This window comes from Ptychodera flava, chromosome 13 (assembly GCF_041260155.1).
Source record: "Ptychodera flava strain L36383 chromosome 13, AS_Pfla_20210202, whole genome shotgun sequence".
Classification (NCBI taxonomy): Eukaryota; Metazoa; Hemichordata; class Enteropneusta; family Ptychoderidae; genus Ptychodera; species Ptychodera flava.
The window spans coordinates 35635526-35741845 of NC_091940.1; the positions used below are offsets into that span (position 1 = coordinate 35635526).

The following is a 106320-nucleotide window of genomic DNA, read 5'->3' on the forward strand; positions in this document are numbered from 1 at the left end:
ACTGTAGTCTAGCGATGCTCACAATCAGACTCTCCATCACTTACTGTCAATAATAAAGTCATTGCATTTTAATTGAAGGTACATGTAAACATTTCTGCTTAAGAAAGTCACAACGATTTAAAATGGTCTACACATTTTGGTAAATTTTAAGTGTATATGATAAAAATCACTGTCACTTAACAGGTGTTCATAGTAACGGCCTGGATCGTCTTTCGTAGAATCCATCAACACGCTTACGATAAATAGTACCATAAATATAGAGTCGCTTTTAAAAAAGCTTTGAAAATCACTGGAATTCACATGAAGTGTTCCTTTTGCTCGTCTTCTTGAAATTATTGTGCATCTCGAACGACATGAGATATTGAGAGTTAAGTGGTCGACCTTTCTGGCAGCCGCCCTCTTTTGACGACTTGCAAGCGTAGTGACTCTCCTACATACTGGAGTCTTACGGGACATCCGGGTAACTTAGTTTCTTTGATGCATTGCTTTTGTTGATTGTGTTAACTAAGTTTTCAAACTTATAGAAAATGTGTGCCTCAATCCTGTCATCTTGTTTTGTGGTTACAGAATGGAAGAAATTGTCTCATTTCTTTAGGCTGCGTTCACAAAAAACGGTTGGGGGAGGAATTCAGGGGGGATTCAAAAATTTTTTGGGTAGTAGAGGGGGGAGACTTGAAAATTTTGCTCTACCTGTAGGGGGGAAATCGAAAATTTTGGTTCCTCCTTGTGTTTTACATTTTCCAATTCCAAGTTTTTGTAAATAATTCCATGAAAAATGAATACCATTTTTATGTTATCAAAATGTTGTAATGTTAGTAATCATTTAACAAAATCTAGAACCATTTTGTCACATTTCATGTCAGACTGTTATCTCAAAAAAATCTAAACGTGTGATTTGTCGTAAAAAAACGAACTTGAGCCCAGTAACAGTGCAAAAGCTGCAACTGTTAATGATTTCTGCAATATTTCTATACAATATAACATAACAACTACAGTTTCTTGCTATCTCCCTACAGCATGCTCAAACACACAAAGCCTGTACATATAAATATAAATATGTATTGGGTGGTAATTTACTTGGAGGCCAGACTGACAATCAGCTGTCAGTGATACAAATGCATGGTACGCATACATAGGCTGTGATAGCAAGCTGAATACTAGGCAATTCAACATGCTGTAGGGAGTAGAACAAGAATGCAGTTGAAAAACTGAACAAAAATATTGCTAAAATTATCAAAGTTAATACAGCTACAGCCTATGGGTAGTGTCACTATCATTAATGCTCTGCTACTGCAGTGTCACTTTCACTGCATACCTGAACAGTGACAGAGATAGCTCTGACTCTGATGTACATGGTATAGTTGAAGAAGAGTTTGGGTCAAATGATGCTCAGTGACAGTGAAACATAATTGTACACAAGATCAGGCCGGAGAGCAACACATGGAAGAACATATAGAAATTTTTGAATTCTGGCATATGAGAAAAATCAAATATTAAAGAAAAAAGATGGGGTCACCATGCTTGATTTTCTAAATTTTCACATTCTTATTATAAAATTATACAGAAGTAAAACTTTGAACAGTAAAGACTAAAAGAAAAAAATGTGTGACCAAATGGAATTATTTATTTTTTAACTAAATTTGCAATTATTACACCCAAAATTTCAGAGATTAAAACATTTATTTGATGGAATATTTTAACCTTCCAGTATTTCAATTTTGAGTAGCATCTAATCCATATATGTCTTGTAATTTTGAAACAAATTTTTGGTAGGTCACTGTGCAATATGGCAATTAGCCAGAATTCACAATTTGCATACTCTCTCATAATTGTCATTTTGTGTGCTCTTCAGCAGGAGCAATTGACCTGGCCAGAGTTGGATTAACTCAAGTTGGCTTTTAGACCAATAAATCCAAAACAATTACTGAAGCATTTAAAGAACTTGCCTTGGGAATATGATTTTACAAAATGCTAATACAGGTAGTGATGAACACCTGTGAGCAGAACAGCGCAATACATGTTTATTTTTTCTGCGCTCACATCCTTTACAAACATGCGGGCCTGTGATAGTTTGGGGGGACTCGAAAAATTTTGACAATATAGAGGGGGGCATTTGAAAATTTTTAGGGTACTTAGGGGGAATCTGAAAAAAAAAAGATTTCAATCGAGATTCCTCCAGCCCCCCCCCCCCCCCACCCAAATCGTTATTAGTGAACGCAGCCTAAAGCTCCTAAGCTGTATATTTTGGCTATTATTTCAGAACTTTTGTTTTATGGTTTCCCTACACTTCCTGCATTAACCCCTACACTGTAATTAATACCAAGTATTTACCATATCAACACAACCTATATGAGTATAATCTCCATTGTTGTTGTTGAAAATTGTATTCAAGTCCGGACTAGAATTCAGTTGTAAACAGTAAACAATGATCACTACACACATACAAGCTGTGTTGACAAAAAGAATACTCAAATTTCAGCATGACAAACGGATGAGGGTCAGACACGCTAGTTGATATATAGAATCAGAATACTGAAAAACTTGCCACAAGTTACAGCTTATGCCCCTTTAAACTGAAAAAACCGAAATACCGAATTGTAGATCTCGGGTGATATTTTTTCGGACCAGTTCAAATTTCTAGTAATTTAGTAAAATCAATCTCATCTCTTAGTTCGTGTATTATACAGCATGCTGCAGTTATCGGTCACCTTTCAACGAATGAACACGAAATACACATAGCAATCGATCAAGAAAACTACAGACTTGATGCTGGATACCCAGAGGGCTTTGCTGAAATTATATAAAACCATCAATAGGCCCTACCTCTTTTGTCAAACAGTAACGCAACATTATTTACAAAAGTCTATAACAACAAAACTAATACTCGTATTAGTTTTGGAGTAATTTGCACCGATATTTGTTATACACGCCATACATAGACAGACATATGCAAATGATACAGGTACACATATACAAAGAAATACAGACGCCGGCTGCAAAAAAACTGGCTCCCGAGGGTGCTTCAAACGCTGAAAGTAACCAGGGGCCAAGAAAATTGAACGTCCAGGTCAACGACCTCTAGGTTATTGACTAGAACCAGTTCAGACCAATCGATAAATTGGAGATATTACACAGGACTGATCACCTATTACGCTGACCCTTCAGGAATGTTTGGCGGTTGGCTTCGACGCATTTCGACGATAGGTAAGATCGCCTTTCTAGCGGAAAGGCGGCGCAGCTAACACGTAGGGCTACCATTTGAGTGGTCTGAGAGGTCACGGAATAAGAAAAATTGTAATGACAATGACAGAAGTGATATAATCGTGAGTGGGCTTACTTCGTGTGATGTCAGTTTAGTGACAGAAGGGACTTTGGAAACACAATTGAGCTATAGATGACCAGTACTGGCTGACATTTTAAGGAAAATAAAACATCTTAGGTCCAGGGAAGACGTGAACGTTAACGAGTGTGGTGGAATTGCATCCACACTTTACGTCTATCCGGGTTTGTCTCTCGCACATCAGCACGGAGAAAAGGAATCGTGTGTGTGTGATGCAAAGAACGGTATCTCTATCTGCCCTATGCAGAGGCGATAACGAAGGAGAAAGTCCTGTGTCTGACAAGACAAAGACAACGACTTGGCATTGTGATTCGTCAATAGAACAACAGAGACAGTGGTTTCCATCGATTTTGTGGAGATAAATATTTGCGTTACCATGAACATGTCCTCAACACGATTGTACGGTCCTGTAATCCAATAAACAATCCTCAGTGTTTGCTTAGAAAAGAAAAAGAACCTTCCCTAGACCACATACACACGGATTTATACCCTAGTCACCTTACATTTACCGCCGGCACAACCGTGATTTAGTATGTACTATATATTGTGACACAACTTCTTTTGGCTACATTAACGAAAATATTACCGTCTTTTTTTCGCTCTCAGTCAGTCAAAGGCTTCCGGGATGCTACTTGCGCATGCAAAACTGTCGGCAAGGTGGAATCCCGATGAGTAAAAAATAAATTATTCTCATTATGTATGTATGTATGTATGTATGTATGTATGTATGTATGTATGTATGTATGTATGTATGTATGTATGTATGTATGTATGTATGTATGTATGCACGTACGTACGTATGAGTAACCGTTTTTGAAGAGATTCGCATTTTTTTTATTAGCCTTTTCTTTCTTGAGTGAAAAATAATATCCGTGTAGCCCCCCCCCCATGTAATTAATGAATAGTCCCTTATGTCACCTTTCCTCTACGTCACCACACTGTGGTTGCGAGTTTGTTTGTATTTGTGTGTAAGTGTGCCGGCATGTCAGTTTGTTTGATCGAATTTGTCAGAGTCCTTCTGAGCCTAACATATAAAATAACGGACAAGGTGGAGAGAGATGTCTAAATGAACCTTATGAACAGGGCAAAGCAACACGGAAGAGAGTGAAGAAAACTGAAACTACAATGTACATGCTTGTAGAATGAGAAGGGGGACACATATCAGGGTCATCAGTTGTTGGAGTAGGCCACAATATATCCTTTTACAGGCCATGCTAGGATACACTAGGGAAATTTCATATCTCCGTATGTTTTCTTCCTTGGACTTTTTGAGAAATTTGGACACAAGAGAAAGAAATGTCAGTATCGTCGAATGGGATTTACCAATTCATTGAATTTCTTAATAAGCCTGCATTGCTTTCCGAATCTTACCGTCCCTCCTGTACAACAATGTTGATTTTCACCAATCACAGGAATGTTATATTCAGATATTACATGGTCGACTTTCCTGTTTTAATTTTTAATCCATCTTAGAGAATAATCCAAACTGCAATCTGTCTTCAAAGATACACCGGTTAACGGGACGAGAAGGCCAACAGTGATCAATTTCTTGCTCTGTTGTGCTGTCCGTTGCCTTTTCTTCATAGGAAGACCCCATTGGTTGTGGAGTCATCCTTGTTGACATCAAGAAACGAACTTCCCTATTCATTCGATGAGTATTTCTGCTGTTAGCCTTCCACGGGGTGGAACGTGCTGTTTGTTCACCTTGTATTCATGGTAATCATCTTAACTTTGACATTCAAAACTTTTTTAATGCTTTGTTTTTGTCTATATCCCTTAATTTCAGAGAGGACAGAAAAACAGATCATTTGCAAATACCAAGTCTGCGCCTATTTCCGTAGTCAACAATAATAGTCAATAATAAGTTTCGCAATGCCGGATGGGATACGGGAAGTCGGGGTAATCGGCCTAGTGACTAAAATTTGAATGTTTTAAATGCGATATTACCTGTTTGCCATTTAATCAGTGGAGAATGATACGATTGACATGATACGACAGAAAAACATGATATCTTTTTTTTCGGAGACAGGTACTGCATCCAGTTCGTTGAGCATCTTCGAACTCAAGAGAGTGGGCGAGCGAATAACAAGCATATTCAGGTTTGTCCATATCGACTGTACAACTCCAAGAAATGCATGAGATGTTTTTGAGGTTGCCCGTCACAATAGACAATTAGTTGACGACTTTTGTTGAGGCACTTTTCCTTTTTTCGGCATGGTTGGTCTATTTAAAGGTAAGTTATTGGGCTTTCGTCAAAGGGAAGGTTTTTTGCGGTCTATACATACGTAAGATATTCCCGACAAAAGAGATCAACCTGCTTTGTCAACGCCTCAAATTTCGCGGATATCCCAATAGTTTGCATACCCTATTTCTTGAATCTAGTCATGATATGTTTTGACCTGTGTAAGGACAAATGCATTTTAACTGATATCGAAACTGCTACAACCTGGTCTCTGTGGACACTGAAAAGATTTCAAATATTTGAATGAATGAATGAATGAATGAATGAATGAATGAATGAATGAATGAATGAATGAATGAATGAATGAATGAATGAAAACAATGGTGGAAAATGAAAGACCGGGTGACAGTCGAGCAGACGGAGAGACGTAATGTTGGTAAATAAACAAGTAAATAAATAAATCACCTGTCTGTAACCATAGAAACTACTGTCCATGGTGTAGCATACATACACACTGTATCGACAAGTTGAACAAGCATTTAAACGTGATTTCGGGAGTTGAACAAGATAACTGCATATGACAAACAAAACAAAAATACCTGCAAAGTCATCAAATGGCACAAATATTTGAGTTTGAAGGGCACAGAGAATGACTCTACCACTCTAAGTTAACCGTTCGCCATCATAGTTTTAGCAAATTCTATAAACGTTGGAAGATTGAATAAACGGTTAATTGGTATAATATTCAAAACTTAACTGTTAGTTGCTGTTCAACAGAGGCTAATTGCCTGTGACGTGAAAAAGTAAACGTTCCAGGAGACGCGACAAAAAGCACGGTATACATACATGTAGGCCTACATGTGTTTCAGAACAAACAATCGGAAACGAATAACGTAGTCAGGTACAAACAGGATAGTGAGTGTTCATGGATTTAAACCTGACGCACGGCCATCGGTAGCAAATAAAGCATGGTATCACATTCAGTCTCTGGCTGCCCAACTTCTCGAGGTTCCGAGACGAGGGTATCGTCAGTATCTATATCATTGTCCAGGTGGGCAAACTTTATGGGTAAGTACTGAAATACCAACTTTTTACCAATGTAATGTTCCACCGTCGGTGATCGTCTTTTCATTACTTTTCAAGTCTGCATCGCCCATCGGTGATCGTCTTTTCATCACATCTATTTTGCAAGTCCATATCGATACTGCTGCTTCAGTCAAACGATGATTCAAAAATACTCAAAAGTTTCCAAAATTTCAGATGTAGCGTATGTTCCATGTTCCAAGGTAATTTTTACCAATGCTTGACCATTACGTCCAAGACTTTGCAAAGACGGTGCGATGTCAGACGCTTCAGGTGAACAAAGAGAATGTAACCATGGTACCTCTATCGAACCTACAATCTCCCTGGTATCGATATCAAGTGTCAATGGTTTGTCTGTCGTCCACGTGGATGGGAACAATAGAACGTCTGCCGTCGCGCGCCAGATCGGTGATAGAGGAACCGTGATATAACAAATGAAATGATGTATGTAACCATAGACCCTCGAGGGTCTATGATGTAAATTATCACTTTTTGATTTTCAATGGTGGTAATGATTTTGGTTAAAACACCATGTCTTTACTGTTATCAACGCAAACACTTATACGACGAATTGAAGTCAACGAAATTGAACGTCTAATTTCAGGCAATTAGTGTTATGTTTTACAGCGCTTTTATAGCGTTGCCTTGTTTTAGCCGTCGGTAAATTTAATAAATAGTTCCAAAAATACAATTTGGGGTTATTTAAAGCGATGCAGTGGTTGCATATCAGCGGAAGCAAAGAGAAAACAAGAAATCTAAGCTCTCATCGCTACAACTTACTGAGTTGACACAAAAATCGAGTTAAAAGTAGTTTCGCGTTACTGTTACGACGGACCCCACCTCATTTCGGGTGAAAATAGAATGAAAAAGAAACTATCCATTGCACCTGTGTTCTTGTGAGTCAATGTAAAATGGTCTACTATACATTTTAAGTTACTGACATGAGAATGAATTGGGAAGAAAATCATAATTATAATGCTAAAGATATCTGTGTCACGCGCACCCAACCCAGTTTTAGTTATTCCTGAAAGTATATATTTGTCTCGGAAACCTGTTCAACGGCCGCTTTATGGGTAATAGCGTTGTTTTGAACCGTTTTACATTTTATATTGTCAACAAGGTGTTTTTTGATCATTATAATATCAATCCTTTAGTAAATACACCTTTCCGTGGTATTTCACGATTTTTACCGGTCGCGCCATGGCCGAGTTTTTTTCCGTGTTTCCCAATTACTTTTACCCTAGTTTTGGACAGATTCATTCACCCTGTAATTACTTCTTGGACGTAAACACGAACAAAAGTTGTATTGTTGGTAAAAGTCGAATCAATACCAATTGTCACGTCTTCCGGAGGATTCCATCAAAACATCTTCCCTTCAAGAATTATTATTCTCCTTCAGCGAAAGTCGATCAAATTTGCCAACATGTTTTTGCTAGCAAACAGTCATAATATTGTGGGTGGTGTAGTTGAGAGCCAACCGTACTCTTAATAACGGTGACACGCGCACGTGTTGCAATTATATAAAGGAAGCGAAGGTTTGAATCGGAATACAGGTAAGAATTATTTTGTTCAGGTGTGAATGGCAGTGGATAATTTTAGAAGCAAGTTTTTTTTTTATTCTTTCCCTCTCAGTCCTTGGTGAAAGGCCCCTTAACGAAAAGGGAGGTTTGTTGTACAAATATGTCTACATTTTACTCCACGGAGCACAAGGGAATATTTCCTGAGCAGACAAAATAGAAAATTTTATCGTGAATAATATCAACTATACCAAAATAATATCGGAACAAAAACATCTCTTAATTTAGGGAGATTTAAAAATACTATAAAAGGCCCACAGAAGACGCAAATATGACGTCAGTTGCCGCGACTGACGTCACGGCTTGTCACTTGGCCACGTGATCATCTTCATTTAAGATGCGTATAATATGCAAATAAAATGCTAATAATATGTAAATGAGTAATGGCTTTCCCAGGATGCTTTGCTCTACCCCACCCTAGCTAAGGCTGCTTGTCAAAGTTGACGTGTGGTTGGTTGCTGTGTCCTTTCAGCCTTGAGAGGGAAATAGTACTGAATAAGCCGGGAATTACAGGCTCCAAATCACAAAAAACGCCAACGGTATACGTCCACCATTGACGCCCAATCATTAGTGGATATACTTTGGTTGATACTGCGGACACTGGACGTTCGTTTGTGGTGTCATTTTCGCTGAACGAGGCCGCTGAAAGGCGCTCATCGCGAAGCTTGAAGCTATACTGATGGGGTGTTTTGGAAACGGCCTTTCTGATGAACAAAAAGATGAAGAGAAAAAGCGAAAGGAGGCCAACAAGAAGATCGAGAAGCAAATTCAAAAGGATAAACAGATCTACAGAGCTACACATCGGTTGCTCTTACTGGGTTAGTAGCCCTAACAAAATGGCTAGGTTGTAGTTTGTACATATCGAGTGAGTTGAATCTCTTGTTGTCGATATGATCTCATAAGCATATACCCACTATGTCGCCGTTTTGTTCTCTTCTTTTCTTCAAGGTGCGGGAGAATCGGGGAAAAGTACCATAGTCAAACAGATGAGAATTCTTCATGTGGACGGTTTTAGTACAGAGTAAGTCTTCAGTTTATTCCACCTTGTAGTATTTTCGCATTTATGTGGATAAGACGGTCCTTGTTTATGCTATGCATATTTTTAACCCCCTACCCCCTGTGTGTTGGCGAACAACATGCACACCTTGGCTGCTGCCGGGCGGAACTCCTCTGTACAATTTCATATCATATATATTTACAGTCATTATAAAATGTGTTTTCTTGTCGGATTTTGCCAGGGAAAAGAAGCAGAAAATCGAAGATATAAAAAAGAACATCCGGGATGCGATATTGGTAAGTTTAGTTCAGCTGAAATCGTGATGTCAATTTGAATAGCCTGACTACGGCGAGCATTCCCCAACACAGAGTCTGTCTGTGTTCTGATTTTGCATAATCAATGTTAACATAATGATCCGTTCTCTCACTTCTTACACTAGCCATCTTTTTCTCTTCTCATTTTTAAGACAATTACGGGCGCAATGAGCACATTAACACCGCCTATTCCCCTAGATCACCCCGAAAACCAATTCAGATTGGATTATATTCAAGACGTTTCAAGTTCACCGGGTTTTGATTATCCAGAGGTATGTATCTGACTCTCATGCTCAAGTCATTCAAGACTAATATTATAATGCGGTGGAAATAAGCAGAGGCACAGGGGGGAACCAGTGAAGTTAGGTCGTGTATTACAATTTGATTAAAGTATGATCTAATGTAGAATTTTTTCTCATGATTTATTTTTTCCTATTTACATTTCAAATGGGACTTGCACGTAGACACATCAGTGTCAAGTTGAAACCCGTGTTACATAATGGTTGCTGTGATGCTTTGTATTCGCCCAAAATAGACCAGAAAAGAGGGTCAGTTTTTTTCCTCCCACTTGCACTCTGATTGACTGTGAAGGTGTTGTTGATGTTATGACAAAAGCAACAAAACACAAACCAACAAAAATGCGTGTTACTAATTATAGTGAACAAAACACCCATTTGTTCGCCAGCTTGGTTAAATTTGGGTTGTCAATGTGCTATTTTTAGAAACAAGCTCTTACTGCAGTAATGGCATTGTTATTATGCAGATATATGGAGCTGTAGAAATGTGTGTATTTAAAAAGTGGAGATGAGTTTCATTCAAAGTATATTGTTAAATATTTAACCTCAAGGGTCAAAGTTTGAAAATGAAAAAGCAAGAACATGTCCCCTTTGATGTAGTAGCACAGAGAATATTATCCTGTTTGTTTCAAGTCATGATGTAGGGAAGGCATAATATCACCCTTCTAAATAATTTTTGAATTACCTGGATATATGAATATTAATTTTCTGTGTGTAATCTCACAAAAGTGATTGTTAATTTGGTACTCTTTGTTGCCATGGATTGTGTTGATTAACTGTAATATTACCTTGGTATTAGAAGACCCATAGGTATTTAGAAATGCAGTCTGTAACCAAGGGCTGTGCATCATGTTTTTTCATACCGTATTTCAGGTTGTTAAAATCACCACACATCTGTTGTTGTTCAGTCACCGTTCATTCCCCTTGTGTGTGTCTGGCCTATCCATGTATGCAACAATATTGAATCAACCCAGTCTATTGATTCAAGTTTGCGTCAGGCCAACCGCTACTTCCTATTGCCACTATTATCCTATGTAGTTATAGTGAGACATTTCTCAAAATGTTCTAGAAAAGATGTTTTTACTGTTGAAGTTCTCACCGGATATCTCTTGAGGGGAAAATCCAATAGTAAAGGGGGCAGTCAACAAAAATAACCAAACATACCGGGAAGTAATTATTATAAGTATTCATTCAATTTTGAAAATATTTGGCATTTTTTTGTCAGTAGATCTGCCAATACTAGAGGATAAGTTGTACAATCTACTTATGATTGTTTATACTGCTAGCAGAGGAAAACAAGTTATATTTCCTGTTGTTTCCTGTTTTCTTTCAGGAATTTTGGGATCACACCGAAGTATTATGGAAAGATGCTGGAGTTCAAGGATGTTATGAGAGAGCAAATGAATATCAGCTTATAGATAGTGCAAAATAGTAAGTGATTTCAATCCAGTTGACAGTTCTTTGTGTCCAATAAGAACACTTGATAAACACTCCTGTGACAATTAATTGCCTTTATGAGATATTTATGTTATGTGTAGGTTGCCTATGTGGTATGGTTTATCCATACATCTGAGATGTAAGGTTCATCAGAAACTCTGATATGATACCAGGACTTTATGTAAGCCTGTCTATAGTACTATTGGATGTGCCCATCAATTTTGTTCAGGAGTCTCTCTGGATAGTGCTGTTTGAGGTGTGTGACTGTGTGCCTTGCCAGTCATTTCAAGATGATTTGGCCACATATGTCAGACACCTGGCTCGCTTTTGCCCAGAAATAGTGATAGTCTGTGGTGTATTCGTCGACGATAATGTGTGATTTATGTTTAGGTATCCATTCTTCTTTAACTTTCCACATATAGCTAAATTGAAAAATATTGTGAAGTGTTTTATCGTGGAAGTTCCACTGTGATTTATTGATAGATGGCTCGCTCACATGCCAATTATTCAAATTTTTTCATACCGTATCAGCTATCCCAAATTCGGAGCGTTAGCAGAACTCTTCTTGTAAATGCCATGTTTGAAATTTGTGTTATGCATGTACAGCTGCATATATATCAGCCAGGTTAAGATTTTCACCAAACTGTTGACAAGTTCTGAGATTTTCTGTTGTTTCTGCGGTGCATTTTGACTTTCATCATCAGCTTTGAATCTTCCTGAAGTAGCTTTGGTATTATTTCATATTTTTGTTCCTTTTTGAAGCTATTGAGTACATGCATTTTCAAGCTAGTGTTTTAAAAACAAGGTATACTTTCACACTTCGTGTCTGTGCTGATGAGAAACTATGTAGAATAGTCAGACAGTCTGCTGTCATCCATGACAGTACATAGGGCCCCATTCCATCGCCAGTTTCCAGGGTACCTCTGTTGGCCTGTCAGTTAGTTTTACAGATGTGCGCATCAAGTATTCTTTCAGGAGAGCTGTAGGTTTTGAATATAAGTCCACATCGACACATGCCAGTAGTCTGTCAGTGAAATATATAGTGTAGCGTGTTGTTGCACACAGTCTTGGTTTTTGCATTCTTCTGACTGGCAGTGACTTCAACGGCAGTATTGGCAGAAAATTTGGTTAAACTTAGTTCATCCCTGGTAAAACCAGTATACTCTATGTCTAGAGAATACAGATAGAGATGTGCTCTTAGATCTTGAAAGTTAGCACATGTTGATTGACTATTCGTAAATTGTGTTTTTGCCTCTTGCCATATATAATTTTCCAACCCCCCCCAACCAACCACTACTCCCTTAGTATTTCAGTCTTGTGCAAATACATTGACTGACTGAATATATTGTAAATTCATTCATTGTGGCCAATATAAATACACAGAGAGACATCTCAAATTGTAGAACAGAATCTCCGCTCATCTTGTGAAAACAGATCTCATAAATCATCAAATCTTGGACTGTTCCAGGAAGCATGCACATGCTAGGTTTCATCTAATGGAGGGAAAATTCTCAAAACGAATGCAATCTTGAATTTCTTGTGCAGTTGCTTTCAACTGTGATTTACCTAAAAAAAATCATAGAGAAACAGTAAGATTGGTGTGTGACTACATAGTAACATAAGTTGTTTATTAGTCCCAACGGACACCGTCCGGGGGGACTTATAGGTTTGGTCATGTCTGTGCGTGCATCCGTCCGTCCGTCCGTCCGTCTGTTCACGCTGATATCTCAGAGATGCCTGGAGCGATTTCATTCAAACTTGGTACAAGGATTACTTCATATGTCATACAGATGCACCTCAATTTGTTTTGTGATACGATCCAATATGGCTGCCATGCAGCCATTTTGTTACAATTTTTTCATGTACAGAGCTATAGCTCAGGCATATCTCAACCAATTTTATTCAAACTTGGTACAAGGACATTGACCTATGTCATACATATGCACGTCTATTTGTTTTGTGATACGATCCAATATGGCTGCCAGGTGGCCATTTTATTACGATTTTTTTCACGTACAGAGCCATTACTCAGGCATGGTTCAACCGATTTTATTCAAACTTGGTACAAGGACATTGACCTATGTCATACACATGCACATTGATTTGTTTTGTGATGCAATCCAATATGGCTGCCGTGTGGCCATTTTGTTACGATTTTTTCTTGTCCTGAACCATAACTCGGACATGTATCAAGCGAATTTATTCAAAAGTATTTCTATCACAGACCTAATGAAGAGGACTCTATCCTCTCTGAGGACCGGTTATCAAAGTACCCATTAACAATTGGGGACTGTGTCATCAACAATGACTTGTCATAGCAGTCTTGGGGAAACCTTTCCTATTGAACTTAGCAAAGCACTTTTGTAGCCGTAGATAGCTTGTTCTGTGTTCTGTGATTCACATCTGACTCCGGCAAGGAATTTCACAAAACATCATGAAAAACCATCCATGGTATTTTGTGAATGATGTGAATTTTCACACAATACAGCTGGTATACCTATACTTTGTTAATTCTAGAGAACAGTTTCTAGCACTTTGCAGGTAAAAACTCTTTTATTTACTCCAAGATATGCAGCAACACATGCCATTTTTTTTCATCCTATCTGCACTGCCATTCTGAATAGTCAACTACATCCAGTTAACCCATTTTTCAAATGGATACGCCTGAATCTGTATTCCGGATAGGACTGATTGAAAGGGATGGTGTTTTCAGGAGCATCCAAGTGTGACTCTGTGTATGCTTTGCAGGGTGATTTCATTGAACAGTCGTAATTGGAGGGAGAGCACAGCTAGGAACAGTGTTGGCATGGGTGTTACAAAGCTAGGTCGCTAACATGCAGTTGTGCTGGCATCAGGTGCTTTGCATGAGAGTAGAGGATTGTAAAAATATTCCACTATTGTTCGGAGTGGTATCTTTGGTGGACACCTTCACATTTGCGATTATATGCATGGAAAAACTATTCACATCATTGAAGATTGATTATCTTTTTTCCTGGAAATTTAATATGGTGATTCACAGAAATTTACATATTTGTTGCAAAGTTGATGGTAATGGCAATCAAAATATCGTGTGAAGAGTCCCTTGTTAATGAATGAGTGATAACATTTTGTTCTGAAAGGACGCAGTGATCTAGATTTATACCCTCTTTTCAGACTTAATATTTTAAAATTGACAGTCTCTGCTCCGTTTTGGCAGCACTTTCAAACTCTGATCTTTTTGAGATAGTGCATGCATGGTATGTAGCTAATGCAGTGGCTATTTTGTAGTAGATTCATTTTGTGACCATGCCATCAAATTTAAAATGTGTTAAACCTGTCCATGAAATTATAACTAGTTAAGTCATTACTTTTGGAAGTATGTGTGTTAAAACTGATGTCAGTAAGTGGAAGTTCCACATGTCGACAAGGCAGCAACATGGCCAGTGTGTGTCTGATGATACCAAATTCTCATTTTAGGGAAAACACAGTGAACTTGTTCAGTGCATGTGATGATAACAGAGAAATGGTATAACTGTCTCTACAGCCACAAGTTTTTGTCATGTTCTTTAGTTTACAAAGCAGACCACTTTCAAGGGATGTGGATGAGAAATGTTCACCTTCTCACCCCCATTTCCTGTAAACAGGGTCCACAATCACCATTGATAACAATTGATTTAGGCCAAACCATGGTGGTGAAAGGGTTCAAGGTAATGGCATTGCCATAGATCAGAATGCAATATTTTGCAATGCTCGAACCTGCTTTCAAGAAAGTCGTTGTTTGAAATTTGTCTTTCTCAGTTCTTCAAACACTCAAACCCGCCAATATTGAACACTAGATTGAACAATTAATGTTTTCTGGTGAAACTTTACTTTTGTAGACATATAAAACCACCATGATGTGATTGAGTTCCATTGAAAAATTTTGTTGCTATCTTGGCGAAAGGGCATGATTTTGACTTACAGATGTAATCAAAGAGATTTTCCCAGCCTGGATACTTCCCTGTCGTCAGTCCTCTCTGATACCATCACAAAACATTAATACATTCACTGCGTTTTTCAATTGTTATGCTGTTGACGTGTACCTGTAGATAAAAAAATGGGAAAGGAGAAATGTCGTGTATAAACACAGGCACACTGACATGCTATTGTTCAAGGAAATCTCTGGTAACTGTGAATTCAAAAATCATGACTGCTACTTCAACCTTGCAAGAAAAACTGTGATTTGTCATAGAATCGTGTAGAAGTTGACATGAATGATGGATGAATGAGTGAATATTGTCAGGCACAAGCAAAAAATTCCACAATTTCACAAAATTTCACAGTATTATCTGATATTGTGCTACCATTTTTGTGTCAGCGTTTCAAAAATATCAAATTTAAATATCAAATTTATTTGTAGTATTAAATATTGGAAGAATTTATTTTGGACTCATACAGAAGATATTTGAAACATGCAAATGGTTAGTACTAGTTTTGTATCTGTGATGATACTATCAAGCAACATTGATAATTGTGTCTGTCAATTCAAACCTTTTGTCTGCAGCATATTGGTGAAATCTTCAGAGCTTGCCTGTCATACAGTCAGGTTGTTTGGATTTAGTCTTCATAAAAATATGAAGAGAGATCCAACGAAAAGTTGGCGTCATCCTCATCCTCATCCTCAGCCTCAGGTGACCTTTCTAGCTGACGCTGAAAATGACGCTGCTCAGCGTCAGCTTCAGCGTCGTATCCGAAGATTGCCGAAGTTGCGCTACCCGATGACGGATAAATGATAAAATTCACCCAAAACTTAAGAAAATAACAACTCCATCCTTTCTCAACTTTCTTTTGAAACATAAAACTGGTTCGCAGGTAATATTTTATTTTTAGAATATCTCATACAGACTAGTTTTTTGGAAATGTTCGTAATTTTCAGTCCATGGATCCGTGGATGTGTTTGTTGGTATCCTCTCAACTCTTGCGTTAGGATTTTCCAAAAATTGGTGCAAAAAAAGTATACGTGGTCCGAAATGTGTAAAAATCGCCACCATGAGAGGCGATATGAAAGCCCTAATTATTCAGAGGAACTATAAAACAATTAACTGGTATAACTATGACTTGAGGCCTGAAAAGTCAACGTATTAAGCATACAACCTTTGAACTTTAAGGAAATTAAGGGCTAAGAATGTTGCGTTATAACTACATCGTGAGAAACGGATTTTAAGAGGAGAGGTTACTAAATATTATGAAATACATACCCCACTGTGTTTTGATTAACATTTACAGTGATATGAAACTTGGAGCACATTTTTAAAGTCGTTTTTACACTTATCATTCCATCAGACGCATTCGGGAATAATCGGATCTGACGCCGGTGAAGCTGACGCTGTAGCGTCATCCTCATCCTCATTTTCGCGTGACCCCTGAGGCTGAGGGTGAGGATGAGGATGACGCCAACTTTACGTTGGTGAAGAGAGATCATACAATTATTGCAGTCATGGTTCAAGGATCTAAGTTCAAGGGTTAATATTAGGTTCCTCTGTCGATAATTTTGTCTCGTAGTCAGTGCATGGATTTTGATGGAAGTTATTGGTCATAAGATTCTTCCAAGAAAATCTTGCCAGGTTTTAAGAAAGAAGTTTGATATCAAAATTATGAACTTTGCAGTCAAACTTCATTATTTAGGCAGTACTGACTGTCAAAGCTTTTTCATTGTAAAAACCAACCTTTGCTCTTTGCAATGTTCATGTACATTTCAACACTTACAGATATGGTTTGAATGTCAACTGCCAAGGTGTTAACTTAGAAACCGTCAAGGCTGTGTAACCACTTATCCCAGGTAAACAGAGGCAACTTGACAAACACGGAGAAGTCTTTGTGATTTAACTTGTCCAGTTGTTGCATACCCAGACATGAAGAAATTGAATAGAATACAATGAACATGTCGGTGATTTCAGGAGTGAGTTCCAAAATGGGGTGACATCAGGGAGGGGTAGTGAGTCCTTGTGTTATCTGTAAATTTTACGAGGTCAACAATGAAATGCATGATTCATGTACAGCCTGGCGAGTCTCTGCATTTTACATGCACAAAATGAAAGGCAAAGGCGGATGAGACCAGACTGCTACTTAGCAAGGGAAACATTTTTAGTACTTCTATCGTATAGTAGTCAGCGTAGGTGAAAGCAGTCTAAACTACATGTATACATTAAGAGAAAATGAAAAATATGGTCCCTTGTATGGGTTGAGGAAAAAGGGAACCTCAGCACGTACCTGCTTGCAGCTTAAAAGATATTAAAAATTGATCAGAATTTATTTAAGAGAAGAGAAATCTATTTTTGAAATATTTCAGGTGAAAACAATTCTCAATTAAAAATTGTACATTTTCCACCATGATTTGTGATAGATTTTCCTGTCATCCCTCTTGACCTTGAAATTTAAAGGGTTATATCCATTGTATGAGTGGTCACAGTGTCCTTGAGGGGTAGTAAAAACCCATCAGTTGACGCTTTCCTTGCCATCATTGCTGTAGACAACCCTTCATCTTTTACAGCCAAGCATAAACTTTCATATCTTTAATGTTTAAACCAGTGGGATTTCAAAATAATATAGAAACGTACTGTTATATAATGCATATTTTATCCTGGACTCGAGAGCGAGGAAAAAAGTATTGGAACTGGTGCTCCAGTATTCTATTTTTAGATCTGTTGCCATAGAGACCGGCCTTTAAAAGGATAGAAATGAGGTCAAAGCGTGAAATTGTTGGCAGCATACTGCCTATTGCTTGCAGTGTTGCCATGTTGTGTGTGGTTATTGTCAACTTTGCTATTGTCTATGTACATTAATATGAATGGTGGGCATATTGTGAAGCGGTGTTTTCCCGCTTGAATAGTATTCCAAGAAACCCATTTCTCATTTTTTGGATCGTCATCATTTGCAATTTAGGGACAAAAAGGGGGAATCTTAACAGCAGCCGCTTTTTGCAATTTTATTCTAAATTGTTCAATTTCAAAATATTTTATTTTCTTTCAACCTGTATTTCAACACTGACTGTCGACGTCGTGATGAGGATTTTGCTGTCTTATTACTAACTGATTGTTGTCTGCTGTCTGTCAGCTTTCAGCTTCTCTCTGAGAACACGTTCCACTCGCTGTTATGTTTACTGTTAGGTCTTTAAGAAGTGTAATGAAATAAAATTAGTGATTCTGTAGTTTTGACAGATATTTTAGTCAAAATATCTGTCACAGGAAGTAGTGGTTTAAATACTGTGTGATATCTTGGAATTGAGTTTCTTAGGTTGACCCATTGAGATGTTATCTCAACTGTGACAAAAATTATAAGATGAGTAGATTAATTTGTTCGTTTTAGCTTACACAGTCATTTTGCCTGTTTACTTTTCTGGGTCTGTAAATGTTTTTATAATTTATGTCGCTAATAGCTTCCTGATATTAACTTTTAGAATTCATCCAAATTTTCTATGATGTTTCTGGGTGATATAAAACATTTGAGCTGCATCAGTGGCCGGGTTGCATGTATTTTCATGGAAATATCTTGTGAGCTGGCTTGCATACATAAATGATGACTTCAGTTTCCATTGAAATAATTGTCCTCGTTTCCCCCAGTTGCAAAGATCTCTCTCCTCACTCAGTCTCACATTTTCCTTGGGTCTATTACCTAGCCTTGATGTAGTGTCACGCCGAGCACAGATGGTGTGTTATACCTACATTATGTCTGCACACAACAGGAGTGCATAGTAACAGTGTTTCTATATCTGGAAAAACGAACTGGGGCTTCCACTGTGGAAGGCGACATAACTAAGCTAACTATCGAGGCATTGCTATTTGTGGCAGATGCTATTTTTACAGGCATTTGGTTACCAAATATGCCTCATCTGGATTGTGTTAAAAGCCAGGCCAGACCACTGCCCCCTTGTCCGGAATATTTTCACTGTCCAGGCCAGGAAAAAATCTGGACAGATCAGTGCGGGCAAGTGAAATACAAGCCTTTTTTTCTTTAGGGGAGGAGGGGGTTCCCCTTTTTCCCTGTGAAGGGGACTGGTATTAAGGAAGTATTTAAGACCCGAGAGAGATTGCCCAACCAGATATGGATCCTTCCATTAAGACTTGGGAACGTTGAGCTATTTATAGAACAACTAAAATTATCCCTGGTTTGCGAATGAGGCATGCCTGAAAGGGCTGTGTGCAGCAGATGGCATGCCTATAAAGCTCAGCTCGTGGGGTTCACTCCGTCTTTTGCTTGCACACTAGCACAGGCGGTAATTTAGATTTTCCACTGGGTGATATGCAGAGTGAATTATTAATAGAACATGGTATGATTTTGCTGTAAAATATGTCAAGATGAGGGTGGGATTTTCTTGGTGCTGTAAAAAGCTAGTTCAAATACAGTCTGCCGTGGACACAGCAGTTAAGATGGACTCGTTTGATGTACGTGTGGTTGCGCTATCCTTACTCAAACAATTCAAAAATAGGTAGACAAATTTGATGCAGATAAAGCTGTGTCAATAATATGGTGGAAAAAAAAATTGAAAGACAACAGTGCAACCCTGGACAGTGTTTACAGTCATGGTTTAATGATGGGTTGTCAAGTTATCTAAATGTTCTGTAACAGATGTAGGCAGACAAATACAAGCGGCTTCCTAGTACGTATCTTTATACTTCTGAAAAGTTCCTCAGTGTGTTACATTAAAACGGTATAATTTTTTTCGTTTGTGTGGGAAACACCTTGTCTACCTGTTTGCATTGACAGATTTTCTTCACATAACTGTCTTGAGGCATCGAATGGATGTTGTACTGTTTAATCTCACACGAAGTGTAATCCATATCGGCATCACCTTTTCTTGTGACTGTTTGATGTAGTGTTGAGATTGGGTTCTAAATATAGCATTTTGTTGATTATGTGGAATCAGTACTTGCAATGCTAAGTAGTGAGTCACTTGTATTTTGTTTGTGGACACAGATGCAAATTTGAGTTCTTAGTGAGAATGTACCACCTCTGATGTACAAGAAAAAAACTACCGTCTACCAGTCTTGTCAAAGTCAAACTGATTGGACCATTCTCAGTATGGTCTCATAATTTTTCTCTGTTTAACCAATTACAATTGTGCTTAAAAGCAGATGTAAATCCACAATATATAGTATACACATATATGCATTACATGTACTTCTTCTTTTCTATGCTCAGTAACGTTAGGCTGTTTCTAAATTTTGAAACATGAGAGTGTATACGTTGGAATTATGGGAAATAAATGCAAAAGAGACCATGGGAACTGATGAAGACATATTGTTGTATTGATGCTTCTGTTGATGGAGCTAAATAAAGTGACCCAATTTAGGATAAATATTTAATTACACTGTAGACAGTGAATTGTATTTCAAAAGACGACTTTACAAAACATGTATGTCTTTGTTTGTATCGGTGTAAAATTGCTGGCTTCAGTGTTAGCGAAACATGATAATTAATTATAAATGGTATGACATTATTTACTGAAAAGCTTTAGAAATTAAGATAAATTTTCCAGAGAATGTATGAAAATTTCATGCCTTTCGCTCATAGCAATTTGAAATATTATTTCCAGTGTGTGTGACCTCATATGTTGGTGGAAATTAATGTGTGTCTTGTCTGTTGACCGGTTATTTTGCCAGGAACAAGGAGAGAGATGGGAGCATGTATTGAAAATACATAGGTAGATAGGGAGTCTGAATGTTGTGTTTGTATGAAATCTACCCAGTTTGCCTTGGCAACTGGTTTGGTATCTGTATTATGTATCAAAAATCAGTGGTGAGCATTGATCCATTGTGTCTGTCATCTCCATTTTCATGCAGCCAACTTCTGTCGATATTTTATAGAGCAATGATTTTTTTTTTGTTTCTGAAAGGTTCAAAATGTTTTACTTTCTACCTAGACATTTGGAGGAGGTACCGTACAGGGTATATGTTTGTTTTGGCATAGTTGACGGTTGCTAGCTCCTCTCTCAGTTTCTGTCTCTGTCTCTCTTTCTCGGAAGACAAAGTGAGCTCATGGTTATTGAAGCACTCACTGCGCAGGCTCCATTTTAGTAGCTTGTGTTGTATGTGTGTGTGTACGCGGAGGCCCCAAGTTGGGGGCCCCCGTTTTTGATGGACTCTCTGATTCCCAACCATGAATGAAACAAATTTCATGCCCTCTGATGATACTGGATATCATGCGTATCCATTCGGGGTGTAATAAATGAGCTTGAAGTCACAAACCCATGAAACAAGGACTGACAGAAACAATAAACCCATTTTTTGACTCTGCGGAGTCAGAATTCTCCCAAGATTTTCCCCTAGTTGAAGTGAAATACCTTACAAATGAATGATATTAACATGTTGGATGTGCTGTTTCTAGACATTGCTCTGCACAGCCATTAGTAATAAATTTCACACAGGTTTCTATTTTTAGCTCTTCATCAAATTTTAAAAAGTAGAAAATAAATTCGTAAGCTGGTTATTTACACAGTGACTGTGACAAATCTCATTTCACTCACAATGTTGATTTTCCATTGTTGATAAAGGCGACTTTGACAAATTAAAATATTGGAGATGATTTTTGAAAAGAAAATGAAAATTAAATTGGCAGGGAGAAACTTAGAATAATATCAGCATTCATCTCTTCCTCACCCAGTTATAAAACTAAAGAACAAGAAATGATTTTAGAATATTGTATTTGTGTCAATTCTTGAAAGTGACCCTGAAAATTATATATGATGAGGTCATAATTTGCAAAGTATGGATTTGCATGAAATCTGTTTAATATTCTTTTTATTTGGTGTTAAATGGAATCATGTTTTTGTTTCCATTTCTTTCCTTACCATCAACAGTTGTAATATGTTAAATATGAAATATTTTTTTGTTTGGTTATTTGTCATCAATATTTTCTGATCGAAAATATCATTTTCCCTTACATTGTAAGTTTGCTTATCAGGGCAGTGCCAAGAAAATAAAGGTTACCAACTTGTGATTCAGCGTCAACAAAACATGGAAATGCTATCAGAACAAGCAAATCACTACACTGAATGGCAACTCCACCCCCCCTCTGCTTAGTAACCAGCACCCCCTTCCTGATGAATAGCAAAATATATACGCTGTCCTAAGGGTATAGTCATAACGGAGCGATTCTTAACAGCAACACCTTGGTGTAGTGTCCATAAGGTGTGTGTTGATGCTTGGCTGAAAAGACTGCATTGTCTACCTTCAATGGTAGCACCCCAAGTCTTACATAACCCTGCCATTCTCTTCGTGTTAACACTTGAATTGAATCAAGCCGTGTGCATTTTATTAGAAGCCACAGACTACATGGACACTGACGTCACCATAATGAGAAGGTTGCCACGAAAAAACCCAAAAAAACAGTGCAATTATGGCATGACAGCCAAGGGTAGTCCATGCTGTCAGTGTTTTAATTGTAGTGAAAATCAACTATAACCATTGTGGCAGTCTGGAGGCTTTTGTTTCATTGTGCTCTTACCTTTGATAATGGCCTTGGTGATATTTTTTTGTTGTTGTCTGTATCATGGTAACAACTGTCGCGTTACATGTTAACAGTTCTCTCACAGCAGTGTACATCACTTTCCCATGTTGAGGTGCCCATTTCACATTTACGCCATGTTCATGATTAATTGCACCTCTGTTCGAGCCTCAGGGTGTCAAAAATACACTAAAGTCGGTGAAAGAGGTTCTGGGTTTGTTTTGCCCATTCATATGTATACAATATTGTTACTTGTTTGTCCCTGCTTTGAAGGATTTGTGTCGGATGTAAAGAGGGCAGTAAATTTTGTCATAAATCTGACAAGACTGGCACTCAGAAGGCTACATGGCCTTTTAGATTTGCTTTCTTCCTGACTGATCTTGCTATGGCAACTGTCAAGAAATTTGTGTTCTTGGCCAGATGTTGCACGGTAGCATGTCATCTTGAGTGTCAGTGAGCAAAAGTACCGATCTATCTTTACTTGAATTAAATGTACAGAAAAAAATCACATTTCAACGGACACCAGAATACTGTCAGTTGTTACTTCTAGAGACGCAATCACAGAACTGTCAACTCACAAGTTACATCCAAATTCACTGAAATTGATAAATTTAACCATCAAACAGACACAATGCAATCAAACTTGTTCAGAAAAGGATGAATTGTGTTGTAATAGAGCTTTCCAATGTTGGCAGCAGTTTCAAATCAAGCAGTCACATTCTTATTGTGAGTTTGTCATATTTCCTCATAGAGGTCATTCTTGGCTTTGTGCCAATAAGGTATGTCAGTTTCAATGCTGTTGACGTTGTCCAGTCAGGAAGTACTTGGTGATCTACACGTTTGATCCAAGAATACCGTAAATTAGCATTTCACTGGTCACTGCATTTGTTTGTTTATCTGTATGTATATTTTTGTTGTTGTTTATGCAGGGTGTTTATCCCAATGTTAATTGTTCGTATCATTTCGACATATTCTCCGAAATCGTCTTGAAATATTCTCCCATTCAAGGGTCATACTGTTTTAGTCACATGACATGATAGTTATTAAGCATTGCAATCTGTTGAGTAATTTCAGCTTTTTTCCTGAACTTTCTCTCTATCTCTTTTCTCCTGCAGAATATCAGAGGGTAAAATCTGATATTGCAGCTTGCTATTTTTAGAAAGAATTCAGGCAAGGTTGAAGGAGATACTAAATTCTACGTGGCTGTATCACATTTTCTGCCTAGATCAGATATTAAAATGTATAACTCCATCATACATGTAGACATAGTTTTTGCGTTTCATGTACGGAGGCCACTGTGGTCAAAGGTCATGAGTTGCTGTATTAGGTCATCATGTGGCCTATAGTCTATGACCTCTGTGGAATTTGCATGATTAGGGTCATTTCTCTCAGATACATCTTATATGGTGGCAGTATTGTCCAGCCCCTGAAATTTTATCAATGATAATATTATGTTTTATTGAACGACAGCAATATATATTGTTTTAACCTGATCAACCTCTGTCTGTGGATGTTCATGGTCTTTTCTTTCCATGAAAATGTTTTTCGTGGTGGTCTGAAAATAAACATGTTCTATATTTAGCACATGTATATTTTGTTCTCTTTATTGTTATCTTTGTCATGGTACCTTGAAGTGTCACACAAAAACGAATTTCTTTTAGTGCCCACACAAAGCCTTGTCCTTCTGCTATACAGAGATGGTAAAGTTTAGAGTAGGACCTTGATAGTGCCTTGCGCACAAAGTCCATCCAGTATCAGGGATACGGTTACACTAGGGTATGTGAAGGTTGGGCTTCAACTGGAGAAAAAGGTAGCGTTGTCAACTGCTGAAATGGGCACCAATGCCAGTAATAACCATCGAGCAAGACAAATTCTCTGCCCTGTCTTTCTGTTTGACAGTTTTTATGCATTTTGTGTACATTTCTGTTTAAAACTTACAGTGAACTTCACTAAGAATAAATTTAGGGAGTTCAAAAATTTGACAGAACAATGTGAGAACTGACATGGTGTATGTAAAATCAAATAGTGCAGGAGAAGATGTCTTTGATAATTGTAAGCTGTAGATTAACCATACCTGTGATGGATAAGGGAAGATTTAGTCAGACGGATAAAACTGTCTGTCTTATATTTATGATTACAGTGTTAGACTAGGTTTTTTGTTGCTCTTCCACAAATTATATTTCGGTTAATTATTGAATGTTGGTCAGGTGGTCAAGAATGTTACAGTTCAAGGGTCATGTGTGGGCCGATTTTATAGAGCAGTCTTGCGTTTGTTTTGCACAACTTTATTTTGCCTTCATGCAGAATGGCTTTGACTTGAGAAACACGGAATGTTATAGAGAGTTGGTTTGTTGTTAGTTTCAGAACTGTTTTATAATCTATCAAACGCTTCCACCTCTCCAGCCAAACACAGTAGACTTTGAGATATGATCCTTGATGAATGTAGTGACAGGAAAATAGCTTTCAGATTTTTGACATTACATGCCAAATGGATCTGTGGTGTCATACACTGGTTGCAGGCAGGTTAGCCATTCATCATGAGCCGATAAAATTACAGAGGGTCAATATGCACCATGTTTAGAATCAATTGTGTATATGATGTTGTCATTTAGAATGCAAGTGAACGTTCTCAGCTGCAGAACACACAGTGTTGGGCATGTTTCCAAAGCCATGGTCTAGTTGGCATTTCACATCATTTCATTTCATAGTCAGGGCATTCATTGCACTCATGGCATCCCCAATACCAAACCCTAACCACCACCTAAGGAAAAACAGATGAGATTTTCATTTCCATGTCAACTTTCTGTCTTGAAAACACACAACAACAATATATTTACACTTCTTCCATCACTGCATCCAACCACTCACCAAAGACCCCATCGCCACACATTCTTTGGCAGTTATTTACATAATTCCATAGCAACAGCCTATCACGTCGTGAAGTCCCGCAATTGTGTCAGTGCTGATCTGCATACCGGTGCTTTGATCTCAATAGCTAATGACAGAGAAGGAATTTCAGAATTGGTACACCTGGTCTTGTCAGTAACTGTTGTCCATAAGGATAATTTTAGAGGAGATTTAGTCTTACAGAGCACTGCAGTATGATCAGACTGACCAACCATTCACATGTACTGTCATCCTACTTCAAGAAAATAGTATACATCTGACTTTTTGTAAAATTTCAACAAATATGGGATTGTGCAGTAATGCTAGTTTCTTCTGATCAAGTCACATGATACATGTAGGTTCTCAAGATAGCTAGAAAAGATAAAAATTGTTTAAACAGAAGCAGTGCTCTTTTAGTTGCCTCTTCAAGAGATAGACCATCAGATGATAGTGGTCAAAAATAGAAAATATTTGCAGCAAAGCTGATTAAAAAAACCCCAAATATTCACATTATTCTTGGCCAAAAAACATAAAGTTGGACAAACAAGGTATGCATGCTCTGGAAAATCTGAAAAAAATTAGTACGAAAGAAAAATTATCACGTTGGCAACCAATTTTGTATTTTCAGTGTACATGAAGTAGCCATGCAACCGAACTCATAGCACGATACAACAGAGTTCTCCAATGGTCCTCCTTTTTATAAATCATTGATCCAGACTGAAGAAGCTATGAAAAAGTGTAGCCTGCAAATTCCACAATGGGAAACAAAGTAGATACATATATGAGCTGGCAATTTTGTTTCCCATATTTTGAAAAGCTGTGAGGACAGAAAGTAGTTCTTGCAACCAGTGTTTTGATAGTACAAAAGCATGTGATCAATATTCACTCTGTTTATGATAGAGGCTCAAAATATAATCAAATAACAAACTATTGAAGGTATAGCCGCAAAATATAATTTGTTTGAAAACTGGAAAATAATATCTTTTTATGTCAACTGTTATAATACAGTTTTTTCACTTGACAAAAAATTTTATCTCTCTTCCTTTACAAGGTGTTACAGAAGTGTTACAACTGATATCTTTGCCTTCACTGTTACCATTTAGCTTTAACTTTGTTTCCAATGGATAATTCAGGTTCCCATACACAATATTGCTGGAATAGAGGAGTTATGGCCTTCGAATACAAATGTAAATAGATATAAATACCGTGATAAATGATAAAATTCTGAGTATTCATATCTGCTTGTACTAAGAAATCAAAGTTATATACTCTGTATGCTATCAGAATTAGATACAAGAAGCTATTTTACGGTTTGGTTTGTCATTTTGTCACAATTTCTGTGTGTCTGCGTGTTATATTTGCCAATAAAAGTGCTAATTAGGTGGGTGAAGTGAAAATGTAGGCCACAGTTTTATTGGCTTGGGCTGTGATTGGTTGGAAACGTGTGATGGCAGGTCATTAAGCTTCTCGGCTTCTCTGATAGATTTTTTGCAGTTTGTCACATTTTTTCCTCATGCCGACTAGCGATGGACAAACAAAATGCAGATAATGGCCGGGAACAAGGAGAAGATAAAATGCCATTGAAAAGACACCATGCAGCTGCAGCCTTTGATGATGGTTGCCTTGACAACCAGGATACAAAAAATCAATAGTTCCATTATTTCAAAATTTCACTGCCTTGTATTTGAGTAACTGTTTTTTTACCCATCAACATCAGCAAATATTTCAAATTGTATGATTTTTTTTCCATTGGCATTCTACTTCTCAGTTGTAAGTGTTTTGAACTGGTATGAATTACACGTAACCACTCTTGTTCTGCCACCCTTGGGAAATGAAGTATTTGGCGATACAAGAAGTACAGGTGCTAAATGCAATTTATTTTAAGTTCCTGATATTTTTATAGTTAATCCTATCTCCCCTAATTCCTAATGGAAAGATCCTACCAACACACCCAGAACAGAAGGACTGAGCCAGAATGACCGTAGTGAAAGGGTATAAAAGTTACATAATGTCCTTACATTTGATGTTTGTTATCTGAGTGACCTGCGTTGCAGTATGACATCATCCCATGTGAGGATATGTTTTGTGCCTGTGAGTCAATATATTTTAGCTCACATATGTGTGAAATACATGGAGGCGTATGTCGTGAAATCTTGGGTCTCTGCCCACAGACAGTAGGATGGAAGAACTCTGCTAAATTTACATATAGTGGGGGTGGATGTCTTTCTCAATAATGCCCAAGGGATCTTGGCAAAGAACAAGTTGATATGTCAGGGATAGGGGTTGTTTTTGTTGACATTTTACTAGATGTTACGTAGGTGTGTGATATCTCAACTTGTCGTGGGTGGGTATCAACAGTCATCTGTCCCCATCCTTGTTCAAGCCACTGGCCAAGCCCTTTCTTTATTATTGACGCCAAGGTTCTAGCTTTCTCCAGGCAGATGTTATGAATTTTTTAATGAGAACTGAAAGCGAGATGCCGTGTAATTTTAAAATGTTGTGACATCCATGTGACATCCATGTGACATCCTTGTGACATCCTTGTGGCTCACAAGGAATGTTTTGAAAACGCGTAGCTGACAAACGACAAGAAATGCTTAATTATCTGACGGTCATGAAGAATTAAAGCTTTGTGTTTGGATTATTAAATATCAGGAGAGAAAAGGTAAGTTCTCAAAATGTTATGGTTTTGTACTTTACATTTAGTTCCCTCGGTTGTAAAATTATCAAACAATCATACCACGTAATATATGCACATGATTCTACATGTTTGTCTAGGTTCTAATCCAGACGAAATGGCGAAAAAATTTTATCACTTTTGTGGTGTGTTCTTTATATATTCACTTGAAGTTACAATATCACTCTCTAAGAGTGAAGTAACAAAAAAGATTCTTCAGTTCCTTATTAAACTCAAGTACAAGATACAAATTTTGAATGTTCTAGATGGTTGAGTTTTCCAACTCATAAACTTTGACTTGCATTTATTTTCCATCATCAGAATAATTTCTTCTGTACAAACTCTATTTCTTTATAAAAATTAATGAACAAAATAAAGTTTCTTTAGAAATGGCATCTATAATATTTTTCTTCCATCTGATTGGTTATCATTTTTTTATTGCTTTCCAGCTACACTGTCAAGATTTTGTGGCAAGTTCAGTACCAATTCCGTTGTGATACGGCAGATTTGACCCATGTGCTTTGGTATAAGATCCATAGGGAAGGTTATAAAATGGCTGTTGTAGTGAGCCAGCAATGTGTCACCTGCCCATGACAGTAATGCAGACTATGCTTATATTTCAGCTTGTTTTAGTTTATTAATTTTTGTGAAGGAGTGAGTTCTTTCCTATGAATGTAGTGAACATTAAGGTCGTTTTTAACATGTAATAAATCAATTTGAAATAAATCATGTTCCTGATAATTTATTGCTTTAAAAATAGCACAGGATGTGTATCCCTGGAAATATGCAAAGTGAGGCATTTCATTTCTTCCTTTCTTAGTCACTCCATATTTTCTTTTAATTTGAAATGCCATCCAATTTCTTGTGAAATTGAACCCTACAAAATGTTCTTGTGTTTGACATGAACCGTTGCATGACAATATGATTTCTGATGTGTTTTAAGTGAGATCAGAGAGTGAAATGTGATTAGAATCAGGATTGTGTGTGGCCCATGGATAGGGCACTGGGCTCACTATAGTGTTTGAGACCCTGGTATGGCCATTGCTGCTAGAGTGCCTATGAAAGAGGGTGATGGGATTAGAATCAGGGTTGTGTGTGGCCCATGGATAGGGCACTGGGCTAACTATCAGAGGATGGAGAGTTTGAGACCCTGGTATGGCCATTGCTGCTAGAGTGCCTATGAAAGAGGGTGGTGTGATTAGAATCAGGGTTGTGTGTGGCCCATGGATAGGGCACTGGGCTAACTATCAGAGGATGGAGAGTTTGAGACCCTGGTATGGCCATTGCTGCTAGAGTGTCTATGAAAGAGGGTGGTGGGATTAGAATCAGGGTTGTGTGTGGCCCATGGATAGGGCACTGGGCTAACTATCAGAGGATGGAGAGTTTGAGATCCTGGTATGGCCATTGCTGCTAGAGTGTCTATGAAAGAGGGTGGTGGGATTTGAATCAGGGTTGTGTGTGGCCCATGGATAAGGCATCGTGCTCACTATCAGAGGATGGAGAGTTTGAGACCCTGGTATGGCCATTGCTGCTAGAGTGCCTATGAAAGTGGGTGGTGTGATTAGATTCAGGGTTGTGTGTGGCCCATGGATAGGGCACTGGGCTCACTATCAGAGGATGGAGAGTTTGAGACCCTGGTATGGCCATTGCTGCTAGAGTGTCTATGAAAGAGGGTGGTGGGATTAGAATCAGGGTTGTGTGTGGCCCATGGATAGGGCACTGGGCTAACTATCAGAGGATGGAGAGTTTGAGATCCTGGTATGGCCATTGCTGCTAGAGTGTCTATGAAAGAGGGTGATGGGATTAGAATCAGGGTTGTGTGTGGCCCATGGATAGGGCACTGGGCTAACTATCAGAGGATGGAGAGTTTGAGACCCTGGTATGGCCATTGCTGCTAGAGTGTCTATGAAAGAGGGTGGTGGGATTAGAATCAGGGTTGTGTGTGGCCCATGGATAGGGCACTGGGCTAACTATCAGAGGATGGAGAGTTTGAGACCCTGGTATGGCTATTGCTGCTAGAGTGCCTATGAAAGAAGGTGGTGTGATTAGAATCAGGGTTGTGTGTGGCCCATGGATAGGGCACTGGGCTAACTATCAGAGGATGGAGAGTTTGAGACCCTGGTATGGCCATTGCTGCTAGAGTGCCTATGAAAGAGGGTGGTGTGATTAGAATCAGGGTTGTGTGTGACCCATGGATAGGGCACTGGGCTAACTATAGTGTTTGAGACCTGACCCTAGTATGGCCATTGCGGCTAGAGTGTCTATGAGAGAGGGTGGTGGGCTTGAGACTCCAGCATGGTGTTGTGCCCTTGAGCAAGGCAGTTTACTCCTCATTGCTCCACTAGGTAATGAGAAGAGAGTCCCTCATCTTGTGGGTTTGCTGATGTCTGTTGGATGATGGATTGAATAATTGCATATAAATCTATAAGCAAATAAAATACATGTAACTGTACTGAAAGAGAACATTACAGCGAAAAAAGGAAGTTAGTAGTTGAATAGCCCTGCGTACAGGTCTGTGTGTTCACCGTGTTATACAGCCTCCACCACAGCCCTGCAATGGTCTATGGAGGTAACTGGCGACTCTGCGGTCCGCATCTGGACCGCAACAAAAAAACGGTCTTTTTGGCCGAAATTCTACTCTATCAGGGCAAAATCCTTTCCCTGCCTACCTTTACCTCCTAACCCACCCCAGAAAAGATGCGATCAACTTGTCCTAATGTCCAAAACCGCTTTTTTTCTGAAACATAACGTACTAGACAAGTTGTTTACCCATGGAGATCGCCATTTTGAATCTCGCCAGTTATCTCCATAGACCGTTGCAGGGCTGTGGTTGAGGCCGTATAACGCAGGGAACACACAGACCTGTACGCAGGGCTAGTAGTTTAACTGTTGATGTACTTTCTAATATTTTCGTGCTATTTTAAATAAGAGTTTATTATCCGACTGACAATGTCATGTAGACATAGTGATGTCTCCTGTTCAACTTGTTGACAGAGCCTGTATGTTTGTGACGTTCAATGATGTCACTGATAAGTTGTCAAGAGTAGGATTTATATGTAAACAATAACATTCTAAACTTTTCCTAATAGGACATAATTGTATAACAGAGAAGAAAATAGATGTGTGTTTGATTTCATGAAATATTCTCAATAGCAAAGTTTTACACAGCGTTATGGTCTATTACTTGTGAAGACTCATTTTGAAGCTCGTGGAATTATTTTTTCCAGCTTATTTTTGTGAACATTTATTTTTTCCCCATAGAGTTAACTCTGGGTTGGTGGCCATATTGAATTTCAAGTGTTGGTAAATATTGGGTAATTTGTTTCTCTAGTCACCGCATTCTGCTCAGGGACCCTTGATTTTTATTTGTGATTTTGAAAAGGAATAGTTTGAAGTTTCTGTTTGGAAAGTTTTGGTAAAAAATTTATTTCGTTCAATTGTGAGGTGTATATTACCTTAAACAGGGGGACAAATGTATTTGAAGTTGCAAGGGTGTAGATCTGATTCCCAGTGTTGCTATTTACATAGAAGTCAGGGTGTGATTCTTGACATCATGCATGTGAAAATAAAAATGACTAGATTGTGTTTATCATCACAGATGGTATCACAGGAATTCTGGTGACAGTGAGAGTTGTTTCAATGTCAAGTCTCTATATGACATTTATTACCAGTAGTTGACCATGAAAGTGAAGTTAACCAAATGTTTGCAATTATTTAGTATCACTTTGGGCATATCTGCTGTCCAAATTGCTTAGGATTTGCAGTGAGTAGAGAGATGTCTTTGAAATCTCACAGGACGCTTTGAGCGAACAATTTTCCAAATTTAGATCACAATGTCAGATAGGTCTAAACACGGTGTTTTTGTTGGATGGTTTCAACTACTCTAGAGAGGTGTTTGAAGAGTGAAGGTGTGGTCTGCGTCTAAATGTGATTTGATAAATGAAATTTATTTGATCTAACAACTGTGATATAATATTTTTGAGTCCTTCAAATTTCATATGATAATACTTGACTTCATGTCACTTTTTTGGACAGCAATTATCGGAAGATAGTTTACCACATATAATTTTTACAGGAAAAGCAACTTGGAAGGGTTAGTCAACAATAATTGAAGTAGATAACCATGGTTCATGAACTCGTCTTGTCATCATTTTCACACATTGTAATTTATTTCTAGTTATTCAAATTCCAGATATGTGAAAAAAATATGAAATATAATTTAAGAGATCGTTCCTCCAATAGTTTCAAAACAATAAACAAGACTTCCCTACTGAGAACATAAAGGCTCTTGTAATATTGTAAAAACAAAATTTACCAGTGAGAAACTAAATATGAAACTCAGAAGTAGAACTCACAATACTTACTATTTTACAATATTCTCTGTAAATTGTGTTCTGCTTATGAATAGTTTCAGGACTCGTTGACAAAGGAATATAAATTTATTTAAACCTGTGAAAAATGTACCCTGTGAACGTGACCATCACCCGTTGTTTTGCAGGATTTAACTACTAAGTACATGTGTATACTGCTGTCAAAATTTGCTAGATCTAGCATAGTCTTGGTATTGACAGTTCAGCAAAAGTATGCGTCTTGAAGAAGATGTTCTCTCTTGATGAATTGTTTGCAAATGAATACAGTTATATTTCAAGAGAGAAAGTGCAAGGGAGAGAGTTCATGCTGTACAAATGGACTGGGCACACCAGTTTTCAAACTTCAGTCACAGCAATGGTGTACTGAAAAAAGATTGTGCACTGAGATAGCCTATTTCATGATGGCAATGCTGTGGGTGGGTTATATAGAAAGCACAGAATATCTTATTTTATAGATAGCGTGCGCAACACAATACATGTACAGCAGAGCTTGCAATCCTGTAATGATGACTTGAGAATGGAATAACAAAATCACTAACATTGTGACGGTATGGTTGACTCTTTTGCCTTTTGCTGTCTTCTCAAACCATTTATTTCTAAGAATAGATTCCTTTATACAAGACACCCAAAAATAGTTGCTATCAGTAATCTGTTAACACCAGAAACATGCTTATCTCAAGATATCCCCTCTCAACTATCTCTGCAATTTCTTTCACCTCAGTCCATTGAGAAAGCTAAAAATATGGCTTTTCACAGTTCAAGACATTCTGTGGTGTGTGATGGGTCAGCTGCTGTGTCTGTTGTCTAGTTTCTATGGCAACAGGGTAAAAAAAAATTGACATGGAGAAAGATTCTCTCCAGACTGGTACTGCTTTGTCTGTTTGCTGTGGTAGTGCTCCTATGGTTACCATGTTTTTCCGTTGAACTTTGAACTCTTACAAAGAAGTGATGAGGGCAGAACACTACAGTGAAGATGTTCTTGTTGATAAATAATCCAGGTATATTCATAAGGTTTACCGAACTGTACGCTATGGCATGATGATGTGTCTGTATTCTATCAGTAAAGTTCACCTATTTATAGTTGTACATTTAAATATTTATTTGTACACAATTTTTTGTGTGTGGGTAATAGTCAGTGGACAGTCTTATGCTGTAAATGAATATGACAGTTTCTTGAACAAAGCCTTAGACAAAGCTCAATGTGATGTAGCGGATATTTTTATGGAGTGATTTAGTGGACTTTTTCCCCTGGAGGTTTATACGTGTGGATAGGATGGAACAATGTAAAAGAAATGTAGTTCTTTGACTGCAGAACAATAGCTTAGCCCCAGATCAGGTCAGTGTAACCAAATTTAAAAACTCTCAAAAAAAGGTACTTGGGAGCAGTTTATTGCTTCTCTAGTCTCAGTGCTCATATCTTTCCATCAGAAAGAACTTTACTTTGATCAGCAGGCCTTAGTACACCCAGAATTATTCACAAAACCCTTATATTCATTTGAATGAGTGTCATGTGTTCGTAATTAAAAGAGGTGTGTTATACAATGACACAATTGGTTGATGACAAAAAAATGGCTGGTGTTTGTAGTATTCAAAATTCAAAGTAGTAATAGGTGGCATCATTTGATATGTGTCTTTCAATATTATTGCCGCAGTGGGACAGCACTTTTGTTTGTTTGTTTGTCAGATGTGGCAAGCAGATGGCATACGCTCTCCTTGCCGCAGGAATGGGAGTTGCTGCCTGAATGGCGACATCGCATCTTCCTCTGCCATTAGAATTATGAATTTATACAGTCGGGCTCTTTCTTTGTAAATGCCACAAAATTCTGTCATTTTCACAGTGCTTGCATGTCTGGAAGCAGAGGAGGTTGCATGCCCTCCGTTCTGTTATGATATTTTTTGAATTTTTTTACTGATACCTGGGGGAAGTTTGTTTTTGAATTTTAGAATCAAAGGCAAACGTAATTATAAATCAATACAGAGGCTGTTTAGTTTTAGTGTATAGCCTCGATGGAGTCAGCTAAAGTAAGAACGAAATAAAATTTGACACTGTTTTCTGGCATCACTGATGCATTTGTGGCCACTGTCACGTACATTTCCCTGTTTCTATGGTGAGAAAATCCATGATCTCATCATTGAATTTTATGATTTCAGTTATCTATTGAAAGCTATGGATTTGTTTAATGGAATGATTGTGGACTAGTTTCCTCTCTGAAGTATTTCTTTGATGAACTCTGTCAACAAAAAAAAACAGCATGCCAAAGCATAAACCAGACGTTCCGCATTCCCTTTCACATATTTCAAAGGACTGTTTATTTCACAAGCAAAACCTGAACTGTCACGATGTTGCCATGACCGACAGGCATGACTCCGACGCCAATTTCCACCATTGATATTACAATGGTGTCAAGAGTGAACAATTGTATTGTACAGATATCTATGGTACTAAATTTAAAAATTTAGCATTTATAGTATAGTGTCAGCCTTGCAATTTATAGACTAGACCACAGACGAGGTTGTCCTTTTGTTGGCTGCCAGGACAAATTTCCTGATTTTCAAGGACTTTTTGTTGTGATGTTTTTATCTTTGAGTTGAGGTCAGTCAACTGAAACTACACCCATTGTAATCATGCAGTATTTCTACCAAAGCAAAGATGAGTGTTTTTGCATTTTGTGCTCATTGGTTATAAGATTATCAAATTTTGGTCACAGAATTTGAGTATCAGCAGAGTTTTGGGTAATAATGTTTCATTGAAATAAAGTTTCACGCACTGTACCTATTGATGGTGCAGAAATTTGTCGTGGTAAAAAAGTATGTGGCAATTTATTTGTTCTGAAAATTTGTGCAAGATCTTAAGGACACTGAAAAATGAGAATGTTTTAGCTAATTGTGTCGTTTGTGAAAGGACGCAGAGACTTCCTTTGCAAAGTGACAGTTCAGTTAGTGCATTATGGCTCTTTTGTTACAGAATTAAAAACATAGAACACGCAAAAATTATGAAGTGAAAAAACCATGCATGTATTGCTGCAGTATAATAACCGTAATATTGGCAGTGTTATATAATTAAATGTCAAAGGTCAAGGCAAAATAGGAAAAAATGATTCTATCGCTGGAAGGGTCCGGCCTGCTTGTAAAAAAAATTAGCATTTGTAATTAACATAAATGAGTCACTATTGTAGTATTGGACACATGATATTTGACCAGTGGACACAAATTTCACCAGAATGATGTGTTTTGTTCACCTTGATTCTGTTGCTTTTTTTGCTGAGGTCAACTTTGCCATCAATATCATAAATGACACAAAAGATAAATAAATAGAAGAATTAATAGCTTTCAATGGCTTTTCTTAAGTTGAAATAGGAAAATGGTTCTTATTGCACTTTGGTTGCTATAGTTACCGTTGATATTATGCTGTTTCTAGGGTGAACTGTTCCTATGCAAAATATGTAATCTAGATAAAAATGCCTTTAATCAGGTTAGATTTATCCTCTTTTCTCCAATATTTTTTTAGGGGGGAGGGAGGGAGGAGGAAGGATGGAGGTGATATTTTGATGGTGGTAGCTAGAGTGCTTTGCTGTCAGCCAGGATATAGATAGAGCTTGTGGAATCCCCTTGAAAATGGCACTGTTATCAACTTATATTAACAGCTTCCATTGGCGAGCTAAAAATAACTCATCGGGAGCCTGTCTATTTTGCTCCATAGCAACCATGCACATAAGCAATACCTATGTGAAAGCTTTCTAATTTGGCTGCGTATGCTGTTAATTCCCTGGCAATATTGTGGAAATAACAATGTTTTGTCATTTGGAACACCCTGAATCTAATTACTACCGCTGAGTAGCTGATTAAATGTGGGGGTTTATTAAGACTGCTTTAGCATGTGTTTTGGTTGGATTGTATTCCTGGGGTACTGTTGTCAGCATTTGATGCAAGCTGTTTTCCTTCTCAGAAAGATTGACTCGCCTCCCCTTAAAACCTCCTACTTTTAAAGTCCTTCCAAAAAAAAATATTATTGTAAAGAGATCTGCTGATGACTTTGCAACATGTCATTATTTTTTAATGATTTAATTGTGCTGTAGACTTGAATTGTAGAATTTGTGTGGCATAATATTATGGTTGAATTTCAATGACAATGTGAAATGCTGTTTACACAGACAAGTCCAATTGCTTGTAGTAGGGCTTCGTTGATGCATTGTGTACGTGTGAATGTTGACACTGAGCAAATACAAATTGTTTTGTCGTTTATTATAAATGAATTTGTTGAAGAATTGATCCTTTGGTCTGTCATGTAGTGAAGGACAGCATTCTCTGTTGCCAGGCTTATGTACATCCTGATGCATAAAAATGCATCATACCTTCATAAATTGTCAAGAAATCGTGTTCAAAATTGTTGATGTCTGCTTTGCTCTGTAGAAACCAAATCGAAAGATAGGAAGTGAAGAGTAGAATTTAACAATGGCAAATTATCAATACTCTTCCTTTTTTTCTCAGAGCATCTCTGAAAAGCATAATATTTGTGAAGTTTGCTGTGTCGATTTTAGTTATTATGAGATTCTTAATCTTTCCAAAGGGCATTTGTGTGATTCTAAATCCTTGTCGTTTCAAATCGCTCGACTGAAAAGAAGATACCCAGCCTCTTTTGAGGCGTGCAACTCTCATCACAATTTTCACCGAATCAATCTAAATATTAGATGCAATTATCATATATTGAAAGACAGGCACGCTCTAGATCTCATAATTATGAAAGCATTCTTAGGAGAACTCTCAGGCTCTTGCGATTCTGCTGGAACTTAAACTTTGTCTTTACCAAAATATAGGTCACGTCAACCCCTTCCTGTGCAAGGGGACAAAAATAGCATTGACTGTCATAGATGAATACCATCTCCCTGTTTTGGTGGCATCTCCTCCAGTACATGCATACTGTATGATGTCTGCAGCATGTGAGATGCAGGTACTTGAGAGCTCCAGGCCTAGGAAAATAAGTCTGTGAGCAGGCAGTGGGATGTTAGAAACACCCATCAGGCAGGGATCTTTCAGCGTTGTGTATACAGACATTAGGTTTCCCATCATTCTTTTGGTGATTAATATTTAAATTATTAAAATCAAAAACAAGTTCACATAAATCTCATGTGCACTGGCAGCTGACGGAATCGACATCAGTTGACGATTTCTGTTATTTTCATTTGCTGCACACAAAGGCCTAGACACAGTGTGGCAACCGAACACCAAGGGATAGGATGCACATTGTTGAATTTGTATCTAAAATCAATGCTATCTTGTATCAGGATATATAGATGCAAGGATTTCTGTAGTTTGAAGTCAGTACTTGAAGGGGGAACCCCAATGGTTGAAATCTTTGCTTGTTGTGGTTTGTGCTGACGGGTGAGGCAGGCAATAGTTTGTTCACGTTTGGGCTGAGTGGAATGTTGAGGGTATGCAAATTAACACTGGCTATGACTCATATGGGTAGATGTATTGCTTTGCCAGGGATAATAATTCCATTGCTCTGATTTAACATGTTGTTGTCTAAAGCTTGCAAAAATTTTCAAAAGAGATTAGTTCAAACTTTGTAACTAAAACCCTGAACAGTTTTCATCAGAATCTATTTAAATAAGTGATATTTCATTTCATGTACGTGACATCGAATATAATCATTACAAAAATGAATTGTTTTGTTTTGCACGTCAAAATATGTATAGCTATCAGGCTGGCAAGTTAGTGCTAGAAATTCATCAAATACAGTGTGCAGGAACACCTCATATTTCTGCACATGCTTGATGCATGTGCCTGGAGCTGGGCAAAACAGTATGTTCTGGGCTTTGCATGCATTATAAAAATTCCTGTTGTGTGTGGAGAGGGATTTCATGAAAGGCACCATATTGTGCATTCTGTGATATCACTGACATGGCTGGGTACCATGCGCCTTATCCAAAGTGTGTTTATAATAGCCCCCAAAGAGCTGAGCTCTGAAAGGCGAAGCAGTCGATCAATTATGGGTGGCTATTTTTAGATCCCAGGGACTATTTATAGTGAAGGACTGGAATGTATTTGGCAATTACTTCTGCTGTCGAGTTTGCAGAAGTAATTAGGGGTGGATATTTTTTCCCCTTCTTTTCAGCCCTGATCACCAGTTTCGCAAATTTGTTTATGTTAAATTTAGATTTGGTGGCTGCCACTGATTTGTTGAAGGGCAAAGGGGTAATTTATGCGGAAGTGTTACAGGTTCACCAGGAAAACTGAAGGTTAAATGTGGGTTCTATAACAGGGCGGTGTCACGACTCTCCAGCATGTTGTCTTTCAACAAATCATGTGTGACAATCATATCATGTGAGAGTGTCTCAAAATTATTGTATGTTTTTCGCAAAATGTGTCAACAAGTTCTCATCATCATTTTAATTGAATAATAATATTATCATATAGCTATAAATTTTTAGGAAAAGTTTTCTTTGTATTGCTTTGCATTCTCTCATAGCACAATATATAAAGAAAGTGTTCTGAATAAATTTTTTGCAGCCTTTTATGATAAGCCATTGTATTTGTTATTAGATTTTACAAGTTGAGTATTTTTATTGCAGTACCAAAATTTTACATTGAAAGTATGTCAGCCAGTAGCTGCAACAAGTTTGAAATTTTCCGGAAGTCTTATTTGTTTTGCAATGACATGAATACATGCCAGAGGAAGCCTAAAACATATTTATTGAGAAAAGAAAATCAGACAGGCTGAAAAATGGTTTGATCCACAATGAAAAGCCTGCCACCTATGGCGAGTCCCGGTAAACAATAGCATAGTGTGCTCACAGTCATGTGGTTCCAAATCAAAAAAGTACAGTGCCTAAGAAGAAAGAGTGGTTCACGCTAAATTTAGACTCAATCCATCTTACGGCATTGGCATGGATCCAAAGATAGTGACTCTTACTCAAACGTCTTGTTGCAATTGGACAAAGAAATCAATTTCATCTGCAAGACTGTTCAATGTTCCCACTCCTTGCCAGTCTCAACTTATTTTTCGCGCCAAGATGAGATCAATAATCAGATAGAAGAGACCTCTTAATTACCATTACTTTCTAGCAAAAGAATCAATCGTTGCATGTAATGTTAGTAAGTCAATACTCATCCACAAAGACTCCCTTACGAGGTCCCTCAGTGTGCTGGCATCATGAACTTTTCACCTTGGGATTGTCCTAACCAATGTCCTTCAGCTGACACTCTTTCTGTTCATGGCAATAAAACTTCTAACCCATTTACGCGTACACCATGATATACATCCCATCCATGGTAACAACAAACCAAATTATCGTCTAGTTACACCCAACCTCAGGCGTAGTTTCAGACCCTTGTCCATTTCAGTTTATTTTCTTTTTGATATTTAATAGTGTTGATATGTGCACAGACAAATTCCAAAAGTCCAAAATAAATGCTTGATATCATTAACATGTACAGTCCAGGGGAGAAGTCTTTTCAGTTTAATTTTTCTCTATATCCGAATTGATTTCCACTCATGCAACATTCTAGAAAAGAGAACTGCCTTATTTCCAGCAGCACCCAACATTTCAAGCTGCGTCAGTCTGTAAGCATCAATGCAGTTGGCTAATAGAAATGTCAACAGTGCACAGTTCCCCCTCTTCCTGCAATGAGCAGAGCTGTTACAACACCACCGTGTGCTCTTGACACTGCCAGGGAAACCTAAAAAAAAATTTAGGATTAAATGTTGAAGGTCAATCATACCCGGTGGAAACTATAATACATGTATATTCCATCAGCCTAGAGGAAAGGTCCTTGATTGATGTAATGTGATTAAAAGTAACCGATTGGCCAGCTCAATCAATGCGGCAATGCACTGGCTTTAAGTATAATGAACTTGCATTGCTGCTAAAATAAGCAAGCTTGAAATGTCACACTTCTAAAAATAACTGTGCATGGCCTCAACAGCCGTCATCTTCATAATTAGTTTTTACACAATGTGTTGCATGAATGTGATTACAGGCTATTATGGAAATGTGAAAGGGACAAAACAGTATCACTTTTCCCTGGCACTTTTCCCAGGGAATGTCCATGTCTGTCCCAGGATTGTTGAAATGGGAGTTCCACATTGGCTCATTGACTGCATCCTGCTGGAAAAGTTGCAGCTTGATTGAAAATGCCCAGTGTCTGATTGAATGTCCATTCTGCTCTGGTGTAATGTCTTGAAGTGTATTTTCCATGGAGAAGGAACTACTTTATGCAAATTATGCGACCATATGTAAATTAGCTGATCCTATGATAATTATGAGACATGAAAATCACTGAATCCATTATCCAGCATACATTCAGGTTTGACATAGGAGGTTATTGTATGGTCATTATATGGTCATTGTATGGTCATTGTATGGTCATTGATGCATGAGTTTCACTTCATATATTCTCTCAGTTCTGTTGCCACAGTCCTTGACATTGCAATAGCACCCCAGTGTGACTGGTTGTGCAGTTGTTTGCACAAGTGTTGCTAATATGATGTACTGCAGAAATGTCTGTGTGTAAATACCAACACAGAGTTCTCTGTGGGGGGACCTTTAGGGATGGCCCACCCCTCTTCTTTTTTGCAGCATTCTATTCATATGTTGATAACTATACAAGAGAATACATTTTGTGCAAATTGAACAGTGTTATGTAAATTGATCGCTGCTTTGGTTTTTTCCAAACTGTGGAGAATGCTGCAACAAACTCAGAAATAAAATCAAATTGTGCAGGTTTGTGTCATTGATAGGATCAGTAAGTATGACAGGCATTCATTCCAGAGACAGAGTTCTATAAGGTGGTGATGTTGTCAAGTCTAACATCACTCTCTCCTTGAGTGTTAGAATTATGAACATAAACTGACATGGATCAGTGGCTGTATGGTTTCCTATCTACAAGGTACCCAGTTTAAATGGGTATGATACTTATTTGACTAATACAGTGTGTGTTCCACACTTTTCATACTCAGCCACTGCTGCTGATTTGAGTGTGTCTGTTACTTCTACCATTTTTTTCACACAAATAGTAAGTGTATAAAGTTGAAATGGAATTGATCTGCCGTTTGCATCCAAAGCTGCAGCCTATTCCATCTATCCCAAGGGTTGTATCCCCATAACCACGTCTTGCACTGTGGTAAATTATTTCAAAAATTAGTAAATAATTTTATCGTCAAGTCCAAGTCAGGCACAGTTTGAAATACTTTTCCTTGTAAAATGTATATGTGATGTTAAACAGCTTTAGTATAACATGTTAGCATCGTCAAGGAGTGAATGAATTGTTTGTATTGGCACCCACCAAAGTAGTAATTACCTAGTGGAATGAACTGAAAATCAACAGGTCAAGGGTCAAATCATGTTTGTTTGTTTGTTTGTTTGCAAATGAGCTTCTATCCTCATTTCACTCTTCATACACAGTTGTCATAGTGACTTCATCAGTTCCCTGTGCATACTTTGTCCAGGCAATATCAATATGTCTTTCAAAACAGCTTGGCTTAGCATACTGGCTGAAATAATACATATGAATGGTATCTAGGTTTGCTTTCAGTTCATGTTTGTATGGAACTTTGTAAGTAGAATGTGAAAACCCAAGCACAAGGGTTACTTTTACAGCCAAAATGGCATAATGTTGACATTTCTTATAATCAACATTATTTTATACCAAGGATGACAAAATCCATACACATTACCTAGCTGCATTGCTGTGTGCATAGCCACACACAAATTGTTACGCCACACCGCTGTATCAAATTTGGAGACTCTACTTGAAGCTGTCAGGATATTTTGATAAATGATAAATTGTGCAGTTTTTGGTCTACTTCAACAGTAATCTGGGCAATTTTTTGTCAAGATGCGTCTGCAAATGTACACCGGCAGTGGTATGTGACAGAAACAGGGGTCATTTGAGTTCAAAATAAAGTAGGTCACAGGATAATGAGACCCCTAATTTGGATTTCATCAGAGATTACTATTGTGAAGCATGTGCTCCAAAGCTCTACAAAAGATGTGCAAGATTAAATGTATTTTTTACAAACTTTTTTTTTCATGTTTGCTCTCTTACAGTTTTTTGGATAAAGTAAATGTAGTCAGGCAAGCAGACTATAGTCCTACAGAACAGGTAAGTTATCAACCCAGTTTCTCATAAAGCTCCATTTTGATTGGCTAGTGCAGTTTTTAATCATACGCAAATCTTCGTATTTGCCAATTGAGACTCGTCTTGTATAAATACCTTTCATATACTGTGAAGGAGTGTGATTGGCAGTGTTATTGGTTCAAGATGATGGCAAACCATTGGTCGTCTAACTTCAGAAAAGTGATAATATTCATAAATAAATTTAAGATGAGGACATGGGTCATGACCCCTGTTTGACCTTATATCCTAGCCATTCCATTGGTGGGAATCTGTCAGTTTGATTTTAATCTCTGCAACAGTCAAGCATTCTCTTCATGTTGCTAAACTGAATTTCCACTTCTACTCAAATAAAAATGTTGATTTTTATTGGTCATAGAAGCCAGAAATAGTGACCAATTTAAATCTTTAGACCAAAATTTTAAAACAACTACCCAGGATTAGGACATGCAGGGTCATGATATAACTAGTGCTCTCCTCAATATTTATGAGAAATCATAGTATGTTAAATGATTCAACTTTACATGGAAAATGAGACCAAAATTTGTTTTTTTAACTTTGTTGACTTTCACTATTGATGTTTTTTGTTATTTTTGTTCTCATTTTAAAGTACGGTTTCTTGCTCCACTCCCAAAATCATGTTGAAATGTCCTTATTTAACTTGTTACTGCGGCTTGTGTGTGTCAACTCCAGTGTTGATGTCGACAATTTAATTCTAGTCTGGAGTTGAATTTGTATACCACTGCATATTGTAAACAATATACGGTGTCTTCAGTGCTTATAATTCAATGTACTGTTGTGAGGAGAAGATACGTGACAAGTTTTGTAAAATGAAAAAGAAATCTCATTAAAAGTTTCAAATCTAGTCCTGTTACAGTAACAGGTATAGGAAGAACAAGTGTGTAAAGAATTGGATACACCGTGCCCATGTGAATCATTTTCTCAGCATATCTATCAACCCAGAGAAAAATCTATACTTTTGATTTACAATCAGATAAAAATGTCTCAAAATAGATTTTACTACTTTACAGACGCTAATCAATTTACCTGCTGACAATATCCATCGCCGGTATTCCCTGAGACCATTGGCAGGTGGCTGTTACAGCCTTGCAATGCATCAAAGTCTATAAAACCGCAAACAGGCTGAAATCAATCTCTGAATTTGTATATGGCCAGTTCTCTGCGACAGGGTGAGACAGTCATCACTGCACTGATTGCATAATTGTATTAGGGATATTGATTTGTCCTTTGAGCGCAGTCATTTGGTTTGAGCCAGTATCATCCACTGTGGTATGGTAGGGTCTATATGCAGGACTTAAGGGGTGAATCAGTCAAACCATCCATTGGGACTGTCATGGTATGCTGCTATATGATGTGTCAGAACCCAGCTTGCATTTTATTGATAGCTTTGCACACATCACAGCTTATTAACTCTTTTAGTTTTTTGGGGGTGATGTTAATAAGTTTTGTTTAGCTCCCTTCCTTTCCATTTACAGCCCCTATACGAATTCACACTTGTGACATATATGCAGCTTTCTGCTACTTTAAGTCTGAAATATATATTGTTTCAATTAAAAATATATTGCTGATTGAAAGAGACCAGTAAAAATGTCGTAGAAGAAAGATATACTGTTTTGAGTCACCTCGATGATGGCTAGAAAAGAGACTTACATCTTGTTTCCTGTCCAGCAACTGGAGATTTATTTGTCATCTCAGGAGACAAGACTTCTATGAATCTTGGCTGCATTACACCTACACCTACACAGATATAAATATAGGTTGTTGGCATAGATGTGTAATATATCAACTATTTTTGCCCCATTGGGATGCTTTTAGATTCTTTCCTGGAAAGACAAACTGTCACAGTAAATTTACACCGATGGATGCGCCATAGATGGACAACACACAGTGCACACATATACAGTGATGTTGATATTGATGGAGGGGTTACTATGATTCTAATGCCCTGCAACTCACACACACTGCACTGATTCCTGTAGCATGAAGTTCAGACAGTGTTGCTTGTATTGTGCTCACAGTATTATGTAATGTCGATTATTATACACCTGCGTCTGTAACCTATGGAGTTTCGTTGTACAGTTTCAGTATCAGAGGATGCGTAGTCCAATAACTTTGATGCAGAGTACAGTAACTTTAGGTGTTATTGGATGCTGTTTGACCTTTGACCTCAAAACACCTTTACGTCAACGCAGGGAAAAGGAGAGATGATTGTATATTTTAAACAAAAAATATACTGCTAAACATTCAGTACTTCACGAAATTTATAGTGGTAAATCCAAAACCTGTAAATTTGAGTGAAATTATGCTGCTGACCTACTATTTCTACCACGTGCACTGCACTGCATGGTTTGAAATTTTGATCTTTCACTCGCTGAACGTGTTCCCAGTTTGCTTGCGATTGCTCAGTGCAGTGCGTGAGAACGCGTTCAGTTTGCTTGCGATTGCCCAGTGCAGTGCAGGCATCCCCAAATGCTGTAATTTTGACTTTTTCCTGGTAAACTTGAACTAAAAAAGGCGTATAATAACAAGGTTATTCGCAAAATATCGGATTTATGTCCTCGTACATCCTACGCTTCGGTATTTTCCTCGACACTACATGTCTTGGACAATACGTCTGCTGCACGATGTACTTGAACGCAAATCCTGGTATTTTGTGAATAACCTTATATTGTGTTCTTAGAAGGGAAAAATAAAGTGATTAACCTTTTTACCAGAATGGTTTAGCCCAAACCTATTATAATCAATGGTGATTGTGGACCTGTTTACAGGGACTTTGGGATGAACAGGGTGGCTATGGCTGTGTCTTTGATCTGGACAAGGTTCAAGGCTGATTCTCCATACCTTCAAATATATAATGCAGACTGAAGGAGTTTGTTGGATTTCTAGATCCTATTTTATGTTTTGCCATCAGTTGTGGTGTAGGGATAGGACATCTAATCACACATTCTTGCATTCATCAACCATGATTACAGTGAAATCCTCGGTAGAAGGTTGAAGTGACAGAAAAAGATTGATAATTGACAAATACATTCGTGATGTCGTTGGGTCATCTGTGCCTTACAAGTGTACAACTACTGAGAAAATCAAACAGATGCAGCTCAAGTGCATTTGAAAGTGAAACGAGCACCAGTTCAACTTCCATAGGTTTGAAAACCCCATCGTCGAGCCAGTCCTTTGTGCATGCACCCAGTCGAAAAATCAGCTTTGAACTTTTGTTTCAAGCGTGCATTCCCATCGACAGTGAATCACTCACTCCTGGTAACCAAGTCTATATATAGCAGAAATAACAATTTAGGACCGGCCTCCACCCTCTTTAAACACCAAATTTCTATTGTCAGGTGACATATCTGTTTTCCTTTTGGGTGTACGACCCCCAAGTCTAAATATTTGCCAAGTTTAGATCCTACACGCAATAGAAAGTGCCCTTTTGTGGTTAGCAAGAAAGTGAATACAATACCTTTTATAATTGTACAGAAAATACAAAATGCAAGGATGTGCTTCACTGTTGTAGTGTGAGTGAATGCATTTTCTGTGTACTGTACGTTGTAAATGCTTTACTATTCAAAGAGAGGCTTCTTTGCTATTCCATGTCCACATGTATGCTGATCGTTAGTTTGCATGGACAACTGCAGAAAAACGACTGAAAATTGAAAATTTGATATGAAGTTGAGCATTTAGCAGTTGGTCTTTGATGATGATAAAGTCGATAATCAGTGGAGATCTACATGAAAAGATGAAAAACAATACTCTATAAATATTTATTTTATGTAGCTTGCAATAGATTTCTGAAAAACTATCTCAGTGCTGTTTAAATTCCATCAGCTGAACCCCCCTACCCGACAAAGAGATTTTGTAAGAGTTATGGAATGTTTGGTAATAATACCGCCAGATATTTTGTGTAAATACTGTATAGTACAATGCTCACTCTCAGATTAGTGTTTCTATTTATGGCAACAAGAGAAATCAAAGCTTGCTATTCCTGGCCAATCTTGTGAAAACATGAATTCTTAAAATATGTTATCGCCGTTCTCTGCAACAGTAGAAGGTTTTGTTGGTTGGTGGTGTTGCAAAAGTCATAAGGTTTTCACCTCTGAAAGCCTTTCTGATCCTAACAGTCGTATGTTGCCATTGGCGCTTTGAACAGATTACAAATTTAGTAATTCACAGCATATTGTGTTTAACATGCCACACAGGAAACAGATATTTTTTAATTTGTTGATGATGACTGCTTTTCAGAAGAAATTCCCTCAAAATGAAATTTTTCTTGAAAAAATGGACTATTTCTGCACTCTGATTGTTGTTACATGAATCCACAATGCAGTTTGTGAAAACTGAGCAATATGCAACAATTTATATACTATCAAGCTTTCAGGTGCAAAGATGCAGCACAATGCAGGGTGCATTACAGGGCAAATGCACAGACATGCATGTATATGCACATACCATGCTCACACCACACAGTGCACTCGGATGCTCATGCATACACACATGCATGAAATTCATCAGGCCCAGTCTGTAGTGGTTGTATTTCATGGCATTGCCTCATCTTAGTCACACCACTTGCCGCATCCATGTCTGCCCTTGTTACATCCACAAGATCACACAAATACAGACTGCTTATCAATCTATCAGCTTTCAAGTCTCAGACGTGCAAGCATCCTTCTTACCATCCAGACTGTCATATCTGCATTCTGTGAAGACGTGTCAAATATTTTTGATGGACATTTGATGTTTATTGTGGGCTCCAGTTCTTTCATGTTATTCACCCAGACACGGTTGAAAATCAGTTACCATATCAGTAGATTGCAAACACATTAGATTCATTCACCAGGCGCTTGTATGTATAGCTTAATCCAACATAGTTGACTATTTAGGTCCCCTCAGGCCGACAGCATTATGTGTAGATATCAGGTATCTAGGATGTCTTTCTATTTTTGAAAATTTATGGAGCAGTTGCTCTGGCGATATCAATAATTTTATCAGCGAGTGGCCAATGGAAATAATCAAACACTCACACAGATCACAGGGATATCACTCATCAGTCTTCCCAATGGGAAAACCAGGAGCTATGTTATCTCCATTGAGTTTTCCGCATATTCCAGGAAAATCATGTCCAGGAATCAAGATTGTACAATCCTTTCATAATGTTGATTTATGTCATACTTTCATGTTCTGCTTTCTCAGTTGCTTTTCATAGCTTAAAAAGAGAGCAAGCATGTGTAAGACAGTCTTGTAACAAGTCTGTGGATCCCACAGGAAGTGATATGACTTTATGAAATGTGGGAATGAGGAGGGAGACAGTGAGTCATTCAACTTCAGACAGTTTCCAGGGATTTAGGAGTGGGGTTGGTGCGTTTGAATGTGAAACGAGTCCATGAAAGTAGTTCACATGGAAAAGTACAGGCAACCCTTACACAGGGACAGCCATCAGTCAGTGTCATTCTGTTTGTGTCATCTAAATACTGGTATAATTATAAAAGATAAATCATCATGCTCTGTCACCATGGTAACATGAGATTCAATGAATTACGTGCTCCAATCAAGTATCTCCATCTAACACTGACAAGAGTAATTAATCTTTGCTTGGCTGCATCTACATGCTATAAGACTGGATTCTGTCAATATTGGTAACATCAGCAGAGTGGTACCTCGCAAGTTCAACGTTAAGGTCATTTTATGTGCCAGCAGTTTTTCATAAGAAGAGAGGCAAGTTCAACCGTACTTACATCAATGTTCTGGTGGGCGTTGATGACATTTGTTAACAACTTTGAGAGCATCATAAGCACAAAATGAGGCACCACATGGTATCACAGATACCTGCATGGATTTATGTACTCCCTTATGTGTACCTTAGTGTTGAGCAAATCATCTTCCATAAGCCCACAGGTTAGTTGTTCAAAAGATCACTAGCCTAGCCTCAGTTTCCACTAGACCACTAGTTTAACATGTTAGTGACCAGCTGAATAATTCACTTGTGTGGTGAGTTAGTGAAAGCAAAAAAACAACGAAGTCATAAAAACGACCAGCCCATATCCTTGGATTTGTGTGTGTGCTCATCCCTGCACCCCAGCATTCATCTTTAACTCCTGGGCAGTCAAGAATACAAGATGTTCCCAAAGGCCTTCATTGAAAGCTCCACAAGTTTATAGTCAGTCTGGTGTTGTAACAGTTCTACATATTTGACTGCAGACGTTATCATCAAAATAGTCATTTTATTTGTTCCGCTGGGGGAAATTTGCGTTTATGGCCATTTTACTGGGAATGTCTGGTTTTGTGTACAAACAATAAAAGTTTTACAATGACAGTCAACACAAAACCAGGAGACGTGTCTGTGGGTTTTCTTTTTGATGTTGTTGCATTTTTAGTGGCAGTTTTTTTGTCAAGAGAGTAATCAAACTGATTGTCACAGGCCAAAAGTTGCCAACTCATGCCTGACATCAAAGGCAGTGTACAATCTATGTGATACTATGCTTGACCACATGGTTGGACACTCATATACACCTATGCACCTTACAAAAGTTTAAAAAAAAATGTTTGAAAGCAGTAGAACCGATTCAACTACATATCAAAAGGTATAAAATGGACGCCGATCAGACTAGTTTTGCCTGATAGAGGCAATCTAAGAAGCAGTAGAGATCTTTGAATATTGAAGCCCTGGTTGGGCTGTTTCCTTCTTCAAAATAAAAAGAAATAGGTAAAGTCCTGTTACTCTTGAAGGAGTGGGGTGTTATATTACGCAGACATGCAACATTATAAAGGAGTGAGGGGTTATATTACATAGACATGCAATATTACGCAATCTGAAGGGTCTGTGTAGTACACCTACACATCACAGTGGGATAGTCAGTGTCATTGACCTCGTGGTTTACTTGCTTGGAAGAGTGTCTAGATTGGCAAATAAGGAAATAAAGTAGATCGGAAAGGAATATAAATGGACCTGAAATGATGCCCTGTGCATCAAAAGAAACATACTTTTAATAATGGTTACCTTAGTTCAATGAATGAGGAGTTGGTCAGCAATGCAAAGAAATTGACATCAAGGATGTCATGAACACTAGCTAACATACCCAGAAAAGAAATGCTCTCACATAGACATGGCAGCATAAGCTGCTTCATCGGCACTGACAACCTAACAGTAAAGATGCTATCAGTCAAAATGACTAAACTCTATAGAAAGTCAGCTGACGAGTGTAGTCATGGTTCTTGCGCATGTGAGCAAAACCAACAATTAATACCATAATCAGTGTTGTTACTAAATACATGTAGACTTTGATCACTATCAACTTTCACTTTTCTGAAAAAGTTAAACCATATTTTCCAATTTGTAGACCTGAGAAAATTTTGAACCCTTTTGGTGTATGTAAAAATCTCATCTGATCACATCGGTTTCTGTTTTCAATGGATTTCAAGATGTAATGTGTAATCTTCTACATTAAGTGACCACTTTCTTATTTTCTTTATCTTACAGGATATACTACGGTGTCGAGTCTTAACATCAGGTATCTTTGAAACAAGGTTTCAAGTTGATAAAGTAAACTTTCAGTAAGTACTTTCAACAAGGAAGTAGACATCATGCCTTCATTATGTTGATTCCTACTGTTGAAATCCACCAGAGGTGGCACTCGTTTGATGGTTCTTGCCAAAAAATATGAGTGCATTATATTAACTGTACAGTGTAGCAGTGATACACGTCTCTGCTATGTGAAGTTAGAAGTATACTTTTTAGTGAAAGTGTAGAGTGGATATACATGGCCATTTGTCTCAAAATCAATTTGTTTGAATTACTTACCTTTGGCTCAAAAAACATGCAACACTGAGTCTGAAATTTAAAAAAAAAATTGATCCTGCAACCAAGATCTGATGAATGGCAACGTGGCATTATGAACCCTTTCAATTCCATGGTTTGGCCCTAAATCCATTGTTGTCAGTGGTGATTGTGGACCTGTTTACAGGGAATCGGGGTGAACAGGTTGAAGAAATATTATTGCTTTTAGCTATACCCATCATTTTATGCTAGATGTCAAGTTCATCATATGTGCGACCCCCACCCCAACAGATGAAAACCTTTGTACTTGTAATTCATAAATCCAAGAACAGTGAGAATTATAGTTTTGAGTCAACTTTAAAACTACGCTAAGTGGTTTTTCCCACATTTTTCTGTTGTATTTGAATTCACAGTCCATCTTTTTCAGATTTTACTGTACAAGAGTGATTAAAACTACTCTTTTTTTATCATTCCTCACAGCATGTTTGATGTAGGTGGCCAAAGAGATGAAAGGCGGAAGTGGATTCAGTGTTTTAATGGTAAGTTTTTGTCCCTCATTTTCCATCTTTTCTACCCTCCTGCCAATATAAATGGTACAGCCCAGTTTCCTACTTATGGTGTGTCGGGCCATCACACTAGGACTTCAGGGGCAACAGGGTCTATCAATGACACTGCCGATTGTGTTCAACGTGATTTGCCTTATTAATTAATGTTCTGGATCTTGACTCCTTCAGATGTGACGGCTATTATTTTTGTGGTGGCATGCAGTGGTTACAATCTGGTGTTGCGAGAAGACCCCAGTCAAAATAGGCTCAGAGAATCTTTGGAATTGTTTAAAAGTATCTGGAATAACAGGTAAGTGTCAAATAAGATGGAGAAAACAAGTGAAAGTACAGAGAGGGGTGTGTATGTGTGGAAGAGAGGGGGAAAATTGGGAGGGAGAGGGGAGAGTAGAATAGATTGGTGTGTTTGTGTTTGAGTTGGGGGAGGGATGGCAACAGAGGACTGTGAGAGGAAACTTAAACTGAAAGAGTGCTCTGACAGCATCGACATAATCAAATGAGCAGGAAATTGTTTAACCTGTTCACCCCTAATTCTCTGTGAACAAGTCCAAATCAACTTTAATAACATTGGGTTTAGGCCAAACCATAGTGGCGAAAGGGTGAAAAAAAACGCTGAAAGTTAAAGACTGGCGGTATTTCAGTGGAATTTTACCAACAACAAATTTATGATCTGATGTTGTTCATACAAGGCTAGGCAAATTTGAAATTGATAGAAATATGCCAGATTTCTATGACTTCCAGGAACTCTGTGACTTTGATTTTTCTTGCCCCATGTGAAGCTATGTCTGGAAATCTCTCAATTGCATCATATTATCAAGACTGCATACAGTGTATGTGAATTTGCCACTTGTTAAATGTGAGTGTGGTCCTATGGCTTCCGCCCTCTTAACCCACTTTCCGTGTCAACTTTTCTGTTTGTGTGCAGGTGGTTGAAAACAATCTCAGTGATTCTCTTCTTGAACAAACAAGATTTACTGGCAGAGAAAGTGAGGGCAGGAAAATCAAAAATTGAAGATTATTTCCAGGAATACGCCAAGTACACTATACCAGCAGACGGTAAGTCAGTGACTATCATTTCTTTCACCAATTTTTTTTCTTCGTTTGAGGAAGCTGAAGCCATCAGTACTGTCCACTTAAGGTAGAATACGCTGTGAATACAGCTTTTACGAAACCCTGAATTTCACAATATTTTTCCACTGATATTAAGGACTCATTTGGAAGCATGTTGAGTAAAAGCAATTTTCAGCTTCTTGTTTCATGAAGATCAGAAAAATGTAATTTTTTCCTACAGAGTAGACACTGTAGTTATCAAAGATCGGTAATTTGTTTCCCTAATTGTAAAATTTTTTTTTCTTGATTATTAAAGAGAATGATTTGAATTTTTCTCGGGGATTCTGTATTGTGGCATGTTTTACCGTAAGAGTAATCATTATATAAAGTTTGTCAAAATTTGTTCTAAAATAAACACCGGTACACTAAGCACTATTCAAAATCACCTGTTGAAGCTTGGTAAAACTTTTCAGGAGATGTAGTCTCTAGCTATTGATTTTGTCGTACACGGGCTATGTCCATAAGCCTAGATCATACCGTTAAATTATTTTAATCACCATAGGCTGTTATTCCTTGAACTGTACAAGGGGTTGAGTATGGGTGAAATTGCACATTTCCCAGTTCACACTTTGATCTTTGTTTGTAGCAAACTCGGCAGTCATGACACAAAAACACAATCAGATGACGCCAGTACTTGTAAGGGTGCAGCAGAAATACTCCAATAATCAGTAACCCAGCACTTGCACAACGCAATAACAGGAATGCTAGCACGGAATATAGGAACAGTAATATCTGCAGCACAGGGCTGTGATCAAAGATGCATAGACAACATCAACGGTCACATTTTGCCGTATATTGAACTTTGGTGTTTACAATCACACATGATATGAGGCAGGTGATGCTGGGGTCACTGTGCGGGTCTTTGTTTACAAGCAAAGCGAACACCCAGTGGATGACATCAGCAGTATCTGATATTGATGTGAGTTTCTCGGTCTTCTTTCTAATCTGCAGCAACAATTGAACCAGGGGACGACGAGCAGGTAACCAGGGCAAAGTATTTTATCAGAGATGAATTCTTGGTAAGTGGCTGAGGAGTTCCCACCGAATGATGTTTTGCTGATTAGGGATGGAATGCGTCAAAGGCTACACTTGTAGAGATACACACACTGGCCTACTTTCGTTATTTACTGCAATCAAGTGAAACTGTACATGTATGGGTGAGGGCCCTCCTTACTGTGAAACAAACACACCCAGTATGAGATGTAAATCAAAACATGGTCGATCATAACAACTAGAGTATGATGCATTAAAGTGCCACTAGCGGTAACTTCTGATGATTTTTTTGCTATTTTTGTCTTGTAGGTCAATAGGTTAAGCCTGGAATTTGAATTGACCACAGTACAGACAAACTTATTTGCATAGAAATATACATGCATAGAAATACATGCATGTACCACCATCACATGATCCTTTTCGCATACTTGATCTGTAGAACACATCATATCCGTTTTATTCCAGAGGAGAACCATTGCAAGTTTTTGTTCTACTCCCAAAAGCATCTTCAAACACATACTGTTTAGCTTGCCAACATGGCCTCTATATGTGTACATGCACTGTTATCATTTACATTTTCTAGTACGGACCCGAATTCCCATGTTAAAAGTAACAATGCAGTTTATACGTGTGCAGACTGAGTTGACAAGCTGAATACTGTTGATCTCAACATGCTTTTGGGAGTGGACAATAAAAACGGAAATAGCGAAAAATCATCCAAAGACTTACAGCTACACTGGCCCTTCAATAAGATACATTAGTAAAACAAACATGCATGTACAAATATTTGCACACATACACAACTATACACCCACCACAAATAGCTTTTCACATGTGTATGAACACGCATGCTCACCTCTTCAAGTGCATGTATATACATAAATACATACATACATATGTATATGCACAGGTACATACATACATACAAACATAATACAAACACACATACATGCATGCATACACACACGCACACACACACACATACATACATACATACATACATACATACATACATACATACATATTGTATGTTCAGGATGTTAAGAATGTATTTGAACTTTGCTAACATTTTTCAAGGTGTTGCTCAATGTACAATTTACATGCACACATAAATACACAAAGTCACTAAATAGTTATTGAGGCACAAGTGTATGGTTACTTCCTCCCTCTCAATGATAAACAAACCGGAATCATCAAAACGATATGGTCTGGATTTGCTCCTGTTTTTGTTGGACTGCCTTTTACAGCATATTTAGAGAGGCAATCATGGACTTGAAAGATCCTCAACTTGAACTAAACTCTGTACTTTGAACTCATACAAGGTGCACCATGTGAGTGCAACTTCACAAATATCAGCAAAATCTTTGCCTGAAACTTCTGACCACATTGTATTCTTTCACAAATGATTAGTTGGTCATTCAGAAACTACTGCCACATGATGACAATAGTGGAAGAAATTTTTCTAATCATTTTGCTTTATTTTTTTTATCTTTTTTTTGACCCCACAGCGGATAAGTACAGCAAGCGGTGATGGCAGGCATTACTGCTACCCACACTTTACATGTGCAGTAGATACAGAGAACATCAGAAGAGTCTTCAACGACTGCCGTGACATCATCCAAAGAATGCATCTCAGGCAATATGAATTGTTGTGATATTAGCCAACATTTAACCAACGTAGGAGGACATTCTTAACCTCACATTCATACTTGAATGTTGCAGCTCTTAACACTGTGGCTTTACTCAGTCTGATTGGAAACTGTAAAAAAAAGGCCACACCACTTGAAGAGCTTTATTGTGTACAAAGTTGAAACTTTGTGATATAAAAACCACAAAACCAAGGGGAACAAAATTTTAAAAAAAGATGATGCGTAGGACAAAAAAACAAAAACCAGCAGTTAAGAATTTACACAGGGAATTTCACAAACTCAACCTCTGTTTGAAAGAAACTTTACAAAAGACAAACAATTCCCCACTTTAACCATAAGTGTGGCTTTCACTACACATCTTGCATGCACATCCAGTCGGGTTCTTAACCCAACAGGAAGAAGGTTTAAAAAAATTTAAAAAAAAAGAAAAAAATAACCAGTCTTGTAAGAAAAAAAAATCCAAAATTCCAAGTAGATGAAAAACTGCTTTCTAAAAAGGCAGACTTTTTTTTTCATAAGGTATGTAGGATCTTTTTTCTGTGGATATAGATAATGTATGTGATGATTGCGTGATTCAATGACGAATGATGCGGTGTCCTTTCTGTTGTGAGCAAGAAAATAACAAACAAACAACTTGATGGCATTTTTCCATGGCTATCCCCTTGCAATTTCTTCACTTGGTTTTCTGTCAAATTTGCCACAGAGAGACAGAACAAATTGAAAAAAAGAAACAAAAAAAACCACCCAACAACAGAGTATATTAGCCACATTTAAGGCTGATAGCCCATTTTTTTTTTCTCAAATATGGAAATGAAAACAGCACAGATCGGCATAATTCCCTTAAGACTAAAAGGAGTTCTGGTTCAATGTTTTTTGCAATTAAATTAGGTTTATAAAAAGGTAACATACTTAAAAAAATATGTATTGTAATTTAAACAAAAAATGTTTTAAAGGTAGGTTTTAACAAAATTAGGTTACCCTGACCCACGACCCCGATTTATTAATGATGATAATATTATTGTTATTATATTATATAAAGCCAGACTTTTGCTGTCTATTTTCCTTAGCTTTGCTGAAGTCTCGTCAATACCTTTACAATGCAACAGTGTGGTACATTGTTAGCAGCCTCTTGTATCTATGACTGTTTTTTCCTGAAATACCGTTTTCATACCTGTATCTGTACTGTTGATATTTGATAGATTAAAAAAAAATAGTGGAATTTTTCATATCTTTTGAACAATAATTTTTTTTCCTTTTCTGTAGGTTGCAGGCTGTGTCCTCTGTAACACTTTCTTAAAAAGCAAACAAAAGTTGTATCATAGCATATGTTGTTTTAAAAACACATTTTTTTGTTATTTTACATGTGAATATCTGTAGCTGTTCCTTCTAGTGGAGACACTCCCCAGTCAGATCCCAGTTTTGGACCCCTGCCAAGTCAGCTATGAAAAAAATAAATATAAAACTACACATGTACTTAGAAGTCCATTTCCTAAAGGAAAAAAAGAGAAAAATCAAGAACACATATCAAGGTCAAAGGGCAACTGTCAAAGGTCAAAGCTCAAGAAAAACTTTTTTTTTCTTAATGAAAGAGGAAAAAACTGCAGCAGCAGAAATGGAAATTTCCACTTGGCAGGTTTATTGTGTTGGGACTAATAATGTTTTGGTCCAAGCAATAAGCATCTGTCTCTTATGTTGTGGCGTGAGTGTGCATCCCACACCGTTGAAAACTTAAACACATCTGACAGACAGACATGAAATATTTATTCAGTGAAAGCCTCCCCTCCCTTCTGTTTATATTACATAGAGATGAAAGAAAGAGAGAGAGAGAGAGAGGTTCTACAATGGAGTTGTACATGTATTTTATTTGACTATCGTATAACAATGTTAGTGATTTCAAAAATTCTTTAATGATAAGTTAAGCTTGCATACTGTGCTCTGCTCAAATCAAAGTTAGTTCAGTGGTTACACATCAAATTTTTTGTAGTTTTATTACCATAATATTATTGTTATTACCATTGTTATTATTATTCTGAAGGTTGTGAGCCCGTGGGACCATGCCCTTTAAATTAAAAAAGTTTCAAAAAAAAGAAAAAAAGAACCACCCACACACTGGCACATGGTAATGTTTTTAAAAGTATTTTTTTTTGTGCAATTGACTGTGGATAAACAGCGGGCAGCAGTTCTACATCTGAAAGCATCTGAAAGCGAAACACTTGGTTTCTCCTTTCACTCTATGAGTTTGCCCAAGTCATCGGCATCTGTATTGCCTTGACGGAACTAGGCTTAGTATGCTGCCCTCAGTTGTAGTTCACAATATTTACAAAATTGATAGACCTAGCAACTTTTTTTTAAAAACAATGTCCATGCTGTTGCTGATAGTGAGTTGTCACCCCAACTGTAATGACCATGGCTTTGACATGTCATCTGAACAAAAAAAATTAAAATTTGAAAAAAAATTGAAAAGAAAAAATCAGATCTTAAAAGCCAGGACACAGTGTTGAAATTTTTTTATTGGGAAATATTCTTGTCAAATACGTGATGAAAAGGATAAAAATATTGTTGGGATTTAGATTTGGATTAGTGACACATAACACATGTATACCGTGTACGCACAATACAGTATATACATTTTCTAGGGCATACGTCGACTGTGTAATATCTGAAATAATGCCAAACAGTACACAAAAGTAGCTAGTGATTTTCTGTTGTCAAAGATGACAAGGGGAAAATTTGCGCTAAGTCATAGCATGCAGCATTGATTTGTAGAGAACTGTTTGAAACTTTTGATGAATACAGAGTGGGTCAGTCAAATCAAGATAAGAAATCATGATTCACAGTGTTTTTTTTCTGAGATTTCTCAAAACACTTTTATGTAATTTCGGTCCTGATCTGCGAAATCAGTCATTTGTTTGGAGGCAGCAAATTTTCATTTGTGACCTCCAAGAACAAAAGAAACACCAGGGACCAAAATGATAATGTCACCATTTTACGGCCAGTGCTATACACAAACTACATCATAAGTCTACTGAAAACATTGTAGCTTTCTTTACAAAAATGATTGATGTTTTCTTGGCTGTAGCAGTACCCTGTTCAGCAATGCAGTACAATTTTCTCATGGACCAGAACAGAACACAGTCAGTTTTAGGCCACCAAACATAAGGTTGACAGACATTCACTGTATGAAAATTCATTTGAGCAAAACACGCATTGGTATTTCAAAGTGAACTTAGGAAGTAACGAGCCATATGAGAAGAAGTTATCACTTTAAAATTGCAAAGTTGTTTAAAGAAAATTGCTAGGTTGCTCTATCAACAGCATGGGCATTGTAAGCAGTGTATTACCTATGTTTTCTTGGCCTTGTTTTCATACACCTGGCAAAGATGGGGTAAGTCTTTGCACAGTCATTGAAATGTGGGCACTGTACTAGCTTTGCTCTTGAGACACCACTTTCCTATCTGTTAGCTCTGCAGTGAAAAAAAAAGGACAAAGAAGTTCTTTCATATTTTTTTTCCAATTCTTATATATGTATTTGAAACCAAGAGAAAGAAAATTACACAGACAAAAAATCATAAGGAAGAAGCAGGCTAGCAGACACCATCTGATGGACGATAGGGCAGAAAAGACCGGTGGACATCAAGCTAAGCAGCCAAATAACCCACAGACCGTTAGCAGACAACTAGTGCTTGACAACACCATTGTTGACAAACAACAATTGCTGTAGAAAAACAAAAGAGATATGCTGCTATTTTTCCTCATTAAATATTAGATAGATTGCCATGGTCAACATAAACATTACATTTCTGTCTCTGGCCTCATTTATTTCTTATTGATGTTGATTGGATATCCCTCCTGACGCCATGGTTTGCTCTCGTACTGCATGATGAACTATGGAGTAGGCTTAGTCCATTTATGAGGGAAGGGGAGGAAGGGTCAAAAACAGTGGATGCCACACAGGTGTGCTCATGTATAAGAGAATATGTGGTGGATTCTTTCTGTGAGACTCACAATACCTACACTTCATACTGTTAGGGAGTCTCCCTCAAACCCTCTACACTGCGAAAACCTCAGCCATGAAGTCAGTGACTGTCTGAGTAGACCAACACCTTGAAGAAAGAATAGATCTCTGTATTGTTGAGATACTGATCTTGTCAAAAATTGGATGCACTGTGGTAGAGTGATGCGTAGGGTACAGTGTGTAGCAGTGTCATGTAGGTCATGCTATTTCGCCAGAGTTGAAATTTATGCTGCGGAGTATAGTAGGCTGACCAGTTGATACACTAAATTTACACTAAACAGTGGGTGCCCATGAGACCCGTTGACTGAATGTTATGTAAGTCTCCTAGCATACAGCAAAACAAACTCAGATTTATGAGCAGGTGTGAATACCTGCTGTCGCCTAAACTGGTTGAATTTCAGCATCATATGATAGTACAAGGTAAAATACTGTAGAGTCATTGAAATGTAAATGCAAAAGTGCCTGCATGCTGTTATTCTAACCTTGTGTTTAAGCCTTTGGGCGCCAAAGTCAATTTTTGTCACCCGTATAAATTATACCTCAGTCAATTTTTGTCAGATTTTTGCCAAAATTTTGATAAAAAACTGTGGCCAATGAAACGTTGTGTTCATTTGGTCCAAAATTATCAGAAAAATTACAGAAAAGTTCATAAAAATTGGTAAAATGTTGGACTAACATTTTGGTGGGAAAAAAAAAGCACTCAAAGGGTTAAACTCTAAACATTGAAATCCACATTACATAAAAAATCCAAAATGTAAGGGTAAATGTAGTTTCCCATGTCTTCTAACCTACAACCAGTCCAGTGTTTTGTATAACTATGTAGCAATGACTTTTTTTTGTTTTTCACATCAAAAACAGTTAATCCTGACTTGCATTTACTACAGCTGCAACACTGATATTACCATCCTACAAAAAGCTATCCTTCCTTTGCCAGTTGACTACCGTAGGGAAATTGTCAAAGGAATAAGGTGTTGACTGATTTCCAGTGATTCAGTGAGACGTTTCCATCATTTCTGTCAAAAAAACAAAACAGTCCATCACTGTTATTTCAGTCTTCAAACATGAGGAAACTGTGATGCAAAGTTAAACCACTTCGAAATTGTGCCAAGTTTTTTCAACAATCAGGGCAAAAGAACTCTGATACGTCCATGCTGCTGATTTGAAGATTAGCGGTTATAGCAAATAATTCCATCAGTGACCACAGTATGGGTAGAGCAAGTTGATATCCCACAAATTGGACTCAAAATTATCAAAGATAACACACCGAAGAGAATGGAGACCTGATGTTCAAAAGTTCAAAAGCTTCAAAAAGAACAGCTCAATTTGTTTAAAATACCAAACATTAAACAAAACCAAACATTAAACAAAACAGATCAATTTTTTCCCAGTCTTTGACATGATCTTCAATAACGGGTCATAGTGCATTTAGATGCTGGTTGCCAGAACAGCGCCCCCTACATCCTATTTACATAAATGTAGTGCAAGACAGGTGGTCTGACATGAGACCAGTTTGTTTGCCGACTTAGTTTGATGTTCATGAGTTTTGCTTGAATCTACAGAGGAAAAGAAGCTTTAAAAGCACTCATTGACGGGGAAACCTGAACTTTTGGGAAATGTAACATGTTCACATCAAAAGTTGTCTGGCTATATCTGAAAAATTGTTGCTGATATGGAGAATATTGAACCTAAGCTCTGCAGAGTAAGTCCTGATGTTTTCAAAACTTCCAACTGTTATCTGGACCATGAGGAGAAAAACACCTGTCAGCTGGTTTAAATTTCCGTCACAATACATGCTTGCAAAATACACCAAAGAGTTCACAGTAAACCAAAGACAAACCAAGATGCAGGTAGGTCACGCTGAGGCTAAAGCCCTCAAATGACATTTGCTTCTGTCAAAAAAACAAAGTAGTCAATGATCCCATCAGTTCAAGAAAACCTACTTTCCATTATTTATAATGTGAAGGGTAGGTATTTTCCAGTTATGAGATTGCCTTTATATTGCTGCCGACTATTTATACACAATGGTTATAATCTCAGACAATTATTTAAAAGTAAAGCCTCTTGATGAAATTTCAAATGGAGTGCATCTAGGTTGTTTGATGTGATGTATGGGGGAGGGAGGTCGTGTCTCATTTTTAACAGAATAGTCCTTTAATACAGAGATTAGGTTCACACATTTTGCATAAGTCGCAGAAAGAAATCTAAAACTTTGATATCAGGCTAAAATAACCCGGACTGACTTGACATTTAGTCTGGACATCAATTCATGGCCATAAAGATCTCGAGAGCAAACATCAGCTTGTGTACAAAATGGGATGGAACCTCCTTGTATCTGATGATCATTTCATCCATGGCTCAGATATGGCACATGAAATGAACAAGAGTGGTATACATTTGCAGATCTAAGCCTGATACAAAACCAACAGTCCCTCAGTTGAGGTAATTGGTGACGTTAACAAAATGATTGATTGAGTTGGTACATATCAGCATTCTAAGAACACCTGCAGTACAGGAGAAATTCAGCAACTCCTGGTGATGTTCACAATATGGTCTCCCATTTTCTGGAAACCCCATGATAATAGAAAGATTGCTCATTCTTTGTGCAGAAAAATGGACTAAAAGCAGCTAGAGTTGAAATTAAATACTATCACGTGTCATACCTAAAATCTAAATTTGGTTACTCTTCAACAATCATTTTGAGAGAAGATTTTTGAAGGGGTGCAAAGAATTCTCAAAATTTACATATGCTAACAAGTTTATGCTAATTCAAACAATTTTGAAGAAGGTATCCCCAGGATAGAACTGCAATTGCTGATATATGACACAAGGTATCTAAAAATGAGTAAGGGAACCCTTTGAAAGCTGTGTAACATTTTTAGCAGCTGTCACATCAGTAGTATAGTATCAGAGAAGAACATGTTTGATTAAGAGAAAAATGACCAGAAAAATTGGATGCACTAATTTATCATCATTTGAATACCTGAAGGAAATCCATCCCAGGAATCTACACGTACCAAAGATTGTTGGAAAAAAAGCAACATTAAGATTTGAAGTAAAATTTTTTTTAAAAATTACATGTGCAAATGTTATTCTTATTTAAACAAATCTGGATAAGGTATCCCTTGCAACCCTCTTGTCAAATTTGGAAGTTGCAAGAGATCTGTTGAATGAAATGAAAAAATACACCCTCAAGTGTGCATGTACAAATTTTAATATTATTTGAATAAATCTAAGACAGGTATTAAATCCCTAGGGACTCCATAAACAAAAATGGGCAGTTTCTGTGACAGAGAAGAAGAGTAAAGTTGACAGGCAATGATAGACATTCATCTGATGTAAAGCTCTGCATACATTTGAGTGTATTCAGTTTATTGGAAGAAAAACTTTGAAACAGAATTAAAAAAATGAAATGTCACCTCTTTTTCAATTCATGATTCACTCAACCTTTTTCCATATTCCATTACTAAAGACTGGTAGACAGCCAATACAATGATATTTTCCAGTTCTTTTTCAAAGTGAAGCTTAGATCTATGTTACTGCAGTCCACAGTGATACCTACCTGTATGGAGTGTCTATACTTTATTTAGATGACTGTAAACCCTGGAGGTTTTGAGAATGACGTTCTTCTAGGAAGATCCCTTGAGATTCCTTGACAAATAAATGTAGGGCTCAGTGACCATATGTGTGGCTTAATATCTGTCATCTAGTTTGATGGCACATATAAATATAGGTAAACCTGGCCAGTGATTATCAATTATTCAAAATTCTGGCAAATTTTTTTATTCTTTTTATAATGATGTTGAATACTTTACTCCTGAAAAAATTTCAATTCTGCTTTTGCATTTTATTTCACAATGACACTCATTTTTTAGGTTGAGGGCAAACATCGGTAAAATATGGCAGTGAACTCATGAGTTCAATGGTATGTTTGTTTTACATTGACTGCTCATTGAAAACCAATATGTACCGAAAAGCAAATTATGCATAAATGACACACAATCATTGTGTCCATTCCCAAAGGCTGTTTCATTTACTTCAAATCATTTTTGTTCAACAAGTAATAGGTTTTTGTGCAAATTCTTGGAAGTGGCTTTTGTACAAAAATTACAGTTAACCCCAATGGCAAAGGAAGTAGGTCACCTGTGTTGCTAGGTCGCACTTACTGCCCTATATTTATAGCCCCCTGTTGTGACCTTCTTTTTCTTGAGCAGGAACTGTAGGATTAAAGCATGTATATACGCTTTCTGGGGGTGACTTGTCCGTGTTTGTCTAAATGATGGTGTGTTGACCGGATACTTCTTGGAAAAATCTGTGATTGTTCAGATTTTTCAGAATGCTAACCACAAAAATAACGCCGACACAAATTATAGCCACACATCATCCCATTACGGGGATGAACTTCTATTTCAGATCTGCTCGTCAGATGTGCTACTCCAGGATTGGACCTTTCCTATATTCATCTAAATACCACCTGGGTAATATTTATACCCCAGAAGAATCTCCACTTCACAATACAGTACCTAATACTGGGAAAAGTTCTTTATATCATCTAGAAAGCTTTTTCTGAATAGTATATAATGTAGGGTGCTATGTAAGGTAGATGAAAAGCGGACAGTGGCTCATCGAAGAAAGCACTGGAAAAGGCTAGCTATATAATGTTTGGATTTATGTATTGTGTGACTTCATTTCAACCTTGAGTTTTGTCCTCATATATCTATGTGAACTTGATTTTTAAATAAGACTTACACATAATCAATACAGGAATGAAAAATATACTGACAGATAAATAAATAAATAAATAAGTAATAGATAAAAAATATTTATATATTAAAATTTTATTTTTATACCTTTATGTACCGTATATGATTAAATTTCTATGACAAATATCAATAAATTCATTAAAACCCACACCAGTAAAATAAGATGACATGAAACCATAATGAATCTTTGGTTTTCATTGGTTTATTTTGACATATGTTAATTCTGCTGTGAAACAAAATAATTGGATAAGATGGTATGGATAGCTGGTGCCTGTAGCACTTTGCCTGATTCAGGATAACTTTCATTTATCTTTGCTGCAGCAGTCGACTTGGAGATTGAACTTCTTGTTGACATTGAATTAAGCAGACGTTGTTGTGCTTCAGTGTAAGAGATTGTCTTGAATGTCTTTTTCTTGTAATTCCAGGAACTACAGTAGCTCGCAGATCTTATGAAACCAGGTTATGTTGTTGTCGAAATGCAACACAAAAGATTACGCTAACTTGTACAAAATCACTTTTGTTGAAGCAGTTGAGTATGAGAGTTAATGCATCACTGTAGAACACAGGGCCTATTATATATTAACCTTCATTATGAGAGTAATTGACTTTTCTTAGGGGGCCTTCCTGCAGCTTTGTGGAGCAACTGGGCCCCTTAGGATTATATCGATTTGTGAAGGATTTCGATGTGGACCCAGAATTCTTAGCTGCCAAATATTATACTTGCATGGATGAAACTGTAAACACATCCAACAAAGATAAGTTATTCCCGACAAATGTCTAAAAAGCATTTTTTCACAGGAATGTGGATAATAACATCTGACACAGTGGTTGTCATGGTTGTACAGTTCAGTGAACATCTGGTCAAATGTATTGTGAATCCTGTGCCAACCTGCAATGTGCTCTTTTTAGCAAGGTTTCTTTGACCCATTATTAGTAGAATTATAATCTTGCTTCTGTTTTCACGCAGGGTTGACAGAGACCTGAATTCAGTGTTCCAACTTCAAAAACCATGGCAACCATCTGTCTCGAAATGTCACATTTCGAGTATAAAAAAAAAGGCTTCGCTGAATATTCCTAATTGATTCTGTGAATCTGAAAATTAGTACGTGCATTGGATAAATTAAACCACAAAAAGCTGGTTCACAGAAATCTAATTTCTATAAGATATGAGCATGAATTAATATAGCAAATATCTTTCTGGGTCATCTATGATAATCACAGACCTAATCTACATTTGACATGCTAGTCGTTCCCCATAGACAGATGTTTGTGACCTAGAACCCTAAAGACTAATGCTACACTTGGTTTGTGTCATTGCTTAACAAGGTTTTGCTGTATGGATTGGAAGGTCAAGGCTCTACAATTTTTAGAAATAGACAAACTTCAGTGCAAGCCTGTCATGTTCCTAGGGATGTTAGTTGATGCTACATATCAATGAGACAGGATGCAGTTGATGCTACATGTATCATCTGTAACAATCAGCACATATAAATTAATAAAGCAACACATATGTAATGAAAAATTAGAATTCACACAGTGACATATTTGAATGATATTAACATGTTTCTGTCCCATGCGAAGTTTTCCTTTTTTAACACTCTTTGTTATCAACAATATTTTATTGTCGGTAGATCATACATCTTGAAACCCTTTATGTACTGCAGTTTCCATATTCAGAGATGCAACTTTGTTGATAAAAAAGGGATTTTTGTTTTGAAAAAAGAGGTTTATTGGCCTTTTGGGAAAGAACAAACCCTTTCCATGCAAAGTTTTGGTAGAGCTCTGATGTTTTCCAGGTAAAGTTGGACCTTTATACTGGGGAATGGGGGTGTAAGGTTGTAGGGGCAATCCAGTAACTTTAAATCATCCCTCTGGTACACAATGGAACTTCAGCTTTGAATCCTGAACACTTCAAAGTGCATCTACAGTGCTTGTCACAAAAATGAAACAAGGTCTGGTGGTGGTGTTCCAAGCAATTATTATCAGACCCGTTGGTAAAAATTTATCATCAAGGGTAAAACAAGTTATTAATTAGAATAGAGTTGTAACCTCTACACATGAACACTGGTGTAATTTAGCTCTTTTAAACAAATCCATAAAATGACACAAATAGCTCCTGCATTTTGCCAAATCATACTTTTTTCTCTTTGAAAATGTCAAAGGATTGCCGAAGGATGTCCTTGACTAATAACTCAGTAACATATCTATTTTGCTGCAACAATACTCACTTGATCTTCCAGTGCAGTTGAAACACAGGATTAAGATTAAAAATAGCACAAAGTCAAGCTGTCAAGTGTTTTGATTGGTATTTTGTAACAATCACACTGTCTCCTTCTTAGAGACAAGTACATCTAATATACTATGAAAATTTCAATCAAGAAGTTATCATGTTGCGATTCTCAGAAGAGCTTTTGACCACTGTTAACAAGAAAAAATAACTTTGTTCAGTGCCAGCGATTTCTCATTCACAGGGAGAGGTCAAGGACACGTGACTTGGTACTTTTTTGGAAGTACACAAGTACAAAATTCTGATGTCATGACTGTTTAAATCATTTACACAATAGGCAAGCATTTTAGACATTTCATTTTTATTTCTGACATAACAATGCAACGTTAAGTAAAACAAGCACACAATACAATGCCATGGCAGGTAGCACAAGAACACACTCAATAAAAGCAGCACCTGTACATACATATTTAAACCCTATAAAATTTATGTCTTGGCTTGGCAGAAATTACATCGTAACTATGGTATGCATTTTTGTCAGTTTCATTGAACATTTTCAGAAATCTGATGCATGTCAATTTTGGGAATTCTGTGACTTTGGAAAAATCTGCACTGCCCAGTACCGTGGAGGAGCCTCGTGCTTTATATGGTCTCTAGAGGGCGGTATGTAACACCTATAGCAGATGGCAAACTGAAACTCAGGTGAACTGTAGATTTCTGACAGTCAAAGGAAACTCTGAATACTGCATGGATGATGTACACAATGACAGTATAAACATATTTCACATTCAAATGAAACAATAGCACACTATAATATTGGTTTCACAGTTTGATACAACTGGATGATGAAGCAAAAATTTTAAGTTTCATGGAAAGAAATTGTATAAAAAGTAGAAATGTGTGTGGAAATGACAACAGGGAATGATTAAACAATAGCAAAGTTGGAGTGATATTTCAAGGAAAAAGAATGCTTCGTGCTTTGAAAACAGGATTCAGTAGTCATTCATTACACATTTCAAATAAAAATTGCACGTTTTCTCAAGCAGACTTCTTTAAGAAAACAAATTCCTCACTAGAAACCAGGAAACCGGATAAACCTGAGAAAAATGTGGTTGTAGCAAACCAAGAAGCTGCAACTTAGAGTAAGTCCATGTTGATAAAGTTACATAACTTAATAGTATCTGTTTCTGTGTGCAGTCTTGTTTGGCATCAAAGTTGTGCTTAAAACAAATTGGTAGTCTTGTATAATTATTTATTTCAAGGTACGTGGACCTTCCCCCTCATAGATTGTGCTCATTTGCATTAAGCATCAGTTATGCTTATTTCTTTTGGAAAATTTTGGACAATATTGGCTAATCAGAAACCTTGAAAATTGAAAATCTATGATCAGTGGCATTTTTCACAATTTCCTGCCCTCTCCTTGATGAAGGAGTGGTGGTATTGCTCATCTCCCCGTCGTTCATTCACTCTCAGTGTTGACATCTAATTGTCCAAATTTATTAATTAGCAAATTCAAAATATCTTTGCCCAATAAGTCATCACATCATATGATGAAAGTTACCGGACGGTGAATGGACATCGGGAGAAAAATCTAAATTTGCTGACTCTGCAGGATGAACTAAATAACTCACTTGGCTGTGAGTCAAAGCATTGCTGATATTTCAGGTCTACAGAGATCAGAATAGTGTTTTCTCAAATGCTGGGTGATACCTTATCAGGTGATGGTACTCTTTGCAAAAGGCACTTCAGACTTTCTACGAAAACACCCATCAGTCCAGAGAACGGGATTTTCTCCCGGAATACTGTTGCTTCCTTGGTCTCATAACAATTCAGATGAAAAGGCAAGGCAACAGGTTAATTTCCATTCTGTGTTAGAACTCAACAAACTGAAATATTTTAATGTATAAGCTGCCGGTACTGTGCGATATTAAAGTCAAGCCTTGTTTGTAAAGTCTTTGTATAGTTGAATTGAAATATTGTGCAGTTTTTCCTTGACACTGTAGATGGCGTTCCATTTACATGGGAAAGAGTAACAATTTATATCTGTGGGTCACACATAGGGTCATCAAAGCTATGGAGAAATTGCTAATATTCTCAACAAATGTACAGTCAATTATTGACAATGACTGTATATATGAGAAATTAACTTTTCATGGAGTTGTTGCTCTTTGATCTCAATACTTGTCATTATCTCTGACAGCTAGCAAATTTGATGGACTGATCCTCCAATGATGTCCTGACATTGACCTTTCACCCCTGACCTTCAGTTGTGACTTCACCTTTGACACCAACACTATTCAGCTGCTTGTGAGCTCATTAAATATTCACATAAAAAACCCATCTTTTCAAGCAAGGGGCACATAGCAAACATTTGTTGTTCAAGTGAAATGCTTAAATTCTCTTTGACATACAAAATAGTTCAGAAGCATAACACTGTTAAAGTTGTCAAATATTGGACATAAATTTGACTTGCTGACAAGTCTAAAATGAAAATTAAAACTTTAAGACTTGGTAGAAATTGATAAAAATTTGTCCGATCCACAATCGTCAGCATTGAAGTTCTCAGAAGAAGACATTAAACTTTTCATCCACTCGTATGTCACTGACTGGTGAGACAGTGAATCGTACTCTGAAAGTAAGTGGAAAAAAAAGAAGCCTTAGTAACTAAGATGGCTACAGAGTGAGATATTTGTTAGTGTTAAATCAAGATTAAGTTAATTTTCACAAACTTATTGAACCTGTATAGGAAGTGAAATGAAAGTGAAAGAGCATGTGAAGAAATAAATTTGGTCAGTGCAGTTATTTCAAAACATGATATCAGACTACAAAGTCTTGATATTTCACGTGTGCTTTTTTTTATGCTTCATTTAAATGTGGTTATACAAATGTGGGTGTAGTTGACTAGTTGACAGATGAATCCCTGTGTTTTACACTGGCCTAGGTAAATTATCAAAACAAAGTACTAAGTTGAGGAAATGTTTCTTTGGTTCATTTGGCAGTTTTGCATGAAATTTTAACCCCTTTACTGCCACAATTTGGTAAAACCCTATAGTTTTCTATTGCAAAGTTGGACTGCTACACTGGTAAAAGGGGGGGGGGGAGGGGTGACAGGGTTAGAGCAGCCAGTAACCTTGATGTCCTGGCATTTATATGGACAGGTTGAAAGTGGAAATGGATGTACTGCAAAACCAAGCTTGGCAGAGAAATGGATAGAAATATTTGGTGCAAAGATGGTGGCTAGATTTTGACAGGTAACATTCCAATGTTCGGATTATGATGTCATACAAGAATTTGGACTAAGAGAAAAAAGTACTCAGAGTAAATCTATCAAAAGCGGACAACTGTGATAGAGCAAGTTTGTGAACACCGTGCAAACCAGGCAGCCTTATGATCCATAAGCTTTCTGCCTACAGGTATTATTAAAATCAACAGTGATGCCTAGAACTACAACTCATGTGAGTGAATTTGTGATTGACGCAGCGATCAACGAGAAACTAAAAATTCTGTAACCAGTGTCCATTAAGTAGTCACAACAATGTGCAGAAGACATGGTGTTTGAACTGTCCTGTTTATTGATTGAAAATATAGAATTTACAAGAACTCTTCCCAAACCTACTGACTTGCCTACATACTAAGAACTTAATCACAAATGAAAAATCTGACAGTGCAATGCATGTGACATGAACAGAAATATTTTTATAAAAAGTGGAGTACAATCTACAACAGACTGCAAATTTTGTCAGTTTATTGTTTCATACTTCTTTGAAATATAAATTAATGTTAGTTTCAGTTGCGTGTATGACTCATCTTCTAATGACAACATTTGAAGTTCAAATTCTGCCCAGTGAGATTGGTATATGGCTTTATGCAATTTTTTCAATTGTAAGTAGCCAGTTTCAGTGGCAATGGTCAAAAATTTTTTGCTGAAACTGCTGACCATTTTTGATATTGCACTACTTGTGTGGTTGCTATAGTGAAATGGTCTGCAGTGGTCTGCAATGAGCAGATTTTGCATGTTTTGATAATACACTGCACACTGTACATATATTTCCATCAATGTGTGTGAAAGACACAAATCCTGAGTCAGAAAACATGTTAGTTGTAAATATGACTTGCTTGCAGTCTGTCTAAGTAAACAACAGAAACCATGCTGTAATTTTCAAGATTTGTAATTTTCAAGATTTGTCTTTCCCTAGAGATGTTTAGTATTGAAAAGTTGTTCACTTTACCAAACCTGTGAAATGGTGGACCTCTGCTATCTCACAAAGGAAGACATGAAAGATGCAGAGTGGTGGGTGCCATTGACAAGAATCAACAAGTTCAAAACTGTGTCATTTGATCAGTAAAACCGTCTTATGAACCAATCTTTTAAAATACAGTGGTTGTCGTTTCATAAAATGAAAGACATCAGGAGACTGACACTGAAATTATGAATCTTGTTTTTGTTTGGTTTGCCAGTGTTTTTACTAAGGTTCTGGAATGTTGGTAAATGATTTTGGAACCTCGGTAACATTTCTGCTGTCCCTGAACCTGATTGCATTGATATATCACGGGGAACCCTGGTAACATTTACTGGGGTACCAGCCTTAACAAAAACACTGTTTGCAAAAGGAAAGTTCTGAAAGAGACTTTAAGTACTTGAGCAAGCAGTGTACAAGAATAAGAACATCCTTGCACTGGATTGCTATCCTTGTGGAACTTTTGCACAGAATTTTTAAGATAATGACATTCCTGAGGTAGCAACGGAGGTCAAACATCTCCTATGGTCATGAGACAGACACAATAAAAATGCAAAACAGCAGTGAATGTTTGGAGTCAGATATCTTACAGTTTAATTTGATATTGAAAAAATGACATATTTTTTACATTTCCATCCTTGGCATCATTGCATGCATTGTTTTCTATCTGTTGCATTTAAACAGTGGCACATATCCTTGTGTTTCCAGATGTATAATTCGTGCAAGTGGTTTTACCCTGTGATGTTGTTACAATGCATCTGATTGGTTGGATAAAATTGAAGTTCTGCAGCCATTCAACAACTTGCAGAATTGTTCCTCAGAATCTCGCGTGCTTCTTTTGGCAAGTTTTTGATTTTTTTTTTAAATGACTTAAAATTAGCCACAAATACTTTAAAGCTTCAATTTTCACTCATACCAAACAAGTTATTGTTTTTTTATTACATGGCCATTGTGTTTGTTTAAAAGTGCATTTGATGTTTGTTTCAATCTCAATTTACTTATTTGTATTGACTGGTATTTAATGTTATAAATTATTGAGGAGAACATGTATTCATTGCTTTGTAAGGAATTTAGCAAAATAATGCTAGCCGTTTCTCTCATGACGAAACAGCCCTCAAAACTTTCTTTCTACTCCAGTGATGGTTTGTCTAATATCAGCAGTTGTTATGAGATAGTAGATGTTGTCATGTTTGTACCACTCAATGCCTGATTTATTTGAGAACCATCTTGAGGGATCTACCATTCTATTTATTAGTGGGGTAGAAGGTGGGGGTGAAACCATTTAGAACATGTGAGGTTCTTCTAGGTGGTGATGTGACCAGGCCATTCTCATGACCCCTGCATGACCTTAGATACTGGTATTTTTGGTGGTATATGCAAAATTCAAAATTTATTTTTTGCTGTGAAGAGTTGCCAATCTTTTGACTTCAAAGTACTTTTACGATGGCAATTCAGTTTGGCTTTTGAGGAATCTTCAATAAAATGGGTAGATTTGAACAAAAGTACCAGAAGGAAAGTCTTGTAGGGGTTGTGACAGTAGCTCTTGAAACAAAATTCAATCATTTTACAAAATGCAGACGACAAGCACTCTGAATATTGAAACCTTATTCCTCTATGCTATGCATAGCTGAACCTCCTCCATAGTAGGAATGGTTTGTCCTTGACCTCCGATCCTCCCCTGATGATATGAATGGTCTAAAAAATTTGAATGAAGTGTGGCACCACACATCAAAGTGAAAAAAAAACAACTTCACACCAAGAGAGAAAACAGTAACAGTCCATGTAAGGTCTGAAAGGGTGATGAAATGACACACTGTACAGATGTTCTTGTTATAACTGAAAACAAATCTGTAGTAGAGGTCACAATGTCTACAAGTTCAAGTTCAGTGTGGCAGTGTCCACGCACACCAAGTTACAAAACAAAATAATTCAAAATAAATCTCCAAAGCAAAGTGGTAGGCACATTCTTTTCTCCGTTGAACCAAAATTGTCTGAAAAATTCTCAAATTTCTGTGCAAAATGTTCAAATGAATAACTTCAAGGCAGTGACGAAGGACATGCATGGATGGATGCGGGTTGAATTGAAAAGAAACAAAACGTTCAAAGTGTACATGACATTCAAAAGTGAAAAATTCAGTGAAAAGTATAATAGCAGCCTCACTGGTGTGGTTTGATTCTGGTATTGCAATCAGATATAGTGTATGGTGGTAATCTTTACATGTGCATGCACAAACTGATACAGCTTACTTCTTTATATTAATTTTACAAACAGCTATATTGCCTCCAATGAAAGACCACAATTTCAACAGCCAGTGGTACTTTATAAATGAAAACATTCAAATGCAAATTATGCATATGCAAATTATGCATATGCAAATTGTTCCTTCTGAAACCAAGCAAAATAAATGACATCATGATTGAGATAAAATAGACTATTACAGCATGTTGCATGCAGCTGTACTATGTTGTACTGAACCAGATTTTGAGTTATGATTCCCATGTGGGTTTAAGATGAAAAAAATAAATTTGACACCTCGGTGTTACTTAACAAAGGGAGCAGAAGAATTTGCAAAGTTACAAAAAACAACCTGCATATAAAAAGGTTGTTTTTCTCATGAATGTAAATTTCTTAGCATATTCTAATACTTTAATTTACTGCAAAGAAATCAAGATTTTTACTTAGTTCTCGGTTTGACAAAGTTTTAACTGAAATTGCAAAAGGAATTTTCTGTCTTCCTCATACAAATTGTTTTTTGGTGACTAGTGCCAGACCACTTCACTTGGATGGTTGATAGCTCCTAGTTTCAAATACCTTGCACCGGAAGAAGCTTGGGCTGGGTTTGATGCATTGCTTGCACTGGCCATCACGTGTGCTGACTGTGACTTGCCGCTGACTGCATGTGTTGCTGCCTGTGTGCCGTCAGCCTTCAACACACCTATGCATTTCCAGTTGTCCAGGTAGTTTGCTGTGGAACAAAAAAAGCGACAATAACTGAGAGTCAGTTTCAATGTCACTGTTTTAAACACCAGTGTGCCCTGCTGATTTGTGTTGACGTTGCTATGTGTTCTACATGTAATTGTGACAGTTGCCAAAGAAAAATTTTAACGGACGGAAGGGAAAAAGGACAATCGTCATTTGCAAGGTAGCATACTTTACAATGCAAACAACATGTCTAACTCTGTGACAATCAATGTTTGATGAAGTCACAATAATTCCATTTCAATTTTTACATTTTTGACTGAATGGGTAGATGTGACCTGAGCACATAAGAGACAACATCACAGTGGCTCTCAGTCAGCAACTATGATTTGTTTACAGGCTGCAGCAGCAGCTTGAGCAAAACTGTTCATCTTTTAGTCGTTTCCAGTATGTGGAAGACATGACTGACTGGCAAATTGGCAAACAGGCCATGCTTTTGAGGAATACAGCGTGTGGAAGAGAGCATGTGTACTCAAAATTTTTATAAATTTCACATTTGGAAAGAAGTGTGGCCATTTTGTTTGTGTATTTGACAAGGACATATCAAAAGAAACATCACGTTGGTAAATAGTTTCAGTGCACATGCCGGGCAGATGGTCTTCCTTCCTCCATACTGTCATCAGGTGCACTGAGCTTTTGTCAATACCAATATACCAACCAGGGGTGGGTAGGAGATAGCTTATATTATGGTGGCTGCTTGAGTAAGGAAAACGGCTACTAAAATGTCTAAAATTTGTTCAGGAGTTTGAAATAAATGTTTTGGAGTTACTTATGGCTGCACGCACCATCATGCCAAAAGCTTAGAGAAGACAGCTGTATTTATAATAGTAACAAGACCAATGGTCGTATGCATTTCCTGTGTACTTTTGTAACGTTATGTCACATAAGGCTGAAGTAAGTAAAGTCTTTATTTTGCGACTACTCAAAATTCTGAAACACCTAAAAATATTCAACACAAAATTAATATCCCATATTTGATAGTTTTCTCAAATAACACAAACAGTCCTGTAACTAATACTTCTGGCGGGTACCATTTCACGTCACTATATGGTTCAATGGATATAATGTGAACGCTGTACAGAAGTATTTTATTGCAATCTAAAAGTCAAAGCTTTGTTTTGTGACAGAATGGCAAACAATAGCAAATTCTGTAAGAAAAGTCTGTTGCTCCTCCCTCCCCCTCGCAAAAACTCTGAAAATCTACTCGCACAACCTACTCCATATGCCCTTTACCAAATTTTGAAACTTTACTACAATATTACAACTCATATTACTTACATGTAAAATATTAATGTTTGTATACTTATATACATATATTTACTTTACTTTATGTCTACATTTTATTTCTTTTTTTGGTAATGTCATTTTTGCAGACAGTTATTTATAGTTTATGACACCTCTATTGTAAAGTAACTCCAGATCCCATAAAGGTTCAGATTTCAATAAAGGATTACATTACATATTACACATGGCGGCGAAGTAAAGAATTTACTTACATTAGCTCGACATTTTGAAATGTTTTCATCAGTTCACTGGGAATGGTTCATAAATGTTTTGTTAAACAAAGGCGGAATACAACAGATTTCTGATGAGACAGGACGTCAACAATTTAAATGTCTTCTTACTCATGCTGTTAGGATGGGCTGTAAATGATATATATTTGCATCAACAATGGCATCATAGCATTTAAGTTTTTAGCAGACGCCTGAAATCGTGATAAGCAAATCACGATATGCCCTTTTATGTCTCGTGTGTACTTTGTCATGTAGCAAAATGAAAAGGCTCTCATGTCTAACAACTGCAATCAACGTAGCTGAATAGAATGTAATTATGTTGCAATAACCCGAGGGTTCAGACAGGAAGAATGGATAAACAGTGATTCTGGAACTTCTTGGAATTCTTGGAAGACCGGCACATTTAATGTCCTGTTAAACTAGATCTAGTGTGAACCTGGGAACTTTCAAAACACACAACACAGGATGTGGAGTCTGTAAGAGTACGTTCACCTCAAATTTATTTTATATCAACATCCTGTACTGCACTTTTCAAATGTGTGCAATTTTTTGCTGCAACACGAAGTTAATATGATATCCGACAAATTTGAAGAACTGTTTCACGGTGCGTTTCACAATTGATTTCAACTTTATGTCAAAGATAGATGTTTTGTGACAAGTGAGAACTCTGGTGATGAAAAATTAATACGTAACAACAAAAAATACAATCGTCATTGTGACGCTGACTGGAGACTTCCACTATGATAAGAAGATCATATCATATTCATGTAACTGTGGATGGTGCTATCTTGGTACTGAAACTCTGCCATACACAGGTTACCAATCATGGTCCATATACTCAAAGACACTTAGAATTCAAGGATGTTTTGAGCAGTTTTCCAGATATCATTCTTACAATATAAATATCATTTTACAAGTCATTGTTATGATATCATGACTGATCATTGTACTATTTCTGAAAATTGTGGACAGATCATCAATTTTCTAGGACTTTCTGGGAGGCTTTCAAATTCAAATACTTTCCCAGGAGCATACAGACCCTGTCAATTATGGTGTGTAAATCTATGTTCACAAATCATTTCAGTGTCATTCCAGTGACTTCAACATGTCTGTACTTGGATCAAAGTGACCAAATTACCATCAAATTATGTAATTTTTCTTGAAAGCAGACGGCTTAAATAATTAATGTGAAAGGAACTAATATAAAAACAAAAACATAACAAAGTGTTTAATGTTAAATACCATGCAGATCTTGTAGAATGCATTCCCCTGAGCTACTTTTGGAAAATAGTTTTTCAACAAGAAATCAAATAGAAATGAATGGAAAGGTTCTCACTTTACAGAGGTTTTGTTTTTTTAGAATAATTGTCACATGACTAATGGTGGCATTTACGACAAGTTTTCTGATCTCCGTTTACCAGGCAGTGAAATTATTGCGTGTACATTATTATGATGTAACATATTGCAGTATTCTCACGTCCACGATCACTTATCCAGGTATGAAGCTACTCACCTTTCCAGAGCCGGACACATCCATCATCTCCGGATGATGCCAGCACCGTTCCTGTCACATTCCAGTTTACCCGCCAAACCTGTCAAGTAGATCGAAATCAAAGACTTTGTACAAACCATCCTAGATGTCATGCCATGTTTTCATGATTTGTGTGGAAAGTTAACAAATTAATCGGAATTTTTCACATTACATGCATTTGATTTTGATAGATTCTTTTCTTATACAGCAAACCAGTGTTTAGAGCCAAGTAATTGTACATATAGACATGTAACCATGCAAACCATGCTACTTCTATTGTGGAATGAACGGTCTTTGAAAAGCTTTCAATATTTAGAACACATGAAAATGAAAACCACACACACACTTGGGGGGGAGGGAAACAAAAGACATTAATCTGATGCCATGAACACTTTGGTAGAATTCTTTTAAGTCATATAGTATGACATGTTACCTGTGAATTGTGTTCATTACAGACAGCAGGCTGTCGAATTTCAAATCTTGTGGCTCCTGTTTGTATCCCCATGCTACTCTGATCCCTCCTACATAAACAAACAAAACAAAACAAAAAACAGAAACATATCAATGAATGAAGAAATACATTAATTAATTGATCAAAATTGACAGAAGTCTGGCTGGTAAGACTGGGGACATGCTTGATTACTTACTTGTCATATTGTATGAGGTTCTAAAATGCTGCTAAACTTTTGTCTGACAACATAACTTTTAGCATCTTTCACAAATAAACATGATTTCATCCCTCAGAATGCATGAAAACAAACATGATTATCATCATATGCATCTGATTTGTATATTCTGGAGTAAGACTAAGATTGAAATTCTGATTGCTGAAAAGGATTTTCAAGTATTTGATCTTATTATACTTTTTCAACACAAGATACATAATTTATTAGGATAAAAATGTAATAATATTCTCTAACATCCAGCACGATATGATACTTTCACCAGGACTTTATTCCAAGTTCAGGAGAACACAGCCTACCTCAGAGGTTTTAACATGATGATATGGACATCTTTGGATGCTACTGCAAGCAGATGGTAGGATCTTCCAAGATTTGGTGCAAATGCTACATCATGTACTGCTTCTGTAACTGTCATTAATGTTTCAACTTTGATCCACCTCCTGAAAATGAATAAACACAGTTTCTTTCAGCAGATTCCATGAGAAAATTATCCTGGGACTGTGTTATGACAACTGAACACAAACATTTGGATTCAAGCGAAAACAGGTTCCCTGAGGGGTCTTCGGATTACACTCTGTCCCTATCCCTAAACTAACCACTCCCTATGTCACTGGTGATTAATGTGAAACGATTTCTGTGTCCACTAATCTTTACTCTTGCGCAAGTTATTCTGTATTCAAATTGAACAGAAGTTCCAATAAGGTAGTATGCCTCAAACTGCAGATTTTTAACTTTTGCCCAAACTTTCGTCAAAGAAAGTTTAAACCTTTCTCTTTCATAATCAAGAATAATTATTAGGTGTCACTGTGCAAATTTTAGTATTAGAGAAAAAAATTACTTAAAAATTTCATAATATATGAAATCCAAAATGGCTGCTACCATAAGGTACATTCTGTATTATCTAGACAGGAAAAAAATTTATTTTCAATTTTCACAAAAAACAAGAGAGTGACAACTTCATTTGCTTGACCGTCTTCAAAATGAGTTTACTCATATGCAGCAGATTTGAATCTATAAAACTGTCCCTTATGTGCATGTTACCATGAGACCACACTCAGTTTGCATTAAATAATCAAATTATCCCATATTTTTTTGCATTTTACTTGTTGATTTTATCGAATTTGTGCATGAAGAGAACACAGAGGGTCAACAGAGAGTTATGAAATTCTTCACAACTAACCTAGAGGGCGCTCTTACTATAAAATACCACAAGACTGCCCATTGATCGTTTTACTGTATGGATATACATCTGCCACTTGTCTCAATGATCTAGCAGTGGCACAATGTTTATTTGACAAAATGCCATCAAAGTTCCAAATATGACCTCATAACAGTTATTTCTGGTGTTCTGATCCACTGTGAGACTGGGTTTTTTCCCTGCTCTTAGTGAAACTGAAACACTTCAATATTGGTAGGGTCAAATATCACCACTGCTCAGTGAGACAAACATACTATTAGCTGTAGAATGAATACCTGTAGTTACTGTATTTCAACAACTAGTGAAAAGAAACCCATAAATCAGCATGATTCAGCATCTTTTCCACAAAGGTGGTAAAATTAGAATTATTCTCATAAAAATACTGGCAGAATACATATCATACAACCTAACATGAGCTGGACAAGAATCAGTGAATAGACATTTTTGTCTTCTTCAAAAGTCGTAATGGACATGGACAGTTTAAGATCAGGAGGCAATGAAAAGGCTGACGTACCTGCTACTATCATGGTATTCATGGATTTGAACTTTGCCCCCTCCTGTAGTGCTGGGGTCATCACTTCCAACTGCTATCATGGGTGGATGAACCCTGTCATTTTGGGAAAATGTTAAAATCTTTTTAAAGGTACATTTATTGAATAAGGATTACATTCTTCAAATACTGTCTCCCTGACACTGATTGGTTGTGGTTGATGACTTGTCATGTGACACTGCACTCTCTGAGCCAATCACATTCTGTGTAGAGCTGTAGTACTGGCAATAATGAGGTATAACACATCATGTCATTTACACTTTATTAAAAAGCATGGAAATGCAAACTAATTTTACATAATATTGCTCTGATTTTTTTCAGAAATATGACTACTCTGGTGTGCCTTTGCAAATAATGTCCTGGATATATTCACAGTTATTATCTCATTTTGTCATTAAATCTTTTTAAAATGATAACCTTCTAAAGCTCTAGATATTGTTCATTCAAAGCTCTTTAAAGATGTCATCATCTTTAGGGATCATTGTAACTTTCAAAAGTAAACCTTATGAGGGCGCTCTCAATTTTGCATGACAATATGCAAGCATGTCTGCCAATGCTGACTGTATCTATTTCAATAGAGAGACTTACTCAATAGTCATACGTTTTTTTATGTGACCTTTTTGATCTCACCTGGAAGGATTCCATGAAATGCAACTGCAGTTCATTTTGGAAGAAATCTCATGCTGTGAACGGAAACAGAAAGTGGTATAAGTTTGACCTCCTGCCATCATTGTCAGGATATGACATCATAGGGTTTTGAATCAATGTTTTCTTGTGACCATCATGAGAGATGAGCTCACAATATTCACTTGTATTTTCACTTTTACTTGACTAATACAGCAATTGTGATGAAGAAGGGCAAGACAAAGCCTTTGACAATCTTCCCCTGACGCCTGATCCTGACCTTCTGACAACTCTGACTGAAATAGTGACTGTGTCCATTAATTTTCATTGGAAAATATGGCATTTATGGCGTGACATTTGAACAGAATTTCAATATTTATAAACATATCATTTTAGGCTAGAAGTTGACACAAAGAACATGATCTATAATTACATGATATTAGTTGTGAAGTAGAGCATGTTGAAATGTTCACTGATGTAATTTGGATAAAAACGTAAATAAAAGTTAAAAAAATATCAGATGTGTATTCAGGCAGTAAAAATGTACACGTAAGTTTTTCATAATTTGTGAATGAATACTCAGTTGTCAATGTGTGAACTAGATATAGCACACAAAAGCAAACACAAGTCAGATGCAAAGATAGTTTATTTAAGATAATCAACTATTTGATACTTTTTTGTAATGAGAATTCTTATTTTTTTAAGGGCAGTGCCAGATTACACATACTATTGTGCAATCATTAATCTTACCTGAAGTGACCACTGACTGAGATTCATCACATCTGGAGCTTCATAAATCCTGACGACACCATCAGCAGAACATGTGGCTAGAAGTAAACCAAGGTGTTTTGGTGCAAACTTTACATCAGTAACTGAAGTTCTACTGTCCACCAATGATGAACGCTTCACCTGCATATCAAAAATAGCACACCATGAGTAAGTGTTCATACATAGTCAGAAATTCAAAATTCAAAGTGATAGACGTAAAAAAGTATTTCAAGCACAGAAATATGAATATTTCTATGCTTACATAGATGCAAACATTTCTTGTGCATCTATTATGTGAAAACAGCATGGTACCATTATATTCCAGAGAAGGGCTATTATCCATACAGTGACATATGGGATATGTGCATTTTTCGTTTGCTGTGGGTTACACAAGGCACTGATCTTGGAACAGTGTGCACTGCCTCAAGTCAACCATGGCAAAGCACTGTTGTATTGTGATTTCAAATAAAAGAAAAGTGTTATTGTCTGTGATAGCATCCTGTTTGTCACAGTTCAGTATACTGAGCATTATGTATGAAACTTTGTATAGGATTTTTCAAATATGTAGCATCTGATGTACGTGTTTTCTTCTATAGCAGCAATGAAAACAGGCAAATAGCTATGTGTACTGGTGAAGACCAAGATTTTAAAGTTCCTTGCAATGGGTTACATGTGAAACTACATGTTCACAAATGCTATTCAAACCTCTACGCTACAATATGTACAAAGTGTCATGTTTCCTGTATTAAACACACTGATCACAGAACAAGGCATTTTCAGTGATCAATGGTTATGACTTTTGACCTGATATCAGTGTTGATACAGAAGAAGGTGGGTCACTACGGATACTTAATATTCTCTCACAGCCCCTAGTTCGCTATGAAGCTTCTTATGTCTACCGTAGGGTATATACTGAAGTGCCCTCAATGGTCTGGCTGAGCAAGAGGCATTGTGTGGCAAACCAAGGCATCCCTACTCTGGCTTGCTGAGCCAGTCTATGCTAAGTCTGTCAAAGCCATGATGAAGAAATAGTTTGCAGCTGATGAGGGGCATGAGAAAGTCTAATAGGTATTTGTGAATTTGATAACCAGCTTTGAATTCACAAGTGATTTTATCTTATTTGAAATTAAAACTTGACTCTACATTTGGTCAAGAAAATTCAATTGTGCACCTGGATTGATAATTTTGAAAACAGTGGTACATCTATACATATACTTGAGTGCTGGTGTGCAGTAATGAGGAGAGTTTATAACTCACCCAGTGACTCTGGCCCCTCTGGTTTGGATGCGCTTCACCAACTACCAATAGAAAGATGAAAATGTTACTAATTAGAAACTTTGCAATACCCAGATGGAATAATAGCCTACAGCTGCCTCTGATTGGGATGTTTTTTGGCTGAAGCTTGCTGATGGTATGTATATAACAATGTGATGAAAGATATACAGTGAGAAAATGCTTGAACCAAATTATTTTGGTAAATAAAACTGTGTACTCTACAGTAATATTGTCTTTGTATAAACTAAACAATTGCATTTTCAGCATTATAAAAGAGATGCAAATTACATTGTCCCAAAACGTTTTGAATTCTTTATATACAGAACTGGTTTGACTTGCCTACTTCTTCCCATACTGCAGCTGTTCTGTCAAATGAACACGTTGCCAAGACTTGACCAAATTCAGGATGTGCCCAAGTAACTCTCCACACGGAACCGCTATGAGTCTGCAGACATTGTAATGGGAAGAAACATAGCTAGTAACTCCCCATGATGCCACCAAGGTGTTATCAGAATGGTTACCCCTAGTCATTCCCAATTCACCAGTTACTGAGTTAGGGCTAGGGTTAGGGTAAGTGTAAAGGGGTAACAGTGCTAGAATCACCAAGTCACTGTGAAGGTGTGGTTGCATTTGATATTTTTAATGACATATATAGATGGACAGGGTAATAATAAAGCTAGTTCGCACCTCAAAATTGAAAGAAACTTTTGCTCAATTATTTCTCAAGGCAACTTTTGGCAATTATTTTTAAAAACTGAGAATAAAAATCAGGAGTCGCAGTGCAAATTTGGTAGTGGAGAAACAAATTACTTTGAATTTACCAATATTTGAAATTCAAATTCGCCACTATTGATGATCCCTGTGTTAACTCTATGGAAATAATTTAAATTTTCAATTTTCGCAAACTAATCTGGTGCCAATTTTGTTTACTCCATGAGCTTCAAAATGAGCCCCCTCAAGTGGTGTAGATCAGAAAAGAATTGTAAAAATTTGAGTCCAATTATCAGTCCCCCTAGGCGCATCCTACCTTAATTCATCATTTGGCCAATGAGTGCACAACTACTCTTTCCATGATATTACTTTAATATATACACTTATTTTGACCAAGATCACTTCACTTTTGAAATAAATAATTCAGATAAATTTAGTCTTTTGTACAATGGATACAATGGTAACTCAGTTGCAAACCAATGTACCGTATACGAGTTCTGAACTCTTTTAGTAAATTTCTTGTGTCAGCCCTATTCCAATACATTTAATGTATAAAATTTTACTAAGTCAGGACACTTTTGAGTCAGTTGCAGGTTAAACTGCCTATAGGGCACACTGCAGTAACAAACAGATCATATTGATGGGCACTTTCGGTTAGTACCAAGCTGTCCACAAAGGAAGGGGAGAAATCATTTGGATTAAGCTTCTCTCCATCATGAGTACTGCAATCCTCATGGATGGCCATCTATCAAACATACAGGTGATTTCATATCTGTGTAGCTGTCAATTGGTAAAAAGTTTTGGATTCAGGGGATATCGATGCATCATAGATGTAATCGTCTGTAACTGAGGCAATGCCGGTTTGATTTCTGTTATATTTCAGGCACGTTCAAAATGTTTCAGGTGGTACACGTTGTACTTGTTCCAAATTTTATATCAACTGGAATTTTGCAGACAGGTACAATCACCTGTCTGGTGATGCCCGTCTTGGTGACAAAGGAACAATCAATTAGAGCTGTTGCCATCACGCTTCAAAACTGTAGACTACATTCTAATATGGGGAGTAAACTTAGTCCCTCCACACACTGTGGTGTAACTTAGACTTTTGACAGTCTATCTTACACTTAGTTTCTTTAATCATCACAAGAGTATTTGCTGTGACTGCTGTAAATGATGGATCCTTGCACATGTAACACTGAAGGCACAGGGTCCATTGCTCCTGGGTAAAGTGAAAGCTAAAGTACCACAAGAGACTGTCAACAGTCTAATATATACATATTTATGTGATAAGAGGTCCAGACACTTTGCACCAAAAGCAGGTCACTCTAAACATCTTTGTCTTGAATTTTTTCATACCGAAACCACCTTGTTCAAAGTACTACCTCGTTCCATACCACTTTGCCTTAGATGCCACCCCAGTACCAAAACCACTTTGTTCCTCATATAAGTTCATCACTACCATGGATCACAGTGTAAAGTATTTACAAATAACTTGGACCATCTCTTTTACACATCCATGCCTGGGCACATTACTGTGATAAGACATTTTGGTTACTAGTAGTGAAACTTTTCCTCTCCCAGAAACCACAAATGGTAGAATCAGAGAAAAAAGAGAACAACACATGAGGTTCCAGAAATATGTACATTCGTTAGGCTCATGGAGGCATGGATGTCTATGGTAGAAGCTACGACTGGAGCCTTGAACAATGTCAGTTTCTTGAAATATGTACACTTTCAAGATTTTGATCGCAGGAATAGATAGGTGGTGAAATTTTCTTGAGCATGCTATCTCTGGGTTATTTCCACCTTTACTGGTTGGCGACAGTTTACGGCAAAGAGGAGTTGTGTTTTTGAAGGACAGAGTGACTCTTGGGGTGAAAAGGTTTTGGCAGAAGGATGTTTTGGTACGAGCTCCAGGTGGTTTTGGTGTGAATTAGTATGGAACAAGTTGGTGTGGTGCGACTTGATTTTGGTACGAAGTGTCTAGCAACCTTGCATGATAACTTACTCTCCAGTTGCCTGTACAATGCCATTCGCCATCTTCTCTCAAGTCCCATACCTATTTTTAATGAATTTAAATTTTTGTTTAAACATAAGTTGTGTAATTATGTTGTATCAATATGATGAGCGATGTTTATATGTACAATAGGGGAAATGACAGACAAGGCAATAGAAATGAAATTGTTATCTGCCAGGATGAATGAGGATGTTTCCTCAATCATTTACGAATTAATAACTTGAAAACGATGGAAGGAGCATCTGACCCCCTGCAATTGAATTAGAACCACATAAGTTATCTGTATTCCACCACTTTCGAACAATATTCCATGGAAAACTGTTCTAGGGTAGAGGCGAGAACCTGGTCTGAACTAGAGATTCAGCACCATCAGAGCAATGCATACGCCGATTTATAGAAAAAATATACAATTTCTGTGTACAACATTATCTTTCCTGAAGATATTCACGGAGAGTAGGATTTGCCTTTGCGCTTTGCTGCACCATTTGAAATTTTGAGGGAACGACCTTGTTGACCTCGTACAGTCGTAGTCGTACATGTGTACTGTTACCTGAACGCTTTGATCGCTGGAGCAGGTTGCCATTCGTCGGCCGTGGAAATCATACGCAACATCGTGGATCAAATCTTTGTGTTCTGCTGATATAGTCTTCGCAACAAACATGGTTACCTGGGCACATAAACTAATACATTAATTGTATAAAGGGGACATTTCATCTCTCACTTCCTCCTTGAAAGTTACCCATAATTCTTGGTTCTTACCGGGAAAGGAGATCAAACTATTATTTTTAGGGGTTATCGTACGTTTGTAAATACAACTTGCAACACATGTCATGCATGTGGAAACAGGGACATTCACCATCAAATTATGTTCTTTTCGTGTAGTAAATGTTTCACGTATGTGAAACGCAAAAAAATTATTATACAAATTGAAATATCTTTCTGTCTATTTCAACCAGAAGAGCCCATCGCGTACTCGTCCCACAACATTGTGAAAGTCCCCTTCATAGAATTAGCCAGTCCCAATATGGCGATATCCAGTGAATGTTCGTCAAGTCTTCAGGTATCGTAAATTTTCAAGTGTAGTTTTCCGGTAAACACACGACTTTTTGGGGTAATCAAATATTGGCATCGAAATAACAAATATCTTATTGACTAGCGTACGTTAGTTGAAATGTAACCGTTCGTTCGGTTCAGGGAGATTTTGCAGTGTTCACAACAACGTACAACTTCACAATCGAGTGCAACTCCATAATTTTCGGTATAACGTACTGTCTTGTAAAAATGTCATGAAACCACTTCAACGCGGTATGCCGATCAGAAGATTTCACGAAAGCCATGGCCTTAACATTGAACTCCAAGAAGGTGGAGTTGTTGCAAAGAGAATGGCCAGCTTTGCGAACGCCATCACTTTTAGTGAAAAACCGCTCAAACAGGGGGAGGTGTTCCTCATTGAGATCGAGGACCACGAGAAAGGATGGAGTGGACACCTGCGCTGCGGTCTAACGCAGCACCAACCATCTCAAATGACCCAGAACAGAGATCCGCTATTTAACACTAATTTATTGAGGATACCCCAATATTCAATGCCAGACCTAGCGAATATGGGAAAGTCATGGATATTTGCAATTACAAAGTATCACAATAGAGTCCCATCCGTAGGAAGAGATGCTGCAGAGGGGACCTCACCAGCCTCGTCCCCTAAACCTTTTATTGAGGGCTTTGGTAACTATGTAAGATGTGGGGGAGCGAACTTGCCGAAGCATAAGCTTGTTGGAAGGGACAAAGAAGGGGGTGAGCTTTTGGCAACCTGCATTGGTAGCAGAATTGGAATTACGTATGAAATTGTTGACGGCGCCGTGGAAATGCATTTTATCATCAATGGGGATGACCAAGGTGGAGCCATCATGGACCAAGCAGACCTGGACCAACCATTCTATGCAATGGTTGATGTGTACGGTACAACAAAACAAGTGAAGATTATACAGCTTGACCTTGGTAGGTATTTCTGACACTCTGTCAGTCGATGATGAGTTGTTTCTATTTTATCAAAACTAAAAAAAGACATCTTGATTTTTAGGCCTTGAGTAAATCTATTGTAAAAGAGTATCCAAAAATGAATTGGGTTTGTTGCAAACTCCATAAAAGGCTGAGTTACAGTTGTGACCAAAAACCAGCAACTTTTATCAAGCACCACAATATGCAAATTTTGTCTCTATGTATGTGTATTGTTTACTTCAAGAAATTACATTGCATGGCAGGCTGGTAAAATGTTCCAGGGTATCAAAGGATTTACTATCCATTTTCCACCTTTGCTTTCTGCTTCCACCTCAATATCAAAAAAGAAAGGATAAAAATAGAGTGGAAAATATGAAAATACCGAGAGCATAGTAGGTGATTTGGTTTTGTTGAGACAAAAATCGACGTTTCCCCAAAAACAGTCTTTCATCGTGTATTTTCCATATTTGCCTTTTCTTTGATGTGTCATAGATATTCAGAAATCACTTTCTGCCTCATGACTTTTCCTGCATAAAATCAAGACATTTGATGCCAATGAGAGTAAATTTATCTGCAAAAGAAATTACTCATTCTTTCTTTCATTATCTATAGTAAAAGGAATTCTCTTGCAAAAAGCATTTTCTTCTTTAACATGCTGTGTGTTTTTTTCTCATTTACAGTAATAACTCTTCAAGAATGCTGTCGAGATGTTATAAGGGAACTTGTATCAGAGAGAGGTGTTGATGGACTACCATTGCCGACAAAACTTAAAGAATATCTCAAGTTTGAAGTACCATGAGATCTGTTTTAAAATACATGTACATGTGTGAGCTCACCAGCATGTAACTTCAGATATGATACCTTTAAAGAACAACTCCGCGACTGAAGAGCAGATTGATGATATATTTTGTATGACGTCTGAGAAAAGAAAGTTATCAGGTGTTTTTATTTTCTTGTGGTTATTACCTTCTCGTGTCTATTTATAGACAGAGAAGGTATTAGAGTTGAAAACCAGTATGCTGGTGTCAACTTCTTCCGTCTGTCAAGACTTCCGTCTGTCAAGATCCGTTGACGTCATGCTATTGTGATGGGTCATATCATAAACTGGTGGGGGTGTTTATGGCTCAGGTTGAGGTGTAGGAGAACGATTTTGAGCTGTGACAAAAATCAAAAGGGACTTAGCGGCATAGCCACAGTGTTAAGCCTTTCTCCAAGGTTTCTTAGTTGACTATGATCTATAATAGACTACTGAGCTGACGTTAGGGGTACTCACTTTGTGTTTGCTCACTCTGTGTGCGCTAGTATTTGGTACTGAGTTGCGTGGATATCCCCTCATGGCCTCACGTGATATGGGCCTGTTGCATAAACTGCAGATGATCATATGCCTCTGAGTCTGAAAACGGTCATTGTGTAAGCCTGTCGGCATTTTCCTTGCATTTTTTCTCATTTAATTTTGCAAAATATCGGCGAGTACCTCAATATTTCAAGATAACTCTTTCTTCCCAATCGTTTCCTTGAGTTTCAGAGTCATATGAACGAAAATGAGTGAAAGTTTTAGACAGGAAAATCGGACGTCGGCCATGTTCATTGTTTACAGTACAATCAGAAGTTTATGTGGAGGAAATAACTAACAAACACTGTTCATGATGCCCGCCCTCTTGAGGCAGACCTTCCTATATGAAGTACCACATTTGATGCTTGTGGAAAGCTTGACCACACAAAGGAGCATTTAAACATTTAGAAAATGACAGATTGAAGGTATTCTGAAAATGTCAAATACTGAGGAAAAATGCGCAAATATTCAAAATAAACAGGTGAACTGACTGGTCAGCTATAAAAAACAATGAAAATGTTTATGATCAAAAGTTTTTGAGATGCGCACATTTTAACAAATACAGAAATTATTAACATTTAAATATAAGACCAAACTATTTTTTCAGGGATGGGACAGGTTGGAAATGAGGGGTGAGAGACAAAGGCACTTCTATTGCTGCATGTGGATGCAGCCACACCATTTCATTTACAGCATACTTATTCACTGTGTTGTGTTCAAGTTCCATATTGTACTGACTGTCATACAAGGATGACATAAGGAAATCAAATCAAATTAGAAAAGGATCAATGCTGTTGTGTGGATTTTGCTGAACATGGCTGATTTTAATATTTCGCCCTATATATTTGGTATCCAGCAAAGGCATATTTTGATGTAAAGTCAAAATTAACACTACATTGCTGACAATATATGTTACCGTTTCTGCATGAACTTTTCTTTTTTCAATTAAAGTATAGTAGTACTTCGAACAGATTAACAATTATCCTGATGTCAACCCATAATTTTACATCACAAAGACAGTAATTCTGCCAATTTTTTTTGTTTTTCAGTCATTTTATAAATTTTGCACTGCACAAGATGATTGAACAAATTGCAATGTGTGAATTTGTAAACTCAAAGAATAAAAATCCTTTGGTCACAGATTAAATTATTTATTTGAAAAGAAATTTACTCTTTAAACATTTTTAGCATATATTCTTTACACGGTCATGTATTTCAAGGAAAATATGCCTATTAAAAACAGTAATTTCTTCACTTTCAATTTTTTTCAATACTATGACAATTATCAGCCATGAGGTTTTACAAACACAAGACCAGATAAGCGTTTTTCATCATTTCCTCAGGACTCTTTGAAAAATCCATTAAAAACAGTTAAAAGTGACTTAAAATGATCACTTGGTATACATTTAATTTACAGATGCCAGGTTGTGTATATCACATGCACTCAGGTCAGTAGGGAAGTGCGTCATTACTATTTTGGACTGTTAATTCTTATTTCTGAATTATTTAACTTTTTTCCACATTGAACTATCTTTAGGCAGTTTATACTGTAGTTTAGAATTTTTTTGATTGATGTATTTAATCATCTTTTGGGTTCTTTGGGTCCATATCCCACCTCATGCCCCTACATCATCAACTATTTACCAACAACTTCATGCCAACAACCAATTACCTGACCTGGCCACACATTAGAGAAGGTACAGCGTCATTGACGGTATTTTTTATTTACTATTTAGTCATGGAGTTATTACTTGTGGTTAATTGAAGTTATGTACAGTTGGCAAAAAACCTTAGAAAGTTTCTAAGCTTTCCCTAGCTTTAACTTTTTTTTCAAATGATCAACTTTGTTGTGGTTCAAATGCTGCCACTTCCTACATTTTTAGTTGCAAATTTTTCGTTATTGTGCTCCCTTTTGTTCCATGTTTAATATCAGTTTCTCTGACTATATGCATATTTAATTTTACTGTAATGTCTGTGATTTTGCCAGCTGAACACAGCCCATAGTGTAGCAAGATGTTTTGTTTTTGTGGCCAACAACCATGTTCAAATTTCATCTACAAACCTTTTATTTTCAAATGACTCTCATAGTCACTTGAAAATAAAAGAAGGTTTGTATGTACATTGTGACTGTAAGCTACTCACCCTGCACTCTGTTGTTTCCACCTCCTCTAGCGAAGAATACGGCCTTCGGATAGATATTTGGAGTCTCAAACTTTTTCCAAAATTTTTTGGTCTATCACTTGCAGCGATTCATTGCAAAGCTTATGGAGTAACAAAAATTGTCATCGGCTCTTTTTTGTGAAATCTAAAATTTAATCGTTCTCCTTAAAAAAAAAGAGTTAGACAGGGATGATTGATAGCCATTATAAATTTCAAGTGTTTACAAATATTCGGTTATTTGTTTCTGTATTACCAAATCTTGCATGGTGACCCCTGATTTTTATCCTTTTTTTCAGAATGGTTTAAAATTGCCTAACGGAAAGTTTGAGCAAAAGTTAAGGCTTTTAATTTTGAGTTGCACACCTACCTTAAATTGTTAACCTTGACTTATCTATAGAAGATAGGGTTGAAGGATTGAACCATCAGCAATCTGATCAGGCACTGAATGATGCCGTACACACTGCTTGTCTGCGTCAGCAACAAGCACAACAACAAAGTTTTGACACATGGTGAACAACCTTTCACCCCTATCTCCATGTTGCATAGTTCTACCCATCAGCACCAATTAGCAGTGGGATTAGACCAAAGTGTAGTAGTAGCAGGGTGACTGATCAATGAAACAACATATCATACTATAGACACCCCTGTGCTACAGACTTTGCAGATTTGCTTTCTTTCAATAGAAACCAGAAATTGTGATTCTTACTTTGCATTGAACACATTCTGGCAATCTTGTCTATATTTGTGTAACACTGTAACAGAATGCAAGTAACCTGTATTGTATACTGTGTGTTTATTACATGTGTGTTATGGTCAGTGTTATACTACAGTAGTTTGACCTATGTACATACATGTAATGTGTTAAAGTTTCAGTGTGGTTTTTTTTTCAAAAATTCCCAATATTTTGCGAATTCTTAGTATGTATTATCTGTCCAAAATCTGACATTCCAAGTGTATATTTATTTTATAGCAGTGTACTGTAGGTTTGAATAAGGTATATAACTCATTAGGAATGTACGGATACAATTCATCCACATAATTTCTGCATGTTAAAATGTCACCAGAAGTTTAGAAGTTTTCAATTCCTAGCAAAAGCAGTTTGTGTCATTTTACCAGGTAAGTACTGAAGTACGAAATTACCGGTAGATCAATCAAGACTGGTTATCACCAAATCAAGAAGATAGATGTGATTTGATATTTCACCATCTCACACTTTTTGTGACAAATTGCAGACAGTCTCATAGACAGAAATTCGATTTTGAACTTGATAATTTAAGTTATTTCACTGAAAGACAACCTGGACCATAGTTCAAAAAGGCTATTCTACAATCAAAGACACCCTCATGATCTTACCTCCCCAGGCATAACTCAAGCTGGGGCTTGCAGTTGTTATGTGCTGATATGTGATAATATACCGTGGTGATTATACTTCTAATATAAATCTGTATCAATATATTTCCAAATGACAGAATGATTGATGGCAGTAATGTATTCAGTAAGTCAGTCACCTACTATTATAAGTTTGACCCTAAGACTCAACGTCACTGTATTATGTTCATCTGCATGTATAACTGACAAGATCATTGCGACATTATTTCACTGGTTTTTGCATGCTGTGATTTGGAAATTTACCGCTCAAGCACAAAGGAAATCCAATGTAAATCAAGGAACATGAATGTTGATAGCTCAGAGCTGTGATGATTGTGAGTTTGAGCAATACTTATACTGGTAGGCAGAGTAAGTGAAAACAGGCAAATTCTCTCTGTTGTACATAGCTTCTGACTTCTTTTTTATATTTATGTCTAAACCATGTGCCATGGAATTTATATTTCTGTTGTGTCGAATCGTAGAACCTGCTGGTTTATTTATAGCATTGATTTGTCTAAGTCTGATGTGGTTTTACTCTTTTTGGAATGTTTCAATGCAGAATGTATAATAAGAAAATTTGTACTTTTCAGTCGGGGGAAATTTCTGTATGTGACTATTATTGAAATAAATCATGGGCAAATCCTCAATGCATGAAAGTTCTGGTACCAGGATTTGTTAAAAAGATTCCTTTCAACCTGTCACACCCACTCATCCCAGTGGAGTTTATGAAATGGAAAAGGCTTTGTCACTGGTGTGTTTGGTCTAAGCTTTTTTTTACAAAAGTTTCAAGGAGTCAAAAATGCCAAAAAATGTTGCAAATATTAGGCCTGAATCAGATCATGTATCCCAGCAAATAATTTACCGACATAACAGCAATGTTTGGTGCAAACTTATGTGTAGCTTGGATGAGGTATTTTATGAAGTTTTTTCATAAGGATTACCTTCTTCATTAGGGTCACTGGATGTAGGCCACATAAAAGACAATGTAAATACATATTTTCAAGTTGTAAATCACAAGTTAAAATGTGGAAGAGCTGGCAGGATTCCTTTGTTCGGTGGCTCAAGCAGAAACTGCAGCTGACCTTTGAACTCAGAGCTCAGTGAAATGGCCATCAAAAGTCTTTCATATGAAATGTTCAGACTGCTGTTGTGGGCTATTTTTATTGATAGGGCTTCCTGCAGTGCACTTGAAAGTCAGATGAAGAAATCTATCAAAATTCTAGAATTCATCCATGGAAACCAAGTTCCTTTCTTTGTTCCTTGTATAACAAATTAGTTGGTTCTGTGTGAGAAGCTATGGATTGAACTTTTCATGCACAGTAATAAAATGGCGTGGATAACCCATAAAATTTACAATAAAATAAATTATGCTCACTGAAAATCATTTAGTAGATGCATTATGTCCATCGGCGTTCCATTTGCCATATCTGACCTTTGGAATTCTTTCCAAATGGCCATTCTAATTTTGGGCTTCTCTATTTGGATTTTGCTATGGGCAAAAGAGTTAAAGAAGACCTTTGTATTCTCCAAACTCTGAAGGAAAAACTTTGCAAAACACACTTAAGTATTTTAAATTCTATCAGGCAGTCTGGGTATTTTCAGTCTTGATGTATCTAGCAAAGAATGTTGGGTGCAGCTGCAGTGTGAAGTACATTGGGTGTAGGGCATTGTGGGTCATTGCAAAGTATTTTGGCTCAAAACATATCAAACAGAGGAAGTATTTTGTCTGTTGTGAAAGATATGCTTTAGACTGGAAGTCAGGACAGGGAATTCTTTGAGGTTTTTTGATGTGATCTTTATGCAAATTCCCAATATTGTAGCTGACTGTGAAAATTACTACTTTTTATCATACAAGCAGTCAGTACAGTGCCCTAAAAACATTTGTATGTGTCCTTTTGACAGGCAATTAGCACTCGTCAGGCAGAATTTTGATTATTTGATTACAAATAAAGAAAAAATTATCAAAAACTTGCAGCTTCTGGCCCTTTGATAATCATGGATTTATTTATTTATCAAGTATTAAATATCTGGGCTGACCAGGAAATACAAGTAGTAACTTTTCAATAATTTAGATATACTCTGTGACCTGATATAATTGTTTACTTGCTGATGGTACAGGATATTGTGTAACACTGTGTATGAAGATCATGCTTATTGAGGAAGCATATCAACTTTTCATCGTCTTGAATGTAAATTTGGAGTGACTATATATGCTCCAACAGTAACCTGGAGACTTAATTGGCCTGTTGGCATTCTTCAATGAATACACCACAGAATGTTGTTGATTTACTTTTGATTTACCCAACCCTTACACCCCCAGTTCCCTGAATACAGGTCCAACTTTACCATAGAAAACAATGGATTTGGGACAAACCATGGTGGTGAAAGGGTTAAAAAGTATCAAGAACATCAAAAGTTTGAAGCAGTTTTCCCTTTAAGATGGCGCAAACACAACTGGAGTACAATACAGGTTTAGAGATCAGTAGATGTTTATAGAGAGTTGTTGTCTTTATGATGATAGGCTTCTGTTATTATTAATTTCTTTATCTGAAAATGAATAAAAATCATCAGGGGTGTACTATAGACCAAAACAGCTCTGTTTTTTTTTCTTTTGAAGAATACTGTTCAGTTTTGGTGAGGATTTTCAAGTAAAGTGGAACACTACAAATCACAAAAAATCATATCATGGGACGGGAATTTGATCACCACAATATGCACCATGTGTAGAATTTTGGCAGACACTAGTATCAAGTCCCAAATTGTCTACATGTAGCCTCTTTTCTTCCTAGCCTTGGTATTTGACCTATTTTTTCATTATTTTTAGTTGGAGAAATTGACATGGCGTGGAAAAAAATGTCAAGTCCCTTGTAAAGCCTCCCCTCCCCCCCCCCCATGTTTTCCTGTCTTTTTACTTCATTTGACAGCATCCATTCCGTGTGGCCATCCATTCTGGTTATTAGGCAGCATGTACCGGGTATAGGAGATCACAGTCATCAAGACTGCTCACCTTTTGTTCACCCTGGCACACTTGTCATGATGTAGCATATGACAGACGTCATGTGACTGTAATAGTGAGCAACTAAGTCAGTGAACTGGTGAACCTTACATGACCCACTGACTCAGTTGTGAATGTCTACACTCACTTTGTGACTTATACCATCCATGAATTTCACTCTAAGAACTGTAATTTCTGTAAACCCCTTTTTTTGTGTATAATTCCTGACTTGCTCAGTCAGCCTCAATATTGAAAGCTTCATTTAAAACATCTTTGGTGCATGACTTTTTACGTAGCAATGCATATTAAGCTGTTCACATCTGATTCCCTGTAAATAGGTCCACAAGCATTATCGATAATAATGGCAGTGAAAGGGTTATGCACTACCGGTAATCAATGTTTTCTACTTAGGAGTGGTGGGGAGAGTTTGGGCCTAACAGGGAAATCTGACATTTTTTTCCAGTCAAATTCCCACTTACAGGCTACAAAAGTATGTTAAATACCCAGGAGTGGCGAAAATAGAGGTTACGTGTAGATAGTTTAGGACGTATCAGTCAAAATTCTAGACATGAAGCATATAGTGGCAATCAAAGTGCCCTGTCCCCGGATACAATTATTGATCAATTTCCCGTTGTCTCACACTCCCACCCCACCCCTCTGTGAATAACATTGATAAATGCAATAAAGCTGTTAAAAGTTGTACGTGGTATTTGCATGGGATCATTTGCAGCAGTGGATGGAATTAGGTGTAAGTGTCTTTTAATATAGGTGAAGGGCTTTGACTTTAAGTTTGAAGTTTGCTTAGATATCAAAAAGTGCTGTAGAGGTTACCAACCAGTATAGATTGTTGAAAGCTAAATGATTTGATCAAGCTAAGGAATAATTTTACCTTGAATCTTCTTTCAAATGAGATGGTAACGAATTCTGATAACCCATAGTGTTATTCTTTTAACTCTGGTGCTAAAACAGCTTTACTAAAAGTGGCAGGCTGACATGTTTTATTTTGTATTCATCATTCACCATCTGTTTTCATGTTGTATATTGGCTTTACTGGATCTCGCTCATAACCAGTGGTCAACATGACTTAAAATGGCTTATAGATCTCAAAGGATGATCCTATTTAGATTCATTCATGTTGTGAAAAAAACCTAAGAGTTTTGTATTTGTAAAGATTCTTGTGTCATTTTAGGAGCATCTCAGACTTCACTACTTCAATCTTGGGGATCTCTGGCATGAAGTAAGTCTTAGTATGGTTTGCTATCTATTATAAGTGAAATTAAACCAGAGATAACTGTTTTGAAACAAAAGCCTGCCAATTCTGGAGTTGGTCTGTAAATTCCCAGAGCATTGTTTGAATGTAGTTTGTATTTCTCAACGGAGGTTGCTATACATCCCTGTTCAATTCTAGCAATTCTAGCAGAACCAGCAAACATCAGCTCTCACCAGTCAGCAGGTAAACAAAGATCTCATGTATCTGTTTATGTCATGTAAGCTATTTTATTCCATATTATGTAAATATAATCACAAAAATTGTAAATACCAACAAATACAGCTGAAAAATACTTGAAAGTAACTACTAAAAAAATACTATTATCCCTACAGGCAATAACTCCTTTAGACAGTCTAGTTTTTTGTGAATACGTGAGTAGCATACACATGCTGACAATGCAAAGACATAAGTGTTATCCTGGACATTTTATGAAAGAATGGCCTGCTTCACATTTTGTAAAATTGCAGCTGCTTGCTTCATACAAGGGTATGACCTCAGCCTTTTTTTGTCATGGCAACAGACATACAAAGGTCCACTCCCACCTGGTGATTGATGACTTCTGCTTTTTTTAAGGAGGCAATCTGACCATCTGAGTGTTGGAGTACCAGTGTTTAGAAGTGAAACGTACCCTATCAATTTCTTGAAAAGGGACAGCGGCTACATGTACAGTTGCTGTGTTGAACGTTTGGTTCAATGTTTTTGTTACATTCAGGAACTTAATCGTCAGTCTAGTTGTAGGAGCATGATGACGTGTGAATACTGTATATGATTCATTAGCATACAATGAGTACATAGATGTCATCAGTACAATTGAAAATGTATAAAGTATAATTCACTTGTCAGTATATGTGTTTCAGCAAAAAATCATTTTTACAAGACAAGCTGCATGCTGAGTTTCCAATGTATTAAAAAATTACAACAGCAAAGAATGCAAATTCTGACAAAAGAACCAGCTAGAAAAATTACCGTGTGTCTCCAACTTTATGTAATTATCTACAAGCCAATACAACAGGCTTATACAGTTTACACAGTTTACAAAACATAAAATATGGCGTTCTTTTCAGAAATGACTGTATTATCTGATAGAGCATGCAAAAAGAATGTGAATATTTATTACAGCTATTGTCTGGTAATACCTATCAATACATTTTGTGAATACATATTTAGACAACCATTATACTGATATTTCTAGTTTTTAGTCTCTGTTCATGTCTTCACCTGCCAAATTTGAAATAGAACATATATTATCTCCTTAATGTGAATACTTTAACTGCCAACATGGACTACCATAATACATGAATTGTAAATATGGATTAAAGTCCCTCCTGCCTGGTTTGTCAATAGCTGTAACTTTTAATGGCATTTTTCATCATTTTTGTTCCATAAAAACAAAAAGTTTTTCTTACTTTTCTCCATACAGTATGCTGTGAGATGTGCAATTATTGTCCACACCCCATCATCTCACAGTGCACCGAATTTTCCAATAGTTCGGAGTGCCCGAGGCATGGGCAAGCACTTGCATCAAATTTTTGCAACAAAATTAGAGACAAATTGCACAAAAGTTGCTTTTAACAGTCTTTACTTTGGATTGTCCATGCTGATGTAGCAGTTTAGCCTATCAACTCCAAGAGATCAGACGTGTGTTGGCATTCCAAGTTGGCAGGTAGAAAGAGACACTAGTGAAATCAGAGTAAGTTATCATGGAAAGTGTCAACAAAGTTTTTAATATTCTGTGTTTTTTATCTCATGTTTTCACATGCAATAAACATACATTAATTGTGGTTTTTTGACAGTCAATGTTCATCAAATAGGTCTGTATCAGAAACAAGATTTGGACTTGTCAGCGAGCACATAGCCATAGCCACAGTGCTCCTGAAATCTAGCCCACCAAAAAAGACACAATGTCATCATGGTCATAAGATCTCTTGATCTGCTCAACCTAGCTCTCCAAGATATTCATAGCTGTAGCTGTGTGCAAAATGAACAATGGAAGAGCAATGAACTTCATCAGATCAAGCCTTCTACTTAAATGGATATACATCCATCAATTTTATTTATCATTTATTCATAATATAATGACATAGGATTAATCCACAGCGGTCATGCATTTGAAAATTTTGAAATAGTGCCGTTTTAAAATGGATGTCAACTCTTTAAAATATAAAGGTGTAATACTGGACAATTTTATCAAAATCTCTTGTATTCATGAGATTTCTATCAAACTTTGGCCATATTTGAAAAAATAAAGACACATAATTATTGATGTGTACTTTTCTAACTTCTTAAGAAGTGATGATTATCTTTCCAGCTGTGCCACTCATGATCCTTGCTTGTTTGACAACCTTAAAATCTCAAAGTCAGTACTGTGACTGGCTTTGAACACTGTCGTGTTGTACATTTGAAAGATGCCATTCCTTTCATTTTGATATGAAACCAGATGTGTTCATACTTGGTAACTCAGTATTCAAGTAAATAGTGGGCAGAATATTTGCCCCACATACAACATTAGAATTTTTGTTTTCAAGTGTCTGCACTGTTTCTGTTTCAGTCAGTTTGCATTTGTATTTCCTCTGTCACATTTTACTGCATGACTTTTGATCTGTGCACCCAGTTTACAAGTGTGCAGTGATCTCATTGTGAAATGTTGATCTATATATAATTCAGTGATATGTTCAATACAGTAAATCATGCTTGCAGGGGTGTGCTTTAAGCTTGGACACTTTAACAGGTTTTTGAGACAGTATATCATGTTGTAATTAAATTGTTTTCAAACAATTGGTTAAAGCTGGAAAACAACAGTCCAATGATATCAATGTAAATTCAATAAATTGGAAACATGGTGTTTTTAGATACAGAGCATGCACCAACATGACAAATCGCTACAGTTATGCTCTAACATACAAAACATAAATACATTGTCAAGTACTTGAGCATCATTTTCATGGCTTTAGTTGGCGGTAGTTGGAGAAAATTATCAGAAAACTACCATCTCATGTGAAAACAAGAGTAACTTGTATTTGTTCAAAAGTCTTCATTGCAAACTTTCTTGAAAAGTTGATGAAAAATGACCCTAAAAATGCATGGAGAGTAGCTGCTATGATGTAGTCTATAGGTTCCCTGATGCATTCCCCCTTACACATGTGTTTGCTTAAATTACCATAGTTACACAGAACACTTTATACTAATTAGAGTATTTGATAATCAGGGTATGGAATATGGGAAAACAGTTTGGGACCCCACGTGACGTATCTGATTGCCTTGCCATACACGAGAGAACCCCATCACATCGACTCGGGAACCCCAGCTACCATTTAGCAGCTATCTGTCCTCAACAAAAATACTGGCTATTCATCTACTTTTGAGTCAGTTTAGCCGTACAAATTCTTTTGTGGTCGAATAATAAAAGTCAATTTATCATGGTACAGATGTTGCTACTAGCAGCTGACTAAACATTTAAGAACCAATGCCTGAACCCGATGTCAAGTCCTGGCGTCTAGGTACTCATACTTGCTGTATAAACACTGACGCAATCATATATCATGGCTGAGCTATCTGAAAGCTTTGCAGCTGATAGTGTTTAAATTGTCAGCTCTTTATGTACAAAGTTATCTCTTTGCTAAGAAGTACACACACAACACTTCAACAAAACTTCACAAATGCCTCCAATCTGTTACATTGTCCTGATAACATTTGATCCCAGTTGGGACAGATCCATTCAACGCCTGTGCCCAGGAAAATAGTATTTCCACACACAAACACTTTCTAAACACTTTCTATTCAGGCGTTTTCCTTAGCAAAAATAAATACAATGTAATTTGTATTGAAAATTATTAAATCTATATCATAAACTTTGTCTCATTCATAAATAATGAATCCTCCATTTTATTTTTCCTTCCATTCACGGAGTTCTGCTAAAAATGCGCAGTAAGTAACATTATCAAAAAATATACTCTCTACTTCTCCGTGTTCGTACACACTTCCTTCAAAGAGAGAAAATGCTAAAGAATGGGTTTAGATTATTCTGGTATATCTGTGTATCTCCTCAAACTATAAACATTAGTCATGTAAAACAATCCATTTATTTTGAACAAAAAGAGCAAAATATATCAAACAGTATTTACAAACTATGATAATTACCATGATAATGCTGTTTCCATCGTTAGCTTTTAAAAGATACATATTTACAGAATCTTTCAACATAAATTAAACAAAGTTTCAAATCAAATAACATTTTGCTGCAGAAATTTTCTTTGCATTATAAGAGTTTTGTGTACACTGTATTAATGCGTACACTGGCAAGAAACAAAACATAGGGCCAAAATCCCTGAAGCTACTATAGACATGGATACAAAATTAAGTATTTCCTGACTGTATGAAATTATCTCACTAAGGTCATCCTAGGGATATCAAATCTATAGGAATATCAAAGCTATCAGATGAGTAACTTTTGAGAAACAAATTTGTTGACCAAAAATGGCAAAATTTGACCCAAAAATACAAAAATTGAAGATTTCATCAAATTTCAATATATCACACTAAGACAAGCCCTAGGAACCTGTGTACCTAATATCAAAGGCATCAGACAAGTAGTTTTTGAGAAACTCATTTTTTGACCAAAATGGCAAAAATTGCACCAAAAATACAAAATTGCAGATTTCGTCATATATTCAATATATCATATTCAGTCAATCTGTAGAAACCTGTATACTAAATATCAAAGCTGTCAGACAAGCAGTTTTGATGAAATAAAGTTTTGACCAAAAATGACAAAAAATTCCTTAAAAATACAGATTTGCATATTTCATCACAATTTGAACAAATCTAAGTTGGGTTATCCCTAGGGACCTCTATACCAAATAAAAAAGCTATCTGACCAGTAATTATGAAGAAGAAGGTTTTTTACCAAAAACGTCTTTTTTGGTACTAATTTGCATATTTTCAGCAATATCAAAAAATTAAAAAAAAATAGTTTCTCAAAATCATATTTTTCATCTACACAACAAATATCAAATCAGTAAGTACTGCGGTTCTCAAGATATTTGAGTGACGGAAGCCTCACAAACAGACATACATACATACATACATACATACATACATACATACATACATACAGACTGACGCCGGATACCCATCCCAATAGCTTCTATAGACTACAGTCTATAGAAGCTAAAAATGTTACAATATAAATGAAATTTCAAAATCAAAGATCATTTTGCTGCTGAAATTTTCTGAGCATGATAGTTTTGTGTATGCTGTATTAACATGTACACTTGCAAGCAACAAACTGGGTACTGGACAATGTATGTGTTATTCATGTACTTAAAACAGCAATTACTGCTTCAAAACTGTTGTTTATATAACTACAATGTAATAGAGAAGTATGTGTACCATTATGGCTAGCGATTGTGACTTTGACGAAGATGATATGGTTTATAATAATCTCTTAATCATATTAGTGATATGAGTTAAGAATTCCATATCAGATGTGAAATGTACACACCGTCTTGAGTTTAATAACTTTTTTCCTACAGAGAAATAGGATTTTGGCATGCTGTCAAAATTAACATTGTATAATTGCCACCATGTTTTGTAAGTAAAATACAAAAGAAACTTGAAAGATGTACTATATACACTATATGTAGACTATTTGAAATACATGTAATATGTATATATACACAAATCAGAGTTGCATTCTCAAGGAAGACAGGTTGCTGGTTCAAAGGTTATGAATTGTAAAACACAGCTGTTTCAAAGAGGAACCAAGAGTTCGCAATTTAAAGTTTAATGTGGAGTCAGCGGCCAAACTATTTTTCTCAGTGATTGTTTCTTACTATATGAAACTAGGAGTTACACACATGGATTCTCCGTCAAACACTATTTTATGTCGTGCTCAGAACTTCAAACTCTCTATTAATAGGATACAAACTGACAGTCACTGTTAGTCTAGAATATATCTGCGGTTTCGATACAACACCGAAACTATACAGAGATTCTGGACAAAGTCACTGCTGAGATACAGAATATACTAGTGTTTCTATATACTTTACACAGAAGTGCCCTGGGCATTTTGGCCAAGCATAACAAAAGAGATACGTGACAAGAATACACGCTATAATACTGATGTAGTAAAATGGAGTTGAAATTTGAGTTTGTCCTAGCATTGTTTTCTACAAAATTAAAAAGGATCTGTTTTTGTTTAGAATTTGTGAATTTACTTATATGGAGTAAAAAGCACAGGTTGTAGGAACAGAAAAGTGCAGTGGCTCAAACCAGAGATTTCCAATGTTATCATTAAATATGTTTTCAGTCTGGACTTGAAAGTGATAGTTGCTGCAAATCAATGCTGTATCTCGGGTGTGCAAATATCAATAAAATTTGCTGTTGGTAGCAGGCAGAGTAATCTTCAATAGGAAAATATGGATTGGGTTAATTGGCGTAAACTGGAAAACAAAACTGAGATTGTCTCCAATATTAGATTTTGTTGTTCAAATGCAAAAATTATCAATAATTTCAAAATAGTTTTATCTAATACAAGATCTAGAAATACTTGTTATTCCCCTTATGTAACAGTTTTCTAAAGATATTTTCAAAATCTGAATTACAGAACATTTTTGCATTGTCTTCTGAAAGTATTACTAACGTAAAAAAGCAATCAGATCTTTTGGGAGAAAATGTATAACAAGGAATAAAATGATCATTTATTTGGTTGAAGATCTTTGGTATCAGCAATTCTCTTGAAATATCTAATTTACGTCCTACAATATTAAAAGTACTCTAAGTACTAAAAATACATATGAATGATGATTGTAAAGTTTCCCATAAATATTTTTAGTTTGATTCACAGAAAATGATGCTTTAAATCATCAAAAGGCTCTAGAAATCTATAAAACCATTAATTTTCTCCAGATATTACAAAGATAAATCTACTAAACTTTTCAGTCAATGTTTTGACAAGACAATGTTCTGAAGAGTGTCCTTTTCTTGGACACAGTATGTAATTTGCTTTACCCTTTGACTGCCGTGGTTTGGCCCTAATCTTTTGTTATTAATGGTCATTGTGGACCTGTGAAATATGGAACTGGGGGTGAGCATTTTTAAACATGTAACTATTACTTCAAATAGTTACATGAAATCAAATGTGTACTGCTGATATACTGATAGGTACTAGTATTTGTGAGATTAAAGATAAAATGTTTTGTAAACAAACCCCAAATTATTTGTGAACAAAAATATGCAATTGTAACCTCTACTACAAATTTGTAAATGATAATTTTATAACATTATTTAAATAATTTAACTCTCAAAACCACCATACTATTATCTAACCATCCCAAGTCTGCTGTCTCTTTATGGATCTAACCATAACTAAAATTAAAAATATTGAGATCAGCTGTGAGATGGTTTAACCATCGGTTCATGCATACAATAAAATCATTTTGTCACCCAAACTCCATCTTCTTGAAGTATGGGCAACACTTTGCCACCAAGAATGTATTTATTAATAATAATATGGTATGATATTCTTCTACTTATTTGAGATATATTTTGTATATTTTGCTCTTTAGTCAGACAACATGAAATTTCTAGAAGCTATGATATGTCATAGTATCCTACTGAATAGAACACATCGTTAGCACCTTGCATGATATCATACACTGACCAGACGGTATTTAGGACTGACATATAATATGCAGGTTTCTATCAAGATACACTAGACATTGCTACTGTTACACCACAAACTACTGGTCTTGTCACTCAGATATGCACCCTACTCAACCTCCATTTCTTGAGCGGAAGACAATCTAGCCTTATTCTATAAAAGGTAGAATATGCCTTGGGGGACAGCTATTCAACAGACTGATGTGCTACTTGTGTTGGACTGATTTTGAAGTTTCTTGAGCAAATGAAGCATTCACTGTCTTGTTTTTGTGAACATTTTGGAAAATTGAATTTTTGCTCTCAGAATTAACATGGGCATGGTGGCCATTTTGAATTTCCAATCTTGGTAAATTTTTAGTAATTGGTTTCTCTAGCACCTTTTGATTGCAAAGTGAGACTGTACTTCTTCTTGATTGAAAACTTCGGCAAAAATGTCAGTTTTGAGGCTTGTATCTTAAAGATGCAGAGACAAAACTTACGTTAATTGTAAACATTTCAGGATACCGTTATTTAAACTTTCAAAATGCATCTAAACAATGGTATTAATGAACACATATTTAACGCTACTTTCAGACAGAACATAAACAAAGTGTATGAAAGGCAGTGATGTAAGTGCTGTTACATACTAACAAAGATCTATTACGTAATGGACTTGTTTTTGTGTGCAGTGCCTTCTTTAACACTTGTATTGACCATAGACATACATGGATATCATTCAAGACTAATTTTACAAACGTAAACTTTGCCTTGATGATACAAATGTATAGTGTATACCTGGTAAATGTCAAATGTAACAGCACTTATGATTTGTTCATGCAGCCTTCAGCTCAGTAGCATAGTATTTCTGACAGATTCCACAAATTATCTTATATAAGTGCCAATACATCTTTGAGAGGTGCTAATAATGTGTTTGGTTGACTAGTATGTTTGCGAATATAACTTAACTTTTCCAATACAAAACAGAAAGTTGACAAAAAGAGGCTGAAAGATATCCTTGCCTCATTAAACTGTTGACATTTACAAGTTGTCTGGGTCTGCCAACTTTGGTTGTCTTGGTGATGACCCTCTTAAGAATAGGGTACTCACAAATCCAATAGTTTTGATATAGTTAGGGCTACCCCAGCACAATGACCTGAAGACCTAGTAACTATGAAATTGGGTCAGAATTTCCTTATCATTAGAATCAGCCACCGATACAATTTAAAGCCCCTCAACAAAGCCTGTTTATTTACACTTCACAATGTGGGATCATTTTTGATTAATTTATTTTGGCAAGTTGCACAACTGTAAGAAGAGCTGACGGGATATCCTGTGACGGATGTTACATGTAGCGTAACTTATATCTCTGCCACAGGAACAGCTGTGTGTCGTACATCTTTCCTACAGTGATCTGATAGATGGATTAAAGTGCAGGAATCGGTGTCACAATAGTTTACGTACATTAGATGTGGAATATTTTGAGTCAAGACACGGTCGCCCCTCTATTAGTGTTGCCATAGTTACAAAATTTTACACTGGTCAAAGAATTAAATCCATTAATATAAAAAACTAAACAATAATACTGTGTACACTTTACAGGGCCTGGTCACTATGATATGAAGTGATTATTGGCAATTTGGCAAAAATTGCTTTCTGACTTACAAAGCGAATAATACCGCGGCCAAAAATATTGAATGCAGTGGATACAACGCTAATATGCTGGTATTTAATGTCGCTTGCCTCGGAATTCGTCCTTGACTCCATGTACTTGTACTTTCTAGATGACGCAACATGCCGGGCTCCAATGTCAGTCGTCTTTCGGTTGGCATTCAAATTTGTAATTGTCACCGTCATTATTGTCCCAGAACTCTTTACCTTTAACCGAATAACAAACCGCAAATTCCACGCGGCTGCCGATCTCCATGTCTGTCGGCGCAGTTATGGCGAAAGAAAACCTGTCAGTGGGCCCGTCACACGAATCAGTCACATAGGTTGCCTGCTTGTCTACATGTGATTTCCACTCGTTCAGTGTGTATCGTATCTTGACGCTTTTCTGATACGCAATGTTGCAAACTTTCACCGTGCCGAAAATTGTAAGGTCCGAGGCCGCGGCGTTTTCCAATGTCATGTTGTTGGCACGAAGTCTGCTTTGGAAAGTCATATAGTCGGAGCAAGGCTGCAGGAAGAGAGGTTTGAGAAAGGTGCTCGTCGCAGGCACTGTATCGTGCGGATATATTCCTAAAGTTTCATAAACATAGTCGGGCACATGAATATCCGAGCCAGAGTCCGCTTTTACCAGTTGTACACTTTGGACAAGTTGCCTTCCCAGATCATCCGCAAATCGGACACTTTTCTTTTCAACAGGGCTCCCTGGTGGTGTTTTCCCGGGACTTTTGAGACAGCTACCCGACGGAGAGCGTTTGCGGAGTATTGGTCTGTCTACTTCGTCGTCGACGTCGTCCCTTGATAGGCTGTTACCCAACTGAAGCTCTAGCTCTGTACTGCTTGTGGTGTCAACTACCAAACCGTTCGGAAGACGAGTTTTACGCTGCACTTTCACCTCACACCAGTCTTTAGACAACGGCATACTCTCACCACTACTCGTCGAGCCTGCCATCATGTCAGCGGAAAAGGAACCGTTGCCATTTGCCTTGTCAGCAGGACTAGGACATGTTGTACGAACGTCCTCCATTGCAATGCTGCCAACTTAGAAACGTACGCTCGCGAAATCGTGTAATTATTATTTTGCCTTTCACAGCTACCGCAGTAGGGATTTACATGACAAGGCTACTTACATGATTCGGTCTTTCGAGCTTTTATCGGAAATTTTCAACGGGAGACGACAGACGCACACATGTGTCAGACGTTTGTGCCGGGACACCGTTGCAGCGAATCCGGTCCTCTGATATGTCCAGCCACACGTAAATATATTCGGCCTTAGGTGACCCGAAGATGAACCCACTTATTTACATACAACTGGGCATAATGAGCAAGGCATTTGCACGTAGTCGGTATTTCAAATGAGACAGTGTTGAGATACGAATAGGCATAAAATACTATAATGGCAATTTAAATGAAAATTCATCGAAAGTAGAATGCGACACTCTACGAAATTCACAACATGAAAAGTGATATTTCATGGTGGCAATAAAACCAGGGGGGTCACTCCCAAAGAACAGTTATAAGCTTATGCGGATATGGAGCTACTTTGACGTAAGTAGGTATGTCAATTCTATCTGGATTACATGCAGATCACATAATTGTTTACGTTGGTAGCAAGATTTCCATAAAAGAAGCTTCTCTAGCCTTTAGAACAGGTTTAGAAAATCAAAGAGTTCAGTTTAGAAGGGGTTGAGCCTTACGAAATATTTATTGAGTTAACCCCCGGGAAATGTAAATACACTTGTTTTGTCGTAGATAGCATCGCATGACCGATCAAATTTTACAACAGTAGACAACACTCCGATGCCTTGCTGCGATTTACGGTCCTACTGTTCCCACCGTTTTGATGTTTCCCCAGTCCCCAACATAGGCATAGTTGATAGCGCTTTTAGCCCCCAGTTTCATTTACAAATACCTCGGGTGTAGTGAGCATCGGGTTGAACACGCCGTCGTAGGGACTCGAAACTGAATA

The 106320-nt window shown here is 37.0% G+C and overlaps 4 protein-coding genes across 4 annotated transcripts; 2 read left to right on the forward strand and 2 right to left on the reverse strand.

Annotated features, from left to right (window-relative positions):
• The first annotated feature begins 8556 nt into the window (after positions 1 to 8556).
• Positions 8557 to 56064, forward strand: LOC139148296 (guanine nucleotide-binding protein G(s) subunit alpha-like). Its single transcript, XM_070719659.1, has 12 exons — positions 8557 to 9000; positions 9131 to 9203; positions 9421 to 9475; positions 9646 to 9765; positions 11123 to 11220; positions 42669 to 42723; positions 50225 to 50298; positions 51002 to 51060; positions 51256 to 51376; positions 52010 to 52140; positions 53146 to 53213; positions 54696 to 56064. Exons 1-12 carry the CDS (start codon positions 8862 to 8864, stop codon positions 54840 to 54842), a joined length of 1140 nt encoding a protein of 379 aa, XP_070575760.1. The 5' UTR covers positions 8557 to 8861; the 3' UTR covers positions 54843 to 56064.
• Positions 56065 to 66182: 10118 nt separating this feature from the next.
• On the reverse strand, positions 66183 to 84684 carry LOC139148297 (nucleoporin SEH1-like). The gene is made up of 12 exons (XM_070719660.1): positions 84478 to 84684; positions 83919 to 83969; positions 81539 to 81644; positions 81182 to 81222; positions 79907 to 80065; positions 79163 to 79215; positions 78497 to 78589; positions 77084 to 77224; positions 76535 to 76622; positions 76084 to 76162; positions 72889 to 73042; positions 66183 to 68467 (listed from the first exon to the last, which is right to left on the reverse strand). The coding sequence occupies exons 1-12, from the start codon at positions 84586 to 84588 to the stop codon at positions 68401 to 68403; spliced, it is 1143 nt and encodes a 380-aa protein (XP_070575761.1). The 5' UTR covers positions 84589 to 84684; the 3' UTR covers positions 66183 to 68400.
• A 254-nt stretch (positions 84685 to 84938) lies between these two features.
• LOC139148298 (neuralized-like protein 2) lies at positions 84939 to 91439 on the forward strand. Its single transcript, XM_070719661.1, has 2 exons — positions 84939 to 85922; positions 86603 to 91439. Exons 1-2 carry the CDS (start codon positions 85214 to 85216, stop codon positions 86719 to 86721), a joined length of 828 nt encoding a protein of 275 aa, XP_070575762.1. The 5' UTR covers positions 84939 to 85213; the 3' UTR covers positions 86722 to 91439.
• Positions 91440 to 104493: 13054 nt separating this feature from the next.
• Positions 104494 to 105378, reverse strand: LOC139148593 (glycogen-binding subunit 76A-like). The gene has a single exon (XM_070720078.1). It carries the CDS (start codon positions 105376 to 105378, stop codon positions 104494 to 104496), a length of 885 nt encoding a protein of 294 aa, XP_070576179.1.
• Positions 105379 to 106320: the final 942 nt, after the last annotated feature.

Coding starts and splice junctions, on each gene's coding strand:
- LOC139148298 (XM_070719661.1), top strand. CDS start 85,214: ATGAAACCACTTCAACGCGGTATGCCGATCAGAAGATTTCACGAAAGC. Junction 85,923..86,602: donor GATTATACAGCTTGACCTTG/GTAGGTATTTCT, acceptor TCTCATTTACAG/TAATAACTCTTCAAGAATGC.
- LOC139148593 (XM_070720078.1), bottom strand. CDS start 105,378: ATGGAGGACGTTCGTACAACATGTCCTAGTCCTGCTGACAAGGCAAAT.
- LOC139148297 (XM_070719660.1), bottom strand. CDS start 84,588: ATGTTTGTTGCGAAGACTATATCAGCAGAACACAAAGATTTGATCCAC. Junction 83,970..84,477: donor CCAGCGATCAAAGCGTTCAG/GTAACAGTACAC, acceptor CATTAAAAATAG/GTATGGGACTTGAGAGAAGA. Junction 80,066..81,181: donor AGAGGGGCCAGAGTCACTGG/GTGAGTTATAAA, acceptor TTTGATATGCAG/GTGAAGCGTTCATCATTGGT.
- LOC139148296 (XM_070719659.1), top strand. CDS start 8,862: ATGGGGTGTTTTGGAAACGGCCTTTCTGATGAACAAAAAGATGAAGAG. Junction 9,001..9,130: donor ACATCGGTTGCTCTTACTGG/GTTAGTAGCCCT, acceptor CTTTTCTTCAAG/GTGCGGGAGAATCGGGGAAA. Junction 53,214..54,695: donor TTATCAGAGATGAATTCTTG/GTAAGTGGCTGA, acceptor TTGACCCCACAG/CGGATAAGTACAGCAAGCGG.